This window comes from Astatotilapia calliptera, chromosome 20 (genome assembly GCF_964374335.1).
Source record: "Astatotilapia calliptera chromosome 20, fAstCal68.1, whole genome shotgun sequence".
NCBI lineage: Eukaryota > Metazoa > Chordata > Actinopteri > Cichliformes > Cichlidae > Astatotilapia > Astatotilapia calliptera.
The window spans coordinates 21,142,267-21,286,445 of record NC_137441.1 but is presented as its reverse complement, the minus strand read 5'-3'; the positions used below and the strand labels follow the sequence as shown (position 1 = coordinate 21,286,445).

At 41.1% G+C, this 144,179-nt stretch overlaps 4 protein-coding genes across 6 annotated transcripts; 3 read left to right on the top strand and 1 right to left on the bottom strand.

Moving 5' to 3' along the window:
- Positions 1-21,507: 21,507 nt before the first annotated feature.
- Positions 21,508-29,640, top strand: nsfl1c (NSFL1 (p97) cofactor (p47)). Of its 2 annotated transcripts, none has more exons than XM_026154536.2 (9): positions 21,508-21,667; positions 22,384-22,484; positions 22,609-22,683; positions 25,124-25,289; positions 25,416-25,511; positions 26,606-26,715; positions 26,831-26,968; positions 27,828-27,998; positions 28,434-29,640. In XM_026154536.2, exons 1-9 carry the CDS (start codon positions 21,566-21,568, stop codon positions 28,594-28,596), a joined length of 1,122 nt encoding a protein of 373 aa, XP_026010321.1. In that variant the 5' UTR covers positions 21,508-21,565; the 3' UTR covers positions 28,597-29,640. The 2 variants fall into 2 exon arrangements, with proteins under 2 accessions (XP_026010321.1, XP_026010320.1); XM_026154535.2 differs by having other exon boundaries at positions 22,606-22,683.
- Positions 29,641-31,514: 1,874 nt separating this feature from the next.
- On the top strand, positions 31,515-42,624 carry fkbp1ab (FKBP prolyl isomerase 1Ab). Its single transcript, XM_026154259.2, has 5 exons — positions 31,515-31,733; positions 31,840-31,887; positions 35,489-35,601; positions 39,596-39,762; positions 41,277-42,624. Exons 1-4 carry the CDS (start codon positions 31,697-31,699, stop codon positions 39,722-39,724), a joined length of 327 nt encoding a protein of 108 aa, XP_026010044.1. The 5' UTR covers positions 31,515-31,696; the 3' UTR covers positions 39,725-39,762; positions 41,277-42,624.
- A 22,074-nt stretch (positions 42,625-64,698) lies between these two features.
- Positions 64,699-94,013, top strand: sdcbp2 (syndecan binding protein (syntenin) 2). Its single transcript, XM_026153495.2, has 9 exons — positions 64,699-65,012; positions 79,242-79,293; positions 80,076-80,172; positions 84,355-84,455; positions 85,214-85,378; positions 87,456-87,631; positions 89,489-89,660; positions 91,749-91,840; positions 92,489-94,013. Exons 2-9 carry the CDS (start codon positions 79,243-79,245, stop codon positions 92,541-92,543), a joined length of 909 nt encoding a protein of 302 aa, XP_026009280.1. The 5' UTR covers positions 64,699-65,012; position 79,242; the 3' UTR covers positions 92,544-94,013.
- Positions 94,014-101,700: 7,687 nt separating this feature from the next.
- Positions 101,701-127,248, bottom strand: snphb (syntaphilin b). 2 transcript variants are annotated; one of them, XM_026154270.2, is made up of 6 exons: positions 127,029-127,248; positions 114,727-114,855; positions 105,523-105,702; positions 104,921-105,028; positions 103,980-104,129; positions 101,701-103,840 (listed from the first exon to the last, which is right to left on the bottom strand). In XM_026154270.2, the coding sequence occupies exons 2-6, from the start codon at positions 114,774-114,776 to the stop codon at positions 101,848-101,850; spliced, it is 2,481 nt and encodes an 826-aa protein (XP_026010055.1). In that variant the 5' UTR covers positions 114,777-114,855; positions 127,029-127,248; the 3' UTR covers positions 101,701-101,847. The 2 variants fall into 2 exon arrangements, with proteins under 2 accessions (XP_026010055.1, XP_026010057.1); XM_026154272.2 differs by lacking the exon at positions 105,523-105,702.
- Between the last annotated feature and the right edge of the window lie 16,931 nt (positions 127,249-144,179).

The following is a 144,179-nucleotide window of genomic DNA, read 5'->3' as shown; positions in this document are numbered from 1 at the left end:
TTCAATTAAAATTAATGTTTTTTGTGATGGTGGAATTTTTACCTTTATGATTACAGAAGTCAAAACATCAGATGATGATAGCTTACCATCTAAACTCCCCATCTCTTGGCAAGTCTGAATTAGAGAGCTCAGCTGTATCGGCCTTTCTAGTGGATTTGCTTAAAGAGGAGATAGCTTAAGTCATTAGGTACATATTCCCTGACATTCTAGAGGTCAACCTTGCACAGTGTGTGACATTAAAGGGCATAACTTATAGAAATGGAATGGTACTGGCCCAAAGGGCAGCAGGTGGATTGCCAGAATACTGAAAAACCATATCTGCATTGTATCACAGCATATTCTACATTGTCAGAGAGCTTGGTGGCTGGTACAGAGAGCACGACAGAGCTTTTGAGCTCCGCCCAGTATCCACAAGAATATTCACTCTCATTTCACTCTGTAAATTCCTTGATACTTATCCATTGGTTGACTATGAGATTGGATCAGTCCACATTGTGACTTTAAAAAGGCATATAGAAATAAAAGGTGTTCATATAAGTGTAATAGGTTCAGTCGCATGTATTTCATTAGATAAATTCTTCTTTTTTATGTCTGATCTTTATAACTTTGAGTATTGGGTATGGATAGCTTTATGAAAACTAAACTGAAATGATTCTTTCTGAATGTCTGATATGTAATTCTTTGTTGCCTACAGAGTCCTATGGTCCTAAAGACTGTTTTGGCTGACGGAACCTGTCGAAGGCTCACTCTCTAATGGAGCGCCTGAATCAACTGAGGATCTCATCGTTGAAGTCAAGAGACAGTGTTGTCTTCAGGGCAGTTTCAGACTTCAGTTTATGGATTCCTTGTTTGGGAATGAGTTTCTTAACCTTACCTCAGTTTCAGAAGTAGCAGACAAAGGGACTCTTAAAGCTATTGACATGTCAAAGCCCACAACATGGACATAAAAAAGAGTAACAGAGTTGGTGAAACTCAAGATGGAAAAGACTTTTTCATACAGAAGACATGAAGGTGTTCGTGATGCACCAATGGTGGAGGCTTTCATGGCAAGATGGCCTGCTCTATTTGATTTCCATGAGGTAAGGTTTGCCTCATACACGGTGTTCTTGTGGTATTAGCCTAAAATGGTTAAGGCACAGCCCATTTCTTCAGCATGAGTGATTGCAGCCTTCTTCCAGGTATTAAACCTTTGAAGCTCATTCCTTTTTTTTTTCTTTTTTTTCAGACTTTCCACAGTGTGTCATATTACTTACTTGGCATGAAATGACTAACATGGCTTCTTTTTTACAGGGCATGGAAGAACGTGCCATCAGTGAGACTGTTGAAGACACCACTGTTTGAATTTATCTTCTTAAAGAGCAAGCTTCAGCAGATGAACAAGAGTTGTCCTTGCAGGCATCAGGGTGGCGAAGACTTTGGATAATGTAGCATTTGCTGTGATAATGCTATTTGGACTCATGTATGCATTAAACCTTGCCTACCCTGCGGACCTTCGCTACAACTTTGACGTTTTCCAGAAGGTTTTCATGGAACTGGATGGAGCTAAACTCTCTAAAGTTCTTGCTTTCAAAAACCATCTGTTTCATTGAGAAGTCAAAGACTGCACTTCTGCAATTCTTTGCAGTTTTTCATTTTGTGTTCAGTAACGTTATACTGCTTATGTTTTTATTGCTTTCCCCTCATGTGACTGCAATGCAGTCATGTTGTAAGAAATTTTTACTGACGATTTTTAGCAATATGTTCTAAGTCAACCTTAATGTCCTGCTTACATGTTTAAAATGAAGATTAAAATTCATGTAGGTGTTTGGTATTAGTTATGTAACAATGTCATTTAAGGCTCAACTTAGTTGAAATCTTGTACAGGTAAATACTTGTACAGAAGCTGAAACTGTTGTCAAATAACACACAAGTTATATTTGTGTAAATCTGTTTATTCATAAAAGCGTGTTGCTTTTTTTCAGGTAGTCTTAATTTAGTTTACATTTTCAATTGTGTAATTAATACAAATGTTATATGTAAGAGATGACAGGATCATCTATAAGCACTTTCTTTTATTTGCTGCTAAGGTCAGTTTTTTGTGAAATATTTGCAAATATATTCTCAAACTAACTTTTTCTTTTAGTTATTTCTGCAGGCTATCTTTAAAAATGTGTTAACAAGTTTATATGGATGTGATTTTGGACTTGTTCATGGCAGAATTGCTGCTTTCACTGCTGTTACAGTTTAATAAAGGTGAACTGTTCAGTAGCACTCACAGTCTTTGCCTTTTTTGTCAATAATGATCAGTTAATATTTCAATTGAAAAAATTAAGCAGGATTTAAAGCCATAATTTGTGTTGCAGGAACATAATTGCAATGTGTTTACATTACATAATATCATTGCATACCACTGGCAAATAAAAATAAGTTGGTGTTAAACATTAAAATATATTGACATTATGCAATACATTGATATTATGATAATAGATTAATATTAGTACAACAAACATGATTTTTTAAAGTAATCTGATGTAAATAAAATACTTTGATTTGGCAAGCTTTAATTACTTGAGGGAAAGTGGAAAATTAAGTCAGTCATACTTATTCATATTATGTGGGACCGATGTACACAATAAAATCAAGTAAATTGAAAGAACTTTTTTTTTCAGTGTGGGGCGCACTGACAGAGGCGAGGCTGCCGGACACTGGCGCCACCGGGCCCTCTGACCACCACCAGAAGCGGGTGAAGTGTCTTGCCCAAGGACACAACGACCGAAACTGTCCAAGCCGGGGCTCGAACCGGCAACCTTCCGATTACAAGGTGAACTCCCAACTCTTGAGCCACGATCGCCCCAATAAAAATTTAAAAAGAAATTAATAAAATTAAATTAATCCTAAAGACTGCAATAAAACAGCATTCATTACTAATGCAAAACAAATTACTAATATAACTCATAATCTAGATTTAGGAAGCTTGTATAAATCTATGTTCTTTTGCAAGAAGTCATGTTCAGTTTAACAGCCTGCTGTTGAAAATTCAAAATATTTTAGCAGGTTATGACATAAAATGGAAAATGCCTTAATCAACATGATCAATACATAATCAACATTTACATTAAATGTGGCACTTTGTCAGTTCTGTTTATCATTGTAATGAATTATAGTACGCATTTTCTCTTCTCGTTTTACAAAGTATGGTCTGGTAAAGAAGGTAATAAAAGAAGGATTGAAGCTCCTTTCCTTACCATGTGGAGAGTTCAAACAGCTCCTATTATAACTATCACACAGAAACATCTGGATCACTTTGGTCAGTTACAAACATTCTTTATAAAAAACAAAACAAAAAACTGAACTTATCAAAAAAGGACTGTTGGAAAATATCCAAAATCTTGGATGTGAGTGTTCTTGGTTCCCCTTACAAGACCTCTGTAGAGGCTCTTTGAGCCTAAACAGGTCAACGCCTGCAAAAGCCCACAGCTGTAGGAATGAATGGACCACTGTTTTATCTGCATGTTTTACACAATACTGTTACCCACCTTCATTAAAATGACACTAACTCTCAGTAAATTTGGAGGTGAATGCAGAAATATTTAATTTAGTATCCCTCAAACCATGTTCTGTGCAGTTAGGAAAACACGGGGTAATTATACTAGTATAAATACACACATAAAACCATTAAGACCCAAATAAGGCACAGCAAAATATAGTAAAGAATGCCTCTTGAGGCCCTCAATTAAAAATTGATGTTATGCTCAAACAAGCTCTTGGCTGTATCCACTGCATATTTCATAAACAGTCTGACTTTTCCTTTTTGCTTTGGCACCATTATGCTGGCTTGGGTATGTAGGACAGGAAGCCACTCACAACTACTTCCTGTCTGATAATGCAGATCTCTGGAAGACCTGGAGGAAACCCCACCAGGAGAAACAGGGGCGAGGGAAAAGAGGAAGTGGGGATCAAACTCGGTAGAAGAAGTTGTCACATAGAAAAGACTATATTTATCTCGATTCTTAACTTATTGAGAATGACACTGAAACAAGATGGGAACTGTCATGCACTTGTTTAATGAAATCGAAAAAGATAAAAAGCTGAGAAAGAGCATATAAATGGGAGGGGAGAACGGGAGAGGGATGATAGGCAGCTTGGGAGAAAAAGAAAAAAGTAGGAGACAGCAGGGAAATGTACAAAGATAGCACGGCAGCAATTGTGTCGCAGGATCCAAGGACTTGTTTTGTCTTCATGAGAATCAGAGAGGAGGAGGAGGAGGCAGCCAGGAGCTACATGTGTATGTATGAAAGAGAGTGAAAGACAGGGAAGAAGTGTGTGATGCCTGGTGTGTGTATACATGTGTGCGTGGCAGAGGGTGGAGGGGACTCCGGGGAGAAAGAACCTCGACTCAACCTCCAAAATCCTTTTCATGTGCGATTGGTGCCGTGCCTCTGTCTCCTTGTTATCTTCACACACAGGCCGGGTATCGCTTTCTCTGTGCTGGCCGACTCTGTAACTGACACCAAGTGTCTGCAGCACAACTTTGGCCGGCTTTTCTCAGCCTGCTTCTCCCTGCTTAAAACTGATTTGAATGAGGGTGAGAAGTGAATAGCTCAAATAACGCGGTGTCTCACTGCTATTTTTGACCTGGCATACATGTAAGCATTTGAATAACACTGCCATGTACAAAGCCCTTAATTTGAATGAGAATAGAACAAAAGGCTCAGCTGAGACTTTTTAGAAGGCTGAACCACCAGTTTTGACACACAGTGAAAATATACAAAATTCAAAGCACAACTTTATTGGAACAATGAAATGCACTATAAACTACACGGCAGATGATTCTACAGCAAAGCACCTAAGGTAATGAAGACTGGAAGATAAATTTAAATTGCACTTATTAGTATAAGTGAAAGGACAATTTTTTTCTTTTTCCTCTATGTTTGTATGTAGACACATTTTTCTTATATTCTTACACATATATATTTGATATTGGAGATTTATTTATGTTGTATTAATCCAATGGCAAGTAAATGCAAAAATTCATTGTAATGTGCACCAGCTGGTGTATGTTCTGAATGACAATAAAATAGCTATCCTCTTCCATTCTACAAAACCTTCAACAACTCAGAGCCTTCTTGCTATGAGATGGTAGTATTCAACTGAATTAAACTCAGTTTTATACTTCCAAATCACAACAGTCGCTCTATGGTGCTAAATGAATAGGGAATAAACCAAGGCAATTAGATGCCCCCCTGTGAGCAAGCACTTGGTGACAGTAGGAAGGAAAACATCCTTCCTACCTCCAGCAGAGCCAGGCTCAGGTAGGAGCAGTCATCTGCTATGACCGGTTAGGAATGGGAGCAGGGAGGCAGGACAAAGCTACATTGTGGGAGAGAGCCAGAGATTAATAATAACTAATGATGAAATCCGGGGTGGTGTACAAAGATATACTGAGTGAAAAGAACTTAGTGAAGAGAAACACTGAGTGCATCATTGTAAGCACCCAACAGCCTTGGTCTATTCCACCATAACTAAAGGAGGGTTCGAGGTCACCTAATCCAGCCCTAACTATGTGCTTTATCAAAAAGGAAAGTTTTACATCTAATCTTAAAAGTAGAAAAAGTGTCTGTCTCCTGAATCCAAACTCAGAGCTCTTTGCACAGAACAGTGGTCTGCAAACTGAAGCCTCTGCCTCCCATTCTACTTTTAGTGTCATGAAGTGGGGTGTGTGGCAGCAGCAGGTGGACCTAGAATGCAGGACTCATGACAGACAGAAATAAATATTAAATCACAGTGTTTATTTGTGCTGGCAAAACAGCAAAGACAAGAACACACCCAGGCTGGAACAAACCAGAGGCAAAAAAGACTGACACAAATTACATACACCATGACAATATATACACAGGAGGAGATTATGGTAGAGTGAACACACCTGGGAACACAGCTGAACAGAATCTGACGAGACAGGGAAACAAAAACTGAAGGTTATGCACACAGGATGAGGGACTGTCAGAATAAAACAGGAAGTCAGTAGGACTGAGACCCAGACTAAGACATATGAACCTGAAACAGTCACTGGAGATAAATAGACAAGGAGACATGACTGACAGGGGGGACCAAAGGATCAAACACTGAGAGATAATAAAAGGAACAGGAAGTGAAAAACACAGGGAAAAGGTCTTAAGACATATTAACTAGACAAGACAGGGAAACCAGACAACCACAGAGACAGGACACAGAGAGACAAAACAAACACAGAGACAAGACTGATTACCACAGGAGACGCTGGAGACAGGTCAGAGAGACGAGACTGGGACTGACTGTACATAAAAAGGTAACTAATGCAATAAACCAAAAACTAGAAATATAAATAACAAAACTATGAAGCTCTAGGAACTAATAAACTCAAGGCAAATACAGAGCTAAAAGATAAATATGTCTTAAATCTAAAAGAATAATAATAATAATAATGGATTGGATTTATATAGCGCTTTTCAAGGCACCCAAAGCGCTTTATAATACCACTATTCATTCACTCTCACATTCATACACTGGTGGAGGCAAGCTACGGTTGTAGCCACAGCTGCCCTGGGGCAGACTGACAGAAGCAAGGCTGCCATATCGCGCCATCGGCCCCTCTGGCCAACACCATGTAGGCGGTAGGGTAAAGTGTCTTGCCCAAGGACACAACGACCAGGACAGAGAGGCCGGGAATCGAACCGGCAACCTTCCGGTTACAGATATGCTTCTTCAGAAGTCCAAAAGTCAGAAGTCCAAAAACAAAACTCAGAATAAAAGCTCAGAGACCTAGGACTACGACTTTTAGAAACTCTAGGAACCACAAGTAATCCAGCAATCTGAGAGTAAAGTGCTCTTTTTGGGTGATATGATACTGTGAAGACTTTAAGATAAGAAGCTGATTCACAACTATCTAAAATGTCAATCAAATGTTTATCATTAATTGGTCCAAAATCATCTTTATTTTTCTTACACTGGGTCTTGGTGCAGGCCCTTGATTCATGTCTGTCTGAAACTAGCCACTCGCCCTTTAACTCAGCCTTTTCTGACTGGTTTGCGCCTCACACACAAAACATTTCTTTACGAGGGGCTGTTTAAAGTGAAGCTCTGCCCTGAAGCTGATTTTCCTGAAAGGGCACACCTGTGTGTGCCTGAAATCAAAGCGTGATGACATGTGACCAGTAATGGGAGGTCAACCCTCTAACTAATGTCTAATTCACATCTGTGACATAACACACCTTTATTCAGGGTCCTTTGGCAACCTGATGAAGGTCCTGTAATGCTGTGTTCTAATATATTGAATGCTGTGTTTGCTTTGCTCCTTAGATATTACCATGAAATAGTTTTTACTTTACAGGTTTGCAAGTGTGAGCCAAAATAAAATATTGCTTAAAGCTCACCGTTTGTAATTTGAGCTGTTTGAAAGAGCTCAAGGCTTTGTTTACAGAACATGTGCTCACCAAGATAACGACTGGAGGTTTTTATTACTGCCACCACTCTTCATTTTTTTTATCCTTATTTCAGAGAGACGATGTTTTGTCCTTCGCTGAGCTCTAGACACCACATAAAAGTCAGTAAGAGGTGCAAATTCACACTCTGTGTATTCAAAGACTGTCTCTCCATCCACCCCCACCTCTACACTTGGGAAAAAAAGATGATTCTGTGGAATCATCTGATTTACCTTATTTTAAGACCTTCTAAGGTTTTATGTCCTGATATGCAAAACATATCATATTCAAATTCAACTAGAACACAGTTGGACGCAAAAATTCCAAATGAAAAAGGGATTTTCTTTTTTTGGTGCAGCAAAAGCAACAGGGACATGGTGTAACATGTAACAGTGTGCTCATTTACTCCCAGCGCTGATTATCACAGACTTTACAGAGCTACTGCAGGAGCATCAGAGAGGACTCTCCTTTGTATTCACATGATACTTAAATGATATGTAAACTGACCTTTATGTGTAAATGAAGTCACAGAGAGTTACTACATTTCTGTTTGGGTTTGTTTTTTTTATATAAACTTGAAAGCATAGCTGCTAAGGTGTTAATTGATTTCATCATTTGGCTCACCAAATATTCATCAAGGACAATCATTTGTAACTAACCATGCATCTGTATAATCCTGTTCATCATTCTATCTCTTTCCAACTCTGTGCTTTGTTTTTTGCCATTTTTTCTCTCGCTGTGTAACAATGCAGTGTCGGTGGCTTGCATAAGCACATGCGTAGACTGAGAGGAACTAGGTCTGTTCAAAGCATGATGACTGAAACAGAAATCCACCCCCCCCATCCCCCTCCAAAAAAATCTGAGAAGATGAAACGACACAAGAAAAAAAAGAGAGAATCTTTAATTCTGATGAAAAAGAGGACACTTCATAGCATCTGTGTTGCATGCTAGAAAACCTCATTTGGGCAGAAAATGAGTAAGTTATCCTTCATCATCATTCCACGTGTAATTTAGTATATAGAGCTTTAGATAAAACTGACAAAGAAACTGTCAGAACATGAACGTGTTCACGCAGAAGCAAACTATGATGTATCATAAAAAATGATAAAAGCCCAAATCTTAATGCGTTCTATCATTTTATGCATGTCATGAATGAACATGAATAAACTAGACCATAGTCACCTGCCCCTCCCCCTACCACAAACACATCCACTGTGCACTAACTTAGACGTGCAGACACTGAAGGCTGACAAATGTCGACTGAGATCTGGGGCAGTTTCCTCCTGGGCACAACATTGCTGTCCGTATGCAGCCAGATGAGCTCCTGCATCCAGCTGAGTGTGTGGTTACCACGGTGACCCCGATGTCTCGTCTCGTTCACGACCAATAAAAATGCCGAAAAGCTGCAGAAAGGAGGATTGTCTGGGGGGCATTTAGTGGAATGTCATGTAGTATTACCCCAAACAGAGTGTGTACTAGTGCACACAGTGTTAGTGTTGGACATTTAAAGGGTCTGGTGTGGTAATAAAACACACGCAAAGAGTCTGACGGTTTAAGGTTCATTTCAAGGCTCTTTTCTTTTCTTTTTCAAACCTCATTTGATTTAGGTTCAGCCTTTAACAGCAACACGCAGCTCCTGGGGCTTTATTGCACCAATGATTACACCGGCTCATTGACTTCCTTTTAAATTCAACTGTGGATGCACACATTAGGGTCTGTTTATATGGGCACATGCAGCCTTCCATACATTTACCACTACTAAGTGCCTGCATCCAAAATGCACAGATAAACATTAAAATATTGTTTATTTCAAGTTTCCTTTTAAAGCAACTAAAACCACATGATGCCTTCATGTTTGGTTAAAAAAAACAAAAACAAAACACTAAAACAAGCAAATTTGAATGAAAAAAGGATGCTTGTGCCAAGATCCTTTCTTTTTTTTAATTTTGAAATTTACTTACTTATTCCTTTTTTGTTCTTGGCATTAAAGGAACAATACACCTATATCTCAGGTATGGCGCAGACACTGTTGGAGTGTGGTAAAAAAAAAAAAAACAACCCAAAAAACTGAGTATCGTGCATGACAGTTGAATGTTTTCCCAGTGGGTCATAATACTGTAGACCCACTTGGGTTCTATTATGTTTTGCTAAGTCTTTCTTAATGGTTAAGCAAAAGTAGAATTGTCATTTTTCCGAGCTGTCAAACGACGTGCAGGTACAGGTGTCATTTTCAAAAATGTGGTCTTTTTTCTACTTCAAGAAAGAAAAATTGCAGTAAATGCAATGCTGACAAAAAGCTTCTACAAGAGTTTGTTTATTTGGAATGACAGAGGGAGATGTTATCAGAACGAGTGCATAATTAGCACTTTGGGTGGATAGCTCAGAGCTGTGAGAGCAGTGCCTAAACTTTGGCTCCGTCCTAAACTCTTCATTCCATCCTCACACTGAGTGTGTAGAACTCACTCTCACTTGTTTCTCCTTCTGTGGGGAGGACATAGCAGTAAAGCAAGGGTGCCCTGCACGTTTTAAATGTGTCCTTGATCCAACACAGCTGATTTCAATAGCTAAATTACCTCCTCAACATATCTTGAAGTTCTCCAGAGCCTTGGTAATGAACTCATCATTTGATTCAGGTGTGTTGACCCATATTTAAAACCTGCAGGACGCCGGTACACCGGCACATGTACTACTACTACTAATAATAAATTGCATATACCGTAAATATAAATAACAATCCTATACACCAATGGACATTAGAATGCAAATTGAATAATACAGAACCTTGAACACACTTTTAGCAATATATATAGATGATGATGTTGACTTATAGAGAGCACTTATAAATGTATGTTTATGCAAGTGAACACCTGAAAAAGAGGCATTGTGACATAGTAACACAATGAAGTGCTGAATGACTTACTCTGAGACCAACTTGGAGACTGGCGTCAAGCTCCAAAGGCGATGGATCAGGTGGTTCAGCTGACTGAGCTTTATGAACTGATGATGTGTGGGTCTGCACTCAGCATGCAGCTGAAACACTCAAACGTTGTTTGTGACTCACATTGTCCTCCTCACGTTTCATATGTGAGTGGGAAAAAAAAGTCTATTGTTGTTGGCTCTTTACTTTGGCCCTCAGTGCTAACTACTCCTCCAGATAGTCTGTTTTCTCCTGTTCACCATTAACTTGTCCCTGCTGGTTTTGTACATCTCTTGACTCCTTACACCCCGTTTTCCTCTCTGCATGAATACCAGAACCTAACATTAGTTGGCATAATGTTAGCTTATAAACAGCTGTTGCTGTTGTTGTTTAGCCAGCTTGTTGTCAGCAGTCCGGAGATGGGAGGGTCTAATCTACTGACAAGAAGCAATTGCGACAAAATTGGGAATAAGTAAGCGTGTTTATGAATGTTTCTGTGTACTAGAGCCCTGATTTCAGTACAGGAGATGAAATTTGAGGTGAGGAAGAGGATGAGGAGGGAATGAGGGAGGAGAGAGATGAAGAAGCAGAGTAGATAGACATAGTGAGAAAGAGATGATGAAAATATCTACGTCCAAATCCTAATTGGTCATATGCAATTTGAAATAGCTGTTTGTAAACAAGTAATTTAAAGGCATACTTTGTATGTGGCCAGCCTCTAGCAAGATACATGAAACATGATTAGGCAGAACAGGGATACCCATTCAAGATAGACATCAGGGTGGCTTCCACAAAACAGTGCCTCTTCTTGTGTATATTTAATAGTTTAATTCTATGTTCATTAATCCATTAATTTGTTGGAAGATGTAATTACACAGTAATCAATATATATTTATGAGTACAACATTTTTACCCCCCCCCCCCCCAAAAAAAAAAAATTACTTGCTGTACCTTTAAACCAGGTCCACCCCCAGCAACTTACATAAATTATTGATAAAACAATGTAAACTAAATGTGCATGCCACCAGAATACTGTGCACTACACAGAATACTGCTTCTTGTCAGTTTCTGCAGTCCCAGAACTTGGGAACACAGACCAATTTATCATGGTTGCTGCTAACACGTGCAAAACGGAAAGCTATCCACATCCTCAAAAATGTAAACACACTGTTGTCTCCACATGAACAGATAGTGTAATTAGGTCAGCCAGCAATGTGCCCCAGAGTTTGTATCCTCCTAAGATGTCCTTTAGACATTCACATCCTAGACGCCAAACATCTATAACGGATTTGGAGATTGGAGAAAATATATGATAAGTGAAACATAACACACAAATAAATATCCAAATATGTTGCTTTTCAGCAGGCATGCGTATATAAGCAGTGTCCCTTGGTATGTTCAACATTTTTGTCATCGAAGGGAAGCTTAATTTTACTATGGATGCACAACATGCACCATAAAACATTTAGCAGACAGAACAACAAAATGTTGGCTGAACCATTTTCCATTCATCTACCGTATAAATAATCACAACTGAATAACTACTTTGTAATACTAAATAATCTCAACCGTAAATCAAGAAATTAATGTAGTCACTGTGGCATATCCTATTGCTTAGTGTAGCATCTTAGTGAACTCAAAAGCTGCAGACACCATTGTGATCATTTGAAAGTGGACCTGACAGGAGAGTGTGGGGTCTGACTGAGAAACCACAAGAAATCACAGGGCCAGCCTTAACCTTCTCTGTTTAGGACTATTAATTGAAAAATGAAAATTGTGTTTTATTTAATAATAAGGCACTTATGGCTCCACCTTTCAGACATGGAAGCTGTGTCACTCTTATGCAAAGTCTCATATATAATCCACGACAGAGTAGCATTAAAAAGCAGTTGCGTGATCATTTTTAGAGAAGGATCTTATCTCTACAACAAGTGTTTACATTTCAAGGTGGTTGCATGAACGCAGGTATTGAATGTGAGCTATAATACATTGTTTAGAATCTGACCTGAGAATGCACCAGAAACAACATTAAATAAATCTATTTAATAAACAACATATATATTCTTTTGAACTCTGCATCAGTTGCAGCCTTCAGCTTTACAGCTGTTGTGTGAACTGTAAATCACTGTGGGGTTTAATTAAAACGTGTTCACTGCTGTGTCAGTGTGTGTCCCCAAGTTACAATGTGATGCAGCGGGTGTTTGACCCTTGGTGACACTGGGCTGTGTGTGTGTGTGGGGGGGGGGGGGGGGGGGGGTGAAAGAGAGGAAATTGAGGGAGGAAAAAGGTGTCAGGGAAGGGAAGAGGGGAAAAGGAAGAGACAGAGGTTTGAAAATAAAGGAAGAATAGAGAAAACAGAGGAGGAGGAGGCAGAGGAAAGCATCCTGGCTGTAGTAAATCTCTCAATGGCAGTCGAGAGAGCGGCAGCCAGATTCATGACTGCATGCTGGGGTAATAAGAGAATGGACTGTATCCCTTTTAGTGGCCCTCTTCACAGCATTGCAGTGCCTACAGCCAGAGTGACCTCCCTGCTGCTGTACACTGATTTATGTACTCTATGATCTGCTACAATATGCACACCCTTTAACCTAATGCAATTTACACTTCTTGTCATATGTAGGTCAGAAGCTTCTGTCTCGTCCCTGCAGACCCGGTTCTGCCAACTTTATCAGGTGATTGTCTGCTGCCACGGAGATAAAAATGGAGCTGGCTCTGGTTTTGGTCTTTTGGACGCACAGACAGGCAGTTTTCAAGTATCTGCACATGCAGAGATGCACCCGTGGAGAAAGAGGAAAAAGTAACAATATAATGGCTACGAAGATAATAAGGCCCTTCCTCTTTCCTTCTTCCTGCTGATACCAAACTGTTTATCTTGTGCAGGCTACACAGCCTCATGGGCAGAAGCAAAAGACAGAAAAAAGACAACAAAAAAAAACGGAGATAATAATGTGTGGATATCCGCCCTGCCCACGAAACTCAAGGGAAAACTCAGTGGTGGAGAGTGAAAATCTTGTTCACATTGGCAACTTCTCTTTAAAAAAGTAGTGGAAATCCACAAATCCTTTAACGCAAACACTTGGATAATACTTAGCACCTTGTAAGTGGATGTGGAAAACATGTTATCAATCATCTAACACATACTGAGCAAGTCTAGTCTCCTGTGCATGTCTGTCCACCAGAAATCCAAAGAAGGCCCCGAGAGCTCGGTGCAACGACAAAACACACACAAATAGACAAAACTTAAACAAATTAAGGACACATCTTTTGAGCATACCAGACTTTTTTCTAGGGAGACTTAAAAAAAAGTTGTAAGCACTGCTGGAACACAATTATTGTTGCAATAATTTACAGCTAAAATCAAATGTCTGTTGGTGACGTTGAAAAATGAGCCTATAAAGGCTTTTGGTTAGTTTTTAGCATGAAGTATTGTAGCAAAAAGTATGTCCGCTGTTTTTTTTCCTTTTCGTTTACACTCTCACATAATGACTCTGGAAACCACGCACCTCTATGTGCTAACAAAGTCGTAGAAGAAGGGAACCAAAACATAGCAAATATGTATGTAAATGGTGCAAGACATCAAATATTCGGAAATTGTCGTTCCATTTTTGAATGCAGGAGTTGGAATGCTTTGCTTTAAAGTGACACACGTAGTTCAGTCTGTGTGGCAGCACTACTTTTGTTCATGTAACAACCACAAGTGCTACTTCTATGGTTCCTGAGTCACCAGCACTCAGTGACTTTAGCGCATGATGTCAGTGACATCCCAGTAATGTATTAGCCAGATTCTAAGAAATAGCTCAGTCAGTTTGTAATTATGGTTAGACTCATGATAGGTGGGAAGAAAAGCTCGTGCTGACAGAGACCCTCAGGGCAGCCATTGTTAGGTCTGACTTCACCTGGACTTCTATGACGTCTGTCTGCTGGGATTAAAAATTCTCCCAAAGGGAAATACCAGTGTGGCACTGTGAATGCACTGGTGCTTACAACAGATGAAAAACCACCGCTGGGGATGACATCGATATAAGTGTACTAACTTTTAGAGGGGTACAAGAATCCTCTGCTTTGTTATTACAGAATATAACATGGATACGCCTTCAATTCCAAAAGGGTTGGCATGCTGTGGAAACAGAATACAATGATCTGTAAATGTGCAAATATTTTATTCACCATAGAACATAGAAAACAGTGACATGTTTTCCCTGCTTTATTATGAATAAAATGTGGATTTTAACCCTTAAATTTTGTTTTATTGACATTTTATACAGAATCCCAGTGTTTTTAGAACATTTTTTAAAATAAACTTTAAATTAAACTTTTTAATTTTTTTAAAGTAAACTTTAAATAATGTGTTACACATAATATCAGATTACAATAAAAGCTTATGACACATGGTGTGTGTCTATCGAAGCAGAAATTACCAGTTTGATTGGAAACTATAGTGATTTTTATTTATTTTATGACATATCCCCAGCATCACCTTGTTGCACATATATGCTTCCTTTGTTGCAGGATTCCTCTCTGCAGAATGAATTGTTTGTGACTCTGCTGACCTTTAACAGGGCAGTTAACACAAGGCCTTGACCTTTTAGCCTGCAATTGTTACTATTAGCTACTCCCTGCCTAAAGACAAATGAGCATATTGCTATGCTTGACAATACTAAAGCAGGTGGAGGATGAATAAAGAGCAGGAACACAACGAATTATTGAAATATGTACTGATACAAGTTGGTACCAGTCAAGAGTTAAGTGGTAAGTATAATAAATCCTTGAATTTCTATGGCATAGTCTTCAAAAGTAGCCATCACTTATTTGGTGCTCTCCTGAAGATTGTAGACCTTCACTAAGTCTTGAGTTGTTCTATGCTGTGGTTCTTTTATGACATGACACCACTGGTAATTGCGATTGTGCAACTTGTACATGATTTAGAAGAGTGAGTGGCAGGGAGGTGGAGGGAAGTTCAGGGGCCTCTAGGTTTATGTACGCTTGGACTAACAAACCTCAAACAGCAGCTTTCTTTTACGCTCTGCTGGATACTGACCTCCTGAAGGCAGTTCAAAATTAAATTACTGTGTCCTATAATAGGAAGGTGTTTTTACCTCTAATAAGAAAAACTGAAAGATACAATATTAAGATTATCATGCTATTGCACATATATGAACAGAAACTATAATCCTATGGTAACTTTATCACAATAGAACCTGAAATCATATCTAATTTATCTACTCTCTAATCATATCTACTAATGTTAAATACATCATAAAACAAACTACAATTTACATACTTTTAAATTCAGAGAAATACTATATTTAGCATTCTTGTACAAAATATGAAAAAACGGATACCACTTTTATAACTATGCATTGTATGCCGAGGGGGAGCCAGGAGAGAGTAGCATCAGTTAGCATAAAGAGTGGGAGCAAGAGAAACAGCCAACATATATGATATATGTTAGATTAGAACTGGAATATTGTTGGATAATAATAATAATAATAATAATAATAATAATAATAATAATAATAATAATAATAATAATAATAATAATAATAATAATAATAATAATGAAACTACAACCAAAAATCAGCTCAAGGGATCACTTCTGTGGTGTCCCTGGTTGCAACAGTTTTGTGTTTGAGTTTTATGCTAAGAAGCCGAGGATATACTGCATCACAAATAGCTGGATTTTCTTGTTTGAGTGCAACTAGCCAAACAGCGAACAGCCACTGAGACAGAGAGTTACAGAGACAGGCAGTGAAAGTGGACAGTGTGTCCTCTGTTTCTTAACATAAAACTCATTGCTGCAGCACAAATGTGATCTCCTTAAACAGATTTTCAGTTGTAGTGTCCTTATTTTCCCCTGAGTTACCGATTCTGTCACTAGTTAGCTAACATAAACTAGTGTAAGTCTATTAACTGCAACCAACCACATTTCTTACTGACAGAAGATGGTGCTGAACATGTTCTTAAAACTTTACAGAGCTACATCGATTTCAGTTTTTGAGAGTAGGGCTCAATGGTGTAAATTAGCCTTTATATGTGTAGCGTTTCATGTCCCCTTTAAGGCAAGGTCATGAATTTACCATTCCACAATTAAGTAGAGAGTAGGCTACTGAATTGTAGTCGTTATAAAAAATTACACATGCATTTCAGGTAGCAAATCTCTAAATCTTTTATTTTCTCCAGAAGGTCCTCCAGCTAAACAATTATATAGTCATGGTCCTGCACTGGTCCCATTGCTGTTTTGGTATTCCACTTTCAACAAGTAGGTTGGAAGTTGGGTTAAGCAGGTGATGATGTGCCTGAGGCTCAACACCAACAAGACCGAATACTTAGAGGCTGGCCCCCAGACCGACGGCACGATCAGCGTCGATGGAGAAGATCTGGCGAAAGTACCTCATTTCAAATACCTCGGATCGATGATCAGCAATGACGGCAATATCCTACTAGATGTACGAGCCAGGATCAACGCAGCGTGGATGAAATGGCGCCAAGTCACCGGCGTCCTGTGTGACCGAAGAATGCCCAATCGCCTCAAGTCAAAGATCTACAAGAGTGTAGTGCGCCCCGTCGCCCTCTATGGATCCGAGTGCTGGCCAGCCACCGGAAAGCACGAACAAGCCCTTCACACGATGGAAATGCGGATGCTGCGATGGTGCCTAGGCCTAACACGATGGGACCACATCATGAACACCGACGTTAGAAAGAGGATGGGAATCGCGCCAATCACAGATAAGATGCAAGAAGCGAGGCTGCGGTGGTACGGACATGTGGTACGGAGCGATGAGAACTCAGTGGTGAGAACAGCACTACGGCTCAGCCCCCAAGGACGTCGACCTAGAGGCAGACCAAAGCGGAGATGGATGGACCGAATCAAGGACGACGTGAAGAAGATCGAAGCAGATCTGAGCGACGCCCTTGACCGACCCAAGTGGAGACGACTTTGCAGAAAAGCGGACCCTGCAACCGAGCGGGAAAAACGCTAGGAGGAAGAAGAAGATGTGCCTGAGGATGGAGTCCCATTTTTCAGCCGCCACACTGTTGTTTGTCAGTCTTATTTTCAGCACTTAAGGTCCAGCTCCAGCATCCAGTATCTGATTGTCTGCCTCCTTAGAGTGGTCATCAGGCTCCTCTGTGACTTTCTTGTTTTTTCACAAACCTTCAAACTAAAGTCTCAATTTCCTTGTCTCCCAGTGTTCCTTGTGTGGCCCAACTTACCTGTTCTCATCTAGCTGGTCCATTCTCTTTGGAATCCGTCAGAGAATTACCGCATCTACTCACCTGTCTGCCCTGGCACAAAACAGATCAGTGCTTCCCTTCCAAGTATCCTCCCCAGATCAGCCATACTTGTTATTAATCTCTGTCTCTCTTCCACAGCATGTCTTTTATCCTGTCTTCCTTCTCTCTCCCCAACCGGTCGCGGCAGATGGCCGCCCCTCCCTGAGCCTGGTTCTGCGGAGGTTTCTTGCTGTTAAAAGGGAGTTTTTCCTTCCCACTGTCGCCAAAGTGCTTGCTCATAGGGCGTCATATGATTGTTGAGTTTTTCTCTGTATGTATTATTGTAGGGTCTACCTTACAATATAAAGCGCCTTGAGGCGACTGTTGTTGTGATTTGGCGCTGTACAAATAAAATAGAATTGAATTAAGTAAAACCCTCTGGGACAATGCTGTGGAAGTCTTGTCTGTAGGTTAACCTGAGCCAACCTGCCTCTTCCTCTCTCTCAGTGGTTCCAGTCCTCATAAGCCAAACGGTCCCCAGGAAGTCTCGTAGCTGACATCTCCTCCAGTATTTCTTTGTCATTATTTAATAAATCTCTCAAACTTTTAATTTGTCTGCACTGCTCTAGAGTCCACTACTATTTTGGTGTATGACACATATTTGTAATATTTATTGTGTGTTCTTATTATCTATCTTAAATATCTTAACAATCTCAAGTGTTGCTAAAATAATCTTTCCACTATAAAAGCCTAAAACCATCTGCACTAACGGGGAATGACACACACAAACACATTGAAATCTTGTCCAGGAGATTTTAGTTCTGTCTGTTTAACCACCAAAACTACTTGGTTAGGCAAATACCATGTCTTAAAAGTAATCTCTTACAACATTAGAAACATGTTAAAACCCTTAATTTTCTTGTATATCAGTGTGGTGCCAGTCCCACTGAACCTTAAAGGTGAAAACACTATTTACATTTCACTATGTATTTACTATTCACAGGAGGGGAGGAGGTCACGTTTTCTGTCCGTCAGTTCATCAGATGCTTCCAGTGACATTCCAGTTAACTTCAGCTGACATCTAAAGTCTGCCGTCTACTTCTAACATTTTGCAACTGTAGGCTCACTGTAACATTACACTTCGACAACATCAGCCTCCAATCTCATGGGACCATAAACACACACATAAATCAACACTCACGCCTTCAGGATTTCCTGAGGCAAGATTCACTGATGTCAAGCCGTGACATGGGTTGAAGCTGACTCTAGTGTGTGTTGGTGTGTGACAGGCTTTAGGACATGATAACAACTACTTCTAGTTTTGTTCCTTTTTCACTTTATACATCATGTGCATGTGATTTTTCTTGTTTTTCTTCCATTGGTCTGCAGGTTTACACTTCACTCTCTTCCTGATATCATTCCCTCTCTTGCTTTGAATCTGGGTGCTGTTGCCTCATTACGCAGAGCCTGAAGCTAAAAACATCCAAAGGGGGAACTATATGATCACAGCCTCTTAAACTTCCTCACTGTATTTTTCCTTTATTTATCTCCATCTTTTGTCTGCGTCTGTTGGGGGATGGTGGGTGTTGTGCTTCACCAATGTGACAGCAGGGTTTTCTCACTTCACTACAGATTAATTAGCCTTGAAGATCAAACAACGAAGAGCACATGGCACAAATAACCCCACCAACCCATGTCCCCCCCCACCCCACCCCCCCACCCCAGAAAAAAATTAAGATGGTCCAAATCTGTCTGAATGTGGATTGCTTTGTGCCATCTGACCAGCCTGCGATCAGACACTTTATTGGAATACAAAGGTAGCCTATCACCCATGGGAATATTCTCACCATCTGCTTATCATACTGGAATCAGAGGAACATGTTTCCTGGAGCAGTTCTGCCAGAGGTGAGGGTGTTTGACATTTCAGTCAGCATTTGTTTCACGGAGCACTTGCATAAAAATATAAACTAGAGATAGGGGCTTAGAAGTTCCCACATTGATGTGTCAGAGTTTGTTGGAATGGAATCAGATTAACGAGACAAAATGAGATGAAAACCCTGACAGGGCCTGAAGAAAAGCTAGAAAGTTGTTATAGTCTGTTTAAAATAAGAGGTGATCTTTTCTCTTTCTCTCTCCCAGCAACTCGCTTGTCACAAGGGGTCAGCCCAGCAGGCAGCCTTTACACCAGATACTCTTTTTGATGTAACTCCAAAAGGGATTTGTGTCCCCAGTTGGAACTGAACCAAATGCAAATGTATAATCCAACACAGTTAAATTTATAGACTTCTTTATCCTAGTTCAGAAGCAAAGTTTGAATATATATATATATATATATATATATATATATATATATATATATATATATATATATATATATATATATATATATATATATATATATATATATATATATATATATATATACCAGAGGCCTGGGAGCTTGAGGGTCCTGCGCAGTATCTTAGCTGTTCCCAGGACTGCGCTCTTCTGGACAGAGATTTCCGATGTTGTTCCCGGGATCTGCTGGAGCCACTCGCCTAGCTTGGGAGTCACCGCACCTAGTGCTCCGATTACCACGGGGACCACCGTTATCTTCACCCTCCACATCCTCTCGAGCTCTTCTCTGAGCCCTTGGTATTTCTCCAGCTTCTCGTGTTCCTTCTTCCTGATATTGCTGTCATTCGGAACCGCTACATCAATCACTACGGCCGTCTTCTTCTGTTTGTCTACCACCACTATGTCCGGTTGGTTAGCCACCACCATTTTGTCCGTCTGTATCTGGAAGTCCCACAGGATCTTAGCTCGGTCATTCTCCACCACCCTTGGGGGCATCTCCCATTTTGACCTCGGGACTTCCAGGTTATACTCGGCACAGATGTTCCTGTACACTATGCCGGCCACTTGGTTATGGCGTTCCATGTATGCCTTGCCTGCTAGCATCTTGCACCCTGCTGTTATGTGCTGGATTGTCTCTGGGGCATCTTTACACAGCCTGCACCTGGGGTCTTGCCTGGTGTGATAGACCCCAGCCTCTATGGATCTTGTGCTCAGAGCTTGTTCTTGTGCTGCCATGATTAGTGCCTCTGTGCTGTCTTTCAGTCCAGCTTTGTCCAGCCACTGGTAGGATTTCTGGATATCAGCCACCTCCTCTATCTGCCGGTGGTACATACCGTGCAGGGGCCTGTCCTTCCATGATGGTTCCTCGTCTCCCTCCTCTTTCTTGGGTTTCTGCTGCCTGAGGTATTCACTGAGCACTCGGTCAGTTGGGGCCATCTTCCCAATGTATTCTTGGATGTTCCTTGTCTCATCCTGGACTGTGGTGCTGACACTCACCAGTCCCCGGCCCCCTTCCTTCCGCTTATCGTACAGCCTCAGGGTGCTGGACTTGGGGTGAAACCCTCCATGCATGGTAAGGAGCTTTCTTGTCTTTATGTCAGTGGTTTCTATCTCCTCCTTTGGCCAGCTTATTACCCCAGCAGGGTATCTGATCACGGGCAGGGCATATGTGTTGATGGCCCGGATCTTGTTCTTACCATTCAGCTGACTCCTCAGGACTTGCCTGACCCTCTGCAGGTACTTGGTGGTTGCAGCCTTTCTAGCGGCCTCTTCATGGTTCCCATTTGCCTGTGGCATATATATATATATATATATATATATATATATATATATATATATATATATATATATATATATATATATATAGTGTAACGCTAATGAGTTACTGCTCAGTTTAACCTGTGGGTATGTCGCCACCAAGTGGTTAAAATCATGTTAACAACGCAGAAAATTGTAATAAAAAAATACACTGTGTTCAAAATTATGAGAGCTGTCGATACTCGTTGAAAAAATAATAAAATACAGTTTGAAACCACTTTTTTCTTTTTTGACTCTGATGTGTTTAACAGTTGCTTCCTGTCTGGTTTGTAACAGGATAGGAACCATCATCTGTTGCTAGTTTCTTCAGGTGGAGGCGGACGAGTTATTGAAGGAGCGAATCAAAATGGCGAACCAAGAGGAGTCAGTGAGGGAGTTCGTCGCTGTTACTGATGTGGATGAGGAGAGGGCCCGTTTTTTCCTGGAGTCTGCCGGCTGGAATCTGCAGGTACGTCTTTTCTGTGATCTTCCATGGAGCTGCGGTGGACTGTATGAAAGACCCTATGAAGGAAACTCAGGTTACCGGGCAGGTGCCAGACCAGTAGCTCGACGGCTAACGTTAGCCGGGTTTTGCCGGTAATTTGTGCAAGTCACCCTTTGACAATGGCCGGACTGCTTCTTATCATCAGCAACAATTCACGCGTGCAGTTAGTCAGCTGATAGCGTCACGCGTGCAGTAACTACTGCTGTGTTATCATAAAGAAGATTGTCCATTAAGTGTTGTCTAAGCTGGTCTGCCGTAAACCTATTGACTCATGCTAGCTAGCGTTAGCATGCAACGCTAAATAAAATGGTTATTATTAGTAGCCACCTTCCCGGGTCGTATGGGCTGCTCCATGGGAGAATAACGTGTGTGTGTGTGTGTGTGTGTGTGTGGGGGGGGGGTTAGGGAAATAAACGCATATCCACAGTATTTGCGTGGTCTGATACTGTAAGATAACACAGACATGGGCAGTTTCTTCACTGTACCAGCGTCGTCAGTGTACAAAGACAAAATAAGTCAATGAAACTGTGGCTAAATCGCTTAATCCTCGAGAATGTTTGACGTGAGCTCTTGACTGACGTGTTACCGGAGCGGTGTACTGTAGCATCTGGAGCTCGTCAGATATTATCTTACTGTCTGCTTCGTGCTGTCACATTTGCATGCTCGTTTTGCATCCTCAGCTTGCACTTGCCAGCTTCTTTGAAGACGGAGCCGATGATGACATAGTGACACTTCCCCAGCCTGAGGGAGGCTCCTCGGTGTCCCGATCCGCAGGCCCCAGGTATAGTCTCCATCCAGCCTGTCAGTGCTTTAATCACAATGTAATGGCACAATTATAAGAGGGACGTTTTTGTTTAAGTACAGGACACTTGTACATGTATTTATACAATTGTATCGTCCAGTAGTCAGCCCAGAGTGACCTCCTTCAGAGATCTAATGCATGAAGCAGAGGATGAGAGTGATGAAGAGGAAGGCCAAAGGTAAGTGTGCTTCCCTCTTGTCTGTTTATCTTCAGTGAGTGTGTGGAAATAAGACCACCGCTCTCTTAGGCTGAGTTACAGAAAAGCTTCAGTGTGTCTCAGTATAATACTCAAATAGATAATTACGAGCAAAGGAGGTGAATACCTTTTTGTGCCGGAGGCCTTTCAGAATGGGTGTGACAGATGTTGCTGTCTGTTTGAGCTGTGGATGGATGGTACAAAGTCACACCTAGCTGGCGTGGTTCCAGAATGCACCAAACTATTTTTGGTAACACCTCATTCTCTGGGAGCTGGTCGCTTTCCTGCTGTGTCAACAGATTCTGCTGCTGGATCAGTGCAGTGGACTAGTTGTTAAGGGGACCGTGTGGGGGTACTGATAACCTTCATAGTCATTTTTCATTTCATCCAAGCAAACAGAGCTAAAGAACACAGCATTTTATTCCAGAGTCAGTAATGATGTCATTTATAATTAACATTTCTTCTGGTTCTGTTTCTCAGTGCACAGTGGCTTCTGGGATAGTTTGGAAGAGGGGGGAGTGTCTTTATTTCAATATGTACACAGCTCAAAATGAGTGAAGGGACATTCACACATTGCTGTATTAATCAAAGTCAGTTCAACTTCAGGGATATCAGTTGATCCAGTTAGGAAGTGTAAACCATTGTGAATCCATTTTACTGACTTTGGTGCAAACGACATTCACAACAGGTGCAGTATACAGACAACAACAAGACCAGGGAATGGTTTTACAGCAGCTGCTCTCTCTTTACCTCTGATGTTAATTGTTTTCTGTAGTTTTCCTTTTGTTAGTAGTATTATCTTCTATGGTAGCATGAGACAGTACCTGTTGTAGAAATGGTGCCGTATTTCTTGAGAACTTCTTGACAAGTCAGTCTACAGGACTACCTGTGCAACCTTAAGGAGCTGTCAGTACAGTCACATGCTACTATGACACCAGCTTTAGAAAATAAAAACAGTTAGGAGGGATAAGAAGAGAGCATTGGTCTGCAAAAGCTTTCCCTCTTTGTTGTTGTCTTGTTGTTGCCTCCACAGCACACCTGTTGTCAGTTTCGTTTCATGTCTATCATTTTTAAGTTTGTTTCCATCCAGGCGACACACTTTAACATGCATAAGAATTATATAATGCAGCACTGTAGATTGTGCAGTTTTCAAGTCTGGTTACATTGTTTGTCTTGCTGCCTGACTACTAGAACAATGTGCACATAGTTGGCTACCCAGACACCCGTCTCCAGTGCAACTGTATGCTCATCTTATTTCTTTGTTGTCCAAACAGCTGATACGCTGCAAAGGACTACTCAGTAGAGATGTTCCATTTTCTTTTGCCTATTTTCTTCATTATGTATCAAAACTTTAAAACTATGAAAAGACACATTGAGAAAAGTGCTTTAAATTTGCGATTGTTAAATGTTTGTACCTTTAGCTTTGATTACAACTTTCCACTCTATCAGGTTGTCACATGAAGCCAGTCCAACACCCTTGAATAAGTTCTAACATATGGTTGCTTTTCTCACTCATACAGTTACTGTGCTGAATGGTCTGTAGTCCATTCATTGTTTCTAGATCTAAGCACTTTTCTCCCTTCTTCTCAGTTGGTTTCAGAATTGATTTTTTCCCCCTGTAGATCCACCATGAAGGCTTTATTCAGTTTTCTACACACAGTTGAGATCTGTCTGAAAGATTCTGAACTTGTCTTTCCTGTGGTGATCCTCCTACAAATTATTAAATAAAACCATGTACACTTTATAGTCCAAGATGTAGGAGTTACCTGACTAGCCTGTTTGTAAGGAAAAGGATAGACAGGAAAGACCAGAGCTAGCTGGTTAGCAGCAAGTTGACTTTCAAAATAAAAGCCAGGAGACTGTTGAATAATCAGTCAGTTGCCTTGTGTTCTCAGGTGGATGAAAAAGTAAAGATAAATCACTAAATGTGTTTTTTAGTCTACCCAAATAAGCTTACTCCTAAAAATCACACGTAAACACACATGCTATCCATACACCAATAGACTTAGTTTATTTGTCATACCTCCAAGAGAACAGAACCATCTGCAATTATTTTACTTGTGGTCAGTACCTTTGCTCTAGACACCAACTGTGAGCTGGAGGACCACTCCGACCAGATCCTGTGCTGTGCCAAGCTTATAAAGGTTGCAGCACAGAACAAGGATTACTGCGGCCAGTTGTCCATCAGCAAGACAAGAGACTCACTGTAAACAGTCTTTATTGGGCACAAAGGACAAGGACTTTAGTTTTTGCACAGAAACACTGTTGTTTTTCAACCTTTATTTTGCAATTATGGCTTTATTATCCTCACTCTCACACTGTGACATGCGACCCTGTAGAACACTATTCTCTCTCTTTCCCCAGAGTGGCTGTTGTTCTGTTTATAAAAGACTTCTAACTAGCTCTATTCCCACCCTCTCAGGTTTTTTGCAGGAGGATCAGAGCGCAGTGGGCAACAGATTGTGGGACCTCCTAAGAAAAAGAGCTCCAATGAAGTGGTAGAGGATCTATTCAAGGGGGCGAAGGAACACGGAGCTGTGCCTTTGGACCGCAGCGGGAGAGGACTGGGGGAGCCCAGCAAAGCTAAGGTGAAGTATAGCTACTGTGAACAGCTGTCCATGACAGGCTCCTTCTCTTCTATGTTGCTCCTGTTAGCAGATTTCTTTTGTGTCTGTAAATCAGTTACTCTGTTCTGATTGTACTTTTTGTTCTAGGCGTTTGTTGGCGGAGGTTACAGGCTAGGAGCAGCCCCTGAGGAGGAGTCAACTTATGTGGCTGGTGAGAGGCAAGCTTCCAACAGGCAGCAGGATGTGAGTGTAGATTATATTCTTTCTTTTTGTGGGTAATTCAGTCCTTGCATTGTTTCCTGTCCTGTGTTTCTGAATCTGCTCCAAGGTAGACTTCAGTCAATCAAAGCCTGGGGCTCTTACGTTTATAGCAATAAAACAAGACAGTAACAGATGAAGGGTGATCAATCCTGTTCCAGGAATCCAACTAATCATTAATCAAATCCTAAAGAGTGTCCTGATGAGTAGAGTCACATAACACCGAGATGTTTGTTTTGTTGCTTTGTTATATAAACTGCACTCACGGCCATCTCACAAAGCATACCAGTGCTGAAAGGCATGATGCACTTAAGTTGTTGTTCTGAGAGTATTTCAAAAAGTATATTGGCTCTAAAAGTAGCCCATAAATCTGAGAGAATATGTAGGCAGAGTAGAGGTCTCTTTAGCCACTAAGACCAGACAAATCCTGCAGGGATGTTGCACTATTACAGGCACTCTGTGGCAAATATGCTGCAATTATGTATCAAGCCTGAATGCACTCTGCAGAGCACAGTTTGCCTGAAAGTATATAAATGCATGTTTCAGCAGCACCAACAGTACGAAATAAAAGGAGCTGATTTTAGAGCGTTATTCTAAGAAATCATCACTAGATTTGTTAGAATAACTATATTTAACTGCATTAATAATGCAAATCATACACCTAACCTAGGAGGCCTTTAGGAAGCATCCTAGTCAGAGGCCCAAACCATCTCAGCTGGCTCCCTTTTCTTTGTGGAGGAGCTGCGCCTCTGCTCCACCCAACCAGCCTTTAAAGAAAAATAATTTCTGATGCTTGTATCTGTGACTTTGTGACTAGTTAAGGCTAGGAACGTAGGTTGAATTGTGAGTGGACAGCTCGGGTCTCTTCAGAGCAACGGGTGGGTACAGCGTCTCATTCAGTGCCTCACCAATCTGTCTGTCAGTCTCAAACTGTGTGTGTGTGTGTGTGTGTGTGTGTGTGTGTGTGTGTGTGTGTGTGTGTGTGTGTGTGTGTGTGTGTGTGTGTGTGTGTGTGTGTGTGTGTGTGTGTGTGTGTGTGTGTGTGTGTGTGTGTGTGTGTGTGTGTGTGTGTGTGTTAGGTACATGTGGTGCTTAAGCTGTGGAAGACCGGTTTCAGTCTGGATAACGGTGAACTCAGAAGCTACGATGATCCTGGAAATGCCAACTTCCTTGAAGCGATCAGAAGAGGGTGAGATTAGCTGAAATCTATTATTTGTTTGCAATTTCAGTAATTTGCTTTTCGGCTCGTCTTATGTCCTGATGAATGTTAGTTCCACACTCACCCGTTCATCCTCATCCCACAGGGAGATTCCTCTTGAGCTGAGACAGCGGTCTCGAGGGGGCCAAGTCAACCTAGACATGGAGGACCACAGAGATGAGGACTTTACCAAGCCCAGGATGGCCTTCAAAGCCTTTGACGGTGAAGGACAGAAGCTGGGGAGGTGAGGATGACGTTTGATTTAACATTGTAGCTGTATTGTGTCTATTGTATGGTTTTTAAAAAAGCACTGACTGAGCTCAGTGCAAGCTTCATTCATATAAAGGCCAGTGAACCAGTCTGCCTCGTTTTTCAAGTTATCATGAATCATCTGGATGAATTACTGGTTTCTATGGGTCATAGAAACTCCAAGGTTACTAATAACCTGCATAAGTCATGCATGTTGACGGTAAGTACAAAGAAGACAATTCCAAAGCAATGGTTCAATCCTGACATTTGTATGGAATCATTCTGGATACGATGTCTTATCTGTATCATTAATCTTGAACGCACCACAGCAAAATTAAATAACCCACGACTGTCGAAGCTTGGAAAATCTTCTCATCCAAAGTTATTTCCTGGAAGAAGTCTGTAATATATATCGAAATTCTCACTATTTGATTTTCTTTATTTATTTGTGGATGGGGATATTTAATACTTTTATCAGTTTCCAGAACATTGTTGTGGTTTATAGGCCGGTGATTATCTGAAAATAATACAATCTCAAGCTAAAAACCTTTTCCTCAGGCCATGAAATCGTCTGCTGTCCACAGGACTGCAGGAGCATGTAATTTGAATAGTTAAATGTTTGATTGAATACAACCCCAGTAAAATCGATCAGCAAGCAGCAAATGGAAAAGCAAAACCCAAACTAAAGTGTTTCAGACAAATGTTTGGAAAATAACTGCAAACCAAATCAGTAGCTACTTTATTCTTCAGATGTGGACATTCATGTATTTAAAGTATACGTTGTGTATGTTTTGCATTCATAACTTCTGTTCACTTTGGTCATGTTTGGGGTTTTTTTGCCCTTTTCTCTCCAGCGCCACACCAGAGTTGATTTCAGCTCCGCCCACCTCCCAGCAGGACCAAGCTGCCAACGAGGCCCAAGCCAGTGCCTCAGTGACCCTCGACCCCTCCCAGCCCGTCACTAACATTCAGATCAGACTTGCCGATGGTGGCAGGCTGGTCCAAAAGTTCAACCATACCCACAGGTAAAAAAAAATTTAAGTTGCATGTGTTTCTGCTGGACGTGGATATGAAGAGGACAAGATCTGTAGATATTTGGTCCCAGTTATGCAACCAGTCCTTGTGATTGTTAAGGCAGAGACATTGTGTTGTTTCAAGTGTCTTATTAGGGACACAAGGTTTGGGGGGTTGTAAATCAGTGAATCCCTGTCTCATAAACCCAACACACTGTGATTTTACACCAATACAAACCATGTTCTTAAAGAAGAGAGAAAGAAACAGATACACAAACTGTGGTACACGAGTCTGTAGACAACATTTAGCTTGGTCAGTGCTACCAGCCTAAATAATCGAAGAAGGTGAAATCAGTCCTGTATCAAAGAGTAGAAGCTAACATTGTCAGATTTCATCCTGTCATATAACCCTTCTTTCCTGTCCTGCCGTGTTCTTGTGTCTCTCAGGGTGTCTGACCTGCGGCACTTTGTGGTGGCGGCCCGGCCCGCCATGGCTGCCAGAGAGTTCGTCCTGATGACCACCTTTCCCAACAAGGAGCTGATGGATGAGAGCCAGACGCTGCAGCAAGCCAACCTCCTCAATGCTGTAATCGTCCAGCGGCTAAAGTGAGGATGAGAGAGGAAGATCAGCCCCATGAACCCTCTCCCTGTCCCCCTCCTCCAGCTGCCCTCCCCCCTCTTCCACTCCTCCCTCTCCCTGTGGTGTGGCTAAGCAGCTCTTTGAAACCTGCTGACCTATCGAGGGTGGAGAGAAAACAGACTTATGTATGGACTTCTAATTTCTCAGTTTTGTTTTTCTAAAGTGAAACTTAACACTCTGCTTCACAGCCCTGTCCCCCCAAATTCTCCCCCCTCTCCCTGTCTGTGAAAGACGGTAACGGGGACGAAACTAAAAATCTTCCAGACTGGAACAGAGTTCATGTAAGAGCCTGTCGGAGCCTGAAGATGCAGTCTGAACGACAGTTTAGTTATAAAGGTGTTCACTAAAGATTTGTTTGTTTTCCATTAACCCATCTTTTCTTTTTCTATAGACCTTAACTCAGCCCATCAGCTGTCAGTAGCCGGTGCTTTGGCAGATCCACACCGTGACAGATTCTCACTTTGATTCTGTCTCAACAGCACAGACCAGAATCACATAACCAAAGCCAGTTTATTATCGCATGATGACGTGGCTTTGTACAAGTTTCCATTTCTCTCCACACATTCATGTTGGAGAGAAATGGGTGATGATGTAACAAAACATCAAGGATTTTTCTCTCTCCAAACAAACCTGTACCAGTAGCCTTACTCTTCTTTACGCATCTCCACAATCACACCTGTCCATTTGTTTAAATGAAGATGGAATAATTTTTTTTAAATCAACTCCTTTTATCACTTCCTTCTCTTTTTTTTTTTTTTTTTTTTTTTTCACGCCGATTGTAAGATTGTCCCAGTTAGACAGAGGCATTTTGATATATGAACACCAATTACACATGGCTTTATTATTAAACCAATGGTCGAGCAAAAGAACATTTAGATTGTAAACACTGGTTTGTGTTAGCGGAAGTTGAATTCTTAAGATACACTGACATCTTCTATGCATCCTGGGGCAACACAAAAATATGTTTGGACCTCTGGTGAAATAAATCCATTTTATGGTTGATGTATAAAGAAATGATGGTCTTGTGTTTTTGTTATTGTTAGTGGGATATCTGCTGCTTTTATAAAGTGAGAAAACATGAATTATAATATGCTAGATAATGTTAGCATTTCACCTGGGGGACATCAGTGAGTTTATCAGTGACGTAACCACATTTCATGTTGGTTTTCTAATGTGTAAATCCCTCCATTTGTCAGACTTCCCAAAAGAAATTACACATGGACCCAGCAAAGGTGTGTATACACCTTATTGCCAAATACCGCCATTTCCATTGTCAGTCTGGCACACAGACTGTATCTAAAAGAAGGATGTTGTCACAGGTACGTCGCCCTTCTGGATGTTTTGGCTGTCAGAATATTTGGTTTGTTTTCAGGAGTGACCATATTTGGACAAGAGGCTGGAAGCCTAAGTTATTGCATGCTAGCATGTTTGGTTAATAAGGTGCATCAATGAACTGCATGAATGCAACATTAAACACACATCTGCTAGCAACTACTAAGTAGCAGACTTATCAAATACTAAGACTGAACTCACCAAAACTGAAGCAAACAGATTCTTTGCATCTGGCAGCAGGTTTTATTGTTTGTCCAACTGTAATTAGCAGAGGTAAAGCTTGGCACACAGCTGCCGGCTATTCAAAGTGGCTACCTTCCTTAACAAAACAAAGGCATTCTAAAAATATTTACCCACTGTATAGCACTTCTTAAGAAAATATCTGTAGAGTCTTGGTTTCTGATTATTTCTGCTGTGAGGTTGAAAATTGTAAAATGTAAGAATTGAGAGGAAGGCAGATGATGTGGTTTCTAATCTAGGGGTCCTCCTTGGATTTGGGCATGCCAAAAGGGAGGGAGACGATCCCAGCTGGACATGAGATTGTCAGTTGTGTCTCTTGGCTGGCTTTGTTCCTAGCCTCTTAGTGCCCCTTTGGAGAGTGTTGTGTGGGAAGAGGGAGGTCTGAGCAATCTGCAACACATGGTAGATGGATTTATGGAAGTGTCAAGCTTTGTGTAATATCTGACTATTGATCAGATCTGATGGGCCCCCTTTGTTCTAATAGTGTTTTATTGTTTGTCTTACGTGACTCACTGTATAGTGTTTAGATCTAAGAAACCTAAAATCATTCTCATGAATAAAAAAAGCTTCCACTTTAAATATTTCCTTTCCTGTTCTCACATACAGTTTAAGCTTACTGTATTCTGAATTAAGATGAATTAAGATCTCAGAGGCCACACACACACATCCACGTGGACTCGGTTGGCATGCAAATATTTTATAGTGACTTTAGCATAACAGTCTCAACTACTGCGCTACAGTTTAACGATAATAATAATAATAATACATTTTATTTATAGGTGCCTTTAAGACCCTCAAGGTCACCGTAAAATAGTACAAGAACAATAGCAACAATAAAATAATATTTTAATAACAATATAATAAACATGGCAAGATAAAATTTAGACATAAGGTTGAAAAAAATGAACCATGGAGAATGAAAAAACCTAAGAAGCAGGTCAGTTCTGATTCTTCTTTCAGTCAGAAATGAATGGCACGTAACTTTTTTAATTTCTTGCTACGTTGTGCTTTTGCATTTAAGGAGCACTTGCTGGTGCCCAGAGTAAACCCAGTGCGCTGTGATCGGTTTTTCCTTTTTGAAGGCCTGTTTTTCTGTTATTTGCAAACTTTTTTAATCTTGATTTTTTTTTAAATCACAAGATAATATCTGAACAATATATTATTCACTTTTAAAACTGATTTTATTTATTCTAATAACATTCATCTAAATATGAAAACGGGTGGCCTGTGGCCGCCAGGGGTCCGTTCCAGTGATTTAGATTGGGTTTTACTTTGGTGGTCGTGGGCGGAAGTGTTGATGTGAGCCATTGACGCTAGTGTGTGTGTGTGTGTGTGTGTGTGAGTGAGTGAGTGAGTGAGTGAGTGAGAGAGAGAGAGAGAGAGAGAGAGAGAGAGATGTGGAACATCCGCCGGAGGAGCGCGCAGACAGACTGACTGCGGGAGGAGTGTTGCCGTGTTCAGGGACAGCAGCAGCAGCTCCAGGACGCACAGCGCTGAAATGGGAGTCGAAATCGAGACCATCACCCCCGGTGACGGTAAAGCCTGCTGTACATTTTAACGTGCTTGCGTGCAGCCATAGAAACAGCGCCTTAATTGCGTCATGAGCATGTTATGTTGAGCTCCCTTTTGGCTTCTCCACAGGACGGACTTTCCCCAAAAAAGGACAGACGTGTGTGGTGCATTATGTCGGTGAGTTTGACGTGACAAACTTAAACTGTACGTGCACGGACACACTGTACACGTTAGGCACACCGGCGGGTTCACGGGAAGGCCGTCCGAGTGGAGTAACGGCTGTGGGCACTGTGTCCTACACCCGTTCTGAAAAATAGCTCAGCGTGATAATCCTGAAAGTATCGCAGGAGATGATGAGAATCCTCGCAGGGACGCTGTGAGGGTTGGATTAAGAGCAACGTGCAGCCGGACAAAGTGTGCACAGCAGACATATTTTGTGCCTCAGACCTTTCCAGGCAGTGATTTCTCAGTAGGGCAAAGAGGTATTACTGTCAGTCACCGACCGAGCTGCGTGGAAATTTAACCCCTTCGTCGCGTTCTACTCCCCGCACATTCGGTGTGTTGGGTAGATTAAAACGTGCAAAGCAGCATCAGCAACAGTAGGTGGAGTTGGTGGTGGAGGTGGTGGTGTGTCCCGGGGACGGTGCTCTAGATTCACCACTGCGTAAAATAATGCGCGCCTCAGTCTGGGGCCGACCGCTCCATTACAGCCTCATGAAGATCACTGGATGAATGTGGTCATTTGTCTTGTCTGGATAATTAACAAATGAGGAGGTGGAGGGGGGACACAGACTGATTCCGCCGCAGGGTTCACTCAGAGGACCAGACAGACAGACCAGAGGAGCCCAGACAGCACGGTTTTAAATCCCGTCTGATTTCCAGCGCTTTTCTGTCTTTGTTGGAGTTTCTCTGGGGTCGTTGGGGGGTTGGGGGTTGGGGGTTGGTGGCGTTTAGCTGAGCCGATTATAACCGTCTGGCTGACTGTAATAATAGCAGGCTCAATCCTCTACTATTTTCTGGAGAATTGCACGTTATGTGAACAACACTGAATGTTGGTCACTTCGTCACATTGAAAAAGAGTTAGCAATATCAGTCACATCTTTTATTTTTAACCCCTCCTTTGTGCCACCAGGATAGAGCTGTAGGACTGATGTACAGCACAGTCTGTGGCTAAGACTTATTTTCTGTGTTAATTAATATCTCAGTTGTCTTTTGGTGGGTTTTTTGTGTTTTTTTTAAGAAAAAATGTTTAGAAAGGAAGAAGCTTATTACAGTTCACTGGAGTCAATTTGGATGGCAGCATAAAATGTTTTGTTGTCTAACTAATAATCCAAAGCCACAGGGTGCAGATGAAGACTGAAATGGTTCAATTTATTTAAGTTTTAATTATATAGTGCCAAATCGCAACAGCAGTTGCCCCAAGGTACTTTATATTGAAAGATAATGATCCTTTAATATTAGAGTAAAACCCAACAATAGAACAACCCCTTATGAGCAAGCACTTGGCGACAGTGGGAAGGAAAAACTCCCTTTTAACAGGAAAAAACCTCCGGCAGAACCAGGCTCAGGGAGGAGTTGGGTTGAAATTGAACATCATACTGTGTTAAAAAAAAGTCTAAAGTAGTGACTGGGGCGATCGTGGCTCAAGAGTTGGCAGTTTGTCTTGTAACTGGAAGGTTGCCGGTTCAAGCTCTGGCTTGGACAGTCTCGGTCATTGTGTCCTTGGGCAAGACACTTCACCTCCACCAGTGTGTGAATGAATAGTGGAATTGTAAAGCGCTTTGAGGGCCCGAAAAGCGCTATATAAATGCAATCCATTATTATTATTGATAGCATAACTGATTGGCAAAAACAATAGTGGATAAAGAAGGATTATCCAAAATATGAACACTCGTCCATGACAAATTGTCGACATTAGCAAATTGGTAGCACCGTTTAATTGACTAATGACGTATACTTGACCTATTAATATTAACAAGCCTATGAGTATAGAGTTATTAACTAATAAGCACGGGGTTTCACAGTCAGATCCAGCCCTCACTCGTCACATCTGGTTTCAAAACACTGGTGATAGAGAAAAGTGACTAACTATCCAGTGAGTGACTGTGTCCATCTTTTATACTGGCTCTCATTTAAACAGACTAAGTTTTGGCAACATATACCCCCCAACCCCCATTAATCTCTAGTTGCCGATCAAGTCACACATCACTTACTAGATCCTTCTCACTTACAAATCCCTCCATACGCTGGCCTTCAGTATCTGTCTGACCTCCTTCACCCGTGCACACCGTCTCAGATCCTACGATCTTCAGCCATGGGTCTGTCCCTCGCTCTAACCTCTGTACCGCTGAGCTTTCAATGTGGCAGCCCTACCCTCTGGACTCCTCTCCCATCTGAGCTCCGCAACGCTAGCAATGCAATGCTAAAACCGTATGTTGAGGTTTAGCAGTCGGTTGTGTGCATGCTAGCAGAATTTGTGCAATCAAATTTGTGGCTTTTTCTATTGCCAAAGTTTTGCATAAATTAAAATTCTCCTCAGATAGTGCTATATGAAAAACTAATTTATTACAAGCCACTCATAGTGGAGCATGAAGTTTGTGGATCAGCAAAGTCATTGAGAGTTTTCTTGTGGAAATTGCACACTACTTCATGGAAATCCTTCCTCGTGTTGCTGTTGAGACGTAAAAGCAGTGGACAGACTGACAGATATCATTAGCATGCTTTGCAGTGTATTAAAAGGGAGTAACATGTAGATCATGTCGTGCAGTTCCCAGCATACTAGACTACATATTTGTCTGCACCTGTTTTTAGTTTGGCAAAGCGTGTTGCCTGGTGAGACAGACATAACTCACCCTGTAACACAAGCCTCTTTGCTTCGAGATTATGTAACATGAAGTCAGAGCTCATTTGGGCTTTGCAAGGCAAAGCATATTTTTTAAAACTTGTTTTTAGGCTTGAGACTGCATTCTCTCCTTTTTAATAACCCACAATCTGCAGGATTTCCTCTCTGAGCCGTCTCCCTTCCTGCAAGCCTACAAAGTTATCTTGACATGAAACAGGATATTCCGTTACACAAGCGAGTCTTTTTTTGATGCAGACATCTGTATGAAGATCAAAACTTGGTCTGTCTGGGAGCAGCTCTGCATCCAGGAAATGATCAGCGTGTGAGAAAGTCATTATTGGGTTCTTTGCACTGCAGTGCTCGGATCGAATGGGACCTTTAGCTTGTCCAGATAATCTGATATCTAGATTTCCAGAAGAGGACAGGACACCCCACCGTGCCGCTGGGATTACAGGCTGCATCTTGCCAGCTCGCCTCCTGATCTGCGTATCGATATGTGTTATGTTGCATCAAGCAACCACACACACAGACACACACCCTTCCACGGTGGTGGTAATAACAGTAATAACGATGGCGGAAATGGTATTGGAGGGCTGCTATTCTGTGCACCCATGCCTGCATCTTCCTGACTCACATTCAAACCCACCATGCAGACAGCTGCAGCTTCTATTTCTGAGATGCTGAGAATCCCTTTATTTGTGCGCTCTGTATAAACACAGCAGAGATGATGGATGCCAGAGAAGCTTGGAAGACATCACTGGTTTTATGAAACAACTTGTACACGGCCTGAACATTCTGTGAGTGATTAGTCCTGTAATTGTTCATGTTCAGGGGTAATGGCTGGCTTTTTCAACAGCAGGATGAGGGCGTGCACCAGCAGCTGTTTCTGTTTCTCTCACACACTGTACTTCCATCTTACCGTTTCCTTGTTTGCAGGCTCTCTCACAGACGGACGGAAGTTTGACTCTTCTCGTGACAGAGACAAGCCTTTCCGGTTCAAGATTGGCAAGCAGGAAGTGATCCGAGGCTGGGAAGAGGGTGTAGTGCAGGTAGGCTGGAGAACTTTGGGAAAAGGTAAAAAGGTTATTATTAGTAGCGTTACATTTTTCCATCATAGACTTTACATGGTGGGTTAGCACGTTTTAGTTTTATATATTCATCCCTCCAGTGATACCCACCTTCAGTTTACTAGGCCATAATCTTCTCACTTTTATTTGGGAAGTTAATTTGCTGCTAACCATTTTGTATTTTCCCTACTAGCTGAGTCACTGGGTAGGTTACTGTTGTGGCGGTCTTCAATATCCATCTGCTGCTTTGTAGGAAGGATCTAGTCCTGTGGTTGGAAAGATTCCAACTCCACTATCTTGGACTGCTGCTGGTGTTCGTACTCCTTACTGGAGATCTTCTGCAAGCTGGAAGGCCACCAAACTGGCTCATGTGCTGCAGTTCTAAGCTGTACAACAGAAGAAAGCTTACTTCACCAGCTGCAGTCCAAGATGGTGGAATTTAACTACAACATTCACTGAAGTTGATGATGATTCAATAAAACATGGATACATCTATGCTCATTCAGCCTATTTTCAGTCAGGTTAACAACCATCGACTCTGCTGAGAAGATGGAAATAACAAAGCTGACGTGTTCCACTGGTTTTGTAGTTCTTTTGGAGCCGGAAATAATAATGGATTGCATTTATATAGCGCTTTTCGGGCCCTCAAAGCGCTTTACAATTCCACTATTCATTCACTCTCACACACTGGTGGAGGCAAGCTACAGTTGTAGCCTGGGGCAGACTGACAGAAGCGAGGCTGCCATATCGCACCATTGGCCATCACCAGTAGGCGGAGTGTCTTGCCCAAGGACACAACAACCGAGACTGTCCAAGCCAGGGCTCGAACCAGCAACCTTCCGATTATAACACGAACTGCCAACTCTTGAGCCACGATCGCCACGAGAAGTGACCATATTTACAGCCGAGGATGGTGTGCTAAGTTATCACCATATGCTAGCTAGTTTGGTTAGCAGACATGCTGTTGCTAATTAGTCTGAACACTAAAAAAAAAAACAAAGAATTTCAATCAACAGTTCAGGGACTCTGATTAACTGTCTGCTAAGCGGCGCATGGGCTGGACACAAAAACAAAAGAAAAAAACAGTCTGACCATGAAAGCAGATATATGAAAAGAGGTAGTGCGAAGTAAAATTCTTACCGGGCAAAAAATGAAAACTGAGATTGCATTTTGCAAAATGTCTTTTGACTTCTGCTTAGGCTATTTGCAGACTTGCAGTCCAACAGATTCATTCACGATTAGCCAAAACGACCCAGACTAAAACCAGCCTAAAAAAAAAAACTGACTTTAGAAAGGCTCCAGGACCAAAAATCGTGCCCTTTAGAGTTTGCTTGTTCAGACGTGTTCATTGTTTCCTGTTTATAAACAGTATCATTATACCTGGAGCAAATGCCATAAATGCCATAGTTTCTGCTACTTGTCTGGTTCCAGGTCATGTAACTAGTTAGTTGTATTACTGTCAATTATGAAATTCAGCTGGTTAAAATGAGGTGGTGATGTCAGTGATATCAATGTACCCGCTCATGTGCTTTGTAAATACAGTGGGGCAAAATAGTATTTAGTCAGCCACCGACTGTGCAAGTTCCCCCACTTAAAATGATGACAGAGGTCAGTAATTTGCACCAGAGGTACACTTCAACTGTGAGAGACAGAATGTGAAAAAAAAATCCATGAATTCACATGGTAGGATTTGTAAAGACTTTATTCGTAAATTAGGGTGGAAAATAAGTATTTGGTCACCTCAAACAAGGAAAATCTCTGGCTCTCACAGACCTGTAATGTCTTCTGTAAGAAGGTTTTCTGTCCCCCACTCGTTACCTGTATGAATGGCACCTGTTTGAACTCATCATCTGTATAAAAGACACCTGTCCACAGCCTCAAACAGTCAGACTCCAAACTCCGCCATGGCCAAGACCAAAGAGCTTTCGAAGGACACCAGGAAAAGTATTGTAGACCTGCACCAGACTGGGAAGAGTGAATCTACAATAGGCAAGCAGCTTGGTGTGAAAAAATCAACTGTGGGAGCAATCATCAGAAAATGGAAGACATACAAGACCACTGATAATCTCCCTCGATCTGGGGCTCCACGCAAGATCTCATCCCGTGGGGTCAAAATGATCATGAGAACGGTGAGCAAAGATCCCAGAACCACACGGGGGGACCTGGTGAATGACCTGCAGAGAGCTGGGACCAAAGTAACAAAGGTCACCATCAGTAACACACTACAACGGCAGGGAATCAAATCCCGCAGTGCCAGACGTGTTCCGCTGCTGAAGCCAGTGCATGTCCAGGCCCGTCTGAAGTTTGCCAGAGAGCACATGGATGATACAGCAGAGGATTGGGAGAATGTCATGTGGTCAGATGAAACCAAAGTAGAACTTTTTGGTATAAACTCAACTCATCGTGTTTGGACGAAGAAGAATACTGAGTTGCATTCCAAGAACACCATACCTACTGTGAAGCATGGGGGTGGAAACATCATGCTATGGGGCTGTTTTTCTGCCAAGGGGACAGGACGACTGATCCGTGTTAAGGACAGAATGAATGGGGCCATGTATCGTGAGATTTTGAGCCAAAACCTCCTTCCATCAGTGAGAACTTTGAAGATGAAACGAGGCTGGGTCTTCCAACATGACAATGATCCAAAACACACCACCCGGGCAACAAAGGAGTGGCTCCGTAAGAAGCATTTGAAAGTCCTGGAGTGGCCTAGCCAGTCTCCAGACCTCAACCCCATAGAAAATCTGTGGCGGGAGTTGAAAGTCCGCGTTGCTCGGCGACAGCCCCAAAGCATCACTGCTCTCGAGAAGATCTGCATGGAGGAATGGGCCAAAATACCAGCTACTGTGTGTGCAAACCTGGTAAAGACCTATAGTAAACGTTTGACCTCTGTTATTGCCAACAAAGGTTATGTTACAAAGTATTGAGTTGTATTTTTGTTATTGACCAAATACTTATTTTCCACCCTGATTTACGAATAAATTCTTTACAAATCCTACCATGTGGATTCATGGATTTTTTTTTCACATTCTGTCTCTCACAGTTGAAGTGTACCTCTGGTGCAAATTACTGACCTCTGTCATCATTTTAGGTGGGGGAACTTGCACAATCGGTGGCTGACTAAATACTATTTTGCCCCACTGTAAGTGCTGAGCTTATTGTTCCCACTGGTTTTACATTGGACTGACTTGATTGCAGAAAGGAAATAAACATTTTATTATGTGTCTTAAACAGTCTTAAATTTGTATCTAGTACCCCATACGGAAACCCCAATACAGCACATATAAAATAATGATCAAGCAATGAAGCTAAAGCTGGTCTATAAGCTGTGTGAATTTATTCAGATGTCCTCAGAGGACATTCTGCATTGTATTGTATGCCACTGGATCAGATTCTGGGGGAAAAGTCAAAGCTCGGCAGCTTCAGCAGTCATGATTTAGAGGCAAATGTAACTGGGATGGTTTCAAAGAAGATGTATTTTGCTTCTGTAACACATAAATTTATTGACATGGTTCCATTATCGAGTTTTCACTTACCAAGCTCTCCATTAACTCTGTTCCTCTGTGCACCAACACAGCAAGGACACAGCTCCATATCTCACCCGCTCAGCCGTGCAGCATTTAGATGAGGTGGCTGGTGCTGCCTGTGTGGACATCCTGTATTTTTAATGGTAGCAACTTCAAGTTCTCTGTGTGCTCAGTGTGATCTTTAATATACCCACAGGGCATTTAGATTGATTTGCTATTGTGCAGTAAAGCAGTCAGAGTAGATGCACTGTGGATAAGATTGAGGAAAACTGAAGCATCATTAGTAAACAAGATATTTTTACTGTCCCCTGTGGCTTATTATCTAACTTCCACTGCAGAGACTACATTATGATCCAATTAACTGTATTTTCTAGCAGAACAAGTGCTCAATAACAATCCATTGCCTTTGTCCTGTTTCTGTCTCCTCCTCTTCATCCTCCTGCATCTAGATGAGTGTTGGTCAGAGGGCCAAGCTGACCTGTTCGCCTGACTACGCTTACGGAAACAAAGGCCATCCGGGCATCATCCCACCTAATGCCACCCTCATCTTTGATGTAGAGCTGCTGGGTTTGGAGTGAAACAAACCCGCTGGCTTTATTTTTTTTTTTAATGTTGTGTAAGTAATCTGTAAAAAGTCACAGTCTGATATACATTTAGCTAGCTTACATATTAAACACAGGGCAGCACAGCAAGTGATGAATGGACTGGTTCTCGTATCATGCATTTCGACTCTACTTGAGCACTTGGAATGCTTTATACCCATTCATGCAAGCACTTTTTTCCTACACTTAATTGCTTTCCATCTAAACACACACATTCATACTCTGACGAACACCCTGGAGAGCAACTTGGCGTTGCCCAAGGATTCAAATAAAAAATCAGCCACCCAAAAGCCCCATAAACTCATAAGGCTAGAATACAAGGGTTGTTGTTATTGAGAAAATAACTGGTAGCACACTCACAAGTTCAGGCTGTCCTAGAGCTTTCCTCTCACCACAGATGAGCTGTTGTTGTTGTACCTTTGTCATTTTAATTTTTTTCTTTTTGTCCTGACAGGACACAACTAGCCTACTTTAACACAGTACCATAGCATAACAGTTGGCTAGCTTCTTCAGTAGCTAGTTTATTATTTCACATTACATGACATATTGTAGCTGCAGCATGTATTGAATTCACTCACTACCTATTATTATAGCATTTCATTATGTTACAGAACTAACATATTCACACATGAATATGAACTGGCTAAATTTGGGTTAAAAACTGAGCTAATGTAGCTATAGTTATAATGTAGCTAGTTATGGCTACATTCTAACTTTCTTTCTGGGCTCTGTTAGCATTGTTTTCTTCTACTTCAGTGGGTGTTTTTTTTTTCTAGCTTTAGTTTTTAGCTGACATTCAAAAGCTTGGTTTACAATCTCCTAAAACTCTACAGGTATAACACAAAGACATAGATACCCCATAATTAGTGTAATTAATACTAAAAAATAGAATTTAATGACAGTGAATCAGCTTAGTGGATGTGACACCAGACAGCTTTGGGCCACTCCCCTAACTTTAAGTGTTATTAATGTGGAAATTAGCTATAAAGAACAAAACCATTTCTCCAGGTTGTAATGTTACAGCTAAAGCTCTGTTTGTAGCCAGTTTATACTGGCCATTAGAGGAAATGAAGTTTTTGGCTTTTAATTCTGTAACCTAGAAGTTGATACTTGTTTTTAATGTTCATATATATCCTATATTCCAAGTTACCGTCTCAGTTAAATCCAGTTTGGATCCCAGAAGTGCACCTATTCAAATATGTTTCACAGCATCCATTTAGCATTTATGCTTAATTGACTTCCTACACTCCTTGTTTTTACCCTTACCCCTGAATTGGTCGTGGCAGGAAGTTTCATCCAGTTTAAAGGGAGTGTTTCCTTCCCAGTTGCCAAATAGGCGATTGTCTGGTTGATGTGGGGGGTTATCTTATTCCATTAAGTGCCCTGAGTGTATATACTGCTGTTAAACACTTAAGCTTGATAAGATGACTCTTAAATCTCAATCCAAACTAAAGTGTCAGAGGTATCTCCATCTGTACATCCTAAAATGTTTTTAAACAAGATGTTCTCCTTCATGTTGTCATCACAGGGGACTTCCTACACGGGCGACCAGGAGAGAAGCTAGGAGAGTCTGCACTTGAGGCTCAAGTCAATATTCCACTACTTATTTCATCAAACTATGACAGTTTGTGTTATTTTGTCTCTGTGACTGAGTTGATTCTGTTTTTCCATCTTATTCTTCCTCCTAGAAAAACCATGGGTCATAGCCTTAAAAACCTCCACGTTCTTAATCTTAAAATGCTAATTGAATTGCTTTTCTTTGTGTTTTAGAAATGTTGTGCATGGTTACGCTGAAAAGTACATAACCAATGAACCACTAGCCGAAACATTCATCTTTATAAGTCCAACCCATACTGATGTTATATGTTTGACAGCTTGTTGTATTCCAAAAAAAAATAAAGGAAAAAAAAAAAAGTACAAAAACATATTAAAAGCACACATTTTTATCCCTGCCCAGCTTCAAATTGGGTTAAATAGGCATAAGGTTAAATTTAATGGCTACTTGTTGTGAAAGTCAGGGAAGGCCTTAATGGTGCGACACAGGAACGTAGTTTCTGTAAAACACCACTGTGTTTACTTTTTCATTGAACTTGCGAATTTAAGCTGGCACAAAAGAGAACAAGTAACAGTTGTAGATAGCTCTCATGTGTGCCTAAATCTTCTCACCAGATACACGGTTACTACTTTACCCTATCTGCATGTTGTAGGCCTGATGGAAACTTAGTGCGTACATGCTGAAAGCTTTGCATCTGATTTTATTATTACTGCCTTCTCATCTTGCCAAGTCTTTAAACCCCATTTAAAGCCATACACAGGTCGAACGGTGCAACAACGGGATTTGTGGGAGCACGTGTCAATTGGAAGTTTGGTTATTTTTGTCTTATAAAAATAGGATGGAAATGTTTGAAATCAAGGGGAGGGTGTCAGTCAAATTGCAACCTCCCTGATTTATTTTGTGGATCAATTACAATTGTGTATTTTTTCAGATGCTCACTTTCTATCTCTAGAATCAACATGGCTGATGTTCAACCTATGACGATAAATTTTCTTCTTTTTTTAGTTATATTTTATTTTTTTGCCACTGTTAAGTACCACACTGCCTAACTGAAGTCTGTGTTGTCATAAAAAAAGTTGCTGACACACAGGCGTCCTTGTGGTTTTTGTATCTAAAAAAAAAGTAGTAGTTTTAAATGGAGTTTAAATGAAGGGATTTGCTGGCCTGGCTGTCTGATATTGACTGTTGATGTTGCACATTGGCCAAGCTGCAACTGGTGTGACAGCAGTCCACCTATGTACTGTGTAGTTCTGTGCTGATGCATTACTGTATGCAGGCTAAACCAATGAAGACATATTTAAAATAAAAGAAGTACTCTCCACATGCCTATGAAGTTTATTTTTGGCTTTTTTTTTCTACTCCACTGTATTTGATTTATTACCATTTGGGGCGTGACAAAGTGCAGACCAATCATCATGCTTCAGAGGCTGCCTCTGTTTATTGACTGCTGCTCACTGACCTGCAAGCCAAGGGTGGGGTAACCTAGACAACTAAACTGATGAGCAGCTTATATAATAAATTGTATTAACATTAGATAAACACTTTAAAAATCAATAACTTGTGAAACTATTTTACCACAAGTGCCTACAAGCTAATCATAAATACCAGCTTAAATAAAAGCTTTTGTGCATATTTTTTTATCTCTCCTAGAATTCCACTTGGTGCCATCTGGAACCTTTAAAAGGTGCTCAGGATGCATGAGCTTACTGGGGGGGAAAGTAAAAATGTGCTGCTTCAAGCTGACTGGAACTCTGTATGAGTTACTGCACTGCAAAAAGACCACTTGGATTAATACTGAATGAATACACATACATTGTTGGCTTAACCTTGTTATAACTGCTTTCATCTAGACAGCAAGCAATACCATGTTCTTAAAATCTTTGAAGACAAATAATGAATTAACGCCTGAATTCATGTTAAGTAAACCTTTTGCCTTCTGTGTTTCTGGTTATAGTTATTATTGACAACATATAGGCATATAGGGAATATAGAAGGATTCTAAGTATCACATTACTTCTAAAGGTCAAATAAGTTAAATCTTTAATAAAATGTCTTTTATCTTTAAAACTATGCTTAAAATGCTGCTACCTTTGTATTAGCAACATTCAGGAAATGACACAGGAATATGGGGATTCAAAATATCATGTTCTAGTTTGCGTCTAAGTATCATGTCACCTCTGACCTCAATTTTAAATTTCACATCTGTGTGGAGTTTGCATGGTTTGGGGTTATGTAAATAGGTAATTCTAAATTGCCCATAGGTGCGAATGGTTGTCTGTCTCTATGTGTTAGCCCTGCGACAAACTGGCGACCTGTCAGGATAGGCTTCAGCCCCCTGCAACCCTCACATGGATAAGCAGAAGAGAATGGATGGACAGTTCTGATCTTTACTATGCAAATTACAGATTCTTTACTCTTTTCAGTCTGGTTTTCAAAAGTACTCCAATGAGACTGCTTTCTTGAAGATCTATAATGATCTTTAAATAGCTTCTGATGCAGGGAATTATTCTGTAATAATTTTGCTTGATCTCAGTGCAGCCTTTGATACCATTGACCATAAAATCCTACTTAATACGCTTAAAGTTTTCACTTGTGTATTTTGGTTTTTCCTTAGGCTGGGTTTCTACTTATCTCAGGGCTGCCCAATCCCAGTCCACAAGAGCTACTATCCTGCAGCTTTTAGATGCATCTGTAACCCAGTGTTAAAAACGGGATTAAAAGTATAAATATTCATACTCTCACGATGGGAATAAATATTGATAAAAACAAAATTAATTATAATAAATACTGATAAAAAGCATGTAAACATAAGTTTAATATGTACATATGTATATGTGGTATATAGATGGTGTGGGGGCAGGACTTAGTCCTTTAGAGTGTGTTTGTCAGATCCACTGAGCGACCAATCATTGGCCGGTCTGACCCTCCCCCCAGTCTGTGCGCTGCTGAGACACCTGTGCGTGCCTTCGTGTGCCAGTAAGATACGCCAGAGACACAGACGGTGAAAGATCAGTTTACCCGTGCGGCGAAGAAGCTAGCTGGATAGTGAAAGTCCTTTTTTCGGCGAGAATAATAAGAGTGATACTGTATTCCAGAGGCCGTGAGCCAACGTGAGCACTGTGAAGCCCCGTGTAGCATTTGTTGCTTCGCATGGTCAGGTTTTTTCCTTTGCTTATTTGGATTGGATTGGTTTTGAGGACCTGAGAAGAATCGAGGATCCCTTTTCCAGTACTGGATGGCGAGCCCAGCCCAAAGAGCCGGATGAACTGGTAGATTGTAACCCGACTGGTTACAAACACACTGAGTGACTACTGAACATTGAAAGACTGAAATTGACTTTTAAAAAAAAGACACAAAAGACAATATATCCTTAGGTCGACCATTTGTGGGGTTTATTTTATTTTGTTTTCAAGAAGCGCGCTCTACTTTTGTTAAATGTGCACAACTTTAATAATTGCTAATAAATGCAATTGTGTTTTCTACACCTACTGTGTACAAGTCCTCTGTTGTCATACACCCTTGGCTCCTACGAATCTAGAACCTGTCTGATCTGGTCCATATTTCCCTTCTGTCCGCGTACTGTGGTTAAAGGTAACTATACTGCCCGCACTACATGCAAAGAAGGCAAGAAGTAGCACTAACAGGTCTAGTATTGCACCACCAGTGTTACATAAAAAAAGTGGCGAGCCAGCCAGGAGCCTAGAGTGTTGTGTGACAACATTGGAATCCTCTTTGACCTTTGATCAAATGCTCACATACTGTGAAAATGGATTTTGTCGAGAAGTATGCCGTTAAAGTACCAAATGCCATTATTGTTAGCGGTGTTACAGATAGAGATAAAGACAAAGAGGTATTTGAGTTTCTGGAGCAACATGGTACTATTCATAGAGTACTCGCTGTCGATGATGACTCTTCTCTGCATTCCACAAAAGTCAGATTGTAGAGTTCGAGTCCGGTGCAGCCGTGGAAATATTAGCACCTAAGCTGCCTTACCTCTTACAGTCCACTGACAATCCAGATGTCAGTTACCGCATTCGAGCCTTAACTGACGTCTATACTAAGACCGTAGGGGGCAGTGTTACTGAGGCTTACATTAGCAACCTGAAGGGTTTGGCCAAGTTAAGTGGGAAGGATTTCGAAGAAGTGTTGCGGGAGGCCCTATCCACAATAGGGAAGACCATCGAAGCTGCTGAGACAGCTGAGATAAACCCTGAAAATGATGCTGCTGATCAGACTTGCCCTGTGGTAGGATCCACACAACTTGGAGCCTCACCTTCAGTCTTAACTGAACTGCCTCACCCTCCTGAACCCATTCAGGGCACATTCCAACGCCCCATGAGACCAAACTTGACACCTCAAATGTTGAGTCCAACTGACCTCAACCCACCAGAGGTTCAGAAAGTAGTAGTCGAGCATGTTGTCAAGAGTGTTGAAAAGACATCACATGCTCACTCTACATTAAGACTCAGAGCTTTCTCTGGCAAGATGCCCAGACCTTACAGCGAAGCTGACTATGAAACATGGCGTTCTCATGTTGACTTGTTGATGGAAGATGCTTCTTTGTCCGAGTTGGGAAAAACTCATAAGATTCTTGAAAGTCTCCTTGCTCCCGCTTCTGATGTCATCCGCCCTCTTGGGCCAGAAGCCACTCCTGCAGACTATCTTAAACTTCTGGATTCAGCTTTTGGCACCGTCGAAGATGGTGAGGAACTGTTTGTACGCTTCATGAACACCCTCCAAGATCATGGTGAAAAGCCCTCTGCTTATCTGCTTCGTTTGCAGGTGGCAGTCAATCACACCGTGCGCAGAGGTGGGCTTGAACCACATGAAGTAAATAAGCAGCTTCTTAAACAGTTTTACAGAGGCTGCTGGGATGATAACTTGCTAACGGAGTTGCAATTGGAGCTAAAGCATAAGGAGCCACCCACTTATGCAGAGCTATTGCTTCTCCTGCGTACTGCAGAAAACCGACAAGAAGTTAAAAACACGCGAATGAAGAAACACTTTAGCGCCACGAAACCAAAAGCAGTGTCTCATGAACAGACGGTCACTGAAACAAATGCAGATGTTCGCCAAGCACAGTCAGATAGTCTAGAAGAGCTGAAAAAACAAGTTGCCCATCTAAAAAGCCAATTAGCTGCCGTTGTGAAGCCAAAGAAACAAGCAACACTGAAGACAGTTCGAACAAGGAAACCTGAAAATAAAAAACCTGACCATGCCAAACCTGAAGACTCACCTCCACCCAGCCGCCGCAGTACTAGGCCCAAGCCCTGGTATTGCTTCCGCTGTGGGGAAGATGGACATATAGTAGCCACTTGTGAGTCAGAGCCCAATCCTGCCCTTGTAGTTGCAAAACGAAAGGAATTAAGAGTGAGAAGGCAGATATGGGACAGGCAGAATGACCAGCTTTCTTTAAACTAAATTCTGCCTCCGTTGCGGGACAAATGGAGGCTGATGCTTTGTTAACCCGTCCCACCCAGGTTAAACAAAAAGCTTCACCTAAAAAGCGTGCCAGCCTAAAGTCACACACAAGATCAGATTCCTTCGACTTTCCTAAAGGTCTAATTGGTACGAAGAGTACTGCACAAGTGAAAGTTAATGGTCACACAGTGAGTTGTTTGCTAGATACTGGTTCCCAGGTGACTACAGTCCCCGAGTCCTACTATCGTCAGCATTTGTCCTCTCATGAGATTAAGCCATTGTTTGAACTTTTAGAAGTTGAGGGTGCCAACGGTCAGTCTGTGCCTTACTTAGGCTACATTGAACTGCATGTCACTTTCCCAAAGGACTTCCTTGGCATTGAAGCTGAAGTGCCGACACTTGCCTTAGTTGTCCCCGATGTGCGCACAGCTTCTCAGTCCTTAGTGCTAATTGGGACAAACACATTAGATGTACTTTATGAGCTGTACTCTAACACATGCCATGAACTGCAGCTGAACCTGCCATATGGCTATAGGGCAGTTCTAAAAGTTCTTGAGTCACAACACAAACAGTCCAAAGACAGTAGTCTTGGTTTAGTGACGATGCACAACAAAGAGCCACAGTTGATTCCAGCAGGCCAAACTGTTGTTCTAGATGGTGCTGTAGCTGTGTCAGCCGGTAACGGTGAAAAGTCTGTCTTGTTAGAGTATCCACGAATGTCAGCCTTACCTGGTGACATCCTTGTGAAACCTTGTCTCATAGACCTACCTGAACGAGCACCTTACCTTGTACCAGTTATACTCACCAATGAATCCGAACATGATGTGACAATCCCTCTAAATTGTGTCATCGGAGAAGTCAGTGCATATCAAAGAGTTCTATCTCACGAACACTCAGTGAGAACTCCAAGATCCCGAACTGAGCAGAAGTCAAATGTAACATATAACTTTGACTCTTCCCCTATTAGCGCTGAATGGAAGGAGCGCATAACCGAAAAACTAAGCCAAATGCCCGAAGTGTTTGCACAGAATGATCTTGACTTTGGAAAGACGGATCAAGTGAAACACACAATCAGATTGTCAGATGAAACACCGTTCAAGCATAGAGCGCGTCCCATACATCCGAACGACCTGGAGGCAGTCCGTAAGCACCTCAAAGAACTGCAAGAAGCTGGCGTGATCAGGGAATCTACCTCCCCTTTCTCTTCACCCATTGTAGTCGTGCGGAAGAAAAATGGTGAAGTCCGCCTCTGTATCGACTACAGAAAGCTTAACGCGCAGACTATAAAAGATGCTTACGCTCTCCCCAATTTGGAGGAAACGTTTTCCACCTTGATCGGGTCGCAATGGTTCTCTGTCCTGGATTTAAAATCTGGGTACTACCAAATTGAGATGGAGGAGCTGGACAAACCAAAGACGGCGTTCGTATGTCCCATCGGCTTTTGGGAATTTAATAGAATGCCCCAAGGCATTACAAACGCCCCCAGCACATTCCAGCGGCTCATGGAGAAATGTATGGGCGACATGAACCTGCGCGAAGTGATCGTGTTTCTCGATGACATCATTGTATTCTCCAAGACACTTGAAGAACATGAGGCTCGCTTAATGAAAGTTCTTGATCGCCTGAAAGAATATGGGCTCAAACTCTCACCCGAAAAATGCAAATTTTTCCAAACTTCTGTCAGATATCTTGGGCATATTGTGTCCAGCAAGTAAAAGTAAGTAGTAAGTAAGTAAAATTTATTTATATAGCACTTTTTTAAGACAAAACGCTGTTACAAAGTGCTTCACAAGAAAACATGTCAAACAAACAATATAGCAACATAAAGAAAGTATAAAAGCATATCAAAAAAGCAATAATACAATATAAATATAAAATAAAACAACATGTTACGCATTAACATTTCCCAAATGCCTGTCTAAACAGATGAGTTTTAAGCTGTTTTTTGAAAAAAGCCATCGTGTCGATGGTGCGTAGTGGGGGGGGTAAACCATTCCACAGTATAGGAGCCAGGGTTTGAAATGCGTGATCCCCCTTTGTTTTCAGACGAGTCCGTGGGATAGATAGACGACCGCTATCAGTGGATCTAAGAGTTCGCTTTGGAGAATAGGGCTGGAGAAGCTCCGAGATATAGATGGGGGCCCCACCTTGTAGAGACATAAACGTAAAGGTGAGGGAGTGGAGACTGACCCTGAAAAGGTGGAAGCCTTAAGTACCTGGCCTGTGCCCCGTGATCTTAAACAGCTCCGCTCATTCTTAGGCTTTTCAGGGTACTACAGGCGGTTCATTAAGAACTATTCGAGTATCGTTAAGCCCCTCACTGACTTAACATCAGGCTACCATCCTTTGCGCAAAAGCACAAAGCCTAAAGCTAAGTCTGACCAGTACCATGACCCCAAGACACCTTTCGGCGAGCGATGGACTCCCTCTTGTGATCTTGCTTTCAAAACCATCATTGAAAAGCTCAGTACTGCGCCTGTATTGGGTTTTGCTGACCCTAAACTGCCATATACGCTCCATACGGACGCCAGCACTACAGGGCTTGGCGCCGCGCTCTATCAAGAGCAGAATGGCCAGACTAGGGTGATAGCTTATGCAAGCCGTGGGTTGTCTAGGAGTGAATCTCGTTATCCCGCCCATAAGTTAGAGTTCTTAGCTTTGAAGTGGGCAGTAACGGAAAAGTTTGCAGATTACTTATATGGAAATCAGTTTACTGTCGTAACAGACAATAATCCTCTGACGTACATATTAACTACTGCTAAGATGGATGCCATGAGTTACAGATGGCTAGCTGCCCTGTCAACGTTTAGCTTTAAGCTCCAGTACAGAGCAGGCAAGCTTAACTCAGATGCAGATGGCCTTTCTGGACGGCCACATGGCGAGTTGCTTAACGACGCAGTGTCCCAAAAAGAGCTCGACCGCATACAGCAGTTCACACAGACTCACCTGTCCCTACCTGACAGCAGTTTAAGTCCTGAAGTAGTGTCTGCTATTTGTGAGAAACACCTTGTATGCAGCTCTCAAAATGACACCATCCCTTTGGTTCACTCGCTAGCCATTTCTGCAGCTGCCATTCCAGGTGACTTTGTCAATGAAAATGACTGTGGTGGTCTTCCTGTTATACCCCATATGTCCCTTGAACAGATCACAAACGAACAAAGAACAGACCCTTGTCTGAGGGAAGTTATTGCACAAATTGAAACTGGAGGGAAGTTATTGCACAAATTGAAACTGGAGAAAAGGTCCCACCAACTGTGCGAGCTGAACTTCCTGACATCAACCTTCTACTCCGAGAGCTCAATCGATTGGAGATGCACAATAACATCCTGTATCGAACTCGCCAAGATGGAGGAGATGTTACCTACCAGCTTGTCTTACCTGAACAGCTCCGTGACTCAGTCTTCCAAAGCCTCCACTGTGACATGGGCCACTTAGGCACTGAACGTACCTTAGATCTTGCCCGAACAAGGTTCTATTGGCCTCGCATGGCAGCATATATAGAACATAAGATCAAAACATGCAACCGCTGTGTAAGACGTAAAACTCCTCCAGAAAAAGCAGCTCCACTTGTGAATATCAAATCCACCAGACCCCTCGAATTAGTCTGCATGGACTTCCTGTCCATTGAGCCTGATCGAAGTAATGTAAAGGATGTGCTTGTATTAACCGATCATTTCACGAAATATTCATTAGCCATCCCTACCAGCAATCAGAAAGCTCAGACTGTTGCAAAAGCCCTTTGGGACAACTTCATAGTCCACTACGGGATACCCGAACGATTGCATAGCGATCAAGGTCCCGACTTTGAGTCCCACATTATCCAAGAGCTTTGCAAGATCATGGGCATTCGCAAAATCCGGACAACACCCTATCACCCCAGAGGAAACCCGGTAGAACGTTTCAATAGAACGTTACTAAGTATGCTAGGTACTCTTGAGGAAAAGGACAAAACTCAGTGGCACAACTATGTCAAACCACTCGTTCATGCGTACAATTGTACGAAAAATGATACAACCGGTTTTGCCCCATATGAGTTAATGTTTGGCCGTCAGCCAAGATTGCCAGTCGATCTAGCATTTGGGCTGCCCTTTAACAACAAAAGTTTCAAGTCGCATTCTCAGTACATAACAAAACTAAAGGCAACTCTACAAGAGACCTACAAACTAGCAACAGACCATGCTAACAAAATGGCAGAAAGAAACAAAACAAGATTTGATATGCGAGTGAAACCCTCAAAACTAGAGCCAGGTGACAGAGTTTTGGTGCGTGCAGTCCGTCTCAGAGGCAAGCACAAGCTAGCCGACAAGTGGGAGACTGATATTCACGTTGTGGTGAACCAAGCAGGTGACTTGCCCGTCTACAGTATAAAACCCCTAACAAAAGAGGGCCCAGTCCGCACAGTCCACCGCGATCTCTTGCTCCCTTGTGGTTTTCTTGCCCCTGTTGAAGAGAAACCTGTCCAACCAACTCATGTACGCAAACCAAAAACAAGGCAATCACCTAAACAACATGAGGAATGTGATCATTCAGAACTGGAAGATGAGGATATCTGTTGGTTCAGAGAGGAACCTCTTCAAGAGCCCATAAAGGTCACTCGAGTCTATGAGATTCCCCAGCCAAAGACACACCCTAATGATCACGATCATACTGAAACTCATTTGCCTGGAGGAGACAACTTACATGAACATGACAACCTGCCTGGAGGAGACAACTTACATGAACATGACAACTTGATTGGAGCTGACAATTTAACCGGATGTGACAACTTACCTGAATGTGGAAATCCACTTGGATATGGAAGCCTAGAGGAGAGTGAAACCATGGTGGAACACTCAACCACTGCCAATGAAAGCGAGAGTGATGCCAACTTACCCGATGGATCTACCTGTGATGGGCCAGTGGAAGAAGACAACTCAAATGATAATCAAGCAAACTCAAGTCAGTCAAATACTGAGAGTGAAGCCACAGCGACTGTAAGGCGCTCAGAGAGAACAAGAACCCAACCAGAATGACTGCAATATAGTCGGTTGGGAAATCCTCTCGTTTCCATTGCCCAGTCCCTGTTTCAAGGTCTAAGCCTGGCTTTTACCAGTGCCTTGACAGAACAAGATTCTGTGGTCATCCCCATGAAGGCTGGTTCCCCTGTCATTACCGTTTAGCTATCCCATGCAAAGGGACTTGCATGATTCTAAGAGGGGATAGTGTAACCCAGTGTTAAAAACGGGATTAAAAGTATAAATATTCATACTCTCACGATGGGAATAAATATTGATAAAAACAAAATTAATTATAATAAATACTGATAAAAAGCATGTAAACATAAGTTTAATATGTACATATGTATATGTGGTATATAGATGGTGTGGGGGCAGGACTTAGTCCTTTAGAGTGTGTTTGTCAGATCCACTGAGCGACCAATCATTGGCCGGTCTGACCCTCCCCCCAGTCTGTGCGCTGCTGAGACACCTGTGCGTGCCTTCGTGTGCCAGTAAGATACGCCAGAGACACAGACGGTGAAAGATCAGTTTACCCGTGCGGCGAAGAAACTAGCTGGATAGTGAAAGTCCTTTTTTCGGCGAGAATAATAAGAGTGATACTGTATTCCAGAGGCCGTGAGCCAACGTGAGCACTGTGAAGCCCCGTGTAGCATTTGTTGCTTCGCATGGTCAGGTTTTTTCCTTTGCTTATTTGGATTGGATTGGTTTTGAGGACCTGAGAAGAATCGAGGATCCCTTTTCCAGTACTGGATGGCGAGCCCAGCCCAAAGAGCCGGATGAACTGGTAGATTGTAACCCGACTGGTTACAAACACACTGAGTGACTACTGAACATTGAAAGACTGAAATTGACTTTTAAAAAAAAGACACAAAAGACAATATATCCTTAGGTCGACCATTTGTGGGGTTTATTTTATTTTGTTTTCAAGAAGCGCGCTCTACTTTTGTTAAATGTGCACAACTTTAATAATTGCTAATAAATGCAATTGTGTTTTCTACACCTACTGTGTACAAGTCCTCTGTTGTCATACACCCTTGGCTCCTACGAATCTAGAACCTGTCTGATCTGGTCCATATTTCCCTTCTGTCCGCGTACTGTGGTTAAAGGTAACTATACTGCCCGCACTACATGCAAAGAAGGCAAGAGGTAGCACTAACAGGTCTAGTATTGCACCACCAGTGTTACACATCCCTACTCTAACACAGCTGAATCAAATGGTTTGATTACCTCTTCAGCATGCCATCATGTTTGGCAAAGGCCTGATAACAAGCCATTCATTTGATTCAGGTGTGTGGGAACAAGGATGCAAAGCTGCAGGACGGTAGCTCTCGAGGACCGGGATTGGGCACCCCTGACTTATCTGATAGGACCTTCACTGTTTGTTGTGGGCAGTCTGAGGTACACCTGTGCACTACTCATGATGTCAGATCAGCATCCTGATGTGGCACACCAGTGAGGTGGGATGGATTATCTCAATATAACAGATGTGCTCACTACCACACATTTGGACTGATTTGTGACCACTGTTTGGGAGGGATGGTTATATTGTGTATCTGGAATGAATTTTAGGTCTCTACGTCCATCCCATGGGGAATGGGAGCAGTAACAAAGGTGTTGCGTTTATATTTTTGTTGAGTGTATATAAGCCAAGAATCTCTGAATTATTGCAAGATGAATATGAGTAGGCCCTGATACATGTTGAACAAAGTTAAAAGAGTCTGTAATGCTCAGGAATTCCTTAGTGATACCATTTGATGGATCTTCTGCATGAATATAAGTCCCTAACAGTGATGACCATGCCAAACCTAATAGTGGGAGTTAAAAAGACTTGAAATACTGACAGAAAAGATTAAGCAGACCCAGGAGGTGGAAGATAAATTAAAATATCATACATGAGCTGATCTCTTCCAATTTTGATCATAATCATCTCGAAAGAGCTGTAAAAGCTCGAAGAGATCACCTGGTATAAAAATGTATTGCGGGGCATAGCTATAAAAGATAAAGATGAAGCTGACGAAGTAGTACAAGGAAACCGTCTCTCTTCCCCCGCTGCCTCCGATGAGTCCTCCAAAGCAAAGGTGGAATGACCAGCAAGAGTGGAGATATGCTGGGTGCTGCGACGCACTCAAGCATTCTGTGCTGGCACGCGATGGCGCTAAACATGTTTAAGACATTTATAGCACTTATTTAATTCAGCTTCACAGACAGAGTTACATCTATGTCAGTTTTTGAGAGTAGGATTTTGTAGTGTAAATTAGCCCTTATACTAATAGTATAATGCAAATAAATAAATCAGCGATCTTTTACAATATACATATAAAAAGAATCATGTTTTATACTGATCCAGAGTCAGGGTCAGCAGCAGACATGTACTAGCAACCTACTTTTTCAAGGGGCATTTAAGTCACCTTGCTTTTCAATATTTACAACCATATAGGCACACTACATCACAGAGAAATGTAGTCACAGTAGTCAAAAAATGGTCTTAAATTGCAGAGCGAAGGCAGGAGCCAAACAGGAGACATTTTATAAGTAGAGAATGAACTTATTATACACTAGAACAGTTGACTGTGAGCACACAATATCACCAACACATTTCCAATTTCTTTGCAATTTTCATGCTTTGGGGGGGGGTCATGCTTAAAAACTACATGCAAACGCAGAAGAATGTCCTCTTTTTAGTTTCAAAGATTCATGAGGGGTACTCCCCAAAGTCTGACCTGAATATGATATATATATAGTTGTTTAACTAACTAGTGATAGTATGTCAAGAGTGAGCGAGACGTCGATTCACTGATCCACACTACTAGAATTTACAGCAATGACCTCTGAATGTTCATGTCACGAGATGGTAAATAAGAGAGGGAAAGTAGTCAGAACTGAGGGAATGCACTCCCAGGAGGCAACATTGCAGACATCGAGGACAGCTACAAATATCTGGGAACCCAGGGACTAGGACCTGGAGTTTTAAACTAAGCATTTAGTATTGCTCCACTCTTTCCCTGACTCACAAAGCATCACATGATGTCACAAAATGTTATTGATCAGTTGCAATGATGGTCTTAGAACAGTATTAATCAAGATATTGTTAGAATAACACCAACACGGGGATAGCTGACTGTTAGCGGGACATCCATTCGGTAATTCCTCTGGCACGTTTGTCCTTCTTATTAAAGTCAGCTGCTGAGAGCTCACACTGTTCTCTGTGTACAAATCAGCCTGACTCGCCAGATGTTTGGATCCATATTTGACTATTAAGCACATTTTGGCTATAATGTTTGGTCTTCTGTGAAGTGTCAGCTACCTTTGTAGCTTATCTATGACATGTTGTCATTTATTTGACACAATGTAGCTCCATGGTTGACCAGCACTTTAAGAAGTTGTGCAACTTGTTACTAAAATGTTCTTTTTATGTTGGGGCCCCTTATTATTTATCTTAATTTTTTTACAGTGCACAGCGATCCAGCCAGATAAAAAGACAGCCTCATGGCACTGTGACGTTAAGCTCCACTGATCTCCCCTACACCCCTTTGATGCATATTTGCTTTGTGCTTAAAATATGGCACTCATTAAATTATAAATTCTACCCTTCCTGTGCATCACTTTAGGTATAAATTCAAATGGTTATTATCTCTTGGCATAAGCACATTTGCAATACTAATCTATCATCGAATTCCCAGGGCCTCCATCTGTACCAGCTGAGAGGCTGCCAACAAGGACAAACCAGTCAATAAAAACAAAAAAAACCCGATAAACATTTTAGTGCATTCTTTTATCTTTACAGTGTCCCCCCCCCCCCCCCCCAAAAAAAATAAAGCCCACAAAATGCGCAGGGTACCAGGAAAACACTCCCAAAACAGTTCAGGGGGCCGGCCTTGAGGTCGACGGCCCAAGAGTCCAGAAAACAGCTCAGGGGGTTGACCATGAAGCCAGCGGCGGCGACGGAGCAGGCCTTAACAGTCTTTGATTTAACAGTTTTCACAGTCTCAGACTTTACGTGGCCAGGTTTAGAAAAAACAGACTTGGCAAAAGTGGGTTTTAGCTTATTTCCACCACGATGAACAGTCTTAGGACTAAAAATCTCAGAGGAATGTATATTGTCATTAACTAGCTCGTGAGGAGCTAAACCAAAACTGGCCTCCCAATCCAAATCATCATCGAGAAAAGAGATCCCGAAGGTGTCTGAGGTGAGATTATAGTCATTTCTGTTTATTGGCTCAGGAGTGTGGGAAATGTAGTCATTTCGACTCACCACCACAAGTTGCTCAGAATTGTCCATATGACGGCAGCGTGGGCGCCGCTTTCCTCGGGAGGAGCAACGCTGTGGCTCCAGCAAGGAATGTGTGTCCGAAGTTAAACGAAGACCTCCCACTTGTAGTGTAGGTAGCACAAGTGCAGGCGAAGCAGCAGGTGAAGCAGCATGGCAACTCCGGGCACCCCCCAGAGCTTAACGAGTCCCATGAAAAATGTGCCCATAGTGGGGGTGAGCCATGGCCTCCACCGGAGCTCCTCCTCTAGCTGGGAGAGAGCTACCTGTCGGCGCTCGTGCAGTTCAACGTCTGCTGGGTCCATGTTCTGGTCGCGATCTTCTGTTATGAAACGGCTGTGTGCAGGCAGGAGTGGTGATATGAAAGACCCAAAATGCAGACTCACGGAAATCAAAGGTGAAGTTAAATACAGCTTTAATGCTGAACTCCACAAAAAAAGTAACAAAACTGACTCTCCAAGGTAAACTTTACACAGACAGAACACACAGCAAAACAAGGGTAGATCACAACACGGACACAGAGAAACACAGGGCTTAAATACACAAATGGAGCAATCAGGGAATAGATAACAGGAGGGAAACAGCTGGGGCAAATCAGGCCTAACGAGACAAAGGAAGCAAAACCAGACACATTTACATGAGACACGGACTTTCAAAGTAAAACAGAAAACATAACACAGACTGAACTTACAGACTCACAGGCAGGCACTACAACAGAGGGAACAGAGACGTGGGACCAGGGCAGACAGACACTGACTGGACACGGGGATATAGCAGACAGGGGAGACTGCAACTAAAGATTACACAGAGACATAAACCATAAGACAGAGCTCTAACAAAGAAACCAAAGACTAGAAATGATAAATAATATAATAAACTCAAAAACCCTGGGTCAATGACCCAGGCATCCTAACAAATATACATTATGCACACCGTAGATTTATTCATGTCATAAGTGTAGACACTTCTGAGACCCTGTGTTTTAACCTATGGCATAACCTGATCTGTACCTCCAGTGCAGAAAGCCAGTAAAAATAATAACAAACTGTGTATTCATTACAGACTGTTGAGGACATTGTACTGTGATGTTTGACGTGTGTTGGCTCTCCTGCACGCAGTAATAAATAGCTTGACCACAGCTCTTTCTGTGTTGCAGACTTTTTTTTTTTTTTTTTACAAAATTCCACGACAGTAGACACACATTTTTCCCATACCTAAGGACTCTCCAGCTAACACTTCAGTGAAAAAATTTGGGTAAGACACTGAAACTAGACTAGACTAGCAGATTAGCCAAAGATTGAACCACCAACCTTCCAATTAGAAGAAGCCCTGCGCTACCTCCTAAGCCACAGGTTCCACCAGTCACAGGGTGCTCCGGTTAGCATTTAATTGGAAAGTTGAATTAAAGAAGAAAATGTGGTACAGTAGGAACATTATTGACAGGGCCCACCAGTAAAGTCCCTGTGCTCCCTCAGCTGAATTCTACTGATACACTAATTCATGCAGTATGGTAATGAAAAATTTAAATACCCATATCACTGTTAATGTATTGAAATGCAAGCTCAATTTAATTATTTAGTTCACAGTAGTTTAGTGCTTCTGCAGCATAAATGGGAACCAGCATGAATGAGGGGGACACTGAATGGATGGGCCTGTGCAGGTCAGTCTTTGAAAAGTACTCACCATGAGTCTTTCAAACTAAAAAGAGGTCATCTACACATCACTTTGTGCATTTAGTTTTAAAGCATGGCCCTATTGGAAAACTGCAAAATAAATGGAAACGTGTTGATGATATTGTCTGCTTACAGTCAAATGTTCAAGATTGTGATGAGTTCATTGAGCCAGAGAAAATGTCTCCCCATTTGTCAGTTGGTTTGCTTCTAGAATCTAAGACATATACTTTTGCACATTTATAACTATGGTTACATTCCTCTGAGTGTACAGTCTATGCCTTTGTAAATATGCATAGCATTTGCTAATTATTTATTTCATCATCATCATCATCATCATCGTTTATTTATATAGCACTTTAAAAACGCACCAGGCAGACCAAAGTGCTGAACAACACAAAAACAAAGAAAAGCAAAACATAGTATAAAATAATAGGAGGGATGTCAGTTTCCCGCAGAGTTAAAAGCCAGGGAATAAAAATAGGTTTTCAATCTGGACTTAAAGAGCTGCACTGAAGACGCTTGTCTAATATGAAGGGGAAGGCTGTTCCAAAGCTTCGGAGCCGCAATTGAGAAAGCTCAATCTCCTCTGAGTTTCAGCTGCGACTTAGGGACTGGCAACAGCAATTGATCAGCTGAACGGAGCAAGCGAGTAGGAACATGAGGCTTCACCAAATCGGATAAATAAACAGGGGCCAGACCGTTTAAAGATTTAAAAACCAATAAAAGGACTTTAAAACGGATCCTAAAAACAATAGGAAGCCAATGTAGTGAAGCCAGAACCAGAGTGATGCGGTCAAATTTCCTTCTACCAGTTAAAAAACGTGCCGCCGCATTTTGCACTAATTGCAAGCGTGACAGGGTGCCTAACCCAACCCCAATTAAAAGGGAATTGCAATAGTCCAAACGTGAGGTAATAAAGGCATCAATAAGAGTTTCCAAACTGTGTTTGGAAAGGAAAGGCTGGACCTTCGCTAGGTGTCTGAGGTGATAAAAAGCCGATTTTACCACCCCATTTACATAACCATCAAAGGTAATAATAATGGATTGGATTGATATAGCGCTTTTCTAGGCACCCAAAGCACTTTACAATACCACTATTCATTCACTGGTGGAGGCAAGCTACAGTTGTAGCCACAGCTGCCCTGGGGCAGACTGACAGAAGCGAAGCTGCCATCGGCCCCTCTGGCCAACACCAGTAGGCAAGTAGGGTAAAGTGTCTTGCCCAACGACACAACGACCAGGACAGAGAGCCCAGGGATCGAACCGGCGACCTTCCGGTTACAGATGCGATTCCCAACCCCCTGAGCCACGGTCGCCACGGTAAGTGTGGAATCAAAATTCACACCAAGATTTACGATTGAACTTTTCAGATAGGAGGTCAAAACACCAAAATGAGCATCTGGAGAAACAATAGAGCAATGCGGGCCAAATAAAATTGCTCCCGTTTTATGATCATTAAAATTTAAAAAGTTATTTGCCATCCACACTTTAACTTCACTGAGACAGTCAAGTAAAGATTGACAGGGAGAAGTAACCAGGTGGCTAAAAGGTAAATAAAGCTGACAATCATCAGCATACAAGTGAAAAGATACTTTATGTTTTCGAAATATCGCACCAAGAGGGAGTAAATACAGCGAAAAGAGTAATGGCCCAAGGATAGATCCCTGGGGCACACCCCAATGCAGAGGAGCCACAGAAGATGCAGCTAACCCCAGCTTAACACAGAAACCTCTGTCAGAAAGGTATGACTTTATCCATATCCAGTTAAATATATCTTATAGGAGAAACACACAGTGATATTTGAGAAGTGAAATGAAGTTTATTGGATTTACAGAAAGTGTGCAATAATTGTTTAAACAAAATCAGGCAGGTGCATAAATATGGGCACTGTTGTCATTTTATTGATTCCAAAACCTTTAGAACTAATTATTGGAACTCAAATTGGCTTGGTGACCCCTGACCTACATACACAGGTGAATCCAATAATGAGATAATTTAAGGGGGTCAATTGTAAGTTTCCCTCCTCTTTTAATTTTCTCTGAAGAGTAGCAACATGGGGGTCTCAAAACAACTCTCAAATGACCTGAAGACAAAGATTGTTCACCATCATGGTTTAGGGGAAGGATACAGAAAGCTGTCTCAGAGATTTAAGCTGTCTGTTTCCACAGTTAGGAACATATTGAGAAAATGGAAGACCACAGGCTCAGTTCAAGTTAAGGCTTGAAGTGGCAGACCAAGAAAAATCTCGGATAAGCAGAAGCAACGAATAGTGAGAAGAGTCAGAGTCAACCCACAGACCAGCAAAGACCTACAACATCATCTTGCAGCAGATGGAGTCACTGTGCATCCTTCAACCATTCGGCGCACTTTACACAAGGAGATGCTGTATGCGAGAGTGATACAGAGGAAGCCTTTTCTCCGCCCACAGCACAAATAGAGCTGCTTGAGGTATGCTAAAGTACATTTGGACAAGCCAGCTTCATTCTGGAATAAGGTGCTGTGGACTGATGAAACTAAAATTGAGTTATTTGGGCATAACAAGGGGCGTTATGCATGGAGGGAAAAGAACACAGCATTCCAAGAAAAACACCTGCTACCTACAGTAAAATATGGTGGTGGTTCCACCATGCTGTGGGGCTGTGTGGCCAGTGCAGGGACTGGGAATCTTGTCAAAGTTGAGGGACACATGGATTCCACTCAGTATCAGCAGATTCTGGAGACCAAATGTCCAGGAATCAGTGACAAAGCTGAAGCTGCGCCGGGGCTGGATATTTCAACAAGACAATGACCCGAAACACTGCTTAAAATCCACTAAGGCATTCATGGAGAGGAACAAGTACAACGTTCTGGAACGGCCATCTCAGTCCCCAGACCTGAATATTATTGAAAATCTGTGGTGTGAGTTAAAGAGAGCTGTCCATGCTCAGAAGCCATCAAACCTGAATGAACTAGATGTTTTATAAAGAGGAATGGTCCAAAATACCTTCAACCACAATCCAGACTCTCATTGGAACCTACAGGAAGCGTTTAGAGGCTGTAATTTCTGTAAAAGGCGGATCTACTAAATATGGATTTCATTTCTTTTTTTGTGGTGCCCAAATTTATGCACCTGCCTGATTTTGTTTAAACAATTATTGCACACTTTCTATGAATCCAATAAATTTCATTTCACTTTTCAAATATCACTGTGTGTGTCTGCTATATGATATATTTAACTGACATTTTTTTTATTGTAACAACCAATGATTTATATAGGAAAATGATAACTATTAATAAGGTTGCCCAAACCTTTGCATCCCACTGTACATCCATTTCTGCAGCATGGTCAGGCCTATATGGTAACCAGTGGCGGCTCCTGAAAAAAATCTCAGGGGGGGCAATTTTTATGATATCGACTAAAATGACCCATTTAATGAGTGCAAGTAAATAAAGGCCCTGGCCATAATTTCAGGAAATAGCCTATGGTATAGGCTACATCAAATCATTACTGGGAATATACTTCATCAAATATACTTAATCAAATATTTTTCATAAAATTACTTCAAAGGCTGATATAAATCAAAATTATCTGAATTCCATTAAACATTTAAGTCACAGAACACAGAATATATGCAGAGAATTTGATAGAATCTATGCATAGATAATTAACATTTATTCTAGGTTACATATTTATGCTTTTATGCCTACCTGATAGCCTGCACGCGGCTGATGAATGTCTGGGTGATCCCTGCGATGGTGACAGAATCGATGTTTCTCTTCTGTAGGTGGTTATACAGCATGTCTACATGTGGCATTATCTTGTGAAACAAGGCCAGGAAAAAACAGAAAGCTTCGTCTTCCAGCATTCTCACGAAACCACCGGCATCTCTCTTTGTAGGGGCATCAAATCCTTCACTGTTACGGATGGTCTGAAAACACCTCACCAGATCGTGAGCCTGTCAGCCACGACTTGCGCTGGAACCAACTCCGACAAAAAGTCCTGTTGTATGCTTTTGACTTCTCCTTCGTTGCCTGGGTTAGTTGAATTTCGGGCTTGTCAGGTCCCAACTCTTTAACTTGCAGTTTTTCTGCCATTGTCCTTCTGGCAAAAAGGTAGGTTAGAAGCGATCTAACCGAATTTGGGGGAGGCTGTGCCTCAACCGTTAACAATACCGCTGCCATCGTCTCTCTCTGACCTTATAGCTCACTTAGGCTACTGACTGAGGTAAAATTCTAGAACAGCAAATCTTCGCGCGTTTTCTGCAGGGGCGCAATTTTAAGCGCCCCCAAACCATTTAATTCAGCGACGCTGATAGGTCAAATATTTATTATTTTCCCCTGGCAACCATTTAATGATAGGCTATTTCGCTGCATATCAAGGGCGCTTTGACGAGCGCCCCAGAAGAAGAAAAACACCGTTTGTTGGTTGAACTTTAATGAGTCAGCTGGTGAAAATGTTAAAATACGCCTGGCTGTATATGGGCACACACATAGTAAAACTATCATTGATGAATTTTTTAAAAATATATATTTTTACTCCTCCACATTTGGGGGGGCGGAGCCCGAGCGCCCCCTATGGGCCAGCCGCCACTGATGGTAACCCAACCACAATCATAAGAAAGGCTGCTGATTTGACAGTTGTTGATCATGAACAACCTCCACAAATTGGGTAGGCCATTGAAGGACCTTCAGGACTGGCTCTTACATAGTGCTTTTCTACTCTGCGTGAGCCATCAAAGCACTTCATAATACAAACATTAATCACACACATTTTTCCTATACCTAAGTGCTCTCCATCTAACACGTCAATGGAACAACTTGGGTAAGATACTGAAACTGCAACTCCTTGGAGACTAGAGCAGCCAGAGATTGAACCACCAACCTTCCAATTAGAGGATGACCAAAAGAGAGTGTGATCCACCAGTCTATATCTGCTGTGATTACAGCCCGGTACAGGTATAAATCCACAAAAGCACCACGAGGTTCCCGCACAAACTAATGAATCAGATCTAGCTGCTAATCGTTAGCGTCACGGCTAATTCACATCGCTACCAATAACTTATATACTAATGACACATAGTGGGGATCAACGGCCAACTTTCCCACATTCTCTGCAACCCCGTGGACTCATCTGTAGATACATTTTAAGTTATTTACCATCTTGTATCTGCTTACCTGCAAATATATATATATTGACATAGCACAACGTTACACACTTATCAAGTCTCACACAACACACAACTCAAGGCGCACTGCCTTGTGGTTAGTGGCTGGTCTTATTTATTCCCGCTAGAGCTGCTCATTTTAGGGGATACTCCCTCTTGTGGTGTAACGGAGGAATAACTACCCTTCCTGCACTATGTCATTTTTGGAGACTGGAGCACACATTATTTTACCACAATCAAAGAAAATACATATTTGAACAATAAGACCATTTAACTAACTATAATATTGTAACTAAAGATTATCACACATTCACCCAATGTATATACTACACACACACACACACACACACACATATATATATATATATATATATATATATATATATATATATATATATATATATATATATATATAATGTTTTTCCTCTACACCCCCCCCCCCCCCCAATTTTTTTGCACATGTCGAGGACCGTGTCAGGCTACATTTCACTGTGTGTTATACTTGTATAACTATGCATGTGACAAATAAAGAACCTTGACCTTGGGGGGTGCCCTGTTTTGTCCACAATGTCTTTCTTGTCCTTACACCTGTATTACCTCCTAAGGGACAGGTCCCAGCTTTGAATTTTGTTCCAAACAAAAATAAAACAAAATGATGAAAAGAAGATTGGACTCTTTGCCCTTAATACCAAGAGTCATGTCTGGAGGAAACAGGCACTGCTCATCACCTGACCAATACCATCCCTAAAATAAAGCATGGTGGTAGCAGCACCAAGCGCCAAGCAATTTTTCTTCAGCAGGAATTAGAAGACTAGTTGGGTTTGATTCAGGAATTTATAGAGACATGCTTGATGATAATCTGCTCCAGAGTGCTCTGGATGTCAGACTTGGTCAAAGGACAAAAACCCAAAGCACACAGCCAAGATAACAAAGCAGTGGCTTCAGCACTCTGTGAATATCCCTGAGTGTTCCAGGCAGAGCCCAGACTTAAAACCTCTGCAGAGATCTTAAAATGGCTGTGCACTGACACTCCCCATCCAACCGAGGTCTTCAAAGTCAGCTTAATAATAACTAGTTCAAAATTCAACAAAAGTGCCTTATAACTTAGAAACTATGATTCTTACAGCATATGATTCTTAAAGCATGTTGTGTATTGTCAATATGTAGAACATACTGTATAGAAGTTTAAAACATCATTGTCACATTTGACCTCTGACCTCTCCTTAACATGGATGTATTGACAGCAAGAATGACAGACAGAATTTTAAATTCTACAAACGATATTTTAAGTGTCCAAAAAGGACTGGATTGATTATGATGTAGAACACAGAGTATGTTTAAAACTGCTGAGTCATAAAGCCTCTTGCAAACCAGGTGATTTCTTTATTTGATATATTCTGCTGACTACAGGCTATTTACGGACATAAGGAAAGATATCAGACATAAAAAACACATAGAAACATTGTAAAATCACTTTTTTTGGCTGATGATTACTGTTTGGCCCTCCCTCACTTTGTACTCTGGTAGCAATAAGTCTGAGTCTGACTCCTCTTCTACAACTATGAGTAAAGTCCTTCCTTCCTCACTCTGCCCTCAGCTTACTTAAATATTGACATGGGTGGAGGTATTAGTAAGACTTGTTGTCCACTACAAAGGACACTGAGTGAACGTTTAGTTTTGAAAGAAATGCCTGTAACCTGAAGTTAAGAGTGTCATACTGAAGAAGAAGTTTGCAACATAATCACTTAACCTCCTTTTTTTCCTATGAGCTACAATGACGTCGCTCTGAAAACAAAGTCCATGTTGTCTTTTAGCTTAACCCAGCATGGCCTCTTCACAGTACAGTAGGATTCATTTATACTGAATTGCGCTTGAGTTAAAAGTCTTAGACTCATGTTCCCCAAAGAGAACAAAAATGAACAGTTGTCTTATCATTAATTACCGATGATCACAATGTTTTCGTATAATTATGGTCCTGGTGAGTTAATATTCATGTGACCGGTACTGGGCGTGGCTTACAACGTCAATACTGATTGACGTGGTTGGCAAGACCAGGAAGCCAGGAGTGACATCACTTTCCAGAAGTCCCCTTCAGGTTTGATCGGCGGAGAGCCACAGCGAAGCAGAGACAAGAAAAAAAAAAGGCGTTCGCTGCTATCTGAAATTCAGGAGCGTTTAAGCTGACTTTTCAACCAAAAATTTAAAAGGTAAGACGGCATTTACCAAATTGTTGTAGCAAAGCCTTCCTAGTATTAACTGTTACATCCTGACTTCGTGTACCTTACAAGCTAACGTCGTTACGGCTAGCTCTCTGCGTTCCTGCTGTTTATGTCGGAACAAAGGGGGTCTGCTTCTCGGCTCCTCCGCTGCTTTTCTCTTGATATGCACACCTCCCAGTGTGTTCTCATTTCAGCTATTTTTTTTTAGCAGCGTTATGACTGCCCAAAATGTACCCGTCGTCTTAAAGCACCTCATTAATATTTAATGGCTGTGCGGTAAGGTTAGCTAACGGTTATTCGCAACACTTTAGTGTCGTAAAACTTAATGATTGTCATATGATTTAGACGCAACTGAACGACCTCATTAAAGTCATAAAGACGCTTAGCCATTATTAGAGTATTATGGCAATGGCGAACCTGATATTACTGACCAGTCGTCTGAAAAATGCAGTTCCTGTGTTGTTATAGCGTTAAAACAACAGCCTAAAGCATAACGGTATGCTAGCTATCTTAAGTCCTGTAATGTAACGTGGTACAGATAAATAGGGCACATTAGCAAGGGTGTGGGCTTTTTTTTTTTTTTTTACCTTTTCAGTCCTTCTCCCTCCCTCTTTCGTTTTCCCAGCCATGTCAGTAGACCGGAATAAGCTGCCAGGAAGACCACATTCTTAGATCGAACCAATTCGTTCAGGCTTACTGAAGTTGGCCTTCTCTTTTCTTTCCACTATCCATCCAAGCTTTTTGCTTCGCTGGCTCCATATTATCAGGCTGAATAGAAGTGATGAAAAGTGCTTTAATTCAGTATTTTAGTTTTTGGGGAACTTGGACTTTGCTTGCACTCTTCTATTCGATCCTGCTTCACACTCCCAGGACAGAGTTATTGTTGTTTTGTCTGTTTTGTCTGTTTTCGTTTTAATTTCTTTTCTTTTTAAATATTTTTCTTAGTTTCCACAGTGGGTCTGCTCTTTAGTTTTGTGCTTTTTTTTAAAAAAAAATATACTTTTACTAGTATTGTATTAGTTTAGTTTTTATTCATAATAAGTGAAGGGTTGAGGGAGCATATTTATCAAGTGCAAGTCATAACAAATATATAAGGTATAACAATAATATAAATGTAAAATAATGTAAAAGATGGCTGCTGCTACTGTAAAGCCACCTACTGTCATGCTTAGTCATTCTGTAAAGAATACGCTGCTTTATCCAACTTCTTGATTCATTTGGGGACCATAATTTCCAAAATAAACATTGTATTTTATTCAAAACTAGTAATATAGAACATGGATTCAGGAAATAGGAAAGTGTTTATTGAGGTCATGGATTAGGTCAGCAGTACGGTTATTTTCCATGGACTAGATCGACCATCGACTAGATGTTTGTTTTTATTGTGAGGAATCTCCCCCTGCAGACGATTAGAGACATTTCAGGTCTCAGGCACTCCTGATTTGGCTTCACTTTTCAGACTTCAAAGGTACAGCTGTTTTTTATATGCAGTCTGTGTACAATACATGCCACCTTTGACTTTCAGTTATGACCAGTTTCAAAAAACATAGTTAGTTTTACATGCCCACAAGTTAATAATAAAAGACAAATTACTTAAAATTAAACTTTTTTTTATTACCTGCTTGTAGTTGTGTTTTTTGTGAACTATAATAAGCTTTGTTCCTGGCCATGTCTTATTCTAGTGTATGCAGATGAAGATTTGCTTTAAAGCCATGTGATATGGACTTTTTGTGTTGTGTAAGTTTTCTTTGAAATGGTTGCCTAGTCACAGCCCTGTAGGTTTCAGATGAATGTCTGAGCTATTTCCCCTTTGGCTTTTTTTCCCACAGGGTTTCTTTATTTCGAAATTATCTTAAGATCCCAAAAAAGCAGAGTAAAAAAAAGAAAGAAGTTTTGTGAATTGTGAAACTTTCACAATACAGGCTGGGGAAATGCTCCTCACAAGGGTTATAATCTAACAATCTTAGATTATAACCAGCCACAGACAACCTGCAGTATAAATGCTTTTACTTTAGCGCATTTAGCTGATGGAAATATCAGCTGCCCACTTCTTTTAAGCTGCAGATGCAGAAGTGAGTCAATGATGGGATTGTGTCATGGCAAAAGTTGGTCAGACTCTCCTTTTTTTCCACCACGGTTACTCCCTTATACCTAAAACCTGCAGATATGAAGGAGGGATATAAGGAGAGCAAACAAACAGAGCTGAAAAGTAAACAGTAGAAGGTACAAGAATGTGCCTCTGTATCCACTGGCACAATGATGCACTTGTATGTGAGGACTGGGAGGAAGAGAATAGAGTATTGGCTGGAGTAGCTGAGAGAGTGAGATGTTATTGTGGTCAAGTGATTTGCTTACTTTACGGGCTGAGTTCAAGTTTTATTCACTGGTGTTAAGCTCGGTGTCTGACTGCATGTCTTGCCACAGGATTGTGATATATCGCACATATTAGTACAATAATTTGGTAATGCATCATACAGCGAGTTACAAAGCATTTACCATGTAATGTTTGGTATTTAAAAATACTCACAATACATTTTACATTTACAAGTATTTTAGGTACTGCAAAGTAGTTTCAGGTACTGAAAATATAACCCTTATTTCAGAAGAATCATATGACATATGGACATTACACCACAAGTCATGTGCTGTATTACGAGTTGCTAACAACAGGGTTTTTTTTGATTGGCTATATTTGCCTCAGTATGTGGATAAGCTTTCTTTGGGAAGTTGTTTGTGATGGGTGCATTAGCAGGATGGAGAGCAAGTCATTATTTTTTAACTTGACTCCATTTAGTTTTTCCATTTTGTTGTCTTTCTTGCTGAACTCTGTCATTCAGCTTCAGTTTTGGTCCTAGTTTGGTCCTAGTTGTCCTTTATCCTCCTCACCAATTTCCTGTTTTGTTTTGATAAATATGTGTCCAGATGTCTTGTGATCATGACACGCAGTTAGCTGTCACGATGTGACAACTGAGCTTGTAGAGAAGTAGAAAGTCCAGAGTTTGTTTAACATTAGCACTGCTAGCACCAATAGCCTTGGGTTTTTCCATGTTAACGTCTATATCCTGGTGCAGAATATGGTTACACGTCTCTTCAAATGCTTCGTTATTTTCCAGTTTATTCTGACAAAGCCTACATAGAGTCGCTCTTTTTTATTTATTTTTTTATTAATTCATTTTCATTTAACGTCAAAGGTTTGCAGAACAGCACTGCTTAGCACAGCTGTCATATATTTACTTTCCTCTTTGCTCATTTACAGCTCACATTCATAAAGAGCAAGAGAGAGAGATAAGGGTGCCTCGATCTGCAGCCCCAGGTAGTGAATGTTGGCCTTTTAATATCAATGAACCATTAACTGCCATTGCACATTCATAAAATAAAAATAATTTATAGAGCCAGATAGAGCATGGCGATATGGCCAAAAATATTTATCACGATATATATTTGAAAATTTGCGATAACGATATAACCGACGATATAATTGATGCGAGACAAAATACAACTCCACAACATTACTAGCGCAAAAAGACAACCTTCCATTTATTTTCACTTAAACAAGGAGCTGGTTTTTATGTACATTAAAGCTTTATAAAAATGTAACAGTGCAAATGCAAATTCCTTGCTGAAAGTTTAACCAAAAGGCATTTCCAGTAGAAATGGGCTGACATATCCTGAGCATAACCATGTATAATATCCACTGAAGTTAAAAAGAGGTGCTGCATCAGTCCATCCCGGACTCTGCTATTGAGCTAGCAGGCTACACCGCACAGCACCAGGATAGAACAAACAATTCCGGTAAGAGAAAAGGAGGGGGAATCTGCATATACGTGAATAACAGCTGGTGTACAAACACAGTGATCATAGACCGTCACTGTTCTCCGGACATAGAATATCTGACTGTCAAATGCAGGCCCATCTATCTTCCACGGGAGTTCACTGTTGTGGTAATAACAACTGTTTACATACCGCCAGATGCAAATACTAACGTGGCACTAGCGCTTTTGCACACGAACATCAACAATAAACTCAATAAATATCCTGACGCAGTGCACATTATAGCGGGTGATTTTAATCAGGTGGATTTAAAAACAGCTATCCCTAATTTCCACCAGCATGTGAAGTGTGCCACGAGAGGGGCTAACACCTTAGATAAAGTCTATTCCAACATCAAGAAGGGCTACAGGGCAAGACCCTTACCACATCTGGGCCAATCTGACCATTTATCCCTGCTCCTAATTCCTGCATATGCCCCAATCAGGAAAACTGCGTCGACCATCACTAAAACTATAACAACATGGCCAGAGGGCGCTTCTCAACAGCTACAGGACTGCTTTGACAGAACCAACTGGAATATCTTCCAACATCAAGACCTGGAAATGTTCACAAACAGTGTCCTCTGTTACATCAAACACTGTATAGACACTGTCACAGTAGACAAGCAGATCCGGGTTTACACCAACCAAAAGCCATGGATGACCCGGGAAGTCCAGCAGCTGTTAAAAGAGAGGAACAGCGCCTTCAGGTCCGGAAGCAGGGAGAGCTACAGCAGGGCTAGAGCCAACCTGAAAAAAGGCATTAAGAAGGCCAAGGCGGACTATAGGAAGAAGATCGAGAACCACCTGGAGAGTAAGAACAGCCGGCTGGTGTGGCAGGGTGTCCAGCAGCTGACAAACTACAAGTCCAAATCAGGTATGGCTGAAGGTGACCCAGCATTGGCGGAGGAGCTGAACACCTTCTTCACACGCTTTGAGGTCACTGCACCCTATGCCTCAGAGGAACAGCTACACCATACAGCCCACAGCAGCAGTACCATCATCACTCTGGAGGAGCATGAAGTGAGGCGCACCCTGCAGGCTGTTAACCCGAGGAAGGCAGCCGGCCCAGATGGCGTACCAGGACGTGTGCTGAGAGACTGCGCAGACCAGCTTGCCTATATTTTCACCAGGATTTTTAACCAATCCCTTGAACAGTCAAACGTCCCACCCTGCCTCAAGACCTCCACCATAATACCCTTGCCCAAGAAACCTCATATCTCTAGCCTAAATGACTATAGACCAGTGGCACTAACCCCGGTGGTGATGAAGTGCTTTGAGAAACTTGTGCGTTACCACATTACAGCAGCCCTACCCAGCAGCCTTGACCCACACCAGTTTGCCTACAGAGCAAACCGATCGACAGAGGACGCCATAGCAACAGCACTCAATGTAGCATTAACACATCTGGAGAGGCAAGGAAGCTATGTGCGTATGCTCTTTGTGGATTATAGCTCGGCATTTAACACCATTCTTCCATACAAACTGGACGCCAAGCTAAAAGACCTAGGGCTTCCTCACAGCACCTGTAAGTGGATCAATAGCTTCCTCACCGACCGCAGACAGAGAGTGAGAGTGGGATGTTACACATCTCCAGCCCTAAATCTAAGCACTGGGTCGCCACAGGGCTGCGTGCTTAGTCCACTGCTCTACTCGCTTTATACACACGACTGCACCCCCGCCCACCAGAGCAACACCATTGTAAAGTTCGCAGATGACACTACTGTGGTGGGGCTCATATCTGGGGGAGATGAGTCTGCCTACAGAGATGAGGTGGAGCGGCTGTCTTCATGGTGCAAGGATAACAACCTTCTCCTAAACACGAAAAAGACCAAAGAACTCATAATTGACTACAGAAGACACAAGACAGAAATCCAACCACTAATCATCAGCGACGACTGTGTGGAGAGGGTGGCAGACTTCCGCTTCTTGGGAGTCAGCATAGAGGGAAACCTATCCTGGAGTGTGAATACCTCTGAGCTACTGAAAAAGACACAACAGAGACTGTACTTTCTGAGAGTGCTTAGGAAGAACAACATCACACAGAGACTGCTGGTGTCTTTCTACAGAGCCTCCATCGAAAGCATACTAACGTACTGCATAGGCATATGGTACGCTAGCTGCACAGTGGCTCAGAGAAAAGCACTCCAGGGAGTAATCAACGCTGCCCAAAGGACAATCGGCTGCCCTCTCCTCAAACTGAAAGACCTACACAGTTCCCGCTGCCTCAAAAGAGCCCATAACATCATAAAGGACACCTCACACCCTGGACACTCCATGTTCGAACTGCTGCCTTCAGGTAAACGGTATAGAACAACATACACAAGGACTAACAGACTCAAACACAGTTTCTACCCAATTGCAATATCATGTCTCAATGCTACTAAAAGTAGATGACTTTCATTGCCCCTGTTGTCATTTGTGCCCTTGATGTTGGAATGCTTTCAGACATGTTTTGTTGGATGCGCTAACAAATTGATTGAGTGATTGATTGTTTGAGTGATATATCAACTAGGTCGTATGTTGAGTGTCTGTATGGGGCCTTAGGCCTGGATTGCTTGGGTGTATCTACGGTATGAGAATACTGTATTTTATATGTATTTCTATCTTTTATATCCTATCATTATAGTTTTTAAGTATTTAATTATAGTTTTTAAGTATTTATCTTTTGTGATGTTGCACTGACCAGAGACATCTTTCAATTTCATTGTACCTGTGACAATGACAATAAAGAATATTCATTCATTTGCAACATTAAACTGCAGTGTGCAGTACGCATTTTTCGGACCATAAGGTGGACGGGATTATAAGGCACATTAAGCGAAACAAAGCAGTCAGATAAATCAAACTTTATTAAACTCATTCTTCTTGCTTCCTCCACTTCTGTACCATTGATTCATTAATGTTGAATTCTCTGGCAGCTGCTCTATTCCCATGTTGTTGCAGTATATTAATGACTAACCTCGTATTGTGGATGGATTATCTCAGTTGTTCTCCTGACTGAAGTTTGGTCCGTTTACAGCATCCTGCCATGCGATTGCATTTGTCTCTAACCATGAAGAACCTTCACGTTAACTTTTATAAGTGGAAAAGTGTTAGTGTTCGTCCTCCAGCTTCACTGTTTATGTTATGCTAACATAGCTGTGTCGGTAGCGATCACGTAGCACATCATTATATACCAGCTAGCCCAACTTCAGTAACCCTACAAACGTCACTGCTGTTTAGTTTCCTGTCTTCATTTATGTTGGAAGTGATAGCAGAGCTGTACGTTTGATTTTTTTTCAGAAATCTCTCAGTCAGAACATGCAATATCATGCTTAGGTAACTAGCTAAACTAGCGAGCTAACTTCCGCTAGCTTCCTGCTAACTTCTAACTCCGTTAAATGTAATAACTTTTGTTTTCATGGATGCCTGGAAGTTAAACTTTATAGTTACACCTGGTAAAGCAGCAATGCTGATCGTTTTATTAAAGATGAAAGAATTTAGACAGTTTTTAACTCTAAGTGATGCTGCAGTGTTGTTTGACCTGAAGAATACGGAGTTTAGGACCCAGATTACTCCCAGATTTAAGAGCATCTTAGTCCGACAAATATGACAATAACAACGGCCGCTTGCATGTTCTGCAAAAAAATGTGCTTTGTTGTGTATCTGACGGACAAACACCAAACCAGTTCCACATCACGGAAGTTGCACCATTTTTACAAACCAATTCTGGTTCATCTGTTTCACTCAACAATCGGCCATGTGCGTATGAAAACAAAGACACTGCGCATGCGCGTTTTACTCCCATTCTATCGCGATATTTCATTTTCCTATCGTTGCCTAACATTATACCGGTATTACCGTGAACGGTATAATATGGCCCAGCCCTAGATCCAGATAGTGTTTTGGTAGTTGAGAGCAGTGGGTATTTAGTAAAAAAAAATGTATTCATGTTATGGAAACCAAGAAATCTTCATTAGGAAAAAAAAACAAAATTCTGTTGAAGTCTTTGAGCTCTTCAACACATTACAGTCTTTCAACTGAATTAGAATGTATTTTTATTGCCAGGAGGGGCATTGACGCACACCACTGCTTTTATGAATACAATTATAAACTGTAATATATTTATCATTTGTAGCAGTAAATAATCAATAGTGAGCTGCCTCTCCAGTCAGTTATTCATCCTGTCCATGGACGCAGACTCCAAGATCTTGGACCAGCAGCTTCTGTGAACTTAGTGTGGCGGCACCTGAACCAGTTCTCCAGCTGCTGGAGGTTCTGATCACTGTGGTTGTCTAACTTGCAGCGGGTTTCCAGAGTATAACAAGGATTACTGTCACCAGCTGCTGTCGACAGCAGTACAGTTGAAGTACGTCTCACTACAGGATGACGGATTCTCCAAAGATAAATTATCTAATAGCTGGTCATAACAGTGACCTCATCAGCTTGCTGCTGGGGGAGATACAAGACTGGAATTGTAAAAGTACAACTACCTTTGAAAAGGTGTCCAGTGCAAGATTTATGTCACAAGAGATAAACACCTTTCATTCCTGTCAGTAAATGCCATCTTAGTGTTGATGTCATAAACAAGACTTTTTCCATTATGTAATGGTACATATTTGATAATATCCGTGATACATAAATAGCTACCAAACTAAAAAGAAAAAGATCATCATGTTGTACATCCATGAAAGTCTTTGAAAGCCTCTCATGAAATACAGTAACAATTAAAAAAGTAATTTTCACAAAGTAGTTGGGTATATGCCACGAGTGCCCTCTGTGTGTGAGTGCATGATTGCCTATCACAGGCAATCATGCACTGTAGCTGGAAAATGAAGAGGTTTAAAAAGTTCATCCATTGCAACATGTTCCATTTGTAATGCTCTCTGCTTTTCCCGGTTCTTTGCTGCTTGTTACCTTTCATGTATGAAGTCTGCAGATTGTTATCTGGAAACTAAACAACAACAAAACATCACAAGCTGAAAAGCTTAATTGTTGTGTAGTGCAGCGGTCCCCAACCTCCGGGCCTCGGACTGGTACCGGGCCGCGAGAGTTGAGGCTCAGGTGTGAAATGTATGGTTTTCCATGTTTTTATCGGTTTTCAGCGTTATTTTGTTATATCGTTTACTCGGTTTTCCTGGGTTTTTTCACGTGTGTTATGAATAAATCTTCTTTTTTTCGGTACCAGTACTAGTTTTATTTTGTTGTATTTATCCGCGACACCTTAAAGGTCGTGAAAATATTGTTGGGCATAAACCGGTCCGTGGCGCAAAAAAGGTTGGAGACCGCTGGTGTAGTGTACACCTCAACACAATGTGGGGCAAAGAAGTTTTATTTTCAAAAAAGGATATCTGTGCTTTTCCTTAGTGTTCAGATACAGTGGTCATATTCAGTAAAACTGATTTACTTCCACCTTCCACACTTCTTTTTTACTGCTCACCTTTTCCAGCTACTAATGATAAACTATCGATTAAAAAGAGATAGTTTATGAAGTTTGCAATATAGATCCATGATTACGTTTGCCCTCATGCAACTGGGGCTGAACCAGTGTGGGAGGGGTTTTGTGGACCAAGAATAAAATATGAAGTGAAACTAAGGTAAATATGAGGATATGGATTTTGTATGGAAACCAGGCTTTGCTATTGCTGTGGTATTGACATTTATAGTCATTTTTTAGATCAATACTTTTGGTGTTGTGGCAGCAAATCAGCTGCTGAAGTGGGCAGATAAAGTTTATGAAGCTCCGCTTTTCACTATTATATATTCCCACGTGGTAATGTGTGGGTAAGTGTGTGTTTTCTTTTTTCTTTTTTTGTTTTGGGATTTGGTCAAGTACAGTGGAGTTGTTGCAGAGTTCTCTGGGTTATTTAAAGAATGCAAGACCAACAAAGGTGGGGTTTTCCAGGGTCAGAATGGGCTGCTGAGCAGTGACTATAAATAGAATTAGTGAATATACAGTTCCAGCAGTGAGTCTGTCACAAATTCCAATTAAGAAATCTCGTTAGCAGATTGTTTTTATTACAGAATGAATGATTGGTTTTGGATAAAATCTCTTTGAGAAAAATTGTGCCTAACAAGAAAAGTAGATTATGATGTTAATATTACTAAGAAGAAGATATAAAACTGTTTTCAGGAAAAATAGCAATTACAGTTAGCTATTATTTATAAAACCAGTTTTGCAAGAAACATTTGGACAGATGTTCAGGTTTCAACTTATACAAGTATCTTTTGCTTTTAGGATGCTATGATCAGGGGTGCACATAAGTTGTCCGCACGTGTGCATGCACTGTCAAAATAAAAGATGCGCACCAGATAAGAAGTTGCAACGCGTGTTTGCGTGCATAAGATTTTCTGGAGGAGGACAGACATGATGGGAATATGCACCACATCTCTGCGTTCATCATTTGTTTGAAGGCAGCTCACTTCCTGCAACCACTTTTCCGGGAATATGCCCTTCTTTTGCGGTTCGGACTCCTTCTGACATTTCTTTGGAGGTGGAGGAACACCAAAGTAATCGCTTAAAGGAGCTTGCTTCTTCGACATCTTTAAGAGTTCTAAACAAATGTCTGTCCTCCCCTGGCTATGACAGTAAACTGAAAAGAATGGGTCAAAAATGGAGTCTGGTTGATATACGGTGAAGGTCAGCACTTAATTCAATAATGATAATAATAATTGTCAATAGAAAATTGTACTTGGTAGTCAGTATAATCTTTTAATAATATAAGTTTACATATGGTAGTGATAGGATGTGCGATCCTCAATAGTCTGCAAAGGCTTTGTGTGCATTCCAGAGTGCTCTGGCATTCACACCCACATCCTGGGAGCATGGGAAAGGTTGTACCTTCTTTTATTGTTTTACGGTAGGATAAACGTAGCTATGTCAGTATTAGTCTAAGTGCCTTTTTTACATATAGATGAACTGTTGAATTTTCCAGACCAGCAGGTTTAGGGAAGTCGTTTATGGGGTCACACTCTGACACACACACACGCACACACACGCACACACACACACGCACACACACACACACACACACACACACACACACACACACACACACACACACACACACACACACACACACACACACACACACACAGACATATACACCTCCACATTCCAATGTAAGGAACAAACACCCACTGATGTATAAATAAAGACCAGGGCAGTCTCAGAGCTGCGAGTCTCAGAGCTCTCACTCTCAGTGCGAGTGCTCTGTACTGCCCTTGCATGCAAGTAAAACTGTGTGTTTCTCCTCTCTGATTCTCAGCTGAAGAAGTGTTTTAGAATACATCTCTTGACAACAATAATAATAAGAATTATAATAATAATAACAATACATTTTATTTAAGAAAGCGCTTTTCAAAACACTCAAGGACACTGTACACAAGCAATAACAACAACAAACATAACAATTTGCAAAATAATAAGGATAAAACGTTGAGCAAATAGATAAAATAAATTAAAGTAGCAGGAAACTCTTGAGAATCTGTTTTGTGACAATGTCCTGGTGAGATGAATCAGCATGGGAACCCAAAGAAACCTGCTGGTTTGAAGCCAGGACCTGAGTCAACATGCTACCTGAGCATGTTACCAGAGGATGCTATAGTTTATTTTACATAAACTTTGGACAACCAACTTTTTTTTACATAAGGTGTTGTCCTGTAGAAGCATCCATGAACTTTCTGTTGTGTCAGATTACCAGGCACCAGAGTACAGGAAAACATGAGCATTATTGTATAACAAAGCAAATGAGCGAGCAGGTTCTACAGTAACATACACCAGATGCAGACATGCTTCCTTGTAATGCGTAACCATGCCACTGCATGTCTTAGCCTGTTCTGCTGGACTGTTGACTGTCTACTACCTCTCATTTCCTCTTCCTGTTGCACCCAGCTGTTTGTTTGTGTTCATGATAATGTCTTCTGGCCTGAATTTTGTTTAGACTAAAACCGCAAAGGAGTCCAGGTTGCATTATAATGGTTTTTGCCATTGTAGGATGCTGAGAGCTAATACTCTCTGCTTATGTGTTTCTCCATAAGTCTTTTTTCCTCCACCTGTGTTGACTCAATATTATGTTGTGTGGCAAGCCGCATGTGCTCTGTACAACTCATTTATATTTACAGACCTGAGTGTTATTCAGTGCAATGTTGTTGAACCTTAGCAGAGACCTTCATCATTACCACAGTTCAGAGGAGATGATTAAAAGACTTTCTTATATATTGTCCTACTTTTGTGCACTGTACACATTCTACCAAAATACCTTGTGTCATGTCTACTTTGTCCAGAATACGTCATTTACGGTAATGTGAGTTCAAAGTCAGCACACACATGTGCACACATTGGAATAAGTGACCTTGTTTTTTCTATGGTCATTTACATATATTGACAGTGCCTGTGTGTTCACCTGGCCATTCGTTGCCAGGTTCTTCATTTCTGGAGCTTTGCTGCTAATGTTAAACTATGGAAAACTGTTCCATGTACTGTCTGGACAAAAGGTCACCTTAGCTTGGATTTATTCACCGCCTAACACAGATTTAGAAACACAGATTTAGAAATAGCCAAATGCTATTTCTAAATCTGTGTTAATGTGCTTACGGTTTGGCAATACAATAATAATACAAAGTGAGAGGTTGCTAAACAGTTATTTTCTGAGGGTGAAGAAAATGTATTTGATTTGATTTATTTCATCTCGATATACAGCGACAGTTGAATTAGTTGCTAGAAGAAGTCTTTAAAACATGTAAAAAGCTCACTGAGTGTGCCGAGGTGGAGACCAACCACAAGATGAGGGACTCAATGGAAAAGCAGCTGGTTATTAGAGCAGGGCGATATGACCAAAAATATTTATCACGATATACATTTGAAAATTTGCGATAACGATATAACTGACGATATAATTGACACTAGACAAAATACTTTACATCTCCACAACTTTATTAGTGCAAAAAAACCCATCAACGTATTTTCACTTAAACAAGCAGCTGTTTTTTTTGTGCATTAAAGCTATATAAAAATTAACAGTGCAAATGTAAATTCCTTGCTGACAGTTTAACCAAAAGGCATTTCCAGTGGAAATTGGCCGACATATCCTCAGCATAACCATGCATAATATCCACAAAACTTAAAAAGAGGTTATACACACACAATACGGTAATTGAAGCACAGTACGTATCACTCCGCGACGCTCCTGCCTACGATAGCCGTAATGCTCCGACAATCCATCAAGCGGTGCGGGTTCGTAGCTTAGCAAAGTCATACTGAAACATTTGACAGATTTTCGAGCGCCATGTACCACATAAAATCAATTCGAGGTCAGTAAACACAACCAGAATTCATACATAAGGCACACGGGATTATAAGGGGCACTGTCGATTTTCAGAAAAATCAAAGGATTGATTTTAAGTGTGCCATATTTTCCAAAAAACACGGTAATAACGACGGCCCGCTAGCATGCTCTACCAAAAATAGTGCTTTGTTGTGTATCTGACGGACAAAAGCTAAACCAGTTCCACACCACTGAAGTTGCAGCATTTTTACAAACCAATTCTGCTTCATCCGTTTCATTCAACGATCCGCTTTCGCCCTTCTCATTCTCCGTTGCCGCCATGCTTTTTCCGCCATGTGTGTATGAAAACAAAGGCACTGCACATGTGTGTTTTAGCCATATTCTATCGCGATATTTCATTTTCTTATCGTTGCCCAACATTATAACAGTTTTACTGTGAACGGTATGATATGACACTTACTGGTTATTGTGCAATTATTTACTATTTTATGTGCTTCTAACTATCTGTAGTGTTGTTTTAGTTCATTATTTTAGAAAGCATGGATTTTGCTCCTATTGCCCATGCACACACACATGCCATGTTGCCCCAGAAAGTTGCCAGAAATACAGTTTTACTCAGTGGTGAAGTGCACAAGAGCAGATGAACACACCCGAAACTCTGGCTGATTGGGACCCACGCCCAGTTTCCCACCTTGGCTCAGGCGATTAGAGGATCATCAGGGGTCCTTTTGTCCCTCTGTGGGGGGTCACTCCCACTAGGTTTATATCTGGGACTCCCCACCATTTGACCTTAGAACTGAAGAAGCTTCTCGGATGAGAGGTGAAACGTCTTCAAGCAACTTAAAGAAGTCCAGACGCTTTTCTTTGCAAGCTCCTTTGACTACGATGACCTGGATGACTGAGAACCTTCACAGACAAGAGCAGAGTTTCTTACTTTGGCTTTCTGAGTGTTTGACTGTGTGCATCATTCACTCTTAATCTGTGTTATTACTCTTCGTTTCAAACACTAGCATCGAAATTACATTAGAGAGTTGTAATGGATGACATGAAGACAGTTTTCGTCTGGAGCTGGTGATGCTTATCTGGTTGGGTTGTTATCTTGTTATTTCCACTCACAGTTGGTTGTGTTATCTCCACAGCATGTCTCTGTACCCATCACTCGAGGACCTTAAGGTCGACAAGGTCATTAAGGTAAGGGTTTTGAAGTGAATCTATATTAAATGTGGTGCTGGCTTTGTAAGTAACAGGTCATGTAAAATATACAAATATGTTCCCAATGTGGTTTTCATTTTCAAAATGAGAAGTCTTACTGATGTTGTAGAGCCTCTTTGGAAACTCACTTTAGTCACCATAGCTTCTAAAGCAGTGAATGGGACCTTTTTGGAGGTAATTTAATAAAATGGTTTGTAAAACTTGTCCCTCCTCAGGAGGTTTGGATATTCACCAACCTTTAACCTATCCTTTGTGCCTCTGACTTTAATTTAACTCGGTACTTGAATCAGAGAGAACAGAAAACATAATAATAATAAACATATAACACTCACATGGCATCGCAATCACTGAGTGCTAAATAACTTTGTGATATCAGTATCAAACCTGCCTGCCACAGAAGATGTTCAGTGTAAAAGTTTAAGAACCCCTGGTCAAAATTTCTGTTAAGGTTGTTGAAAATGGTATAAGCCTTAAAATTAATAATTCTTTTTAACTTTTTTGAGTTAGCAGGAATAGCAGAGGTCAAGCTGAGCTGTATAGCCCAGTAATACCACATTAAGTTTGAACATTGTAAGAAATCAGGAAATTAACTACTTACAGTAATGGAAATTTTTGCACTCCAAAGCCATTGATATTTGTTGTAGGCAAAGAAATCCTTCAGTCAGTCTCCTTACCAGCAGTAAAATACTTATGTATTGGTTTGAGCCCAGTTATCTCTAATTCAGTATTTAAAAATCACTGTGTGTTTGATTGCTTTTTAGGCCCAGGCCCAGTTCGCCCAGACTACCACACCCATGCCAGCCATCACTGAGGGAACCTACCAGCCCCAGGCTGCCACTGCTGGGATGCCAGGATCAAGTGAGTGTCACTTACACTGTTAAAAATCTTTAGAAAGTGTTTTTGTTTTGTCACCTAAAAACCTTCACCACCACCTTTTTTTCTTTGTCTTTTGGTTTCTCTTTCTCTTGTTTCTGTTGCTTGGTGTTTGTGTCTCTGTGTGGGGGGCCTGTGTTTCGGAGCTTTTAGTTAAGAACTTTGCAGTTGTATAAGGGAAAGATAAAGGACTGGGATTGGTGTTAGGAGTTATTTAGGAAAATAACTAGAGTAAAGGGGCCTCACACATTCTATTATTTGTCTTTTTGTGACTTGTTTCTGTTTTGTTGTGCATTTGTTTTTGTTTCTCTGTGTTTTTGTCTGCACGGAAGCCTGAACTGTGCAGTGGGTTGGATTTAGATGGAAGCAAGGCGAGAGAAATGACGACCCCACAAAAGATTAAAAGTGGGCAAAAGGGCCTTTGGAGATTAGAGAAAACCACTTATTTTCACTCCCCCTTATCCCATTCTCCCACTCATTCAATTTCTTCTTTCTCTGCTTGGATGCAAAGTCCTGTGGGCTTTTCCGTCTTTTGTTTTTACCTCAGCATAGCTGTCTATGAGTCACCATGGAGACTGGCTCTGGCAGTTGTGGTGGGACAGGGCATGAAGGGAAAAGGGAGAGGAGGAGGCGGAGTTGAAAAGGAGGGAGGAAGAGGAGGAGGTGAAAAGGGGGCAGTATGATCGACATAAGCCTAGTTGGATATACTCATTTTGTTCAATAACAATATCAGGGTGTCTTGTCATTTCGATTGAACAAACTGAACAGAAACAGTTCAGTTCAATGTAGTTTTATTACTATACTGCGGAATCACAACAGTTCCCTGAAGGTTTTTTATATTCTAAGGAAAAGACCGTACAATAATAGCCAGAAACCCCCAACAATCAGATGACCTCTTTTGAGCTAGCATATTTATATTAATAGTAATTACTATTAGTAATAACTAATATTAAATGAGAATGAAAAGAGGTGAGTGAAGAAAAAGTGCTCAGTGCATCATGGGAAGCCCTAAACAGCCTAGGCCTATTGCAGCATAACTGCAGGGTTCAGGGTCACCTGATCCAACCCTAACTATGTGCTTTAGCAAAAAGGGAAGTTTTAAGACTAATCTTAAAGGTAGGGAAGGTGTCTGTCTCCCAAATCCAGATTGGAAGCTGATTCCACAGAAGAGGAGTCTGAAAGCTGAAGGCTCTGCCTCCCATTCTACTCTTCAAATAACCAAGTAACAGACTGATTATTTTTCAAGCGCTTATATGTGAAGAGACAGATTTTAAATTCGATTCTGAATTTAATAGGATGCTCTCTCTTTCTAGTCCCTATCCCTATTACAGTAGTCAATCCTAGATGTTATAAATGCATAGAATAGTTTTTCAGCTTCTCTCTAAGACAGGAGATTTCTAGTTCTAGTAAAACAGGACATCCTTCATGCTCATCCTAATCATCCCTGGGAGTGTGGAGATTTGAATTCAGGTCCTTGTTTACAGAGCTCACAGGTTGTTACTGTTGATACTTCACCCCAGTAGTCTTTTCTTTGCTTTGCTAATTTGAGAGGACAACGGAACATCATTGAATAAAAAAGGAGAAATCATTATCATTCCTAATACTTGCCCGTGTGGGAGCATGTGAAGCAGGCATGTGTGGGAGAGGTGAACCAAAGAGATAAAATAAGAGAGCATAGGAAGATAGACCAGGAAAGCAGAGAGGACAGGCCAACTGTTATGACAAAGTATTCTCATTTTCTGATATAGCAGAGCACATTCAGTGATTTTAATTAGGACCTATTGTAGGATTGCACTTTGAATTAGCATATTTTGTTGTTTGCTTAAGGCTTGACCAACGAGTTGTGGGTGCTTCTCTGTCTCTATGCTTCTCTTCCATACCATGATCAGACCTGTCATTTATTAGTGTGCCTTGGGGGATTTCTGAGTGTGTAGGTGGAGTGTATATTTTATTAAAATGGCATATTCAGATCATGTTAAAATAAGAATATGATACTAAGATTTTGTCTCAGTGATGTATTAATAGATCAAAATCATTAAACTACTCCCTCCTGCTGTCCTGTCATACTCTCTGGTGCACTCAACATATACCACCTATCTACCGCTTAGTTTGTTTCATTTCCACTTTTGTCCTCAGTAAACCGACCTCACTGGTTTTCAAAAAAGTTTCTGTGATTATAAAACAGGAAGTCAGAATCCAATAGCAACAACCTTTGACAGAAAAGGTAAAAAAGCAATGAGTTCCTGTCAGACCTTCCTGATAAATTATAGGGTCAAACACAACTGGTCACAGACCATTATTTAAAAGAAAAAAAGCCACTTGCCCCCACACAGGCAGTACAGTTTAAATCTCTTTAATCACTTCCTTATTGAAGCTGTAGCTTTTCTGGTAACTGCGGGTAACATGTCAGCAGTGAGTAAATTACTTCAAGAATTACACCACCAGCTACCAGTTGTTCATTATTTTCCTGTTTAATCTACTAATAATTTTAGCTACAGAACAGGTAGACATATGACTTAATTTGCTGGCAATCCATTCTGGGTGTGGTTGCATGTGCTTTCAAAGTACATAAGAACATCATACATGGGGATTAACTTGTAATTAAATGGCTTTCATTCTTACTTTCATAGGTGTTTAGCAACTTGGCTGATACCTATTTCCCTCCTCTGAATACTACCATACACATTCTTCCTTTTGCTTTTTCCAAAATAAAGAAATTCAGGCAGGCATGTATCATCACTTTGCATGAAACTACATGGTTATATTTTTATATCTTTGGGATATTTACGTAGGCAAAACAAGAACACACAATGGACACATACAAGCAACAAGCAAACCTTTCCATAGCAGGTTATAGAGGGCTTGATGTCATAACACGGAGCTCAGTGCTGATGTCTGAATGGTTGTACTGCACAGCAACACAGGCCGCTCATTATCAAATTTCTTCAGCGGAAAGCTTAATAGCTCAGGCTGTGCCCTTGTAGTGATGGATGGCATGAATAAAATATAAAGTGTTGGAAAGAAGGTGGTCGGCTAAACAAACTTAAATCGTTTAAAAACCTGTGACTGCGGGAAACCTGTCTTCATTGTTATGTTTAGAGGTAGCACTTCTTTACCTTCTTTACTTCTTTTGCATTAATTAGAAAAATATTAAAATGTATTTGTATGGGATTTCATCAAAACCAGTGCTACAAAACACAGTGCACATTATAATCATTTCAATCACTTCAAGGATAAGTTACCAGTGTCTCAGCAAGAGTCAAGTGCAATGTCCAGAATAAATTATAGTGGGACTCAGCAGTCAACAATAAAATAACCTAAAAAAGTGTAAATAATTTAGAAGCAGGTCTGCTCCTAAGTCGTTAAAAGGGGATTTTAAAAAAAGATACAGATGAAGCGAGCTGGAGTATGCCAGGCACATCATTCTGCAACTGAGAAGCATGAAGTGGGAGAAATTAGCAGACTGTACACTGGTGGGTACAGGGACAGCAATTCCAGTATAGTGTAGTCTGGGTCCAGGCATTCAAGGGCCTTAAAAGCACTAAGATAGAGTAAAATTGAGGTATTATGTGCACTCTTCCTGGTCCTCCTAGATTTTGCTGCCACGTTTTGGGCAATGTAGAATTCACTAATTGATTTCTAATCGATACCTGTTAAAAGGCTATTACAATAATCTAACTGAGAGGAAAGCACGAATGATCTTGAGTGTGACACTAAAACTTTTTATTGATTGTATTGCAGCAATCTTCCCTCAGTGTTCTTGTTTGTGTGTTTCTCAGAAGTGAGATCCATATCATACCAAACAGACTTCGGACCACTGATTGAACATTAATTTCTAAATGAGGACCAAATGAGGTCCCAATGCTAGGATGTTTCAGAACCACTAACATCTTCATTTTGAGTTTTATCACACAACATTACCAGATTTGTGTTGGTGGTCATAGAGGTGTGGTCACAGACATACCAGTGGATCAAGATGATATTTCTCTATATACTGTGGCTAAGTGGTAGCATATTATGTAGAAAGCTCGTTTTTTCCTTCCTACTCACCACATCAACCTCCTTCTACCTGCTCTGTCTGCCTCCAACTGCTCCCTTTATTTCAGTTCCTTCTTGACCTTGTTTTTCACCCACTCACCTCCTTCTCTGTCCCGCCTGTTCTCCCAGGCCTGTACCCAAATCTGGAGGAACTGGGAGACTACATGGGGCTGGCCCTCAACAGCGATGAAGTGCAGAAGAACTTGGCCCTGGTGCCTGTTGCTGACAATGTAAGCATTATAACTGTGTGTGTTTTGATCTTCATGCTACCCCATTATGTGTGGATATATGGCATGTTTCGTTTTTTATTTATTAACAGTTGTGACTAAAAGATATAATAATAGGCATTTTGGCATTTTATTTACACTAAATTCTGGTCACATTTAATTTAAAACTTCATAATTAATCTCACATCAAACCAGCAACATTTAATGACTCAAAACCTGCTTTTATTGGATGTAGGAGTTGTGAGAGTGCAACAGTACTGTGTTCCTGGAGCTCCACATTACTAAATGACTCACTGCAGGCCTGGAGCACTGTGTGGGAGGGTGTGAGCTCTTCACTCCCCTCCAACACTGTGTGTGTGTGTGTGTGTGTGTGTGTGTGTGTGTGTGTGTGTAGGAGCGGGGGGGCGACGACACATTCCGCTCAGTTTTGTCACCTGGCATTTAACCATCTGAGTTCTTTGCCATTTGCTGCTTCTCTGCACCTCCACTGTTATTTTCCTGCTTTTTAAAAAATTAATTTCAAAGCATATTAACGACAGAAGTTTTTGAAAGAAAAGCCTAAAGCGTGTCATTCTCTGGTGGAGGAGGAGATGAAACCGAATCCTCCCACTCTATGTGATACAGCTTTCCTTTTTATGTTGACTTGAATATTAATGTAGCCTTGCTCTTAAATCTGTTTTAAATCACCCCTGCTAGTTCTCTTTTTTTTTTAACCCACGTCTTTCAACCTTTTCACCTTCCTCGCTGTTTGCCCTTTCCAGCAAGTGGCACTGCCCTCTGGCTCAGGTGTTGGAGGGATGGTGCGGCCGGTTACCGGAGCAGACATTGGCATCAGGAGGGCAGAAATCCGCCCAGGACTGCGGGAGATCATCCTCTGCAAAGACCAGGACAAGAAGGTTGGACTCCGGCTCAGGGCCATCGACAATGTGAGTCAACAGCCAAAAGCCAACTCCTTCATGAATTATTCAGCACAGGCTGACTGTCATTAACAGCCCTTTGAAACCATACCAGTGACTGAGGAAATCCACACTAACATCTTGCGTTCTTAAGCACAGGATCACAGTTGTGATGTGGGTCAAACTGTCTGAAACATCTTTTCTTCCAGCGAATAGATCACTAGTGTCAGCTGTTTGATCTACTTAAACTAGAGCAGAGCTTATTCAGGGACAGTGTAACTCTGAATATTTTTATAGCAGATGTCCCCTAAGTGTGCCACATGCAGGCACTCATAAATAGTGTTTTGAATAGAGGAAAGCTGTAAGGAAATGCTTGCTGAATGCTTGTTTGTGTGTTAAAAATGTGGCTGTGCCAAAATCTGCATGGAGCCATAAAACATAAGGTGTAAGCTTATCTTATAGTAGTATGTTTGTGTCCTTTAAGGTGTTATTTGGCTAAACAGAGAGGTACAGAACCTACACAAACTTGCGTGTAGTTCATGCAGATGATGCTGCATGTAGAAGACAGCCTGCAAAGCTGTAAGTCAGCTCAGCTTAGGAACATCCCAAAAGCACGAAGGCCAAAATAATGAAGGGTGACAGCTTATAAGTATAAATAAACTTAGCAACATTACTAGTGAAAACGGGTTGAAATAATGACTTTAGCTAACTTTTAATTTCAAGTAATATCTACATAAAATATTTAAATGAATAATTACGCTTTTACCATGTGACTACTCTGCAGTGGGCTATTTTTGTTGTTGTTGTTTTTCTACCCTTTTCTGCATTTATTTTTTCATGTAAACATGTTTATAGCCAGATTGGAAAACCCTGGCTGAAGTGCCCTTTTTTAGGGTAAGTGAAGCCGCATGGGGAAAAGATATCCTTGGTTTGTTGGGCTTGCTTTGTAATACAGACCCTTCTCTGAGAGAACATTGTGAGGCTTATCAAGATTTTTTTAGGTCAGGTTGAAGGTCAGTGTTGACACTGTATGATTGAATGGAAAATAATTATTATAGGTTCAAAAGAACAAGGTCCTGTTCTCTGCCCAAGTAATATGAATTGATAAGAAGAGGTAATTATAGAATTCTGCAGCATGGCAGAGGGAAATGTTTGAATTGCTCTTACCTTGCAGGGGCCCATAGAGCAGGGTTGTGTGATACTTTGCATCAGAAAAATAACTGAACACGTCAGTGAGTAACACAGAGATGATAGTGTCGGTCATCTGAGCGTGTTTATGAAGCTGTCATATGAGTCTTGTGTTGACATCAGCTCTATGATACAGAATAAACTGGTGCCTTGTGTCTGTTGGGTAATACTGTTATTGTGCTGATTTCTTTTAGTCTGGTGTTACAGTTCTTTTAAAAATTATAGGTTCGTATTTCTTTTTAAGGTCTAGTTACACATTTACTTTGTAAGTGTGGCTGTGCTACCTGAAATCATATGAGTAACTTACTACTGGGCACAGCATTTATGTGTTTTGATAAAACTCATAAAGCCTCTATTGGAACCACCTGCTTTTGTGCTTGTTTCATTTTTAAGACAGAACCATTTTTATGGGCATGATGGGATGCCGTGAGTGAATTATTAGAATATCTAAACCTAAAAAAAAGTCAGCAACAAACCACAGATGGAGTGTCAGCTCAGGTAGCTTGAAAGTGCTAACAGGCTCCTAATGTAGTTAAGTTATCATGTACTTTGTGTTCTGATACAATGAGCCCTATGTGAAGTAAGCTGAAATAAGTGTGTTGGGGATCATTGTGGACCTGAAATTAAGCACTCTTGATTTCTTTCTGCACCAAGGAGTATAGTCAGCTTTGCATTCAGGTTAACATAGAATCCAGAGAAGAGACCTAAGAATAGAGATTATCAAATGTATTTTTATATCGCAGATCCATCAAACAAAACATTTTCATTGGATAGTTAGAACATAAACATCCTGTTTACCTTTTTATGGCCCATTTCTGTGTCCTTGTCACCTTCTTTTGTATTCTTTCCACTACCTGCATCTGTTTTCTGTCTCTTCCTCCATTCCTCACACTTTGAATGTTTTATCTGTTTCTCTCAGGGAGTGTTTGTCCAGCTGGTGCAGGCTAACTCCCCCGCTGCCCTGGCTGGGCTGCGCTTTGGGGACCAGGTCTTGCAGATCAACGGGCAGAACTCTGCTGGATGGAGTGCGGACAAGGCCCACAAAGCTCTGAAGGCTGCGTCTGAGACCCGCATTGAGCTGGTGGTCAGGGACAGGTGAGGGGACTTGTAGTGTGCAGCAGGGCTTGTCAAACCTTATATCAGGACTTGATGCTTCAAACATAACAGATGTCATACAGCTGGTCCATATTCTGTCCATGGTTGTGTTTAGCTTAAGTGGAGTGCTTTTCTATATAAATGTGCATGTCGGTCGTGAAGCCATGAAGCCAGCGCCTTACACCTGCATTCTTTCTGTAGGCCACCAGATGGCAATAGCTGTAGTTGAAAAAGACTTCTGGTCTCATAGACCTGCGGAGTTCTCTGCTACCCATTTTCCAAGAGCAGAAATCCTGAACTCAAGCATTACATTTAACTGTGAATTTGAAATAATAATAATATGGAGCTGGAGTTGAGCAGACTCTGTCCATTTTAAGCTAGCATCTACAGTGTGCTGTTGGTTCTCACAAGATCTCCAGTAACTGTTTGAATAATAAGCTTTTCATGAAATGTTTTTCTTGTCATAGTTTTTCTGTTCGTCCAACTTTGACTTTCAAGGGTGCTCATTAAGTTTCAGTGTTCATCATAAGATGACTTTTTATTTGGTTTCAGTCTCAGTTTTGTTTCAGAAATGAGAGTCACCAAAAATTCATTTTCGACTGTGGTAAAACGGTTGGACACCTATGTTTGTGAATGTGATAACTTGAGAATGAGGCGACGTAGCATTTTGAAATTGATACCATAAGTGTATCCTACGGTGTTCCTATAGGAGGCTAAGTGGTAGCACCATTGGTTTAAGAACAAATTGTTGCGAACGTCTTAATTTCTCTGCGGGCTTGCAAATTATAAATATTACAGTGCACATTAAAACTAGACACATCAAAACAGAACAGACACAAAAAGGATCAAAGGATCTCTGACTACTCGGCCGATGTATTATTACCTTGCCTTTTATACAGAAGTGCTACACTTTGGATTTTGAATCTGTAACAGGATGTGTTCGGTGATATCGATGTGTGAGCAGATTTCCAATGTAAAACTGTAAAATATTTAAACTGCTGGGGTATTGTTGCAGTATCATAGTGATAGAGTTGTATTGTTGATTGTCATTTATGCTTAGAAACATTTACTCATTTATGCTTAGAAATATTTAACCATAGATGCTTAGAAGTGTATAATCCATTGTGTAGTGATAAGTTGTGTGATCTTTAACAGGCTACAGAGGCCTGGTGTGCATTCCACACTGGGAGCATGGGAAAGTTCGTACCTTGTTTAATTGTTATGGTAGGATTAACGTAGTTACATCTGTTCTAGTCTAAGTGCTTTTTTGTTTAGATAAATCTGTTAGACTTCTAGGTGCCAGCCTTGGGGAGGCTTCACAGGGTCACATCTTGACCTCACACACACACACACACACACACACACACACACACACACACACACACACACACACAGGCAAGGTACTCTTTGTGTATGTAGACGTCACATGTTAGTGAACCTATGCACATTCATGTAACCTCAATAAAAGGACAGTGTACGGGAGGACGGACGAGAGCAACTGGGGCCAAGCGAAGGAACGGCGTTTGTCCGGTTCTCTCCCGTGCACGAGTACCATGAAGAAGTTTGCCTACTTGCGTCTTGCTTGCAGTGTAATTATATTGTCTTAACGTTCCAGCGAATAGGTTTATGCTACAAACCTAACACATAGCCTCTGTGGAGCTGAGATCTTTGGCTCCCTCTTCTGACTGTTTCACACATGTCATCTCTCCTCTTAGTTTCTGTTTTTTCGACTGTTATGAAATGCTTTTTTCTGAGTCACAGTTCTGTGATGACAGGCATGTTGTATGCTGCTTTATAGCAAAAGCTCTAAGACTTTCTGCATATGGATTATTGATGTTTTCCTGTGTGTGTCTCTAGGCCATTTCAGCGCACCGTCACCATGCACAAAGATAGCTCTGGTCACGTGGGCTTCATCTACAAGAATGGGAAAATCACCTCATTGGTCAAAGATGGCTCAGCCGCCCGCAATGGCCTGCTGACTGAACATTACATCTGTGAAATCAATGGACAGAATGTCATCGGACTCAAGGTCAGACTCTCACTCGTGCAAATATCAGGCTTTTCATCTAATAGTTTGGTAGGATATTTTGTCATATTGTGTGTGTTGTGGAATCTGTATTATGATAGATGAAGTTCAGTATAGAGAATACCATGGACCGAAAATGACAGTGACTTCAGAACGTTTGCAATGCTCATCAGATGTTTGGTGACTGATTTTAAAGATTGCACTGAGATGGCTGCTTCCATAATAGGAGAACGTAATAAAACACAGGGACGCCCAGCAGTGTTAAGTAAGTGCAGTGCTCCCCAGCTCTGAGGTGTTTAATAAGTGTTGAGTAGTTTGCTTCCAGTGGGTGCGTAGTTTCTGTCTACCCTGTGATGCAGGTTTGCAACATGTTCTTATCTCGGGTTTGTTTGCACATCGATTTGATGCACCTTTGCAGTGCTCACGGTTATGGAAGCATTCACTTTGCTTTTGAAAATTTCTGGCTTTCTGCACCACTTGACCTTTCATAGAACCATGATTCACCATGTGAGAGTATCCAATGAGATCACGGCAAGTTGGTTCTGTGGATGTTTTAAAAAATAAATAAAAAAACAAACAAGCTGTAGTAAAATGTGAATAAAAGCTGGCAAATTTCATACAGTATATAAAAGACAGATGTAGCATACAGGTCTGAAAGGTCTTTGGGAGAATAGCCTTCAGCTCCCCTGATATGTCTATGTGACTGCAGTAAACACTTCAGTGATGAGCTAATGAGTTTAGTTTGTAGTTTAAAGTCTGGTCATTTAATAAATAAAGATAAATAAAGACCTAGATCAGGTCATGCTTTATCATGGGATTGATAAGCTGCTAGTCCTTGAGCATGCAGCATCATGTTATGCGGTTCCTCAGTTTTATCTGCCCCTCACACCAGTGTTAAAACAAGATGATGATGACAAAAAAACTCAGATTGAAGCATCACTAATTTGTGGAAGATGTCACAATGCAGTGTTCATCTTTCATGAGTAATTCAATTTGATTTATATAGCGCCAAATCACAACAAAAGTCGCCTCAAGGCCCTACAATAATACATACAGAGAAAAACCCAGCAATCATATGACCCCCTATGAGCAAGCACTTTGGCGACAGTGGGAAGGAAAAACTCCCTTTTAACAGGAAGAAACCTCCAGCAGAACCAGACTCAGGGAGGAGCGGGGCCATCTGTTGCAACCAGTTGGGGTGAGAGAAGGAAGACAGGATGACAGACATGCTGTGGAAGAGACCCAGAGATTTATAAGTATGAATCAATGGAGAGAGGTCTATTAACACATAGTGGGTGAGAAAGGTGACTGAAGAAGAAATACATAATGCATTATTTAAGACCTTGTATGTGAGGAGCAGGATTTTGAATTCAATTTTGGATTTAACAGGGAGCCAATGAAGGGAAACCAATATCGGAGGAATCTGTACAGACAGTTTTAGCTATCCTGGAAAGTAACTAGATTTTACTGACCAGATCTTATTACATTCTGATTTTTCAATGTAAACCCCCCCCCAAAGCAAAATATGTGACAGTGTGGCAAACAAATTAAGACAGTGACCTACACATCTGAATGTCCACTAGCAGCCAGCTGCCAATTACAAGACCATTTATGATGAACACAATGCCTTATGTAGTGACTGGGCTTGAGCCTAAGTTCATCTAATGAGTAGCTTAGCTCAGCAGAGCAGCAGCATGTGCTGTGCCTGCATCCCTTGACTCTGGTAGAACAAATATGTAAACCCCTGTATGTAACGAGTCATCTATTGCATTCAACTTGTAGGTTGTTTTTAAAGGTCTGAAAATGACAAAGCGTAAAGGCAAAGTTTCCTGTCGCACTTGTATACCTGGTAGTTGTTTGGTAGTCTTGAAACAACAAACCCCAATTTCTCAGCTACTCCTGTGTTTGTGTTGCTTCCCTCGGCCTTCGTAGAGCAGTTGTGCTGTATTTCAGACCATTTTTTGTTTGTTTGTTTTCTTGTTTCCTGGAATACGTCTAAACAACAGAGTGAAACTGTGAAGCGAGTGTGTTTGTTTTGCACTGATTACACAAAGCCTTTACATGTGCCTCTGCCTGTGTGGAAATTTCCAGGACTCTCAGATCAAAGACATCCTGACCACCTCTCCGACAACCATGACCATCACCATCATGCCTAAGTTTGTCTACGAGCACATGGTTAAGAGGTAGGACTGCAGCAGAGACTTTTTCTGTCCATGCATCAGTTATTAACATCTGATCTCAAGTCAAACCCAATGTGTTTGGCTCGATCTGTGTGGAATAAGCCATAGAGTCACATTGAGTCACCTCTCGCCTGACTAGCCAACATTATCTTAACATACTGCTTACCACTCTTGAGCAAATTTAAAGGTTTAAATGAGTAATTAATAGAGATGTGTACTGAAATTAGGCATGAAATGGACCACAGGGCTTAATTATCGAAGACCAGAATGCAGATGAGCTCCAATGCTATCAGTGCTGCTTTTGGTACTGGAGAAAAGAAAAACATAATGGTTATTATTTCCACAAGAATTTTATCTTCAAGTCCCTTGAAGGTATTTATCTGTGAGGCATTTTTGCTGTTCCTGATCCACAGACAGCAGGGCCATGGCGCAGGTCTCTCATTTGCCACACCGTGCAGATGAACACAGACCCTGGTTTAGTGATGGTGGGATAGAGAATTAAATGCTCAGAAGTGTGGTTGCACTGATTCAGACAGTGCTTATTGTCACAAGTGAAACAGTGATGCCCTCTAAAGAGTAGCTGAGTGCCCAGCTCAAGAGATCAGGAACCCATGCAGCGTTTTGTTGACAGGTTGTGTGCTTGTGTTCCAGGATGTCCTCTGGCCTGATGCGGTCAGCCATGGATCACTCTGTCCCAGAGGTGTGAGGACCAGGAAGAGGACTAGAGGATGTCAAGATGTCTACAGTGCAGATTCTTTCTCTCTGTTTTCCTTATGTCTTTTTCTCTATTTCTGTCATCAAACCAAACCTCCTCCTACATCACAATCACCAACCCTGCCCTTGCTCATCTCTAACATAATCTTAAGATGCCTTTTTTTCTATTCTTTACCTTTTCTACATTTCCCTCACCTGCTGACATTAGTATGTTTTATATGTTAACCTAGTACTCTGATATGTTTTTTTTTTCTTGTTTTGTATTTGAGATCAAGGACAGTAAAACAAAAAAAAATGTTTTTTAAAAAAAGCCATGCATACCATCATGAGTCCAGAGCTTCCTGCTCAGTGTGGAGATGAATCATTCACCTTTTCATAATGCTGTAAAAGCTGACGGACAGCCATCAGAGCCGTCCACGCAGATATTCAGCTGCCCTCCTGATCCCTGCACCCAACCCCTAACGTGTAAATAATCTGAGCTGAATTAACACCTGCAGACTCATATGAAGAGGTGTGTTGTGGGTTCCAGTGTACAGTCATTTTTACATGGCCAGTGAAAGTGATGGTGGTGTTTACTATTCTTTCTTTTTCTTTCAACATTAAAAAGAATCCCAACATTTCACCACCCAGGTCTGAGTAGCAGTTTCCGCTTTTTCCAAGAGATGGCGACATATCCTTGTAACGCATTTTCAAGCCTCTGACATTAAGTTTGCAGATAGTGCGTGTGCACATTCTGGGGAGCAAGTGTAAGGAAAGGGAGCAGCAGTACATTATCATTAACCTATGCAGCTGGGACTGTCCACAAACACTCTTTAAGAGCTATGACAGAGTAAAAAAACACGAGTTAGCAGGTGCCCAGCGCACCACAGGCTGCAGGAGTCCTGTGAGGCTTTGTGCTTCAAAGAATCGAGGAAACAGTTGGTGTTTGAATGGAGGGGTCGGCGCCAGGCGGACCCACTAAGTGCACTTTCCATTAACCTTATAAGAGGTCCTCTCTCCTATATTCATTTCAAGTTCCAACAATTTTTTTTTCATAATTGTTGTGTTTGTGATGCTTCATGTTAACGAGAGAAAACTAAAAGCTTAAATTTGATGCTGAAAAATCAATCGGTCAAATGAAAGCATTTAAATTACGCGTCATGGGTTTATCCAGTGAACTGCTGTCCTCTGCTAAGTTTTGTTAAAGGCCTATCCTCTTTAAAATTCCTTCCTTGACTGATGAGCACAGCAAGACTCACAGCAGAGCTCACAGTTGTGAATTTCTACTTGTTATATAAAATTTCTCCTTTTAATGCTGTTCATGTTCGGATGCATGTATTCCTTTAATTTTCTAGGTATGCAATCTGATTTAAAAAAAACAACCGCTGTCATTCTGTAAAAACAAATGCTAGAAAAATCTCAAAGTTTATATACGAATGTAACCATGATAATGTTGTAAACAAATAAAGTCTTTCTGCTCACATTCGTGTTCGGTCTCAAAGCATTGCATTTCTCGTGTTGCTTCAGATCAGCTGGTGTGGGAATAAACACAAAGGCAAAGCAGATGTTTCCTCCATGCTCTTTAATATAGGGGCTTTTGCTCTTTCTTTATACAGTGTGGTGGAAGATGTAGCCTACTGATGTCTGTACCTGTACACACTACTGTTGCTATTAAAATAGTTCATTTACGTGATATTATCTGGCAATATTTATGATGTCAGCTAAATTTCTACACGAGGCATTGAATGTCCTCAGTGGAAGGATGTTAAATGACTCCACCTCTGTTACATTAGTTACTATTACATAGGTTAGGGAACACACACAGTCAGACAAGGACTAAAGCGTAAAGTGACAGTACACATTCAAATATTGTCTGATTTAAAAAAAAAAGAAAAGCCAAACATCCTCCATAGTCCTTTTCATATGCATTTAAAATCACATGTGTCTACAGGGGACATGTATATATAATCAGTCACCCCCACGCACTGTACACTGACATAACAGCACACTACAACAGGAAGTTCAGGTGTATCTTGGGACAGTCGGGTACAGCTACATTTTTCAGCACACCTGTAGTACCAGCGTAGGCATTCTCCTTGGCTTTAAAGTTCCACATGGTAAAAATACACCACAGGAATATTTTAATGCAATAGACTTAAAGCTGCTAATACGGAATCTCCAAAGTCCCAAAATAATCTTTAAAAAGTGACCATTGGAAGATATTACTATAGCTGCATAAAAAAAAAAAGACGAATGCACAAAATACATTTTATCATGCTCAAGAATGGTACCTTGCATTCCATTTTTTTTAAAGTAATTAAACAAGAAGATCAAATATCCACATCTAATTCAAATTGTGCATGTGAGACTAAAAGTCATTATCAAAGCAGCTTGCCAAATCTTCATTATCTAGCATTGTATTTCAATTAAACATTTCAGGAACAGGAGCCTTGAGAATAAACATGTGCCCACCTAATGGTGCTAAACCAAGACGGCTGAGATGGTTGCTACTACCATTAACAATTAGCTGTTTGCTAAAGAGCTACTTTTGAGTGCTCCTTTGTTACAAGGGGTCACCAGATGATATGGCACCAGATATTTTACACCAGGTGACCTTTCTGACGCAAAGCACATTTGTGTTTGCCTGGAATCAAACCAGCCACCTTTCATTTGCTGCTTGGTAGATGTACCCTTTGGTCCTTCTGTCATCCTGTTTCCAAAAATCAGCTGCAATTAACAGCGGGACTGTCACATCAAAGTACAGTGCAGGTTTACATCAGTAATCACTTACATGATTATTATAGTAGACATTTTGGTACATAATACATTAATATTGAGAGGAGGAGGTAGCTTTCCACATTGTCACACCAGTTCCCTCACAGATTTATGGCTTTTGGTAAAACAGGGAATTGTTTTAGCCTCTTCATTATTTTTAGCCAAACCTTTCCCACAATGCAGCTGGATGATGGGCGCACAGCTCTTGCACAAATCATAACAATGCAAACGATGCTGAGAAAACCTCGTGATTGTGTCCGTAAGGCATTCATTCGATCTTTTCATGGATAGCAATGCATTAATTCAGATTATCATGATTGTCACTGACATCTGACAATTACATAATCGGATCACACAGTATGAGAAAAAAAAATTATGTTTTTGAAATGAGAGCTTTTTAGAAATGTTATGGCATCTATGTATGTTAATACATAGATGTATGTAAATGTGAAGGGCTTAAATAAACAGTTCTTATTACATGAGAGAATACTGCTTTACAGCATCCACAGGAACAAGCCATACCTACATGTCTGTAGTATCTTATTTATGCCTAATTTTTGCTTCAGCTGCACTTTAAACTATCACTGCAGAACAGAACAATCAGAAAATGCTCAGTGAGCTCACACACACAGTGCAGCTCAAAAAATTTGGGTTGAAAAATGCGTCTTTCTTTCTTTCTTTCTTTCTTTCTTTCTTTCTTTCTTTCTTTCTTTCTTTCTTTCTTTCCTAAAGAAACACACATTTGTTGGAATTTAAAATCATATATTAGATTTACCAGAAATATTCTAAATGACAATAAATTGTTCAATAATCATAACCGAGTTAGTATTACATGAAAGTATTGCCAGTCCGAGTTCAACTTCAATTGCTATTTCATCAACACAATGCTTGGTTCTGTAACCAGAATAAAAAGTGGAGTTGAAGGTAAGAGGACCAGTACATCAGAATCTGTCATTAGAGAAACAGATGTCCACTCATCTTTTCACTTTCAACTTATGTTGAAAAAGTTATGACTTTTTATGAAGAGCATGAAATTCTCGGGCTAACCTCAAACTTGCCAGTGCTAAATTACAATCTCAACTTCAAGTAATTGCTTAAAATTCATAAAGTGAACAATAGTGCAAAACATATAAACCAACTGGTGAAAAGAATAGAATAGAAAAAAGAACAAAAGTGTTTTTTTTAACGCAGAACAATTTGAGTTGCTGTTTTTTTGCTGGTTGTGTTGGAACAGTTTTCATTCGACATTTAAATCGGGACGGACAGATTTAGAGTTATTCCATGGAGGGATTTATCAAACACGCCCCCTGGGCACAGGAGTTTACACTGAAGACCAAAACATTTTGTAGATACTTTGTATGATTGTTTTGTGTCACTTTATAGTAGTTTTGCACCTGCTTGTAACTTTACATTCCACTAACACTGGGGTCGGCAACCTGCGGCTCTTTAGTCCTTATAGTGCGGCTCCGCGTGGTTTGGGAAAATAAAGTATTTAGCTGAAGTGTATTTTATTTATGTTAGTTTGTTTTTAACTTGTAGTTCTAAATTGGAAGGTTATTGTGATATTGAAATATAAAATTAAAATTATATTCTATTATTTTTTCATCGCTCAAAATAAGCGTCACACTCGCGGAAGCCGGTATACCCGCCGAAACGCCCTGCATTTATCCAGACTTTCAACCCATAGACCAGGGGTGGGCAATTCCAGGCTCCGAGGGCCAGTGTCCTGCAGCTTTTAGATCTCACCTTGGGTCAACACACCTGAATCACATGATTAGTTCGTTACCAGGCCTCTGGAGAACTTCAGGACATGGTGAGGAGCTAATTTAGCCATTTAAAATCAGCTGTGTTGGTTCAAGGACATCTAAAAACCTGCAGGGACACCGGCCCTCGAGGCCATAGCCCAATTATGGATCTTCGGATCCACATTATGTCAGCAGCTGTTCTCCACCGTGAACTATGTTAAAAACAAACACCGCTCACACCTCACAGGTGACAGCTTACAGTCCTGCGTAAAGATGAAGTGACTTCGTACAGCCCCGATTTGCAGACGCTGTGCGCAGAGGTTCAGGAGCAGAAGTGCCATTGTAAACATATCACAGCAGACCCGACGATGCTTCCATGAACACGCTTTTCAGCATCTCTTTATTGACCACTTTTCTCACACACGGTCGCTGTACGCATACAGCCGGCTGTAGCTTTTCAGCTCACAGCCCGACACATACCAACACAACAGCACAGATAGCACGGACGTTAAGGCGGCGAGGCGTGATTGCGGGTGCCGCTCAGGTGCGTCCGCGTCCCCTGCAGCGGCGCAGCAGACCACGCCCCACAACACACATTAACCAGGTAAAATACATATTTAGGCAGAATTTTGCAAATATCTATTTTTCTGTTTTTAGCAGCATAGTGCTTTTTTTCCAATTACTTTTTTAAAAGTCAGGCCAAGGCTCCAAAAGCCCAAAGGTGATATAAGGATGGCGGCTCACAGCAGTTTTTGTTTGCTACATGGATCATTTTGGTTCAGCTGGGTGTCTTTCCTTTTGTTATATTTCTTTAAGAGTTCAAAATATGTTAATTACATAAATAAAATGTAATTTTCTCTGTAGCACTTCATGGATTTCATAAGCAACACACCTTAGTTGTTCACACAAAGCATAAGAGTAAAACACTATATATACACAATGTTATATTCATTTTAGATGTCAAAAAGTATTTGCGGCTCCCAGTGTTTTCTTTTCCGTGGAAACCAGGTCCAAATGGCTCTTTGGGTGTTAAAGGTTGCTGACCCCTGCAATAACATCTTGGTGATTTTGCGCTGCTTTGATTTCCCTCTGTGGTTGATTTTTCTTTTATTGGTCACTGTGGTTCTCTTTGTGGTTGTTCCACATGTATTTGAAGTTCTTTGGCGTGTCTTTGTAGTTGTATGCAGTTGTTTTAAGCATCTTTGTGGTTGTGTCTCTGTGTCATTTTGTGGTTTTATGTCTGTGCAGTTGTTTTTCTTCTTCCTGCGGCCCTTTTACATCTTTTTGTAGTCATTTAGATATAATTTCACATCTATTTGTATTTACTTAAGCTCTCTTTGAAGTCATTGTTTTATATTTTTGTAGCCACTTCAAATCTCTTGGAAGTGATTTTGCATCTCTTTTAAGTATTAGACATCTCTACAGTTGTGTTTTCTCTGCATGTTTTTGTTGCTTCAAAGTCATTTAGGAAATCTCTTTGAAGTCATTTTAATCTCTGTACAGTTTAGGCACCTCTACAATTGTTTGTTTTATACATCTTTGAGGTCATTTTATATCACTGCAGCGACTTTCTCTTTCTTTGTAGTTGCTTTCTGTTTTTTTATCCAACTGTCTTGCAGACCTTAGTATTTATTGTCATTTTCTGTCTCTTTGTAGGGTTCTTTATGTTTTATTTCCTTGTACATGACTTTGTAGTCACTTTAGGTCTCTCTGAATTCATTTTGAACCTTTTTGTAGACATTAGACATCTCTTGCATTGGTTTTACGTTTCTTGCAGTTGTTTTGTGTCATTTTTGTAGTTGCTTGGTTTCTTTTTGGAATAGTTTTAAACTCTGTTTTAAACTCAGCCACCTATCAGTCATATGTCTATTGACATATGACTGATAGGTGGCTGTAGGTCAGGAGGTAGAGCAGGTCATCTACTGATTGTAAAGGTTGGTGGTTTAATCCCTGGCTCCCCTTAGTCTGCATGCCAAATATTCTTGGGCAAGATAATAACCCCAAGTTGCTCTCCCATCTCAGCATCAAAGTGTGTGAATGGTGGTTAGAAAACATTTAAAAACATAGAAGACAGTGCTTGGGTGAATCTGGCATGTTGTATGGAGTGCCTTGAGTACTCTGGGAGAGAGTATGTAAGTGTTATGTAAGAATTAGTCCTTTACATAGCATTTTTGTCTGTTATCTACTGGCAATTGTTTTCCACCCTCTTGCAGCCATATTGCTCTTTAGTGAGCTTTCAGATCCCATTCCAACTTCTGGGAAGCTTTTTGTTTTGTTCTAGCAGTCTTAGGAGTTAGATCTGTGCCCAGCAGGCCCATTCAGTTATCCAGCCATGATTTGCTTATTTGTTCATTTACACATTCATCTTTCATCACAGTCCTCTCGTGATGCACACATTCAGACAAATGAAAAAATACCCTGATGCTAAGTGCATTTAAAACCCAGACATCTTATTAATGTACATCTGAACTGTCGACTAAGATGTAGCACACGATGTCTGTAAATGCCTTTCAGAATGATCTGTTAGACAAGTTAAGCGGAGTTATTAGCAGTGACTGACTAGCTCTTGTACAGTTGACTTGGAATACATACTACCAGAATGACAGTTAAAACTACACCACAAGAGCATTAAGTTTAGCAGAAATATACAGCACAGATCACAGACTGAGCACAACTCATTCCATTCAGAGCTACACTAAGACACCAAAGTGAGCCGGTGAGGATCTACAAACAAAGTGTTTGATCGTGACATGGCATTTCAATTAGATTTAATCAGGTGACTTTAAGTAACACAAACTGAGGTCTGTTATTTTCACCAAATGTTGGTTCTGGCAACTTTGCTTTGAATACAAGCTTAAGCAGATAAGGCCCATATGAGACAATATGACTGAGTATGGAAAATATTCCACCCTAAAATATAATGTGCATGTTATTATTATTACCTTCCCAAACAAGTAGACTGCCCCAATAAATAAATAGATACATAAAATGAAAACAACAAAAACAAAAGCTCTCATATGGATTACAGAAACAAATCTAAGATTTTATTTAGAGAGCTTTGCTTTTTAATTTTTGAGTTTATCTTTGCAAAGACTCAGGCTGGCTCTCAACTGAGCTTCATTTTTAGTGTATAGTTATAAGTGTGGTATTGATCTTAGTTTGAGTTTAATAAATCTGAATAGCTTTATTTATTTAGGAGAACTAATCGTAATGCTCTCAGGGTAGAAACACAACGAACATGGCAGAATAGGTAAATCACCCATGGACTTTCTATAATAATTAACATCTCCTTCATTATTAATGAGATTCTGGCTGGCCTCCTGGGGATGCAGAGGTTAAGAGAAATTAAAGTGCACATTCTAACGTCAACATCAAGTGCAGGGAAATTTTTAAGCAGTCTTTAGAAAAAAAATTGCAGAAATCAAACAAGGTACTTGCCTTTATCAGGTTAATTGGCAGGTTAGACTAAATAACTGCCTACAAAAGGCGCAACATGAAGACTTCATTCAACAAGGACAAAACCTGTTTTTTGTTTCAAGTGATGGTTATGCATATTATAAGTAGATGAGAATGATTGACGACATATGCAATTTTATGGCCTAAATCAATGCATGTATCTGTGTATAAGAGAAGATAAGATAACTTTTATTAGTCCCACAGGTGGGAAATTTGTCTCTTATCTTTTATTATAAAGTAATTTTAATCTAAAAAAATCTACATGCTGCTAATGGAGAGATGCCAAACAGTCTTTCATTGTTCTTGTAACAGTGACAATAAAGATCTATCTTATCTTATCTTAAAAACAGTCTCATCCTAAGTGTGATGGCATCATGGTTTTTGTTTTTAGATGCCTCAAACTGCTAAATGCATGAAAGAAAATTAGAAATCAGCTTCTATGCAGTTGATGTATACACACCTCAGATTAACCTACTGTGTTTGATTAATAAACATCTACATAGGATTTTTGGCAGAGGTCATTTTAATGATGAACAACATTCCTTTGGGGGGTTGAGCTCAACCAAAACGCTTCTTTGGCCAGGAGAGGGAACTAAAACCTTAATACGATTAAAAGTAAGTAGAGTTTAACTTGGCAGCACAACTGAACTGGCCACAGCTGGGTGTTTATGATTTGAAGCAAATTTAATAGGTTTGTGTGTTTCTACCCTCGGAACATCCCTGAGTTTTGTGTCTACGTCATGATGGCAGACACACTCTGAGATTTCAGTCTTGAAGATCAATGAAAACCGTCTGCAGTCGTAGAAACATGTAAATTCTGATTTAGAGTGGATTTTCCCCTCAGCCATTGCTTAATGACTTGGTGAAGCTGTAGCTTTTTGTAACTTGGTTACACATGTATACAAGCTCTTATACATATATGCCACATATACACACACAACCAGTCAAATGTGTTAGAATTCATAGGTTGAGTAGTCAATGAATCTTTTACAGTTTTCCCTGCATTTAAGATCAAAAGAAACAATCAGCATAAAAGATTCAGGCATCATTCATTTCAATCAGCTCATTTACTTTTCCACAAGCCAGTAGAGCTGGCAGACATCTCGGTAGCAAGGCTGAGGAACATTGGGTGACAGACATTGCGGAGCAGAACCAAAACAAGGCAGAGCTTGTCAGTCCAAGAGCTTCACATTTCCTGTTTCTTATACCCCTCTTGCCTATTCTTGGCAGAAACTGCAGGACAGGAAGTCCTTGTCTTCTTGCACTTGAATCTTCCAAGAGAAAACCTATACAGGAAAGGTCGTGGTTAAGGGCCACAGAGGTGCTGAGCAGATTTTCCTCTTATATCTGTGATCCTCCTAAGTCTCCCCCGCCTGCGGGGTAGTGCCTCAGCCCGCCTCCCCTGCGCAGCGAGTGCAACGCCACAGTGCAACAGCCTCTCAGCAGTGATCCTATGTGATACATTGGCTGTCCTTCCCGGACTGGACCGCGGCAGAGCCACGCCACCGTCGGCACCACAGGAATGGCCACCGCAAGCAGATCAACTAGGAAGTGACGACTCCAGTAGCTTTTCTGAATCGTCCCAGAGCTAGATGATTCTCCGTTCTCTTCTGCAGTGTCCCCTGTGGCACCGTGCTCTTTTGTTTCACCGTTATCATTGTCCTCATTGTGCACCTCCACCACTGTAACACCACCTATCTCCTCATGGGAAGTAGACCTTCTTGGCTGGATTGTGTGAGGCTGTTCTATAGCTGGAGATGATCCCTGGTGACTCGGACTCAGGTGAGGTGTCTCTACCTGGGTTGATTCTTGTAAAGGACAGCTTTCTTGCTGCGTGTCCACAACTCCGAGGTTTTCAAATGATGTCCCACCCTGCCTGCCTTCTCCACAGCATCCTCTTAACTTAAGCTCACCCTGCCATGTTGCTGGCATCGCAGCAAGATCACAGAGTTTTCCTTGAGCCGGCTTCTCTTCAGCAACCTGCCCTCCTATCTTCTCTCCCACTGAACCAATCAGCGTCTGTTGCCTTTCTTCTGCCAGTTTGATCATAACTATCTCCACCTGCTCTTCTGCCACAAAAGCTTCCTTCTCTTTTTCCTCTTTCTCCTGCTTTTCCTCCTCCTCTCCATACTCTTTCTCTTTATGCACAGGACTTTCCATGGAACACGCAACAGTGGCGGACCGTGGTAAAGATGGGACCACTGGAGTTTTGGGGATTGGCTCTGTTGCTGTACTCATGACTGTTGCTGTGGTTACTGAAGTTGTGGTGGTAATGGAGTCCAACTCCTCGTCCCCTTCATCAGACATCCAGGTTGAAGTGGGGCTACAGGCCTGGGACCGGAAAGTACGTTGCTCTGCGATGGTGTCCAGATCGGAGGGATACCCTGCTGTTGTAGGGATGGGGCAGCTTTCTGTCTGAATGCCAGTCTCCCTTAAAGGGTGCAGGTACAGATGGTGGTGGGAGAGGCAGGGGTGGCTCATGCAGCTCACTCCACCCAGACCACAACGAAAGGGTGCCAGCCCCTCCCCTGTGCACAGCTTCTCATACGTAGAAGAGTGTGGCATAGTATGCGGCACAGAGTGGGACAAATTGTGAGGGAAAGAATGAGGTAAGGTATGTGAGTAGGTGTGAGACAGTGAGTTTGGCAGAGAGTGGGGATGAGAATGGGGAAGAGAGTGGGAGAAGGTTTGCGTGTAGGAATTAAGTAAAGATGCTGTTTCCTCAGAAAGGAATGCGGCCTCCAGCAGAAGGTCAGCCCGGCTGGGGATGTTACTCTCCCCACAGCACACAAAGCCGCTGTCCTGGGTGCCGTCGCCTGAGAGACAAGGAAAGTCCGACCCGTTGTCATTGCGGTCCGCCAGTGCCTGATCACTCAGCTTTGTGTAGGTGGAACTCCGAGTTAAAGACCGGGCTGGGGAGCCATCACAAGAGCAAGACCCTCTTCCTCCTACAGTAAGTTTGGGTACTCCGCCAGGACTTTCTCCTGAAACAGATGCTGGTGCTGAACCCCCAACGCGGGTCCGACAGCCTGGCATGGCCTCCGCCTCCTTTGCTAATCCAGCCTGGGCCAACTCCATACTCAGCAAAAGGTTCTCCAGCTTGTGGTTCTGAGCGTTGATATCCTGAAAGTACTTCTGGACCCCTACATCTCCACTGAGGCCTCCGGCATCGCTCAGCCTGGCACGAACAGTATCCACAGCCTGTTTGAGCTGCTGGATTTCCTGACGCGCCTCCTTCAGGGCCAGCTGAGCCTCTACGCGGTGGCACTCTTCTTCAACCCAGTCCTCCTGCATTCTGTAAAGCCGGCCTCTCAACTCATCTATTTCCGTGTCCCTAAGAGGGTGACAACAGAGAAAGGGTTAGAACCTTTGACGATAAGAAGCACAGACCAATATACAAGATCTAAGAAGAACTAGCATAAAACCTTACTTTATAGGACCTGCCAGTCTCTCATCCTGTCTCAGTATCTCACCTGTCTTGCAGGGTGTTGATGGTTTCTTTTAGCTTGGCCCGCAGGTGTCGGATACACACCTCCTTCTGCTGAAGGGGTGTGAGGTACTGCTCTGGTGGAGGAGGCCGAATGCCATGGTTGTCTGTACATGACGTGTACTTCTGATGGCGTCTAAAAAAGACAGGACTTCAGTTTATGAAAAGAATAAGTGGTGTTTTCCATTTTTTGAGATGTTAAGAAAGAAGTGATGGAAGGAAAGTTAACATCACTATTATAAGAATTAAGAGTTTCAAACACTCTTAACCTTCTGAGGTCTAGGTCATCGGTGATGATGATATCACAAATAACTTTTTGCTTATCTTCAAAATAGTAGGTTGGGGCTCAGAGCTGCTGTTTTATCAGTAATGTGGGCTTTTTTCCTTTTTAACAGCACTCACCATATTTTCATTCACATATTCAACCAATGAGCATAAACTGAAAAAAGAAGAGACTGCAAATGTGCTCTTTCATACTTTTGGAAAGCGAACTGGAGTAAATAATTTTTTCTTGTGTCATATCATCACTAAAATTCTGATTAAATTTGATTGAATTATTTAATCAAAATTTGATAAATTTTGATTAAATAGCTAATTAAGGTAATAAGACAGCAAATCATATTAAGTTCTGTTTTCACTGAGTTGACAAAGTCACAAAGAGTTCCATTTTCTATCCCAAGGCATTAACGTTATACCTCTTGTCCATCAATGCAGTAGTGCGGCAGAGTTTGTGGTGCACTGCTGTTAGAGAACAAGCCCACAATTTGACAAGTTAGAGAAGTCATTATTTTGCAATGTTAGTGTTGGAATTTGGGGAAACATTAGTAGGAAGAATCAGAATCGGTGGCCCGCATTGCAAACATATTTAGCTCTAGCATTGGGACTACGCTGGTACAAGAGCTAGTAGAAATGTGCTACACCTCTTACCCTTTGGTTGGGCTGCATTCACTGCCTTTACATGAGCCTGAGTTGCTGCTGCTGCTGAGAGAAGCGTTTCCATAGGGATCTCTATTACTGGCCGCAGCCGGAGTGCGCCTGGTACACAGTAAGAGGAGACATGTTAATGTGTTCCTGGCAACACCATGGAACCACAGTCCAGACACTAAGTGAGCTGCTAAGCTAAACCATGACAAACGGATCCACAGTGCAAACAGAAATGAATGGAAAACACTTCAATCCAGGTCCACCACCATGCTTATACAACACAGGTCTACACAGATACACAGAGTACAATATTTCAGCATGTCGGCCTGAGAAACAAATACACACACTCCTCTTGGCACTCACAACAATGCTGAAACTGAAAAGGACATCAAATTAGCGTTACTCAATGAAAAAAGAAAGTTTTCACCAGAAGGGAACTAAAAGAGAGCAATCGGACAGAAAAGAAGAAGAGAGTCAGACTAGACAGGATGTTTTCTAGAATGTGGCGTCACAAAACATTTACAGCAGTGCAAAACATCTTGCCATTCCCATGCTTTAAAGGATCAAGACTGATCGGGAGGAAAAAAGAGTGAGTCGGGACAGACCGGGAGCGAGGGGTAGAGGGAGAGTTTGTTGAACGACCGTGGCGATCCGGAGACTTGGTGGAAGTGTATCCCTTGGTCGGTGACTTGGTCGATACATAGCCTTTAGTTGGGCGCATTGACACCATACAGCTTGACTCCATGGGCACGTAGTCTAACTCTATGAACCTGCAGTAGTCAAACCTGACCAGAGACAAGAGGGTGTTAAATCACAGAGGGTGGCAATGTGCCTGCTGCACACTGAAGGGAGGTAAGGTTGGTTGACATTTAGCATATCTCAGCATAATTTTAAAATGTAAGAACTCAAACAGTGAAGTGGCTCAGGAGAGCTTGCTTTCTAAAAGCCATGCTTCAATGTTGAGGCTCCTCTGTTTGGCTTCCTATACTGCACCGCTAATAGGAGCAGTTTACTGCTATGAGGCTTTTACTGGAATGTAAACTAACACTGCATCCTGAAACACAATTTACAAGTGATAAAATGTTTTAGGTCTTCTAAGAGCAACATGGAAGCAGCTGCAACAACAATAATTCATAAACGCCCCATTTTAACTCGCAACACACTTTCACAAAACTATCTCAGCAAACTTATAGAAATTTCGCCCCACTTTTGATGACAAGTGCAAACTAGCTTAGCTAAAAAAAAGTTAACTTTAAGACAACTGACACCTGTGCAAAACCACTATAGAGACCAAGTAAAACCACATAATATCAAAGAGTAGAATTGGTGGTGTATATATATTTTCACCTCTAGGCATTTTTACTATCCAGCAAAACATGACACAGTTTGTTAGTACAGTTTAATTATATCAGTGGTAGATAGGGAAAAAAAAAAGGGTTATCTGTGATTGGCAACTTCTGTCAGCGTCTGTGTGGTTTTAAAGTCTATAATGAATGTTCACCAACTGAGTTACTGTTGTTCTTTAACAAGGACATAACTGTTGCCCAATCACTGGACACCACACTGGGAGGGGAGGACAAGCAGGGTCAATCAGAACAGCCATGATGGTATTGGACACAGGACACGAAAACTCCACACTAAACATGCACATAGTCTTGTATATAACTCGTCTCTGTCTTTAAACTTTTTGCTGTTCATGTCATATATATGTATATATATAAATATATATATCATACTTGATGATAGTCAGTGTTTCCCAGAAATACATATCTTACTTATTTCACCAACACAGAAAAACTAATGAAGCACAATGTTTTTGCAATTTGGCTGAATTTTTTTAATTGCTCTTGAGTTCATTTCACTCTATTTTGAAAGTACAGTTGTTAACTATGTCATGTTTCCATGATGGCAAAGTGACGATCTCACTGTTCGGGGGGTCCTCAGCTTCTTCTTCTGTTAGCTTTTCTTTCTCCAGCTCCACCATCATGGACTGCAGCTTACAATGCTAATCTTGCAGATCTGGAACAAGCTGGAGGTTCACTTTAAACCCAAATGCACAGCTGCTGGAGAACTAGTTCAATTGCTGCTATGTTGAACTCCCAGAAGATCACGGTTGCCAATTGCAGGTCAAAACTGTTTGACTGTTGTCACAGGATTTTACTAACTGAGGAAGTTGCTAGATAAACAGCTGACGACTGAATTATTAGATATTGGTAAGTGGCTGTCTTAATCATCTCAGAGTTCAGCTGTGAGCTTGAGGGCCACATTAATCAAAACTTCAAAGACTTTTGGAACTAATGCTGCTAAGCTGACTCCACCAGGGCTCTAGAGCAGAACAAGGACTGCTATGGTCTGCTGCCGTCTAAGACAATGGAGCTGAAGTCCATCGACACAATGAGGAAGTTACAGGAGAAGAAGCTAATTACTGTCCTGTTATTGTCACAAAGCACCTATGGAAAAGTTTTTAAATTTACTTCTAAAAAAAAATTAAGCAATACACCAAGTCCAACTAGTGGTGTATGAAATCATGCATGCACATGTGTGCACAAACAAATGACCAAACAAAGAAACAAACTAAAAACTCTTGCAACACTATAAATGAAATTTTGAATTTTGAGTGCCCTGTAAAAGATTAATAATAATTTTACTCAGGGTTTATTTGAGCATGCAGCTAAGGTTCAGCAAAGGTTCCAAAAAGTAATTTTACGCATGAGGTCAAGTAAAAAGAACAAAAACCTTAATCACCTGGATTATGTAATAAACCGCTGGAGACAGTTTGTAATAGACAGATACATTATATTTAAACTATTATTGAACGCACGTCTGTTGTTTCCATTTTCTACTGTATATTTTGCTACTGAACTGAGTCACCGTGTCCTGTGTTACATAATTAGGGAGGAAGCCAGATATTGACAGCTCAACACTTGATAGCACAGAAATGGGGAGAAAGAAGCAGCAGAAACACTGAGCCTGGAAAATACACAGTACAACAGTGTTTAGGGCGTGACAGTTCATCCCAGCCATCTGCTGGGATGGAACTAATGTCTGGGGTGTGGGTGTTGTCTGCTTGAGGCAAGCATTTCCCAGTTGTCAGGTGTTAGCATGAGTGGGTGGAGAGGAGTGAAGAGATATTCCTTTACGAAAGCAACTTTGCTCAAGAGGCTGAAACTGATTTAGTAAACAATATCTCGATAAACCAAAAGCACATTCGCATTACAGGCAATGCTGCTGCACATGAGTGTTTCACACAGTGCTGTTGAGTGAGTGGCTGCGGTCAACCAGTGATCACAGTATGCACATTAAACGTGCCATTTCTACCGTGCATGTAGCCACTAAACCTAATCCTTGAAAGATTAGCACCAATTCTTGCGTTTAAGTGCATGATAGTATCACAGACTCTGTATTCGAAGGTGATGTGACACAACAACACGCACACAGTTCTTGCCACTTTCTGTGCTCCTTACAGGCCACAGACTGTATACATGTGTTGAAAGTAGCCACAATGACACTACCCTCTGATTTGGTTTGAGCATTTTCCACATTACCATTCTGATTTTTGTACACTTCAGTCAGGACTTATCATATCCATGGTAGTCACACAAGGCGTTTATGTTATTGTTGAATCTATTTCTATTTATATCTATCTATATCTATATCTATATCTATCTATTTTAAAAAAGTACATCATGTTGTTTTGGATAAGTCTTGAAAATAGCAACCGAGGCCACAACTCCAATCAAAAAATGTTTATAAAGATATCATGAAGTCAAACAGAAGTCATTTTGCTATAGCCCTATGTATAATAGACTCCAGGCATGCCTGCTTTTTTGGGACCACATTTTTACATTACAATGCACCAAATAGGCATGCTCCCCAGGTGAAGAACAAGCAGGTGACAAAGTAGTATAAGAGGAATGACTACTTGGCCTACGGGTCTCCAGCAGTCCATGTCTGTGTCCACAACGGAGGATAATCTTGGCTTGAGGTTTTAATGCACTATAAAGAACTATGCTAATTCCGCACTAAACTAATCATAAACCTTTAGCCTTTATGTTAACAGTAGCATGGTGCAGGTTTTCTTGTAGCAAACATCATCTAAAGTAAATGAAAATATAGCAGATTTTGGCAAATTCAATACATAGACCTCCCTTTGAAAGTCTCTTGTTGCTTTACATAGTTTAAAGCTAAATCTTAATGAATAACAGGACTACCTTATAAGTCATCAACTAGCTCTACGCTGTATAACAAGAATAAGTCTTTTAGCATTGATTGCATGCAAGTACCCATCTAGTATCCAGAGGTAATGTTAGCTAACTAAACAAGCTAGCTACTGATGGTAAACTCTTCAGTTTACCTGCACATACATGTCTGTGTCTGCTAAATTATTCTTATCTATGCTGGGGATGAATATTTATCCCAACTTCTGAGTTTCAGTACTGCGTCTTAGATAAAGTCTTCAGTGCAAACAACAGTCAAATAAAAAAATCGACTTTTACTTTTGGCAGTTGTGATCCTATGACACCGTTTACAGTAGATCAGGATCTGTTCTGTTGCAACATTTTATTAAACTCACAAACACATGTTTTTAGCATGAAAACTACCAAATAAAAGAGAAATTAACTAGATTCACAGCATTAGGAGACTCAAATAAAAAATCTACTTTGTGCCAACCGCTTGCCTGATCGTTGACATTGAAATTCCCTAAAATGTGAGCTGTGCAGCTTTGCAACAGGTGATGTTGACAGGAGAAGCCACACACCTGACTGCAAAGATTAATCCTAACCTGACCACGTTTCACTGCATCATTCACAGGTTAGAACCTTAACTTGCCTGTGTGCTGTTGTTTATTTTTCCAACATTTAATTTCCAATTTTGGTTTTAGTGGCTACAGTGCATGCCAAAGCTACAGCTACAGCTATGGAGCATGCTCTCTCAGACTGTAACTGAAGTGTGTCTCACGCAGGGGGCGCGGGCACAGGAATGGCCACTGGTGCTGTGGCGGTTGGCACAGCAGTCCCCGACCCAGACGCCGGCTTGGGTACCGGCACGGGCGAGGACGCCAGTATTTGCTGCAAGCGACGTTTGGGCTGCAGCACCTTCAGAGGGTTGAATCTGAGGAAAATAAATAAGAGAGAGGAGGACACCACAACTATACGTTGATCCGTCTGCAGTTACACAACTTTTCCTGTAAAAACATTAAACCCTCCAGACAGATTCAGCTTGGTTCCAGTTTAAGAGACCATTTATCAGTCTGTGCCCAACACATACACCATAGCAAGCAACAGCTAGATGACAGCAAAGACTATTTAACACATCAGCTGAAAGAAACGACACATTGGCTTTCTGTGGTATTAAAGTACTGGTAGTGTCAAACTGGACCACAGAAGAAAAGCAATGTCCATCACTCATGCATTAAGTATATAACAACACATTACTGCAGCATTCACATTCCGAAACAAGTTAATGGTTGTGCGAAAGTCAACAGTGGTCCCTACAGACAAGAAATACATCTTATCCTTTATCCTGTGTCCAGTAAACAGGCCAGGTTAGTCCAGTGGCTAGAGGAGAGAACATCAATATACTCAATAAACTCTGTTCAAGTCGGTTGCTATTTACAGCATTTAGAACATACACTGCTATGAAAACAGTATTTGCCCCCTTCCCAATTTCTTCTTGGCACACTCACAGCCTTCAAACAAATGTTAAAATTAGACAAACAGACTGAGTTTATATAAAAAGAAAAAAGTTATCTAAACCTAACTGGCCTTGGTGGAACAATAATGACGGGTTACGCCACCCTTGGCAGTAAGAACTACAATCAAGCGTTTGCAATAACTGGCACTGAGTCATTCACATCGCCGTGGAGGAATTTTGGCCCACTTAATTCAAAAAAGAGGTTAAGATATTTGCCAAAACATCTTAACTGGACTTAGATCCAGACTTACTTTGAACACTCCAAAATTATAGTTGGACTTACTGTTTTGGATTAGTGCTGCATAAGGTTCAGGACACAAGCTGAGGGATGGACTAGTGAAAGTGAACAATGTGGTTGATCACAACAATTTCGTAAATAATAAAGAGCTATTCTATTCTATTCTATTCTATTCAATACATTATTTAATTAGGGAGAACAATTACTTTTTCCGTGTAGGGCCAAGGAGTTTTGAATAACTTATTTCCTTTAATAAATGAAATCATCATCTAAAAACTGCATTTTGTATTTATCTTTGTCTAATATTAAAATTTGAAAGATTTATTGTCATTGTAAGAACACTGTGAGACGGGATTCCAGAGTGCTACCTCATTTGGAAAGGGCACAATGAATGTGGAATGTGTGATGATCTCAACATGTAAATGTAGTAAATAAAAAAAAAAAGAAAAAAAAAAAGAAAAAGAAGGCAGCAAATACTTTTCATAGCACTCTAGTTCTCAATTTTAGGTCCATTTATTCATCAACAAGTCTTAGATGAGTTATTTACAGGAAGTACAGAAACAAACTGAGCATGGTGCCACTTTTTAAATAAAGACAGATATATTTATATGATATGTTGGTCTTTTACAATTTGACTTATTATAAAGCTACAATACAAAGTAACACATGCCAGTTTTTCCTGGTTTGCAATCAGCAGTTTCCTTAACTGTTTATTCAGAAGATTTTTACATATTCTTTACTGAAAGTACTGATAACTGAGTTTCAGTGCTAACTGCAATGCCAGCTTGCCATTTGGTGGTGTAATTTTGTAAATGTTTAATTATTGCTGCTACAAATCGTAGCAGTAACAGTAAATGTTGCCTTAACTTTTCATTTATATTTTTTTAATCCTTCATAAATACTGACAGCTAACCGTGTCGGAAAAAGCTCAAGTCTCGCAGTTCCCACTGCAGTCTTAAAGGCGCACACCCCACCATGTCATTAAATCGCTGCTGAAAATTTTTAGAATTTATAAAAGACTCATTAATGGAGTTAAATTACTTATTACTGTTTAAAACAACTGTCAATTAATTTTAAAACACCCTATTTTCTCTCACTTATTAAAAAGTGGCACCACATTGACTATGAATATTTGTTAAAGATAAACACACACACACACACACACACACACACACACACACACACACACACACACACTGTTGTCCCCCCCCACTGACACCGGGCAAACCTCCACCAGCCCCACTCCTGCAAAACAGGTGAAAACAGACTTAAGAGCGACAGGAGTTAGTGCCGCTGAATCTTGTTTATTTATTCATTTATTTTATTTATTTTTGCTGTGTTTTACTTGCATCTATTTGAAAGAGTGAGTGTAAACGCAAAAAAATAATTTTATTTTATATGCTGGAATATGCAGAAAATAGGTTTAAATGTTAAACAAATTTCTTCAAGTCAACGACGGTTGCATATGATTTAATTTTTGCTTGATGCAATGTGCATAAAGTTAAAAGATTAAACCTAATAAAAGAGACTCTTTCATTTGATTCAATTTTATATGATGGATTATGCAGAAATCCAGCTCAAGGCCACTTATGGTTTATTTGGTTAACTTGTGGCTGACATTTAGCTAATCTGTTGCCCACATATGGGGTGGCTGTAGCTCAGGTGGCAGAGCAGGTCAGCCACTAATCAGAAGGTGGTTCGATCCCAGGCTGCCTCCTGGCTGCATGCCAAAATATCCTTGGGCAAGATACTAACGTGTTTGCCTACTGGTGGTGGTCAGAGGGCCCGGTGGCGCCAGTGTCCGGCAGCCTCGCCTCTGTCAGTGCGCCCCCAGGGCAGCTGTAGCTACAATGTAGCTACTATTGTAGCTACAATGTAGCTTGCCATCACCAGTGTGTGAATGTGTGGGTGAATGACTGAATGTAGTGTGAAGTGCTTTGGGGTTCTTAAGGACTGAGTAAAGCGCTATACAAATGCAGGCCACATATGGCTGACATTAGGCAGCCAGGATTGAGATGCCCATAGGTCATCGCACCATATGGTTTGTCTTCAGAACTGAGCCAGAATACGGCAATGTTTCTGTCTGGGAGTAGTAGAGATAATAACTGTTGATTTAAATGTGCTTTTGTTGTTTTTTTGTTTAGCATGACCTTATTTTGGATACTACAGCAAGATTAGAAAGGAACATTATAAAAAGGTGATATTTTGAGATGTATGTATTGTGATGTAGTCCTAGCTGTGTATATTATTATTATTATTATTATTATTATTATTATTATTATTATTATATGTGTATATATTATTATCATTGCTGGAAAGCTGCATGTTTTTGGGGAACCATATGTTCGCCAATCCATCGTTCTACAGCACATGTTTCTATTTCTCCTTCCATTTCACGATGGTTCCTACATATTATCAGAGACCGAGACTTTGGTCTCTGATAACAGAAAAACTTAAAGTTTTAAACTAACAATGCGCAACTTGTAGATCCCAAAGATGGTCCTAAGTTAAAACTCTTTGGAAACTTTTTTAACCAACCAGCAAAGATATCAATGACATCCACGAAAAGCAAGTGAGGTCATGTGATTCACTTTATACAGTTAATCCAGCTTTCTTAAGTCATTAAGACGATTTAAGAACAATTCAAAATGGGGTTTTGACAGGATAATCTGTCCCGTAATCTGTTTTTCATCAGTGAAACAGAAGAAAAAAGTTTTTCCAGTCTTTGACACTTGTTTGTACTCCAAATTTATTTATTTATTTATTTACACAAAAACATTTACTGCGGAGCAATTGAGCATAATGCCACACTTGTAAAAATGCACTGATGGGAGTGGAAAGTTCTGTGGGTGACAAAGCCAGTTCATTTCAGTAATGACCAGGGCAATCTACCAGGAGAATCAAATTAGTGGGATAAAAATGAGCCAACAATGTAAGCGCAGGTTCTGTGTTTAAGGGGAATCAGTATATATTGATATAAAGCCCAAGTCTCCCATCACAATTTGATAGGGAGTGTGTGGAGTCTCAGAGGCCAACAAAAAGCTTCTTTTCTGGATAATTCTGAAAGCTCCTGCAAAGGAAATACATCTTTGCTTTATATGAAAAAACTGGAGAGCAAGGACTGCACCAATAAGCTGAACTCATTTCAGCACAATATTAATTTTATCTCTTTATTATCCGCTACTGGTAAGAGTAGATGTTACAGTTAGGCAATGAAGAGGTGAAACATGCATAATAAAAGCACCAACACTATTATCACTAACATTTACAGTGATGCTGGATTCAATTGCATACACACAGGTTTTTAAAGTAGTGAAAAAAAAACAGCTGCCTTTAAAGTAAAAGCAAAAAAGCTGAATTATGATTTCTCACAAAATTGCAAAAGACAGGAGATGAGGAGTTTATTGAAGAGTGTTTGGTGTCTGAAATGAGATAAACTGCAAAATGTGTACTTCTTTATGTTTGACCTTCACGCACACCTCACACCTCACCAGGCTGGGCCTGGATGTTGCCTGCAAGCCACACAATACTCAGGGATGGTTTAGTATTTATACTTTTTACTCTGTTTAGATCGTGAGGCAGGACACTTTAGACTCTTGTGGTCGAATTGAGCACAATAAAAAGAAGTTACTGGTTTTTAGCAGATGAATCTCATTTTTTGCTTCTTATTTTTTTTATTTTACAGACAAAAAGTATTTAAGAAACCATGAATCACTGAAATGAATTTTTCTCTACTTATTTCTCAGGGCTCTGAGACACTACAGTACAATATGACATACTTATTCCCTGCAGACTTTTCAACCATGGTTACCTTGCAGTGCACAGAAAGCCCATAATTATCACAGGTGAGCACAAAACAGGTATTCACTCTACTTACCGGCGAGAGACCGATGTAGACCTCTGATTGGGCGGGGCAGGGGCAGACATGGAGCCAGGCAACGTCTCGGGTTTCTTGTGCTCTAACCTTTTCTCTGAGTTTTTCAGCTCTATACTGAGAGCCTGCAGCCTGACAGAAAACAGACATAAGCAGTGAGTGAACACAGAGTCACACAAAGAAAGAGAGGACTGTTACACACTCAAATAAAGCGTGATTTCTGCTGACTGCCCATGTGCACCGCTATAGATGCCTTCATCAGGCTCCCTTGTGCTACTGACACAAGCTGACACTTAGCTTGCACAGAGTGGACATCAGCGTTCAGCAACAAATCACATTTCAATCATGTGGTACAACTAGCCAATCACCACTTCTTTGTCTGTTTCCAGGTCAAATAACAGTGGCAGAGGTGAGCAAAGAGAAGTGAGAGTTGCATCTGCATCTGGACAGATTTGGTTCAGTTTTATTTACATAGCACCAAATCACAACAACAATCACCTCAAGGTGCTTTATATTACAGCCCCCTATATATGAGGAAGCATCTGGCAACACTGGGAAGAAAAAACTCCCTTTTAGCAGGAATAAATCTGTAAATGTACACATATATACATGTTGCAGGTTTCTGCCACAGCTGTAGTGTAAGTACGTCCAAAAATATTTACAAATAACATCCTGCTGAGTTGTATTGTGAGAGAGAAAGACAGGCTAAAAGAGAGAAAAGCGGATGAAAGAAGAACTTAGAGGGGGGAAAGAGGAGGATTATTCTCATCAATAATACACCACAAACAATTTGGTGGGCCCTTGAGAGGCAGGTTTCTGTATGTGTGGAAACGCAGGACGCCTGCTGTCAGTCAGCTTCCTGCATTAACACTTCTCTGCTGTGTTGTTTTCCTATCAACCATGACTGCCTCGCTCATATTCTCTTCTGCTTCTAAAGTTGGCGAACAAAGACAGCTGAATGAAAGACAGTTTTTCAGTCAAATCCTGTCGATACTAATAATCTACCTACTGTAGAACCTCATCCACATCTGAGCTCTAACTTTAAATCCTCTTCCATTGTTCCTCGGCTCTCTATCATTATTTTAAAGCTGGTCTAAGATGTATTGTTGCATAGTTAGCAGTGAGCAAACTAAACCACAGACCCGCGCAGTGGCACAAATCTCTATCCTAATGAAAACACACACACGATCCTTATGATAGTGTTTTTGTATAAACCAGAGGTCGGCAACATGCGGCTCCGGAGCCGCATGCGGCTCTTTAGTCCTTATAGTGCAGCTCCGCTTGGTTTGGGAAAATAAATTAGTTTTTTTAAAGTATTTAGCTGAAGCGTATTTTATTTATGTTTATTTATGTTCTTTTTAACTTGTAGTTCTAAATTGGAAGAGTGTTGTGATATTGAAATATAAAATTATATTCTATTATTTTTTGATTGCTCAAAATAGGCGTCATACCCGCGGAAGCCGGTATACCCGCTGAAACGGCGTGCATTTATCGAGACTTTCAACCCCAGGTAGGCCAATTATGGATCTTCGGATCCACATTATGTCAGCAGCTGTTCTCCACCGTGAACTACAGTGGGGCAAAAAAGTATTTAGTCAGCCACCGATTGTGCAAGTTCCCCCACCTAAAATGATGACAGAGGTCAGTAATTTGCACCAGAGGTACACTTCAACTGTGAGAGACAGAATGTGAAAAAAACAAATCCATGAATCCACATGGTAGGATTTGTAAAGAATTTATTCGTAAATCAGGGTGGAAAATAAGTATTTGGTCACCTCAAACAAGGAAAATCTCTGGCTCTCACAGACCTGTAACGTCTTCTGTAAGAAGCTTTTCTGTCCCCCACTCGTTACCTGTATGAATGGCACCTGTTTGAACTCATCATCTGTATAAAAGACACCTGTCCACAGCCTCAAACAGTCAGACTCCAAACTCCGCCATGGCCAAGACCAAAGAGCTTTCGAAGGACACCAGGAAAAGTATTGTAGACCTGCACCAGACTGGGAAGAGTGAATCTACAATAGGCAAGCAGCTTGGTGTGAAAAAATCAACTGTGGGAGCAATCATCAGAAAATGGAAGACATACAAGACCACTGATAATCTCCCTCGATCTGGGGCTCCACGCAAGATCTCATCCCGTGGGGTCAAAATGATCATGAGAACGGTGAGCAAAGATCCCAGAACCACACGGGGGGACCTGGTGAATGACCTGCAGAGAGCTGGGACCAAAGTAACAAAGGTCACCATCAGTAACACACTACAACGGCAGGGAATCAAATCCCGCAGTGCCAGACGTGTTCCGCTGCTGAAGCCAGTGCATGTCCAGGCCCGTCTGAAGTTTGCCAGAGAGCACACGGATGATACAGCAGAGGATTGGGAGAATGTCATGTGGTCAGATGAAACCAAAGTAGAACTTTTTGGTATAAACTCAACTCGTCGTGTTTGGAGGAAGAAGAATACTGAGTTGCATCCCAAGAACACCATACCTACTGTGAAGCATGGGGGTGGAAACATCATGCTATGGGGCTGTTTTTCTGCCAAGGGGACAGAACGACTGATCCGTGTTAAGGACAGAATGAATGGGGCCATGTATCGTGAGATTTTGAGCCAAAACCTCCTTCCATCAGTGAGAACTTTGAAGATGAAACGAGGCTGGGTCTTCCAACATGACAATGATCCAAAACACACCGCCCGGGCAACAAAGGAGTGGCTCCGTAAGAAGCATTTGAAAGTCCTGGAGTGGCCTAGCCAGTCTCCAGACCTCAACCCCATAGAAAATCTGTGGCGGGAGTTGAAAGTCCGTGTTGCTCGGCGACAGCCCCAAAACATCACTGCTCTCGAGAAGATCTGCATGGAGGAATGGGCCAAAATACCAGCTACTGTGTGTGCAAACCTGGTAAAGACCTATAGTAAACGTTTGACCTCTGTTATTGCCAACAAAGGTTATGTTACAAAGTATTGAGTTGTATTTTTGTTATTGACCAAATACTTATTTTCCACCCTGATTTACGAATAAATTCTTTACAAATCCTACCATGTGGATTCATGGATTTTTTTTTCACATTCTCTCTCTCACAGTTGAAGTGTACCTCTGGTGCAAATTACTGACCTCTGTCATCATTTTAGGTGGGGGAACTTGCACAATCGGTGGCTGACTAAATACTTTTTTGCCCCACTGTATGTTAAAAACAAACACCGCTCACACCTCACAGGTGACAGCTTACAGTCCTGCGTAAAGATGAAGTGACTTCGTACAGCCCCGATTTGCAGACGCTGTGCGCAGAGGTTCAGGAGCAGAAGTCCCATTGTAAACATATCACAGCAGACCCGACGATGTTTCCATGAACACGCTTTTCAGCATCTCTTTGACCACTTTTCACACACAGTTGCTGTACGCATACAGCCGGCTGTAGCTTTTCAGCTCACAGCCCGACACATACCAACACAACAGCACAGATAGCACAGACGTTAAGGCGGCGAGGCGTGATTGCGGGTGCCACTCAGGTGCGTCCGCCTCCCCTGCAGCGGCGCAGCAGGCCACACCCCGCCACACACATTAACCAGGTAAAATACATATTTAGGCAGAATTTTGCAAATATTTATTTTTCTTTTTTTTAGCAGCATAGTGCTTTTTATCCCAATTATTTTTTTAAAAGTCAGGTCAAGGCTCCAAAAGCCCAAAGGTGATATAAGGGTGGCGGCTCACAACAGTTTTTGTTTGCTACATGGATCATTTTAGTTCAGCTGGGTGTCTTTCCTTTTGTTATATTTCTTTAAGAGTTCAAAATATGTTAATTACATAAATAAAATGTAATTTTCTCTGTAGCACTTCATGGATTTCATAAGCAACACACCTTAGTTGTTCACACAAAGCATAAAGGTAAAAAACAATATATACAGTGTTATCTTAATTTTAGATGTCAAAAAGTATTTGCGGCTCCCAGTGTTTTCTTTTGCGTGGAAATCGCGTCCTAAAGGCTCTTTGGGTGTTAAAGGTTGCTGACCCCTGGTATAAACACAAAGCAACCTTAGGAGCACATCACAGAAAAATGTATTCCTCCCACAGTCCAAAGACTTGTAGTTAGCAGGGATAGGTTAAATGGAAACTCTAAATTGCCCATAGGGCATGTGAGTGTGAATCGTTGTCTGTATCTGTGTGTTAGCCCAGTGACAGACTGGCGACCTGTTCAAGGTGCCTGTTCACCCTGCCTCTCACCCTAAGACTTCTGAGATAGGCTCCAGCACCCCCATGTGACCCTGTAGGTAGTATTATTGCAAAGTGGAAGCATTTATGAACCATGGCAACATAGACACAAAGTGTCAGCCCATCTTACATTACAGATGCTAATTTTATAGTATGTAGTTTAAATCTCCTCCAGCAGCAACATCAGCACAAAAACTATGTTCCAGGAGCTTCATGGCATGGGTTTTTATGGCTGAGCTGCAACATGTAAACATACATTGCCAAGCACAATGCCGTGTCAGATGGAGCGGAGTGAAGCACACCACCACTAGACTCTGGAGCAGTGGAAATGTGGTCTGTGGTGTGATGAATCATATTTCGTTATTTGGCACTATGATGGACAAGTCTGGTTTGGCAAATGTCAGGAGAACATTACCTGCCGGAGTGCCAACTGTACAGTTTGGTGTTGGAAGAAAAATGCTATGGCATTGTTTTTCTGGTTTCCTTCGACGCAGTGAGGAGAAATGTTAATGCTTCAGCTTACAGAGATATTTATTCAACTAGCTGAGTTTAAATAAGCAAGAGAACTTATTCTGCTAGTAGATACCGTTTTTTCTGGACCTTTTATATTAATTATTAGTTTTGTATTTGTAATTATTAGATTTGTATATAAACGATGAATTTAGCTGGTAAGACACCTTTGTGTTTGGACTCTGAAGCTCCTCTAGATAATGAATGTGACTTGTAGATCTGAAAAGTGAAACCAGCATGGAAGTGTGTTTAATCTACATTAAATTATACCATTTGGCTAAGATCCTTGACAATTTAAAACCTTTTCTCTTAACTTCACTGTTTTTGACTTTTTAGAGCAAAAGTTTACTTAGCTTATAATTCATATCTACCAATCTTAGCTGCCTTAACTATCTTATATCTAACTTCAAGTCAGCATGTCATCCTGCTTTGGTTGCTGTCACCACAGATCAAACCACACCAGACCACATGATGCAGATGATTTATTAAGTTAGGCCTGTTATGCAACACCATACCCAGCCTGAGTGTGCTGAACAGGCAAGCAGCTTCTGTGCTGACGACATGGAAACACAAAACTGGAAAGAGAGGAGGTAAGAGACAAGAGAACGTGAGGATGAGAGGAGGAAAGAGGAGCCAATGAGATGAAAGGAGAAGACAGCACGTGTTGCGAGAAGAATAGTAACTAAGGAAAGGAAGGAGGTTTGAAAGAAGGATGATTCTGGACACACAGGACTATGGAATGGCATGATTAAATACACACACATTCACAAACTCCGGATTATTCATACCCCCATGTGTCTGGAGCAGAACACACAGTGCATTGTCTCTCATGAAAGACAGCGTGTCCTTGTTGTCCAACCATGATGTGCCCTTGATGAATCTCAGAGCATCTGCAACAAATGTTCTGCAGTGTCAGTACGTGAAAGTACTTACAGGCAGTACTAAACAGTAACAAAGATCTGACTTATTCCAGGATGCACAACATAATTTGTGAGAGGAATGCAGACTCACAAGTCTGCATTTAAACTCCTCCTTTAGTCTTTCATCTAGATCGAGCAGACTGCAGTGGTAACATAACTCACGACTTGGGGGACTGGAGGCTGTGTGTGTGTGTGTGTGTGTGTGTGTGTGTGTGTGTGTGTGTGTGTGTGTGTGTGTGTGTGTGTGTGTGTGTGTGTGAAGGTGTGACTCACACCAGTTACCAGAGCCTCCTGAATGCATAATGCAAGCCTATCTAATAAACAGGAAAATGCTGGAAACCAGAGGTTCATAAACTGCTTGATAGCCATAGGGTCTTGAACACTGAGTCACTGCTGCTATTCCAGAATGTGCTTGGATGTGCTTGTGGGTGAGTGTTGATCTTACAAAGCAACTGTGGTTGTTCTGTAACAATTCAACAATTCTCCCGCCCTTGAGGGGGTCAATGTACGGAGCACCGCAGGGGACATGGGAGAAAAAAAAATTAAGACTGACTTTTGCGAGATCTCGCAAAACTATCTCGGGATCTCGCAAAACTTTTGGGATCTCGGGATCTCGCAAAAGTCAGTCCTAATTTTTTTTTCTCCCATGTCCCCTGCGGGGCTCCGTATCAATGATCAATGAGAAAGATCAAATAAAAGACAAACATAGACTGTAAATAAAAGATGGCGTCCTGGGTTTTAAACAGAAACCCAATTTGGGGGAACTTTACACCTGCTATCTTTCTAAGGAATGGCTCCTTTAGTTTTAAAATGCTGTTTTGTTTCATAGACGTCTATTAATAAAAAAGGCCTCTGTCTCCCATTGGTTGATTCCAGTAACAACTGAAGTCATAGTTAATGGTGCAAATCAGGATAAATCAGCGTATAGTTTAAGATGGCCTATCAGTATAAAAGAAGCTGGGCCCGAGCTAAGCAATGGATGATGTCACAGTGGTGACATCCATCCTTTATATAAGATATATTTTTATATAGGTCAAACTCCAGCAACAAGTGTTCTTATATAGAACACAGTCCTTTACTAATGTGTTTCAGCTTGTGGTCAGGGTTGCTATTACACACAAAAAGAGAGCATGTTAATACATAAGCAATCCTTTCTGTAATTATTTTAAATTAAAGTCTTTAGCATTTCAATGGATGACAATTCTTCATGGAATAATACCTTAATGTAATTAAAAGGTGGCAAAATAAAGCAGATCACAATGAATGAAACACCATCACTGTGTCCATTTGAAGTATTAGAAATGTATGGCTATATTTTAGGCACCAGGAAGTTCTCCAACACAGCTGCTGGCTCCGGCATCACAGTGTCAGAGTTAGATATATTCCGTGTGTTAGGGGTCAAAGGTTAATTATGTCTTATTTGCTACACTATTCCCAAACTAGTGAAGGCGAAGAATTCACAAGCAGTGAACTCCTCATCTGATTTCAATAGTAAATCTGTAGACTGAATGGAACACTGCGGCTCTCCGAGGTAAACAGTCTCTATCGCACTGGATGATGACTCATTCTTTTATCTTAACATACAGCACAGTCAGCCGCTTCTAGTAGCATCCTACCTGGGGAAACATAACAATATGACCCTCCACCATAAGTGCTATAAATACCAAGTCTTACACAAGAAAAACATGGTTATGATGTTGATGGTAGAGGTGCTGGTTTCCTGGATTTTTCCTACAAAGGACAAATTACATGTAAACACTACATAAAACACTGGAAATAACTAAAAATCTGCTGGTTGATCTGTTTGTTAGCCGTCGTCAGGTTTGGTCTCTGCAGTCTACAGTGCAGCTAAAGGAAAAAACAACAAGACACTTGGGACTTTGTTTCATAACAATCACAGAAGTCACTAATCCTCTGCGTTTCTTTGTGGAAGTTTTATACAAATGCATCCAGTGCAGCACTTATTTGATTTATGCTCTGCCCAGCTCTGCTTGGCTCAGCTGGTTGTCATGTTTGTGGCATTCCAAACATATGTTGCCGACAGGGAAGTTGCAGAGTGCACTCTGGGGAACAAACTATGCAATGGAAACACTCGTTACATGGATGAAGGGTGTTTGTCTCTTTTTTATGTTTTTAATTGGTACTGGCATTTGCAATGGCAAATAGCTGTTATTGACCGATAAAATCTTGAATTGAGGTTTCCAGAGAGGTGCAATTAAAAAGAATCAATTTTTATTGCCCTTTCACAATAGAAAGTGGTATAAACCTACCCACAGCAAGTCTCTATAGCAGCAGCTGATAGTGATGCAAATACACACTGCAGTAAAGGCTGCACAATGTCAGTTTCTCAAAACAGATGGCAACGTGAAGACCAGCTCCTCTTTCTTACAAGCCTTTCCCCATGAACATGAGCCATGAGCATATACAAACTTATTCACACATACAGTAAGGAGGTCAAAACGGCAAACGCAGATCAGGCCAGTCCTGCAGAGTCACCCTATTGCCGCAGTGCATGCAGAATAAGGTCCAGCAGAGCACAGCAATAAAGCTGCTACAGCAGTGCTCTTACTAATTAACATAACAAAGAAAAAATTATAATGTTCTAATCCTTGAACAAATATAATCAATCAATAATAACAAGACTCTGTTTTTTTTTCTTTTATGCTCACCAGGGTTAATGGTGCTCTTATAGTTTCGTTACATCAGGCATTTATTGGACTTTTGCCCTCATTTGGCTTTGGTTAAAAAGCACTTCTGGATTTCTAAGGGGCTGTCTGAGCTTAATCAGGTCAAATGCTCAAAATATCCAATACACCATAGGTTTGTCATTAGTGAGCCAAGCAGCAGCAAATGAAACCACGCCAGAGTGCTGCAGCCTAAATGATCGTGCTAATAGCGTGTGTGAACCAAAGAGCATTGATAAAAGCAGGAAATCAATAATCACATTATTACAGTGTACAACTCAGCACTGCCTACATGAATCTCTTTCACTGTCGATTGACATTGCTTATCTCTCCTGCCTATTTCAGGCATGTATCATCTGAAGTGGTATTTTTGTGAACACTGGATGGATAGAAGAATATCTGCTCTCTTTTTTCTCTGTGTTGGTCTCCACCATCTCCTGAGTAACGTATGTACTCAATTCTTCACTGTGAACAGCCACGAAAGGGCGAGAGATGGAACACAGAAAAGATCGTCAGGACCAAAATCAAACATATAAAGTGAAAAAATGAGAGGAAATTGTTTACAACCTTTGCTTTTAGCCTCTGGTTTGACTTCATTGTGCAGCAATAATTGCAGCTAATCTTTTGAATAACTGTTGATGAGTCCTGCATCGACTTTGGAGGATCTTTTGCCCATTTCATAGTTTATAACATAATTTAATGTTGCTAAGTTTCCTTCCATAACTTTAAGGTTTGGACTTGAACTTGGCTGTTCCAAACCATTATTTTTATTCCTTCATTTTTTTTTTCTGTGTTCAGCTGAACAACTTGGAAGATTTCATGAGATCATAAGAAATCTCACTTGTGTATTTCCACCAACATGTTGTGAAGACGAGACTTTTTTAATCTCTGTTTTTGTAATGTAAAAACAGGGGTGCATACTCACACTTGATTATCATCCCAGTGACGGAAAATACCTTACAAATAACAATTTGTAATAATGATTCAATTTGTTAAATTGGTTGTCTTTATCTACCTGTAGCAACATTTAGCTTCCAGTTACACAGGCCTAAACACCAGTTGGTGACCAGGCAAACACTGGCCACTAGAGAAACCAGTGGTGAGTGGTTACTGGAGGTTGCTGCCATTCCCTGTTAAGTCCTTTGCTAAAGTAAGTCACAGAGGCATAGAGGCTGGTCGTTGACCCCCTTGCAACCACCAATCACTAGTCTTGGTCTCTAAGTGATGGTGAATTTTGTGTGAATGCAAAAAGAGACTGTTTGTCTTCATAGTAAAAGTTGCAGTGTTTGGAAATGTGTTGGTTTCAGCAGTAAGACATACGTTGCATTAAAGCAAACATTCTCAGTTTCTTTGTGCTGCACTTTTTCAGGTTTCACTACTGCTTGGTGGTTATTTAGCGAGTATCTGGTAAATGGGCTGATTGTCTACCTGAGCACTAAAAAGTGTTTTATACAACTTACCTCATTCATCCATTTATACATGTAGTTTTTCTACCTAAAAACACTCACACGGAAGCACCAGAGTTCATACTCCAACAGATGTACTGGAGTATGACTGCAGCAGTAACAGCCAGGAATAGATCCACCAACCTTGCGACTAGCAGATGACCTGCTCTACCTCCTGAGCTACAGCCACCCCAGTCTGCAAGCAAGTCATCATCTTCCATGCACATAACAGGTGACTGCAGCAATCTAGCAACCAAAGCAATTATATGAAGGTTGCTTGTGCAGTATTGTCTTTACGACCAGGTTCACCTAACAACTGCTACTAAAGACTACCAGCAACCTTCAGCTACAAATCACTATCTGCTCAGGGAGTACACATTCTTCTCTAGAGATCTGAGGGCCGCAGACCGGTCTCTAGGTGTGTAACTGAGGTCTGAAGAGCCACTTATACAATTAAACTTAGTATTGTGTAAAATTAAGCTTTCTGCTATTTCCCCTGCTCTTTCTTCTTTATAGCAACTAAACCTTATCTCCAGTTACTGTAGAAATATTGTGCAAACAACTGAAATTCAAAGTGACATGTTTTACTGCACATGTGGGCTATACCTATACTAAAAGGGAATACCCTTTCTTCCTTTGCAGCATTCATGGATTTGAAGGTTTGATTGACACTACAACAAATAGAACAAAGAGCATTTCATATACTGAGAGACCACCGGAGCAGTGCCACACTTGAAGGATCAACAATTCTGCTTGTTGTTCCTAAAATTTACTCTCCATGAGTGCATCTGGATAAATGGCACACATTTTTGCCTGGTGACTACGTCACCATGGCAACGGTCAGTCCGCCACTTGTTTGGAACGTGACCAGAAGGAGAGTGGCTATTGGCTGGGTGCACTGAGGAACAGGATGAAGGAAGGAGCCTGCTGCTGACAAGATGGCAATGCTGCAAAGGACAGCTCAGTCTTACAGCTTGCAGCAATGCATTGGACTTCTGTTTCAGACAGCGTACTGACCGTATGTGGCCTCATAAATTAATTAAGGTTCATAAGTGTGGCTGGAGAACTGAACAGTCCTAACGGAACAGGCTCAGTTCCCCAAGAGCCCCTGTGACTCCTTGGGTGCCTGGGTCTGGTAGCCCCTTTCTGAAGGGTATCTAAAAAGAGATTCAAAATGAAAGGATAAAAGAGACTCAACAACAAACAATTTAAACATGAAAATAGAACTTAAAATGGCAACGGAAATGGAATGGCTTTAAAATTAAGTGCACAAATACACACATTTCCTTAAAAAGGCAACAAATGATTCAAAACAATTACAAAGACCCAAAACAACTATGAAAGATCCAATAAAACAACACCTAAAACCATTCCACAAATATGCAAATTAAACAAAAGTAGAGGTAAAGAGACAGAGAACAACAAAAATAACATTTCTTACATATAAAGATCAAAAGCCTATAAACAGAGACTGAAAACAGTTTTACACAAAAGTAGAAAACTCAAATCTAAAAGACAATCACTACCAAGACATGCAACATGGCAACACAAAAAATGCAAAAGCTGCTAGAGATGAAAGAAAATGGGCTCAGTGTCTCATAGTGCATTAGTGTCCAAATGTATTTAACAGTCTTTGCTTGCACACATGTACTTCTCGGTGTCTACCTACTTAACTGTAAAAAACGTTGAGCATTTATGATGACAAAGTGGAGGAAGTGTTCTTTCAGCACTGGCACAGAAATGCACAATATGCTTTCTGTGCCAAGAATATTCAGGGAGATCCTTGCGCCAGAATCTTCAATCAAACTCCTTTAATAACTCCATCCATTCACTGACTACGCTTCTCTGCCACTCTATTAAAATCAGGCTTAAGCCTGACAGAAAACCCGTAAAAGAAAACTGTGCGCAAATGAATTTGCTCACGGAAACTAGACTGTTCTGTGATATGATCAGAGTAAAAGCCATGTGGACATGAAAAAAGAGCTCTGGCTCTGTCATCTGTCAGGCAGGACGTTACGTTAGTGGAAAAACAGGAATGCTGCAAGGTCAAACTGCAGCGCCAGGCAGCCCGTCACGACTCTGCCGCCTGCAAACATGGATGACACTCACTTTGAGTGTGAGCTACTTGTGCATGCGGAGCCAGGGGTTTTAAAAACTGTCTGCTGTGACGCTGCGTGGACAGTGTGTACTATATCTGACGCCCAAAGGCCCGTGAGAGTTCAAACATGGACGCGCAGGATGACCAGACGCGAAAACATCTGCCGGAGAAAGCGCACTGCGCATCAACATCATCATCATCATGCCTCCATCAGCTGCACCAAAACAAACAGACAGGCCAGAAAACAGCCTGACCCGACAACCAAGAGCTTTACTCTCCACAAATTCCCTGCACGGGGGCTCCATTCACTTATTATTTCTAACCGCTGTTGTGAGCCACTCGGTTCACTACACGCAGACTCGTTCTCCGCACTGAGAGAGCTCTGCAGCATCCACGGATGGCACCGATGATTTCCATAAACGGGCTTGACCCGGCCCCGCTTACCTGTGCCCGGCTTCCCGTATACCGCTGTTAGTCCGTCCACAGCTCCATCGCCATGGTTGTTGTTGTGTCCCTCATTTCTTCCACCAAGAGCTCCGCCTGATGGAGCGGCGGCACGTCCGAGGAGGCGTGGGGAGGAGGGAGAGAGGGGGCTGAGTCAGGAGGGATGCAGGGAGATGCACTGGATGGCCGCCGCGTGAGGAGGAGAGGCACAAGGGTATATGGACGGAAGCATCTGCGTCACGTTACGTCAGATTGATCTTTTTAAAGGGAAACACTGCTTCATTTGTCGGGCTTCAGCTCAGTGCAAGCTACAGTGCAAGCTTCTTTAACACCGAGAATACATTAGAGACAGGGCTGCTGTCACTGCAAGTAGAAAGTGGTCTGTTACTAGATAACACTGCAATAAATATATAATTATGGCTATTGTGAAGATGTAAAAATATTTGTTGGGAGTGATCGACAGGATTTTAAATGAGTAAATCAGAGGGACAAATATATGCTCGGACATGTGCAGAGGAGGGGAAGTGGACATTCTGTGTGAATGATGTTGAGGTAGGAAAAGAGGAAGATCACAGAGAAAGTTCGAGGATGTTGTGAAGGAGGACATGCAGAGGGTTGGTGTGACACAAGGGGATGTTGGTCAGAGGATGAGAGAGAAGTAGACAAGTAGCCAGTGTCCAAACAAAAACTTTGAAAGACCTCCAGAAAGACTTTTGTACAGCGTTCAAGATAAACAAGAGTTAGTGAGTTTTCATTGTCCTCATTTAAAGTGCTATTAAATGGTTAAACATTTCTTTGTTTTACATAGACCTGTAATAAAACCTGACTTCCTTTTACTTATTTTTAAAGACTTTGTGCCAAATCTCAAAATTGTCCTATACTGACCGTCTCAGCCATAGTTCAAGAAACAATACCTTTTACTAGAAAAAAAATCTTAAAAATGTTAATAGGCACTTCTGGCATACCTTTGTGTCTTTTTAAATGTGTATATTTCTAAAAGTAGGAAGTTGATCCTATATATCATTACTGAGAACACTGTCCTATGCTCCATTATGTCATATTTGGATTTTCTTCTTTTTTCTGATTTTATGTGGATAGCTATATTTAGCTGAAGAAACTCATTTAAGATCATATACCTGATATACCCCCGTCAATTATTCATGGTAAGTTTTTCTATTAGAATTGTGCAAATATTTAACCATGTTTACAGAAAACTGAAAGTGTTGAGTTTTATTTTCCTTTGGTGTGTGAAAATGCATGCATATTTAAATATAAACAGTATTTTAAATAAAACAATTAGGGGTCATTGTCATCTTATCAACTAATTATGAGAGTTAAGTTAAACCATGCTTATTAACTGACACTAAAACATAAAAGTCCACTGTTGTGATGCCTTTGGGATGTCACTCCAGATGACAAAGATAACACACAAAAGAACAACATATCTTTAAGAAGCTTTTACACAACTAAATAAAATAAGTATGCATCTTAATCTCAATCTCTTAATTTTCATATTTACCAGTCTCGGCAGATGGCCCCGCCCCTCCCTGAGCCTGGTTCTGACGGAGGTTTCTTCCTGTTAAAAGGGAGTTTTTCCTTCCCACTGTCGCCAAAGTGCTTGCTCATAGGGGGTCATGTGATTGTAGGGTTTTTCTCTGTATGTATTATTGTAGGGTCTAGCTTACAATATAAAGCTTCTTGAGGCGACTGTTGTTGTGATTTGGCGCTGTATAAATAACACTGAATTGAATTGATATGTGGGCAACTGAGCTCTCTTTTAGAGCAGAAAGAACTGAGGGACAGATGAATAGGACAGATCCTCACAGAATGATGCTCAGTGTAAATTAAACAGAAATGCCTTAAACTGAAAGAAAAACTCCCTTGATAATCCCTGGGATAATGACGTCAACAAAATCTTGGAGATTCACGCAACACTTTCATGCCTTTAACCATCACTCAGATTCTAATCCATGGCTCTGGGGGAAAATTAGGAGTTATTTTGCCCGAGGACACTTCCACATGCACGTACAAGATGGGGTTTGTGTCACTAAAACTCTACCTTCCGATACAGCTGCCACAAAGTGATCAAACTAAAAGAATCTTGAACTGATAGCCACCATCTTGCTACTTAGGTTGTGGTAAAAATGTAAAATGTGGCATTTTTTAAACTCATGACATTTGGTTGGTAATTGTATCTGTGCAGTTTTTGTGTAATTTAGAATTTATTTCAAAATAACTTCCTGAAAACTGCCAGGTGTGTCTCAAGAGCTGACAGGACTTGATGGTATCATCCCATACCTAAAAGCACTGCCTCTTGCCTGATGTCTTGAGTGAGTTTGAAAGGAGTTTGATTGTCAGGTGGGCACTGTTCATCGTCAGCGTGTCGTTAATTTAATCCAACAAACACTCCAGACTGCTCAACAGCGACGTGTGGTGTCCCAAGTGTGTCACCTCTGCTTAATGGTCATCTCGCTGCCCAGCTTTAGTCATTCCTCTTGATTTACAACCATTTGGTGGATATGGATGAAGAGGACAGCTGCAAAGGTTTGGCGCTGCTTTAACTTATCAAAAACACTGTATTGTCACTCAACCATGTGAGGTTTTGTCATCATCGATAAAAACACTTACAGACATTCAGAATATCTCAGTTTTGGGCCTTTTTTTTTTTTTTTTTAGCTTTTATGACAAAACAGTGGAGTGTGAAAATGAAAGCTACCAGAGAGAGCAGGAGAAGGCGAAGAAGATGTATTGGTACTGTGTCTGTTGGAAACCAGCTAAGATGACTCCAAAAGAAATAGCTAACGGCTAAAATAAGTTATTAGATGCCCACAAGTCTAATACATACGAGCTGCCCAAAGACCAGATATGACAAAAAATGTTACTTGAAGTTTACAAAAGAACACTGAGGCTTAGGAATAAAATAAGTTCAACTAGGGTCATCTATCAAGTCATGTTCCAGGGAAATGTTAGGGTTTGGCCAAGTTAAAGCCCAGATCGCAACTCATGTCTTTAACAGTGGCACATCACATCTCATATCCTGCAAATGTGGCAATGCTGAGCAAATTCTGACTGTAGAACCAAATTTTCCCCCAAATTTTGTACATCAACATTTTGAGCTTAATGCTGTCTATAGATTTAGATGAAGATCAAATCACTTTGTGAATAATTAACAGGGAAAACTAGCTAATTCCCATGTAGTCACCTTTTCATGAAATAGATTTAAACCTGCGGAGGTCATCAGTGCATCAAAATTCAGGGGTCGGATGTGAGTATTGATTGTTAATGCTGAAGTGGTTGCAATTTTTCTGCAGCAATGCAGTCTTTATTTTCTGAGGCACTGCAGGGCATTGATAAAAAATTATAGTTACCTGCATAGATGTAAGTAAATAATGATCAGTGTTTCTTGGCTTAGGGACAAAACAATCAGTGTTCACTCATGATAAAGAATAAGAAAGTACATTTCTTGAATGGAATTACAATTACAGGTCTCAGTATACATTTGCAAATAAAACTGCTATTATAATACTTTCTACATTTTTATGGATCTGTGTATGTATGGCTGAACATTGTTCCTCTCAATGCTGCTCCCTAGTGGGAATATTAAGAAAACACCAATTCAATTCAATTCAATTTTATTTATATAGCGCCAAATCACAACAAAAGTCGCCTCACGGCGCTTCAACATGGCAAGCATCATGAAGAAAGATGAAGGATGTGCACACATACAGTACGAGTTATCTTTCCTTATATCAGTAAAGCTGGAGTGCCTTTGCCACAGTTGGTGTATGAAGATAATTAGCTGATCACATATTCAGTTCATATTTCTATTTGTGTTTATGTAAAAAAAATACACATACATTGCTGTGAAAAAGTATTTGCACGGTTTCACTGTTTCCTGTTAAATTTATCATGCTTACGTGTTTAGGGTTCATCCAAAAAAAATAAAAAAATAAATAATAATAATAATAATAATAATATTAGTCCTAAAATAGCCCGAGTTATGATAAAATAAATTTTTTAAATAATGGTTTCATTTATTAAGGTAAAAAAAGAAAAAGCTGTCTAACCGTACCTGTCACTATGTGATAAGTAATCGCTACCTAAACCTAGGGACTACAATAGAGCATTTGCAATAACTAATGATGAGGCTGTCACATTGCTGTGGAGGAATTCTGGCCCACTCTCCTTTCTAAAAGTGTTTAATTTAGCCACACTGGAAGGTTTTCAAACATGTACAATCTGTTTAAGGTGATTCTAGAACATTTTATTCACATTTAAATCTGGACTTGGATTAGGTCACTCTTAAACCTTAACCTTATTTTCATTGTTTTGACATGATGTGGACTTGCTAGTGAGTTTTGTCTTGCTGTGTAACCCAAGTGCACTTTTTATCAGGCAAGAACTGATGGACATTCTCCTTTAGGATTTTCTGGCAGAGAGCAGAATTCATGGTTTCATCAATTATGTTGGATCATCCAGGTCCTGAAGCAGCAAAGCAGCCTCAGACCCTCACACCCCCACCATGTTTAACTGTTCTTTTTTATGAAATGCTGTGTTAGGTTTAAGGTGTAAGGGATGCAAACCTCCCAAAAAGTTCAAATTTTGTGTCATCAAACCATAGAATATTTTCCTAAAAGAGACCATCAAGATATGTTTTGGCAAATGTGAGTTGAGCCTTTGTGTGTTTTTTTTATTTATTTTAAACTCATAGAGCTCAGAAGGTTTGACAAGGTTTATCTTTGACCCCTCTGCAACCCTGAATTGGATAATAGGATGGATGTTTGCTTCTTTGGTGTTGGCTTTTTTTTCGTTGTTGTTAAAAATTAACAAGAAAGAAGCAAACTGTGCAAACAAATGCACCTGGAAGTGTGACGAACAAAACGGTTGAAAACACCCTTGATCACAAAATATAAAGAGAAATAAATCATTCAATAGACTAATGTGACATTAAATTAACATAAAATATAACCATTAATTATTTAGAAAATATTACAAAGATGTTTTGTTTTTCTATTGCACTTTTTAATCTCTTAATTTTCATATTTGCCAGTCTCGGCAGATGGCCCCGCCCCTCCCTGAGCCTGGTTCTGCTGGAGGTTTCTTCCTGTTAAAAGGGAATTTTTCCTTCCCACTGTCGCCAAAGTCCTTGCTCATAGGGGGTCATGTGATTGTTGGGTTTTTCTCTGTATCTATTATTGTAGGGTCTAGCTTACAATATAAAGCACCTGATGCAACTGTTGTTGTGATTTGGCGCTATATAAATAAAATGGAATTGAGTTGAATTGAATATTACATTCCCCAAATGAAATGACTCTTCGATGTAATACATAATTGCATTTTTCACCTTATTTTTCCCAAAGTTTGTTTTTCTTTCAAAATATCTTCAGGCATTTGTGCTTCACTTGCTCGTTCACTTTTCTGTTATGGCCTACCGATGCCTGTTATAACACTGTTCATGACATTTTATGTTGTCTGTTAATAAAATTCACATCATGGTATAATGTTTGAATTTACAGAAAGGGAACTTGATTAAACACAAATATGTTGGGTGGGAAATTCACATTTATTTCTGCATGTCTGCTCCAGCAATTGTTCAAAGTCCAAGTAAAGTAGGAGTATCCTGCAAAGGATACACCTGTGCATCCTTAGTCAACAAGCCTCCTCTCTCCTCTGTCCTCCAGATAAATTTCTGGGTCACAGGCAGGAGGACGAGGAGACACAAATAGACAAAAAGAAACGTGCTGGAGACCTGCCTCGTTCACAACAGAAAACGCTCCCTGCAGTGAGAAGATCAATGGAGAACTGTGGCGGCTGTGGGAAACAACAATGTCATTATTATGTAACTGAGACTGGAGACAAAAGCAGCCCCTGAAAGTCCCTGACTTAAATTTGCTTTGTGAGTACATTTGCATTTGGGGTTCATTCACACTGTTTAACATTCCATTTCTTTACTTCTGCCTGTGATACTGGAAACAGTCAGAGGCAAAATGACAGGCTGTTTCATACATCATAAATATGACTTCTGAACTCATGGAACTGCATTTCAGTGAGCATTAAGAGGTAAGAGGCGGTTGCAATAACCTGACAATCTGATGCCTCTCTTTTGCCGTTTAGAAAGGAAAAAGTGTGCATGTGCCCAAATCGATAGCACTGACAATTCTTCATCTAAAACACCTGAGAAGCTCAGCTGGGTAAGGACAGAGCGCACAGCAGCAAAGTTCTCTGTTTAATTTGCAAAAGACTTTAGGTTTAGGATAGGAACAAATTTTATAATTTGTTTACAGCATATACATATATTATTTCTAAAAGTTAATGGATCGGTATTTGCACATTTTGAGTTTTTCTATCCACCCAAAGCCCTTTTCCCAGGCTTCATTTACCCATTCACACACCTCTTTATTATTTAAACCTACTTATCTCTCACACACAAATGCATCAGGGGCACAGGGTCATTTACCATTTGAAAGTTTGGTGATTCATTTCCCAGCTCCTCCAGTCTGCATGTAAGTATCTTTGGGCAAGATACTGAGCCCTGAGCTGGCCCAATGCATCCATCTAGGTGCTTAGATACAGAAAAAAACTGCGGGTATAAATATGAGTGCATGTGTGAATGATGCTTGTAGAAAAAAGTGCTTAGTGCTCAGGGTAGAAAAGTGCTAAATAAGTCCATGGACCCACTTTATTAATCAATATTAGCATTATTATTTACACTTAAGTGATTTGAATTCTCATATACCATTTGCACAAAAATTTTGTCAATTCATAATTTCATTATACTAGCCAAAGAAACTAGTTTCATAACAAGATGATCTCATGCGTTTCCATTTTTAATGCTGGTTGTGAATAACAAATAAAACTGTCATTCCCCTTTGAAGCTTAAACCATGAAATAATTGCCAGAAAACTCAAATAGTTTGATATTGGAGCATTTATTGAAAAATAATTCAAAATTAATTTGCATATATGAGTTTCAGTTTGAATCATATTTGCTATTTGCTGCATTTTTAAAAATATATATTTTTTTAAGGACAAACACCTTAGAGCAAAGAGTAATTTCATTTTATAGACAAGTGCACTAACACTTCCACTGTAACTCAATTATAATATCCAACAAGGAGGACTCCAGAAAGCACACACTGTAGTATTTTACCAATTAAAAGTACAGTCTTTTGTTTGTAGGGTAGCACTCCTGTTCATTCATGCAATTAGCAAATCGTATCATTAAAGAAAAAAAAAAGATGCAGCCGGGTTCAGGTATAGTGTCTGTGGAATAGCCAACAAACAGCCAGTAATGACAAGTTAATTACACAGGTGTAAGGTGTCAGGTTTTTTTGGCTGTTTCACAGCATTAGATTTGAGATAAACCAAGTAGTTAGGCTTAGTTTAGGTATCGAAGTACATATGATGAACTGACTAAGAAAAACTATGATACAACGAATTCTGACTAAAAAAAGATGTTTTCCCCAAGAAAATGGGTAGATAAATGACAGGAGGCTATTTAACCTTCAGCTTTGTTTACCTGACAGATGTTTTTCTTTTGGAAACAGTTACAAACTGTTATAAAGACAATTTTCCAGAATGTTGACTGTATAGTGCAGGGGTCCCCAATCCCAGTCCACAAGGGGGCCGGTGTCCCTGCAGGTTTTAGATGTGTCCTTTATCCATCACAGCTGATGTCTTAAAGTTCTCCAGAGGCCTGGTAATGAACTAATTATGTGATTCAGGTGTGTTGACCCAGGGTGAGATCTAAAACCTACAGGGACACTGGCCCTCAAGGACTGGGACTGGGGACCCCTGGTATAGTGTAACAAGACTAATAATGAAATATGCTGTTGGATGAAGTCTCAGTGCTTTGCAAACCCGCAGCAGAGATTTCATGCTGCATACATTGGGAAATGCATCTTTCAAGCTGAGTACTTCAAAAATATTTTCTAAAGCAAGCGAGAAAATTCTCAATTTGTTTGACGATTTGCTACATCATTCACACACTAGATGGCAGTATTGCCCTTGAGCACAATAACTATATTTTACTAGGACTGTGCATCTGCTTCTATGTGTTTTACTGAATTCCAAGTAATTGCCATTGATTTATTGTGAGAATTCTCACCAATCTGGCAATCCAGCTCACATGTGTGGGAGCATATTAGGTAATTTATTCTAACACTAATAGGTAAGCAGAGGCGGTGGTGTGTGTTTCATGATCAACAACAGCTGGTGTGATTATGCGAACGTGCACCCGGTCAAATCCTTCTGCTCACCGGACCTGGAGTACCTGATGATTAAGTGCCGGCCATTCTGGCTACCGAGGGAATTTACAGCAGTGATTATTACGGCTGTTTACATTCCCCCACAAGCCGACACTGACCGTGCACTCAGGGAACTGTACAGCGCGATCAGCAGCGAGGAAACCGCACACCCAGAGGCAGCGTTTATCACAGCCGGAGACTTTAATAAGGGAAACCTGAAGAAAGTCTCACCAAAACTCCATCAACACATCCTTTTCAACACACGTGGAAACCGGCTACTCGACCACTGTTACACCTCTTTCCGGGATGCGTACAAAGCCCTCCCCCGCGCCCCATTCGGCCAATCAGATCACTGCTCCATCCTGCTCCTGCCCGCCTACAGGCAGAAGCTGAAACAGGAAGCTCCAACCCGGAGGGCGGTGCACTGTTGGACGGACCAATCGGAGTCTGCGCTGCGGGACTGTTTTGATCACGCGGACTGGGAAATGTTTCACGTGGCCGCCAGAGACATTGATGAATACACAGACTCAGTCTGTGGATTTATCAGGAAATGCGTGGAAGATGTCGTCCCATCCAGAACAGTCAAATCCTTCCCAAATCAAAAACCCTGGATTAACGGAGATGTTCGCGCGGCACGGAACACCGCCTTTGCCTCCGCGAACACATCGGACTACAAACACGCACATTACCAGCTCCGGAAGACGATCAAAGCAGCCAAACGTGAGTACAGGGACAGGGTGGAGCAACAGTTTGACAACCCTCGGAGTATGTGGCAGGGACTAAACACGATCACAGACTTTAGAGGGATAACCAGCACACAGCAGACCACGGCCTCTCTGTGTGAGGATCTAAACGTATTCTACGCTAGATTCGACACAGCGAACACCATGAGACCGGACAGTGTGCGCACCGCGGATGACGTCAGTGCGCACACTGTGTCTGAGGAGGATGTGCGGAAGTGCTTCAGGAAGGTGAACGCACACAAAGCTACTGGTCCGGACGGGATTCCCGGCCGCGTCCTCAGGTCATGCGCGGCTCAGCTGGCTGGAGTGTTCACGCACATCTTCAACCTTTCCCTCTCTCTGTCTGTAGTCCCAGCCTGCTTCAAAATGGCCACCATCGTCCCTGTACCCAAATCCTCCACCATCTCCTCATTGAACGACTGGCGACCTGTAGCCCTGACCCCCATCGTAAGCAAATGCTTCGAGAAGCTGGTCAGGGACTTCATCTGCTCTGCACTACCCGACTCACTGGACCCTCTACAGTTTGCATACCACCACAACAGGTCCACTGATGATGCCATAGCCCTGACACTACACACTGCCCTGTCACACCTGGAGAAGAGAGACACGTATGTGAGGATGCTGTTTGTAGATTACAGCTCAGCATTCAATACCATCGTTCCCTCGAAGCTGGACAGGAAACTGCAGGATCTAGGACTGAGCAGCTCCCTCTGCAGCTGGATCCTTAGCTTCCTGTCTGACAGACGCCAGGTGGTCAGACTGGGCAGCATCACCTCATCCCCCATCACACTGAACACTGGTGCTCCACAGGGGTGTGTACTGAGCCCTCTCCTGTACTCACTCTACACCTACGACTGCACAGCCACTAACAACTCCAACATCATTGTGAAGTTTGCGGACGACACTACAGTGGTGGGTCTTATCACCAATGGTGATGAGACGGCTTACAGGGAGGAGGTCAGCGCCCTGACCCACTGGTGTCAAGACAACCATCTCACCCTCAACGTCGCAAAGACAAAGGAGGTGATAGTGGACTTCCGGAGGTGCAGAGAAGTACACACCCCCATCACTATCAACGGCGCTGCTGTGGAGAGAGTGAGCAGCTTCCGGTTCCTTGGTGTACATCTGGCTGAGGATCTTACGTGGTCAGTACACACAAACAAAACAGTGAAGAAGGCGCAGCAGCGCCTCTTCTTTCTCAGGAGACTGAAAAGATTCGGCATGAGCCCCCGCATCCTCAGGACCTTCTATCACTGTGCCATTGAGAGCATCCTCACTGGATGCATCACCACCTGGTATGGCAACAGCACCGCCTACAACTGCAAAGCTTTCCAGCGAGTAGTGCGGTGCTCTGAACGGATAATTGGAGGTGAGCTTCCCTCCCTCCAAGACATCTACAGGAAGCGCTGCCTGAGGAAAGCGGGGAGGATCATCAAGGACTCCAGTCACCCCAGCCATAAACTGTTCAGACTGCTTCCATCAGGAAGGAGGTTCTGCAGCATCCGGTCCCGTACCAGCAGACTGAGAGACAGCTTTTTCCATCAGGCCATCAGACTGCTGAACACGTCATAGACACCTCAGCTTCACTACTGGAACTTCAACATTATGCACTCCATACTGTATATAAATGCCACTTGTTTTGCACATATTCAACTCTGTATATTTTATATATTTTATTATTATTATTATTATTTTATTTTATTTTTTTACTATTTAATTTGTAAAAATGTGTATACACACACACACACACACACACGTAGGAAAATATTTAGTATACACATCCAGAAATGCATACACTATTATATATTGTACATATATTTATTAGTTTCAGGTTGGCCATTCTTGTATTTTGCTCGTTTGTGTTGTTGTGTTTGCACATCTCTGTTGCTTGTGGGGCTCGCACACAAGAATTTCACTCGCATGTGCTGTGCCAGTGTGCCTGCACATGTGATGTGACAATAAAAGTGATTTGATTTGATTTGATTTGAACAATGAGACTGATTGCTTTGTAGAAAGAAATAAGAATGTGTTTGATGGATTTGTATCTTTTTTTCTTTTTCTGCCTGTCCCATTTGGTTCTTTAGCCGTCAGAATTGTTGTCTGAAGACCAACAAGGATACCCAATGGATTTACTTTGCCAAATGGATCATCACGGCCTTGTCGTATTGGTCCATTTGATCGACCTTTGTTGTTATTATTTATTTTATTTTCAGTTGTTACAGACGGGACAGACATGACTGAGGGATAGGAAAGGGAGAAAGAAAGATGAAGGAAAAAAAACAGAAGTGAGAAAGGGCACTTAAAAGGAGAAAGAAGAGAAAAAGGAAAAAAAAACTCCTGGATCACCTGTTGAGAGAAAAAGAAGAGAAAACAAGCAAAAAAAAACATACTAAACACAACACCATCACGTTAATCTAGCTAAGTGTAAACAGCAGTAAATACTAAATATTGAATGTTGTTGTGTAGCAAGCAAGACCGACAGCGCACAATATGCTTGGAAATAGCAGCCAATAGAGGTGTAGTTTATGTCTATGAACAGTGAACACCTGTGTGGATCAGCGCGCTTGTATTCAAAAGGTTTCCCCATGTAATGGTCTGCTAGAGGGTGTAGAGAGCCATAGCCCCGTCCCCCAGGGCATAAAGCAGGCATGGAGGAGATCCAGGCCCCAGACATCCAGAGGCCCCAGAGTGCGAGAGCCCAAGGAGGACCACCGGAGGGGCATCCATGCCACCCTCCTGGGAAGAGCTGAGGCATCCCAGATGAGGCATCACCCAGTAGCCACCCAGTAGCCACAGAGCCAGAGGGGGCTGCAGTGGCGTGCCCGCCAGCTCTGCCGGCAGCCAGCTGTGCCAGAGTGAACCAAGCTGCAGGCCCAGAGGCCGGAGGCCCGAGGGCCCCCTTTGCCCCGGAAGAGGCCTGACCGAGCAACAGGCACCAGGCCCCGCCAAGTAGTCACCGGGAGTGAGCTGGTACATACCTGAGCGCCCAGCCCCGGACACCAAGAACCACCAACTGTTAGGATGCCTGGGTCGTTGACCCAGGGTTTTGAGTTTATTATATTATTTATCATTTCTAGTCTTTGGTTTCTAAGAGTTATGTCTTATGGTTTATGTCTCTTAGTTGCTGTCTCCCCTGTCTGCTATATCCCCGTGTCCAGTGTGTTGTCTGTGTCTGCCCTGGTCCCACGTGTCTGCCCTGGTCCCACGTCTCTGTTCCCTCTGTTGTAGTGCCTGCCTGTGAGTCTGTGTCTGTAAGTTCAGTCTGTGTTATGTTTCCTGTTTTATTTTGAAGGTCCATGTCTTATCTTAATGTATCTGGTCTTGCTCCCCCTGTTTCATTAGGCCTGATTTGCCCCAGCTGTGTTTCCCTCCTGTTGCCCATTCCCTGATTGCTCCCTCTATGTATTTAAGCCCTGTGTTTCAGTTTGCTGGTGTTGTGATCTACTCTTATCTACCCTCATGTATGCTATGTGTTTTGGTTTTCATGCCTGGGTTAATGTTTGTACTTTGGAAGTTTGTTACTTTGAGTTCAGCATTAAAGCTGTTTTTGAGTTCACGTCTGTCTCCGGAGTCTGCACTTTAGGTCCTTTTCCTGCCTGTACACAGCCGTCACATGACACCAATGCACCGACCCCTGAGGGCATCAGTTACCAGCAGGAAGTGTGGTGAGGGGAGAAAGGCCTTTGGAGGGCCTGAGAGTTTCCAGAGAGGTGGAGTGTAAGACCCGACCTGACATATAGACACAGACAAACAGGCACACACAGACACAAACATGCATTCCCACCCTCATGCACACATATACAAATACTCAGCCCTCACCCAACGTAGGGATAGACATACATGGACACTGTACACACAATCACACTCCCCAAACAAACTCTATACTAGTGATGGCCAAATGAAGCTTTCCGAAGCACTGAAGCTTGTATTGAAAAACGGTTCATTACTCGAAGCTTTTCAACACAGTCCTCTCTGGTGACATCTGGTGGCGAAAATTTTGAAGAGCAGCTTGAATCTGCAGAATAAAACGGACTGCTCAATTATCACTGCTCACTGAAGAGTGGAGTTCTCTCCGATATTGGTCCACCGTTCCGTTGCTTTGAACATGTAATTGGTTTTGTTTTCTCGATTGGGGGGCTGAAAAAAAATGTAATGCGTATGTGAAGACCCCAAACCTCCCTCCTCTCGCTCATGTGCAGTGTTGTTGCGTGTTGTTCTAAGGTGCATTTAAAATACGGGAGAGCATGGTGCTGCTGCCAGAGAGCAGCAGGTGTTAGCATGGCCCCTCTCGAGAAATCTCAATGTCTACATGGATTTAAAATCGAGAGGTGGGCACCGGCGCCAGAGGTGGGGCTGAATACACAGACCGTCCACTGGATGCCGTTAACGTGCCCACCCTCAAGGCCCTATATGTATGTGTTATGAGAGTGTGAGTAATGTGGATGTCTAAGTTGTGGAATAAAATTGAGGCACAGATGGCCAGAAGGGGACGGGGGGGATGCCTCCCCTGCACCCTGGTGACACACCCGCACCCCAAGGCCCTACTTGTGTGGGTGGGTGTGTTGGAGAGGGAAGAGGGAGGCAGCCGGGGATGGGGAGGATTTGTTTCTTTAACTTTTAAAACAAATTATCCCTTTCTCCCAAAAATTGCCATCTATTTGTCCAGGCCATTTGTCTGCAACACTGACTGTATTTTCACCCAAACAGAAGCAGACAACTTCTGCTTCTGTGCAGACAGAAATGCTCAGCGACGCATGAATTTCCAGAGTCTATCAGGAAAATATTTCCGTTGGATAAGAAGGTCTTTGATTCTATCACATCTTTTTAACATGTCAGCACCTCCCACACTCTCATTTGATCTTTTTAAGGTTTGATATGATGCTGCATCAGTGTGTAAGCCCACTCAGGATGGCATGTCTGCCAACAATATCATTCATACCTTAAAGATGCCTCCCACCATGGAATGGCAGGACTCGATTTCATGGCTGATGTGAGCCTGAGGAACACTTCTATGATCATAGGTCTGTGTATAGGTGGGTTACAAGAGCCATCAAAGATATGATGGAAATTGCCATACCATTACAGCAGATGGACTAGGTGACTTAAAGTCGTGCCTAAGGGACATGAGCTGTGTAGCAGAAGAGCTGCAAGAATAACAAGTTTCCTTTCTTTATTTCATTTTTCGCTCTTTTGTTCTGTTTAGCTTTAATGTTGCTGAATGCCTTTGCAATGCTGCTCTCTTTTAAATGACAGACTTTATTCTGAGACAGACATTCAGAGATCAAGATGCATTTAGAGATACACAGAAATAATGAATCATGATTCAAAGCCTATAAAAAAGCTTAGCAATAAGTAGGCGTAAATTACTCTATAAGATTTCATATCATCTTATTGTCATGTTTTCACACCTTTTCTGACAGTTGCACTCGAGATGCATGTAAACCATGAGTTTGTCTAACGCCTTCTATCCTTTGAGCAACTACTTCATTTTGACACATCAATAAGGTTTAGGTTTAAGTATTTAGGCATTATGTGTTGGATGTTCCCTGTGATGCCAGCAATATAATCTTTTATCTTTTAGTAGATCTATTAAACATTAGGGTGTGTCTGGTCTGATTGATCAGACACATCCTAATAAATCCTGTACATCGAGTTTTGTCACTTCTTGTACAGGTTTGAGCAAAACTCCTCTAAGCTTGCTTAATTGATGTTACACATCTGTATTTGTCTCCCTACACACACACTGTTTTGGTATTGCATCGATAAATGCTTTCTGCTGTTTTGTGTAAAAATGTTTAAGCCATCCAATGTATATAAAGATGGATGTATTGTAACATTACACAGATTTTGGAAAACAGAAATCTGAAGCCTGAATGATTTCATTTTGGCTGTTTTTGACAGAAAAGACAGAATCCTAAGCAAGGTTTTGTAACAGTACTTTTGATTCTAAAATATCTAGCATTTTAAAATGGTAATCTATGGGCAATAACGTGTTTTGGTTTTGGGCTGGGTCTCCGGATTTGGCATCATTAGTTCAGGCCCCTCTGGATTCAGGGGCTCAGGATAGAATACATAGGATTAACAGCCTCTGCTAACAGTCTCAGGGCAAGGCCACCAAAGCATCTTTTTTGCTCCGTTGTGGCTGGGGCATAGTCTCTAAGGAAGCCTGTCAAGACTTAAATGGCACTATCTCAGTCTCTAAAGAGATCCTGTATGGAGCAGTCTCATGTGAGACACCACAAGGATGGGTGAGGGCTAGAACTCCGCTTCCTCATGGCAGAACCTCCACTGGGCCAGGTATGGAGCTGGCCTGAAGGGTTAAGAAAAATGTCACAAAAGGCACAAAAGACTGAAGAATAATCAGAAAAGTCAAAATCACACAGTCACCCTGGACCAAAACCAAACAGATTGTATATTTCCATACAATCTGTTTGGTTTGGTCCAGGAACTCTGAAAACAAACTCACAGCTTATCACTCAGGACCATGACACTGTGGTCTTATAGGCTTAAGAAAAGTCAAACAAACTCCTTTTAGGGATGAAATAATAAAGGATGCAATGCCGGTTTGTACAGAAAATGGATAAAATTCAAAACAGTGTTACTAACAGAAAACTTCCACAACATTTAGACCCTGTGAACCATCACACTTAACAATCTCTGCTTTGCCATTGGGTTTGCAATGTCTCTGATGTCAACAGGCTGAAATGGTCAAAAGAAAATGATGGACTTTGGAATAATAAGAAACTCTGAAGATAAAAACAGGTTCACTGCACTGTGCAAGCGTCCAGATGGTCTGCAATGTGCTAGTGTTTAGTTTCCCCTAAAGTAAGTGGTCATGACCCTTATGCAATGTGCCCTCTGGCAATGTTTACACAAAGAGAAAGAAAAAACAGAGTGAAAAGACACTCACTACTTTCCACATAAGAAGCAGCAGTTTACTGTAAAAGGTAATTTGTAAATTGAGTTTTTATATGCATCACCTCCCAATGATGAGTGCAGTGTTGTATCATAATAATTAAGTATTGATGCAGCATAAAACTGGGTGCTGGACACAAAAATGGAACCTACACATTAACAGATCACTATCTGTGTAACAGTTACTCAGATAGAATCTGAGTAAGGTCTTAGATAGTTACTCAGAATCTGAGTAACAGATAGAATTCAAAAAGAATGCAGCCACTGATGTTTACATATAGTGTTTGAGTGGCGGCATGGTTGGAACTGCAGCTTGGTCACAGACTCTGGACCCTATAGAGAGTATCAGTATTGCCACAGCAGCAATCTGACCAGACTGCCTTTACAGAAAAACTGGATGGGAATGACTGGAGTTGGCTGGTTAACAACTACATGTTCAAAACAAGTGCAAGGGGACTGTCCTGTCAAGTAAAATTGATGAAAAAGATGTAAATTAATTGGAAGATTTTGATAAAATTTGCAATTTTGTTAGATAAATGGCAAATTTTGGTAGAAAAAGCAACTTTGTAATGATAGGTCTTAGATGCTACCCAGAATATTTTGTGTGGACAAAGTAATAGTAGCCTTTGTTGGCCAAATATTTATTAAATATTAAGGATTTTAAAACGATGGAAATATTTAATATTTTTGAAAGTGTGCTTTAGCAGCAGAGAACATTTATGGTATATTAAAACCCAAACCCCAAACAATTATTGCTAATATACATAAACAGGGCCTTACAGCTCTGTATATAAAACTGTAAAGCTGATGTGCCAAATATGATGTAAAAGGAGAAATCTGAGGTTAAAAAAACAGACAAAAGCTTTTTGCCTGGGTGTGCTGTTTTACCTTAATGCTTTGCTTAAATGTCATTTACATGCTCAGGCAGAAATGGCCTTGCACACCATGGGACAGATCTTTAAGTTATCTGGAGAAGAAGAAAAACCAACCATTAACAGAGCAGCTAGAAGCCTTTTTTACAGTGATGTAACTGGCCATGAATCTGAATAGGGGAACAGTTTTTATATGCAGCCTGAAAAACAAGAGATTCTACAACAGATGGGCAGGCTGCACAGTGTCCTGATCTCTGGAGGGTTTTCTGCCTCTACACGAGTTTCCAGAATGAAGCGTAAACGTGTTAATATATATACTTTTTCCTCAAAAGGGAAATCTAATTGAGGGTTGTTTCTAAAGTAAAAGAAAGCACAG

Bases quoted from the DNA above. Each gene is read 5' to 3' on its own strand.
- nsfl1c (XM_026154535.2), top strand. From the start codon at position 21,566: ATGGCGAACCAAGAGGAGTCAGTGAGGGAGTTCGTCGCTGTTACTGAT. The intron at 21,668-22,383 runs GTACGTCTTTTC...TTGCATCCTCAG, and splicing joins CTGCCGGCTGGAATCTGCAG to CTTGCACTTGCCAGCTTCTT. The intron at 22,684-25,123 runs GTAAGTGTGCTT...CCACCCTCTCAG, and splicing joins GATGAAGAGGAAGGCCAAAG to GTTTTTTGCAGGAGGATCAG.
- fkbp1ab (XM_026154259.2), top strand. From the start codon at position 31,697: ATGGGAGTCGAAATCGAGACCATCACCCCCGGTGACG. The intron at 31,734-31,839 runs GTAAAGCCTGCT...GCTTCTCCACAG, and splicing joins GACCATCACCCCCGGTGACG to GACGGACTTTCCCCAAAAAA. The intron at 35,602-39,595 runs GTAGGCTGGAGA...TCCTGCATCTAG, and splicing joins GGGAAGAGGGTGTAGTGCAG to ATGAGTGTTGGTCAGAGGGC.
- sdcbp2 (XM_026153495.2), top strand. From the start codon at position 79,243: ATGTCTCTGTACCCATCACTCGAGGACCTTAAGGTCGACAAGGTCATT. The intron at 84,456-85,213 runs GTAAGCATTATA...TGCCCTTTCCAG, and splicing joins TGGTGCCTGTTGCTGACAAT to CAAGTGGCACTGCCCTCTGG. The intron at 89,661-91,748 runs GTCAGACTCTCA...GGAAATTTCCAG, and splicing joins AGAATGTCATCGGACTCAAG to GACTCTCAGATCAAAGACAT.
- snphb (XM_026154270.2), bottom strand. From the start codon at position 114,776: ATGTCTGCCCCTGCCCCGCCCAATCAGAGGTCTACATCGGTCTCTCGC. The intron at 105,029-105,522 runs GTCTGTCCCGAC...ACTGTGTACCAG, and splicing joins CCCTCTACCCCTCGCTCCCG to GCGCACTCCGGCTGCGGCCA. The intron at 103,841-103,979 runs GTGAGATACTGA...TCACCCTCTTAG, and splicing joins ATCAACACCCTGCAAGACAG to GGACACGGAAATAGATGAGT.